Genomic DNA, 143,532 nt, shown 5'->3' with positions numbered 1-143,532 from the left:
CTATAAAATGCAGCGGAGCTCCCAATAATGTCACAGATTCCAGTAAATGCAATAAAGTTTTCACCTGGTTTGATAAAAACATGTAATAATCTGACAAAAAGGGGAAGAAAAATCAAATGGCTCTTTGTTTTCAAACTAATTGAAAAAAAAAAGTAATTTCAAAACTAATCCTGACAGATAATGTAGTTAAGAACAAACCTGTTAAAATAAATGTGCTCATTTTGAATTTGTTGCCAGCAACACCTTTGAAAATAGTTGAATTCGGAGCTTCTTTGCAACTGTGTTGCATCACGTCTTATTTTCTTACCAACACTCTGTACTCTGGACTTCAGACAGGCCAGTTTGGTACAAAGAATTTTTTACTACCATGCCATTTATTAGAATATGTGCAGAATGTGGTATGACATTGTCCTGCTGAAATTGGCATCCAAGCATCCAATAGCTGGATTCATATGTTGCTCCAATACCTAAATTTTGATTCAGCAATAATGGTGCCTTCATAGATGTGGATTTCAGTCAATAGTGCAGGAACTGAAAATTATTTTCAATTGTGATGTGTTTCATTTCACCCCAGTCCACCTTATATGAGGCCTGGAAAAGAAGAAGTGTTTCTGGATCTTACACAGTATTGTGCAAAAGAAAAGAACCAACTATGTCCAGAAGAACAGAATCAACTTTCTGGGATTTCCTTTCCTGGATGATTATATGTTGCTAGGAAAATGGGGGAAAAAAGGGAAACGTGCAAACATAAATGGACAATACAGTAAAATTGTAATTAGAGTTACATATCATAGATAACAAAATGTAAAATCTGTCCTTTACATTAAATAGGCCCACTTACTAACAGGCAAAGTACATTAGGTCAATTGCTGTCAATAGGAAATGAGCACACCCATATATCCATGATGAGTGGATATTGTGGGCGTATCAACCATTATACCAGAATAGATTTTAGATTAGACACCAGCAGAAGATGATAAGCACTGCAGAAGATGAAAATGTTAGAGGCAAAAAAGCAAACACAGTTCATTCAATTGCCATCAAATTTTCTTTCTCAGGAAATTAGAAAGTAGAAACCTCGCCCAGATATAATTTGAGCTGCAGCAATTTAGCATAATGTTGCATCAAGAGCGGTGTGCCGTCAAACGTCCCAGGAAATTTTGCTATATTTGTATTTATAAGTGGAGATATTTGTATTTATTAGAGGTATTTTGTTACATTTTGAGTTTGTGATAACTGACAATGAGTGTTGCATTTAAATCTAGACTTTGACCAGTCAGCAGTGGTTTTTACCTTGGAACTGTCCCATGGATGCCATTTTTGCCTCTTTCTTATTGTTGAATCATGAACTCTGACCTTAACTCAGACCTTCCCAAAGTGTGGGGCCCGCCCCCTGGGGGGGGGGGGGGGGGGGGGCGCAGAGCCATTGCAGGGGGGGCGCGGCATGAAAGAGGGGGGGAAACAAAACGATTGGACACTGCTTGCACGGGGCGGCCACAGAAACGCAAAGCAGGAGATGAAGCATCGCTGAATATGTTTCCAAACCAACTTCATTCTAAGTCAAAGACTAGAAAATATGGTGAAGCATATCTTCCCTTTGGCTTCACCTGCCCAAGTGCTGAGGTAGGTCTCCCCTGCAGAATTGGTTTTCCCTGTGTCGGGAGCAGCGCTGGGCTCTCCAAATCACGGACAAACAGTATCCCACAGCTGTTTATGTTTTTGAACCCATTTTGCACAGAGAGGCATTTTTTGAAAAATGTATTGATAGCAATGTTGAATATTATTACACAGGGAAAAAAGAACTACATGTAAAATAATCACACCGTGACGCCTCTGCCTTTCTAAATGTTGGGACAGTAACTGCGTGTGTATATGTAAGCGTGTAAAACCTGCAGACAGTCAGATTAACAGTATTGTGTCTCTATCTGCCATTCTGCAATTCATCTCATGTAAACAATAACGTGGCGCACAGCGTGAAATGAAAAAAGGCACATACCTTTGATATTGCGTGATGAATTCCTCGTCCACGGGTAAACGCAAAAAAGGAGTTTTAAAAAATCTCCGTTTTCGGTGATTCGAAACGCCGTTTACGTGTGGACGAAACAGCTGCGTTTCCAAAAACCCCCTTGTAGGTGCGGACGTAGCGTGAAAGAGTTAGTAGTTTATTTTATTACTACCTGTAATTTATTGCAGATTACTTGTATTTGCTTAAATTTTTACTAAATGTTTGAGGTGTGAAATAAACCGCAATTGAGCAAAATATGAGTGTGTGTGGTTGGAGGATGTGTGTGCGCGCGTGCGTGCGTGCGCGAACATTTTTCTTGTAAACAAAGGGGGGCCCAGCAAAAAAAGTTTGGGAACCACTGCCTTAACTGAAGCAAGTGAGGCCTGTAGCTCTTTAGATGTTGTTCTGGGTTCTCTTGTGACCTGGATGAGTCGTCGATGCGCTCCACGAGTAGGTTCACCTCTGTTCCAGGTTTTCTCCATGTGTGGATAACGGCTCTCACTGTGGTTCACTGGAGTCCCAAAGTGTTAGAAATGGCTTCATAACCCTTTCCAGACAGATAGATGTCACCGAACTTGTTTCTCCGCTGTTGCTTTTTGAGATCTTTCAGCCTACTTCACTTAGTTTCTGTTTAATTCATGCTTTCACAAGGGAAGACAATTAGTTTTCACATACAGCCAGTTAGGTTTGGATAGCTTTTATTTCTTAAATAAATGAAATTATCATCTAAAAGCTGTGTTTTGTATTTACTCTGGTTATCTTTGTCTAATATTAAAATTCTAAAACGTGACAAATATGCAAAAAAAATAAAATAAGAAAGGGCAAATACTTTTTTTTCACAGCACTCAGGGTTCAAAGGTATCAAGATCGACTCCAAGCCCATATATTTTACTGCATTCAGTTACTGCAGCTGCATTTTTGTTGCATGCGAAAGCATTTACACAAAATTAAACTGAGCTTGAAACACTCCAATAATTCTTGTTCCAGGACTCTGAACATAGTTGCTGGGCTAGTTGGCAACCAGTAGCAGGCCTTACCGTTAATTGACTAGGAAATACACACAAAACTGTTTTTCTGTAACTTCATTGTAAACACAAGAGACTGCTTCTGTAAGCTGTCTGTTTATAACTATGTTAATGACCAAAACTGAGCTAAAGTTAAAAAAAAAGAGGGCTCTTTCTTTGTAACAGGAATGAGAAAAAATGAAAGATATTAACTAAGCGTCAAACAGGAGGTCTGCCGTATGAGGCCAGCTCAGAAATAAACTGGCATTTTTACATTTTTATGTAACGAGTGAGCTCATTAGTGATGCTTTTGATAGCATCTCACATAACAGAGCTCCAGCACTTCAGCTTATTAACGTATTGGTTGGAATTACGCAAAACAAACTGATTCTCAAATGCCGGGAAATGAAAAGAACGGCACACAAACCAGACTAGATAAAATAAGTTTTATTAGTTTTTCCTCACTGTGCTGCATATTAAAGTCCAACACGGAGAAGCCAAAGTATTAACAAGGTGCCCCTGAAGACAAAAGCATGCCAAAATGTGTCTGAGAAGTCAGAAATGAGGAAAAAAAAAATCAAGTGAGAGTTACAAAACAATATCAGGAGCTTAATGCCCACCGACAGCCACCCAAAGGTTATTAGTGCTCATTAAAAAGTGCCAGAGGGATAAGAGAGCTGAGAAAGTACAACAACTGCAGTTCACTGGAAATAAATAACTTGTGGGAGTTGAAAAAAAGAGAAAGGAAAAACAAAACAATATTGCTTCTAATACGGTTAAAGCGCCATGAATGTACACCATCCATACAATCCTTTCCAAGGCACTTGGGCTGAGTGAGCCAAACCAAATAACAGCAGGCTGACGAGCACAATTAGGTTATGAGACATGATGACAGCAACGATAATCAAAACGCTCTCACAACAACTCATAACTTAGTAAACCAATAAAGGCAAAATGACAAAACAACTTCCACATTATCATATCGCATTACACAACATGATAGAGCGGATCATTATTAGCATTCCTTTCATATAATGTTCCCTTTGTGGAGCTGAGATGAAGTGTATAAATGCTCGATGGAGAAAATTTAATGAGACTTTGGTTTCAGCGTGCGAGAGCAGGCGGCAGTCATGTCGGTGTCCACGGCTCACGAGAGGCCGCTTCCCCCTCCTCGAAAACAGGCACTTTACTCATTACTCAAAATAACAGGTGGTTCGGAATCAAAACAGCTTCTGGTGCGCTGTGAATAATCGCAATCGGAAAGCTTTCGGGCTACGAGAGACCAGTGTAAACGGCTTAAGAAGACTCAGTCTGCTGCGACACGTGTAAACAAATGCACGCGGGACGGGAGCTCGATCGGCGGGCACCTTTCCAAGCTGATGTGACCAAACCAACCCCGCGCTGATCTGCGGTAATACGACATTTAAAGGAGGAAAGTGAAAACGTTTATACCGCGGCGCTGCACAACTTTAACATTATAATGATAACGAGAAATGAGAGTCTCTGCATAGACACGTTCAATAAACCCCCAACTGCATAAAGACTTAAGCTTCACACATCTGTCCTCTCCTGCTAACTACCTCCTCTGCTGGGCTGAGATTAAATGAAAGATTGGAGATTTTTTATCCTAACCTAATAATCCCTATGAAAGCCTTACATAATTCAAATATCCTTTTTTTATGAAGACACTGGCTGGAACATTGAAAAGCTGATTCATATAACGTCTCCATTTAAAGAAATTCTACTTATTTTATTACTTATCGGCTAATAATAATAATAATATTCATAATAATAATCACTTCAAATCCTCCTTCCTCAATTAAAGTGAAAATATAAAGCTGAAGTTTTAGTTTTTACTTTGTTTTTAACACTTGAAAGAACTTTAGATTTCCCAGAAGATAAGAGAACGGATGAAAATCTCTTTATTTATCTGTCCATCAATCACACCAGCAGTGCTACGATAAATTAGATATTCATAGTTTCTCATTAAATAACTTTAATAAGTTTCCTTATTCTTTTAGTTTTGATAAACAACTTGGCAAAAAACCCCACACATTAGCAATGCAACCTGTCCTCATGAGAGCTCACTACATAAATATAATATATAGTATATCTACGGGTGTCTATCTGCACTCCTTTAATAGCCGTCGCACACAGTCGACAACATTACTGAGCTAATGTGTTATATGTGAAGAGACATCTGAGTATCTAAAAAAATCAAGTTCACTCAAATCGCCTTTTTTCATCACAGTGCCAGCTCTGTCAGAAACAATCATTCCTTCCTGCTTTCAGAAGTATGAGCAGGATTAAGCTGAGGTCTCAACGCAACACAAAGTGTGGACTCGAAGGCTATTTTAACTAAGACATGTAGGCGGCTTCAGAAGGCATGAGTCAACTCCACGATGACCTCTCCCTCTCCAGAACTGGCGGTTATTTGAAGAGGCTGGGAGAATGAAGCCGCTTTCATCATGCAGGCTTTACCTGCTTCCGTACAGTAGTACGCCCATACGGCCAACGTGAGGCTTGGACTGCCGTTTGATTCCTTCATAACGACTGGAAGTTTGGCTGAGATGCAGAGGGGCTGTGAGAGATCCTTAATGGAACCAGTAAGCACCTGATGGTCTAGCAGCCACTCGTTACCTTTAAAAAAACAAAACAGGAAGTGATGTCAAAGGACGTCCATCTTTTATGTACAGTGTACATGCCTTGCTGGTAAACTGGTAAATTCAGGCCAGGCATTAACCTCAATGTTACTTTGAGATGAAGCACCCAGTTAAGCATTGTTGCAGCACTCTGCACAGTCTCCCAGCAGCTTAGCGCACCCTACTACTGCTCAGGAAACTTCCCAGATACCAGTCTGATTGGTAGTTCTATCTAAACTCTGTAAGGATATGCTTCCAAAGTCTAGGACACTCTCAGAATTCCAGTATTGTGTCCAGAATTGGCCAGGCAAGGACTAATCTGGACTTTGCTTTGGGAAATATGAAGGAGGCCATAAATTTTGGACTTTTCATCATCAGCGTTTCTCTATCATGTCAAAAAGAAAAACAAGACTTTTTTATACTCGCATACAATCTTTTTCCGATATAAAGACATATTCAGGATTAAAAGTGTGGTTAAACTTCTGCATAGTGACAGACAGTGAAGTTTACTTGTCAGGCACACTGAATATCGTGGGCTGTCCACGATGAACCCACAGACAGATGCACTTCGAGAATGACTTAAAACTAAGCTCAATCCCCGGTTTGGTCACGTGTCCGCCTTAGTTCATCCATGTTTTGAAAGAACAGATGGCTTTGAATGAGAATGGCTGGCTGGCGTCTCGATTTATTGCTGAACGTAGCGCGGTGCAGCCAGAGTACTAGGGCTAACTCAAGCCTGCACAGTAAAACACAGTCCCTCTGAAATATTAGGCCAAACTCACATACCCTTACTAAATCAAATAAAGAGTGGTTGAAGACATTCATTTTCTGAAACACAGGGAATATTTTTAGACACAAGTACACATCTGAAGCGACACGACCACTGAAAGATAAATGAAAGTCGACAAGAAAGGACCTGAGAGTCAGCAGTGAGAAAATATCACGCCACAGAGACCACAGAACCCAAGCCAGCCGAGATTAATGAATGCCTAACGCTGGGTCCCAGGGAAGCCATTTCTAAAAAGCCACTAAAAAACAATTTAGATCTGGCGTGCACTTCTAACTTGATCCATTAAAATCCCTGCCTCTGCTCTGATCTGATCAGCATAAGTCTAGACTGGGTATAATGGGACAGCGGGGGATCACGTAACATAGCCTGGTAGCTAATTATGTGAACCAAGGCATGTCGTCTTATCGAAATGCTCTAAAAATAGCCTGCCGTTATCGAGGATTGCATGCTGCAGCGCTCAGGATGATGGAAACACTTTTGGTGCAAACGTAATGAACAGACCACAACTGTCACTAACATCACATCTATAAAAAAAAAAAAAAAATCACATATCAATTGATCCTATGGTCAACACTACAATCTGAGAGAATTAGACTAAACCTCTTTAGAATATAAAATCATAAATTAAGTCATCCACGCCTCGTACCTCCTCGCTGGTGGTTTAAAAGAGCTTCTGAGTTTAAGTATTTGTCTTTGTTTTAGCTGCGAACTATAAATTCCAGGTGTGGGCTGGCAGAGTGAGAATCTGCTTGTTGAACGGTGAAAACGATGTGCAGGCAGGTTAAGCATCCTTCACTTTTTGACAGATCAGAGACCAAAATAAAGTTTTGTAGGAGAGAATTAGAGGCTTCACTCCACAACGCGCTCAGAGAGGACGTTTATGCTGCAGCCCTGACGAACAGAGAAATAACTTGAGGAAAAGCATGCATTTTTTTTTTCCAAACAAGCTGTTATACAAAGCAGCTGCTGTAAGCTGCCTCCTCACTGTTCTGCCACCTAAATCCTTCCACTTCTGTTTCCCAGCAGATATTTGTGAAGTCTTTGCCAAACACTGCTGGGGTTTTAGAATTCAATTAACCTCTCACCTGAACGGAAAAAAAAGTCCAATCAAAGCTTAGACGCAGCAGATCTGTCAGTCCTCGGGTTTACACACATTACAGTGACATCTGTAGGCTGCTGCTTTAGTGCTTTTCTTCAGCCAACACGCAACAAAATAATTAACTTGCATTAGTTTGGCCCAGCAACACAATGGAAATACAGCATGTCTGACTAACTAGCTTAGAAATTACAGTAATAATAACAAAAAAAGCCTAATTTCTGTGTCACAGCATCATGTAATTTTACCAAATAACTAATACAGTCAATCAGCTTCGAGAGGTTTTTGCTTTAAAGTGAGCTGAAGGTTCTCAATCAAGTCACAGAAGAATTATTTATTTTTTATATGCAGTGGTTAGCACTTTTCCCGCACAGCAAGAAGCTTCCTGGTTCAAATCTCCAGTGATGCTGGGGCCTTTGGTGCTTGGAGTTTGCATGTTTTCCCGGCGCCGGCCTGCGTTTTTCCAGCTTTTTCCCACAGTCCAAAAACATTCTCTCAAAATCAAAAACTTTTCGTGCAAAACTTTGCTTAAAATTCCAAGTGTGTCCCTGTGAACATGTGCAGCTGTGTGGCAGAAGCTCATGGATGTAACATCAGTGACAGGATGAGGTGTCAATGATGGTCAAGACACCTTTCATGGGCATGAAGGCTAAACATACTCAGAACATTTACATGCATGACACTTCATGTAACAGTGACTGAACTTTGTCTCACCCTCTGCTGAGAGTGCCCAGCAGCTGGGCGCCTCTTCAGTGAGTTTGGTCCCTTCTGGAAGTGACAGTGTGACAGACATGATGACAGTCTGGCCCGCAGTCACCGCTACTGGCGGCATTTCTTTCCTGGCAGCTGATTTAGGCAGCGTGGGGGCTTTGGTCGGACCCGAGGGCTTTGTAGGTACCGAGTCTGTGCACTCGCGGGAGATGGGGAGCTGGATAAAAGAGAGATTTGGGTGTTTGGATTAAACAAAAGCAAGGAGAAAGCTACCCTAACTTACAATGTCCTGTCTTTGTCATCTTTAATACAATCTCTTCTAGCACAGAAGCTTTTAGGACAGATTAATTACACAAACGTGTACAAAATGTAAAGCACTTTCTCAAGGTTGGAACCACACTTTTCTCAAATACACACACGCACACACACACACACACACACAGGCAAAGCACTCACCAGCGAGACAGTCTTGGAGGCCAGGTCCAGCACTTTGACTTGGTGGTTGTTGGTATCGGCCACGTAAAGCAGTTTTCCGCCGTCTCCGACACAGATTCCTCCGGGTTCATTGAAGCAGGATTTGTTAAACTCTGGGCCCAGAGTATCTCCAGCATCTCCTGTTCCTGCTAATGTGCTACACTGCTTTGTTTTTGGATCCACCACCTTGATCTGAGGAGAATCACAGGCACACACAAAAAACAAACAAACAAGCAAGATGTTGGTTATCAAAAAAAAAGAAAAGAAAAAGTTCTCCATTTTTCCTTCATGGAATTAGGTCAAAAGGAGATTTAACCACTTTGGCATGAACTCAGTCACTTCAATGAACTCATTACAGAACATAAGTGTTAAATTTGAACAGTACAGCTTTAAAATGCAGCCTTGTGACAATCATCTGTTACCTTGTGGTTGTAGGAGTCGACTACATAGAGCGAGTTTTGTTCGGAAGCCCAGGCAACACCGAGAGGATGCTGGAGTTTGGCATCCACCCCTTTCCCGTCCACATCCCCAAAAGCAAAAAGGTTCTGTTTTGAAGAATACAAAACACTGATTAGAGAACAAAAACAACACATATATAACTGTGCTGGTGACCCCCATTTCTCAGAGAACATATTATCGACTAAAATTACAAAACACCCTTAACTGCATTGAAAACAAGACAGGAAACTGAAGAAAGCCGAAGCCTTTTCTATCTTATGAATGATGAATTTTATACATAAAAAGATTAAGACTGTGCGATAAATCATTTTAGTTTTTTGCGTGTGCCATGATTCATTTGAAACTAACATGACCAAACATGTAATCCCATCAACAACCAATTTGTAAGAGGCTGTGATAACATTTCGATAAAGTGGTTATAATTTTGTAATAGCTCTGTAAATAACAGCAACAGAAAAGCCACGATAACCACGATAACAATCTTCAAAGTCTCATGATTCTCCTGGCTCGCTGACTAAACAGCTACAGAGTGTTTACAACAACAAATCCTTGGAAATGTAAAATCCAGTAAGTGAAAGCCAATAGGTTTAAATCCACTCCAGTACTCATCTAACTGCACAAGTGTGAGCTTGAAACATCTCAGCAACCCAGACCAGACTTCAGCTGAAGAACGAGGTAAACAGAATTTGGTCGAGTTCAAAAAGGAGCTGGAGGACCTGGAGCATGCTCGTAGATGTTCTCAACTTTAAAGGGGTTGTGCACCATGAATTCACCTCCCAGACTTGAGAATTTGCAATGCAGACAACCTAGACTGAAATGCGACAAACGCAATCTTCAGTCACTGGCAACTAAACTAGCTAGATCCAGCTACATGCAGCTTCATCCTCTACCCCCTGAAAATGGAAATCAGCATTTTGTTGCATGTGGCAAGACGACAGTAATCAGAAGAATGGTTGCCAAGGATGCAGAATTATCCTCGAGTGTGAATAAAGTGCTTTAAATGCTCAACTATAGTAGAAAAGTGTTACATAAGAAACAGTCCATTTACTATCAAAGACATATGAAATTAGCCGCCGCATCAGAAGCAGTGCAAAAAAGATGCTGAATCTAAAATCAGATACGTTTTTTGATTTTCACAGATGGAAAATAAAAGTCTAGCTTTTATTTTTATTTTAGTTAACTAAAATGTTTTTTCATCTCTACTTTCAGTTTAGTTTTAGTTAACTGTAATAACCTTACACTGGACTGCTTTGGGAAATGTCAAGGTGGGCATATATTTTGGACTGTTAACGGTTTTTCACAAGTTTTACAGCTTTTTCTACTGATAAACACCCCTCCCATGGCCATTCATACTACACCAAAGTAATAAAATAATAGAAAAACAGTTAAATAACAGAATTGTTCCTGTTTTTCCACCATATACTGTAGAAATTGATGTATTTTTTCACAACAGATCCACAGTAAAAAACCAAACCAAAAAGAAAACAGGACATTTTCTGTTAATTAACAAAAACGTGCAGTTTTATAATTACAGGACAGTTTGAGTAATGGGCTACCAGAACTTTTCTGTAATTTTACACATTTATTCCTCACAATTTAAGAGTTGCACTGACAGATTTCTTTCACATACTACATCAGTATTTCTCTCTCATGTAAAAAAAACAACAACACTAATTTATGTCATACTGTCTGTTATCCTGATATCTCCAGGATTAAAGGTGCAGTTAAATCTCTGCACAGTGACTTACTTTTTATGTGTCCCACAGTGTAAAATGAATCTGACATCTCTGCTTTAGCTCAATTTGACAACTGATATTACTGTAAAAGTGCAAACATGAGAGGACGCCACCTCAGCTTCAATACTGTTGGGCTGTTCTAGATCAACTCCTTAAACATCTGTGGGCAGCTAATAGTTTCTCCTGGCTCTTCACCATGTTAAATAAACTGTATATGACTCTCTAGTTAATTACCTCCTGCTCTCATGGGGACTTACAAGCTTTAGATCTCTTGTGACTTTCCAAAAATACACCAGTGTGGCAAGACAAAGAAACTACAGCAGGGCATGAAGGGCATGAAGGTATGCACAAACATTGTTTTTCAGGCTTTCCTTTAGCAACAAACAAGAGGGTCTGTGTTTACTTGTTTCTCTTTAAAGGAAAAAAGAATCCATATTTTTATGCATACAAAAATAGCCCTAAACTCTGCGTGAGTGCCTAACAATGATTCATATTTGTGCAACATTTTTCTTCATAATTGTCCAAATGTTTTGTGCGGCTGGAAATGTGGCAGACTAATGTGCAGGTTTTACAATGTGTGTTTTCCGTTGATGTATGGTGACAGAGCCAAGTACAGGACACATCATCATTGAAAGTGCCGCACAAGGTTATTCCGCTCCTACAGTCTGCTTCGGAAATGGACTTTTAATTTGTCTCCACTAGTTCATCTGCGCGGGCTTTTTCTTTCTATAAGAAGTTCACCTTTTAGAGTAGCAATAAAAATGGACAATATGGCAAATAACAAGTTGATAAATTATGTGCACTATATCATGCTGGTCTGTGAAACTTCATTAAGAGATGCTGTAACTGTTTGTTTCAAACCACATGAGCATTATAACTGGAAATAAGGATACTTGAAAGGTATCTAGCAGAGGGAAGATGATGATGATGAATGGTAAATAAAGCTTTTTTACACTATTAATTCATTCTTCCCCCATTTACTGTACACCCACCAGTGGGTCTCTCTCTCCTCCGACCAGCAACTTGACGGCTCCATCCTTCAGCGCCAGCGTTCGGATGGTGCTGCTTTCGCTATCGGCCACATACATGCAGCTCCAGGGCTCCTCTGGGGCTAAAGCCAGGCCTGAAGGCTGGGCAAAGCCTGCCTTGTGAGGGTAGGCGTTGTTCCGGTTCTCTTCGTTGCCGCTGCCCGCCCATCGCACGCAAATCCCTGCCTTGGACTCACTGTTCAAATGACAAGACAATGATTAAATACTAGAATGCACTTCTTGATGCACAGAGTTCCAAAAAGGAGAAAATCTGCTTGTTTTTTTGTTTTTTGAAATAAAAACAAGACTGAGATTTTATCCCGTTTATTTGCGGTAATTAAAAAAAGATTATTACATAACGTGACCTCCTGTGAAACTGCCGACCACAGAAGACACACAAGAAGAGGAATCCATTTTCACAGTTTTAAAAGCAGCATTACAACCATGTCATTATATTATCAGAATATGTTTCGAAGTGGCCATGGCAGTCATGTACTGGTCTCTCACCTTCCTTTGGGCAGTTTTCCATCAGCTAGGAACAAAGCCCAGATCTGGTGAGTCCCTGCCATGGCTATCCACAGCACGTTGTCTTCATCGCCGCCTACACATGAAAATAAAACGCAAAAAAACCCACAGGATAAATATGGGAGCAGGAACTGGTGTCATTGCTCTTGGCCATCTACCAGTCAGCCTCAGTATCATTCAACAACTATTGTGATATTTGTCCTTCGTTGTTGAGCTATGTTCTTGAGGTGTGTTTGGGACTAAAGTCTGCTCAAGCACAAGGACAAAATGTGTTTTTTTCAAAGTAAAAGTAAGAAATAGATTTTTTTTCAGGCAGCAAAATTATTTTTGCAAACTCCCCCTCTCCCGATCTGCTGATTGCTCAGCGTCAGAACTGAGTCAAAATATGGAGCCGTGCAGGTTTAAGACACACAGCAGCCTCTCTGACAAAGGCCATATGCATTCAGCAGATACAATACTGTCACTGTGATGAACGCACAAGCCTTACAGATGTGCATGATCTCTGTTGTATTTTTAATGCGGGGCAAAGTTCAGCCTTTCTTGATCAAAACGGGTGGACTGTCAGGGATATATACTTGACTCAAAGCCAGTGTAGCACTTTATAGTTCAAAAGGTGTGGGATCCTCTTGATTTGGTTGAATAATTTATTCATCCACATCTTGAATAAATCATGAATATGCGGATGTGTGTTTGGACGTTCTCTCAGAAGACAATGTCAGGTTACATCCATACTAATAGAGTTTTGTTTTAAAACACTCACTGTCTAAACCATACGGGCGATGTTTAAGGAGAGATTTAGTCAGAACAGGCAGAACCTGAAAACGTCTTTGCTTTCTGACTGGGTCAATGAAGCCAAAATATTAAACTCACACATTTACTATGATTTCATCTTTTGAATATGCCTTTCCCATGTAATTGATAATGCTCTTGGTATCACTCTGGGTTGATGCATTTGCTTTTCCCTGAGTCCCAATCTGTTTTCTGCTGCCATGAACACCTTCTGTGTGTTGCTTTGAGTAACAGTTCCCCATCTTTCTAGGTCCAAGCAAAGAAATCTTTGTTTTATTTTTGCTTCCTTCATAGTATTTTCTTCGAGCACCCAGCCCTCCACTTCCTGTTTACCATGGTAAATGCATACCCTTCCCAGGGATGTTAGCACAGACAGAGAGTACTTCCAAAATTGAGCCATTTGGTACTTACAGAAATGCCGAATGCCTCATTTTTATGGAAATTATTTTAATATTAAAAGACTGCTTTAAATTTTAAATGTATTAGTCAGGGTGTACTGAAGTTAAAGGTTCTGAAACCAGCTTAAAACCAGCTGGCTGTGGCGTAAATCAACCTGAGGCAAAATATTAACTGCGGTAGCCCTGAAATCTTCTATGCTTAACACTTTAAATTAAGAAGATTTGTATAAATCACACAAACACTTACCTCTACATTATGAATCGTTGAGAACTGCGCTTGCCAGAGGCAAAATAAACACCTCTGTCCAGACATACAGTTTCATCCTTTGTTTCTTTTACTTAAGGACACAATTTATGGGGACAGTTTCCTTCAAATGCAACCGCTAGATCTTACAAGAGGTGTTTAATGTTCAAGAAAAAAATAATTAATTAAATCAGTCCGCTGGTAACAAAGCATTTAATTTGTCACATTTTTAAATCACAAGGACAGCAAATACAACAATAACTAACAATGACTTGTATTTTGCTCCTAGGGTGAAGAAAAATAGATAATCAATGCGGAATAAAAAGTGTATATGAGAGTCTGAGCTGACTGACTATAAATCTAAATTCCACATTAATGAAGCTTCATGACAACAAGATATTCACCAAGTTCACCAAAAAGAGTTTAAAAGAAAAAGATTCCCACTTGATTTAAAAATAAAAGCATTGGATGAAATATAATAAGCCATTAATAATAAAGTGTATAAATAAATGCTCAAGAGAAAATAATTAAAAGGCAGGGATAAGGAGGAATTGAGTTTTAAGGAGAAATAGAAGTTTTATATTACATTGTTAAAAGTATAAAAGAATGTGTTAGCTAGTGTATTTGTGCCCTGAATACTTTAAAATAATTGATTTTGCCCTCAAATGACTCAGTGATTCTTAAATGAGGGCTTGGCAGTTATCTTACCTTGTGTTGCAACGTCTCTTTAAATAACTTAATTAGCACACTTCATTTCTGAGAATGCCCGAACAATTTGTGTGATTCATTCTTGAACACCCATTCTGCTCAGGAATACAACATTTTAAAGGACTGCGGTTAAACTGTTACCAAATTGATTTGACTTTTTTTTTTTAATCTCTTTTTCTAAAAAAAAAACAAGAAAAAAAACTGATCAGGTCTTTTCCCTTTAATTAGAAAGCTTGTTTTGAAGGTGAATCTTCTAAGGCTCATACAAGACAGAAAGGCAATTAAAGTTACTCACTGGCAGTGCCAAGCGTCACATCCCAAGGAGAGCTGATTGGCTGCTGTGGTCCCATGGCCCCGCCCTCTTTGTCTGTCCCTTGAGTACCTACTCCAGCCAGAGTGCTGACTTTTCCCTCTAACAGGTCGATCTACAAACAGATGCAGACACAGATGGTCGAGCATAAATATCAACAAAGACATGAAGAAAATTTTTTTTTTAAATAAAATTATTAAGACAACCTTTCGAATCAAGTGGTTTTCCGTGTCAGCCACGTATACAGTGTCCCCTTTAATGGCCACACCCTGAGGGGAGTTAAAGGAAGCTTCAGACATGTCGCCATCTTTTCTCCCGCTTTCAGGCCCTGTGACAAAAGGAAAAACCCAGCACTGATTAAAGCTTTCGATCACTTAAAGCCCCAAATATTTCTTTTTCATATTAAAATTCAGAGATGTCAATATTAAATTTTTTAAAAAATGAATCAGAGTGGAATAATTATTTTTATTCATGACTATTTGTATGACAATTATTGCTATTTAGTCTCACCAAAGAAGTACGTTTCTTCTTTGGTGAGACTAAATAGGAGAAAACTTCAGAATCACGTCACGCTCTGCAGCTCGGCAAACCTTTCTTATGCGTGCACAGAGCTGATGTCAACAACACAAAAATAAAACCAATCCTCAATTTTCTCTCCTCATTTGTCCACTCTAGGTCAGTGCCAGTTCCCAGCATGTACAAGTCCCTGCTGCTGCCAACCTCTCTGCTGGTCTGGGGACATCAGGCTAACTGCCATGTGGCTCCTCTGAGGGTTGTTGAGACAGTTGCGTAATGTTAAAATGTCATCATTGGCTAAATATTGCTGTTGAACTTTTACAGATCTCACTTATTACAACACAACAGTTTTTGTATTTAATTGACATTTAAATTGGAGCTCGTTACATCATGCCCATTTGTTGTTGTTTTTTTTAAATGCATTGGTGTGAAGTCTCTTACCTCCTATGACATGTAGCAGGTCTCCAGTAGAAGACACCACCAGTATTCTGTGATGTCCTGTGTCTGCTATGACAAGCCTTTTAGTACTTTTGTCTATAGCCACCTTTCCAGGAAAAGAAAGGATGCTGGGTGGCAGGGCGTCTTTGTACAGCTTGATTCCCACTGTGTGAGCCTTGAGCACACCACGCTCCCCATAATAACGCAGAGCGCAGTCAGTGAAAAGCATCAGCCTGTCACGGTGGCCCTCACCCACCAGGGAGAAAAGCAAGTTGCCACGTGGTCCGAGTAGGACCAGCGTGGGCCAGCAGGAGATCTCCAGTTCATGCCAGAGACTCGCCTCGCTGTCGTTTACCACGGGGTGGCAGATGTCGTAGCGGAGCACAGCGCTTCGGATGTTGTCCAGGACCTTTGAGAACATGTGCAGAAATGGTGATGAGTTCAAGCGTTGTCCTTCAATAAGGCTCCACCTGAGTTTATCAAAAAGTTAAGAAACTTTTCCAAGTTTTTAGAAAAGTCTGCATGTAGCAAAAATGGATTTCATCTGCATTTGTAGTTAAGCAGGGTAGACCAACATAAAGATCTATTCAAGAAAAGCACATCATTTCAAAGATTAGAAAAGTGGGAAAATCTGCAAGAGACATTTCAAAAACATCAGGCACATCCAGTGCAGCAATTTGGAATGTCCTGAAAGAGAAGGAAACCACCGAAGTACTGACCAACAGGCATTTAAACAGGCATCCAAGGAAAACAGGGGCAACTGATGACAGAGACAAATGGTGAGAACAGTAAAGAAAAAACAAAACAAATAAAAGTCCATAACATTATGAACAACCGCCAAAGAAAAGTGGCAGAGATCAACAATATAGAGGTCTTACTGCAAAACACAAACTGCTTATTAGTTGTAAAAAAAAATAAATTGGAAAGCCATAATGAAACTGGCAAAAAAGTGCAGAGAAGAGTCAGTTTGAGACAGTTTGGGACCAAAGGCTTATGGACTTACGAAACAGCAATTTCAACTGTGAAAGTGCTCGAAAGTATGAAGAAAAATGGCATCTGTTCATGATCCTAAACATAAAAGCTCATCTGTGAAGCATGGTTGAGGTTGTTTCATGCCTTGGGTTTACATGGCCGCTAATGGAACAAGCTAACACATTTTTATTGAGATTCTAGTCATAATCATGACGGTAGTAACAAAGTAAATGCAGACATCTACAGAAACACTTTGTCTGCTGACATACAAAGAAATGCATCCATACATTTGGCCACATCATCAACGGGAGATTATTTAGGGTTTTGGAGTCAAAAATCCAGATTTTAATCCAAATAAATATACATTTTACCTCCTGAAGAGAAGACTGAAGAAGCAAAACCTCTCAGACCAATAAAGAAACAAGAAATATGATGCAGTTGCATATTGATGCATATTGATGCAGTTATTGCAAACATGGGATGCAGTAATAAAATATTAAATACTTTTGGCTTTAAGTTACTTGCAAAGATTGCAATACTTTAACTTGCTTGAAAAACTGGGAGGTTTAATACAATGATACCATTATACCATTACCAACTTATTACCGTGATATTACCCACTTATTTTAAGACTATAACAGGGTACAGAGCCCATCTATGTAGCGCAAATTACATTTATACAGTTTTTCTGCATCAGAATGCTACAAATGACTCTCCACTAGCTTGGATATCATTGTAAACCATATAATATCCAGATATTTTGTTGTTTTAATTTGTAAAACTTTGCCTGCCTGTTTGTTTTTGATAAAAAAAAAAAAAGTAGGGTAAGTACTATGCATATCAAGCATAATTTATTTCCTCACAGTTGGAGAGTACAGATTATTCTCCTGCCAAGCTGGCAAAAGGTTTCATAAAAAAAACAAAAGGGAGCCGATAGCAGAATATTAACAGGAATATCTGAAGAACAGCGTTTCTGGTCCTGGACTGATAAAGAAAGTAAGTTCTTGCAATTTGTATATGCTGCCAAAATCTTATTCTCCTGTTTGTATACAGGTATAAAACTTCAAATTAACACCCTGGCTCCTACAGCCCTCTTTTTACTTGGAGAAAGGCGAGTAATTTAAACAAAGTAAAAATTCATCGGTATACATGTAGATACTTTTGAAGATACTTTTTAAAGAAAAAAAGCAAAAGTTTCCCTAAAAGTTTCCAAAAACCCAAAACATACCTTTTCATTGGGGAATTTGGCAGAGTGCACACCAACAATAACCAATCCATCTGAAAAAGAGATTAAACAGCAAACAGTGAGGGTTTAGGCAGAAAGGTGTTGCATAAGACACACATGTCACAAACATACATGCAAAGATGCACTAAGCACAAAGACTTTTCCACTGTAAAATTTAAGAGACCTTCTTTGTAAACCAACCAACCCTCAAGCATAACACACTGCAGGTTTAAGTGAGGTTTCTGGAAAAGCCGTTTCTCAGTAATCATCAAAGATAAGTAAACACTATGCTTATTATACAGCTAAAGACAGAAAGTAGTTATAATTTGTGACTTTGTACAAGGGCTGGAGACTTTCAAATGTTATGCAACTGAATTGCCTAGAACTATGAATGTAACAGGCTGGTGATGTTATTTTTAACACATGCTTTTGTGACACTGAAACTCTCCAAAGAGTCCACAGATAGCAGATATCTTGATTAGTTTCCTTCCTTCCTTACAATCATTGTAAAACTCTCTATCGAAACAGTCACTTTTGTACTTCTGTCATTCCTTAAATCAAAAACTCGACAATAAGCTGGGTAAACAGAGCCCGAGCGGAGCGGCAGAAATGTCAAAGCTACCTTGTTGCTCTGAGAATGCTTTATTCACAGGGAATCGAGCGTGATCACAGATTTTAAAAAATAAAAAAAGATTTCTAAGTAATAACAAGTTTGATTTTGTGCAGTTTTAAACATTCCCATCTACTATTTACAATTTGATTGCATGCAACTGTACATAGAGCAAAACAACTTTCTAAATGGAAAAAAAAGACTTGTTTTCATTGATAGAGTTACACAAGAAACACAGCAACTTTCAGTGACAAGGCACTTTCAAAACACCGACGCGTTAATACACACTATTTATTTAAAAAGGCATGAATCCCATATTTAATTTCATTATAAGGCACTGATTTGAGGGAACTAAAAGGTACAGCAAGTTTTCTGATATCTTGTTCCAGATATATGGAGCATAAAACCCTATGTGGCTTTTTCAGTTTAGATTTTAACTCCAGGGACAGCCCTGAGCTGTTCAGCGCTTTAATAACCAGTACATACAGTTGCATTAGTTCAAATTTTTTGACACACACACACACACACAAAAAAATGCATTTCATAAATGAACGCCACCAGAAGTGAAAACCGCACAGTTCCAAACGCTCAAACTCGACACGGTCTGCAGCGGATTTCATCACCCGCAGCCTCTGCCAAGCAGCGTAGCACCGGCACAGATTGCAGTGACGATGGGTGGGTCGGGGTGGACTGTGGAGTGACTGGACAGGGTGGCTCCCACACCTCAGTGACCACAGCAGCAAACAGAATGTACCCATAGCGGTGCCAGAGATAAGGCAAGTACGATAATGTGTGGTGGCACTGCAGTCTGCGTGTATGTGTGTCTTTTATGTAATGTTCAACTCACAAATGAATTTCAAGTGGCACATCTTCCTCAGATGATAAAACATTTGAATGTAAATAAATGTAATGCCTGTTTATCATCATACAAGTTTGATTATGTTTTCAGTGATATCTTTCATGCACTTTCTCACGAGGTCCATGAATCTATTATTTATTGTATGCTGCACTTTGTCTGCACTCCCCTGCAGTTTGTACCTATAACAAGAAAAAAAGAGCTAATTTAATCCTTTTTAAGACCTCTCAAGACCTACAGATAGCCTGTTTGAAGGGTCATTAGAATGCCAGAGATTATGCTTTACATGGAGTTGCTATATATAACTGTTCTCATACATTACTGCAGCCTTGAACATTTCTAGATATTACTTCAGACCTGCATGTGAGAATGTAAAAATCAAAAGCAGGCCATCAGTCATGGTTTTAATGCATTTGGGAATTGTGAACGCATAAGTACAAAACAGTAAACTACAGAGGGGCAGATGTATGCTGTACCTATGCTTACTTACACTGAGTCTTGAAAGTATTTTTAGCTACTCTCGCTTCACAGCTGAGATAACGGTCTACATGCCTAAGGAAAAGAAGCAGTTTCCCTGCTCCAACGAATATGGCCCTGAGATGCTGCTCCACAACACATGACCACAGGACCAATTTAAATCGTGTGCCTCCAGTGAGGCCCAGTGCAGCTGAAGTGTGACTTTAAGAATACACTATAAAGTCCTGCAGTGCTTTACTTTATCTTCCACCCATTCAACAGTAACCAAATAACGACCAAATTCTATACTTTAAACTGTCCTATAGCAAGTCAAAGCTAATGGTATAAGCATTTTTTTAACCATATTGTTTTTACACACTAAAGACAATGAAACTGAATTATCCTGTATGATATTGAGCACCATGTGATCTGCCAGTGCCCAATAGGCAACTCACTGCAATGAAAAAAAATTCAGTTTCTCCAGCATCTATGAGATAATGCTAAGATATTATACTGTAAGTGACAACATCCATCAATGAAGTCAATGAAGTCTGTTATGAAAACACACCCAGGTCATCACCTGCTTACACCTTTGCCTTTGGGGGAAGAGACACCGCACCATCAAAACCTGCATAAACAGACTAAAAAGCAGCTTCTTCCCCGAGGCTGTGGCATCCATTAGATGTCACAGCCATTAGACAATATTCTTATTGTTGATAAATCTCAACCCTAAACCAGTGTAAGTTTTCTAATCTGAGCTTAATAATAAGATACTGCAAACTCTGAATACACATAACTGAGTCAGTGGACTTCATACACTAGGGCAGTGGTTAGCACTGTTGCCTGACAGGGTGTTTCCTGGCTTTAGCCCAATACCAAGTTGGATGAATGACCCTAAGCTGGATAAGCAGTTAAGAAAATAAATGGATGGATGGATGAGTGAATTATTGACCCACACAGGGCATATCATTAATAGACCTTCCCATAATTATTTACAAAAAAAAAAGATGTTTAATAATGTTTGGCAACAGGCCCCGACAAAAGCACAATCTTTTCTTGTTTGACAACAGTGCTAAAAACCAGCCCCAAATATTTTTGATTTAAATCCTCACTGGGTATGACAGAGCTTGTGGTTGAGTGCCACTGGAGGGAACCACTCATTGTTGCTTTCAGTCTTGTAGTGACGTTTATCATTTAGTTTCAATCTGCCATCGCCTGTCACAGATACAAGCCATTTCACTCACAGACATGATGTTCTTGATAAGGCAGGTTAGGGTTGAAATTCACACGAACTATCTGAGTTTAGCCTGTTGACTTTTTTTTAGCAATGTTGTGAAATAACTTTACTTGGGAACGTCATGCACAAGAACGCACGTCAGACATATTTTCTATCAAACAGGCAAAAGACAAACATATGAATGGGGAAAGATTGATAAAACATGGTTTTCCAGGATGGCAGATGGATGGATGGAAAAAAAATAAATAAATATCAAGCAAAGCATTATGCAGCATTACGTTATATTTAATCTGGACAGCAGGGAAAGCGATGAGCAGGATTTTCAAACAATACACAGTTTTTCTACTTTAGGATTTTCCTTGAGCTGATTAAATTAGCTGTATGGAAACTACCTCGTAGTTAGTAGAGTATGTACAGACCTTTTACAGAGTGTCTCTTCTCTAGTTGATGCAGGTCAGGAAGGATGTGGATGCAGTTGATGCAGCAGTAAGTGAAGAAATCCAGCAGCACCACTTTACCAGCCAGCTCCTTGTTTAAAGAGAGAGGCCCCTCCGTGTTCAGCCACTCTAAGCCTGGAGCAAATCACAGAGTGGAAAATGATGTTGTCATCTTTTTAATTATGTTTAGTCACGGTGTAGGCAAATGCTTTACGTTACCATCCTAGAAGGGCTATGGATATAGTAACAAAACACCTAAAAGGCATATCTGTCTTGGGCCTGACACAGCGTTTGTGTCACATGGGAGAAAAAGTTGGATAGTTTGATGGATCAAAGCAGTGACTTGAAAGCTCTCGTGGCCCAAGTGTTATGTTAAATACCATAAAAAGGTTTTTTGTTGTAGATTTAGATCAGCTTGTTTCACACTTCTTTCATGTGCACTCTAAATTGTGCCTGATAGCATTTGTCACGTTTAACTCGCACACATTTGATAAGTTTACTGTCACACTTTACAGCATGGTGAGTATCAAAATCCAGTACAGAGTGAAAGAATAATACCCCCACCTAAATTTTCCATTGATAATCTTCTCAAGACTAAACCCTTCTTAACCTTTCAAAGAAATGTATGAAAGAGGAAGAACAAAACAAATCACATAGATTCATAATCATATCAGCCAATGGGGTACCTATGTAAAGATGTGTGCTTTTTTTAGTGATGAATCTAGTTGCTCTTTCAGTGTTTAGCCCCAAAGGGTTTTTTTGGCTACACAAATCTCCACTTCATCCCCATTTTTAGATCTCTTAAGTGCACTTACACACAGTGTTTTGCAAACAGCCGCATGACACCTTGTTCTTGTTGATGAGATAACTCTTTAGAACTCCAACAGTATGTTTGAATCGTTGCTGCAGAATGAATTTGGGACCGATCATATGCCTCGCTGTTGGTATGCTGCAGCAGATAAGAATCTACCCCCCCCCCCCCCCCCCCCCCCCCCAAAAAAAACCTCACATGCATAAAAGATTAGCACAGTACGGAGCAGCTTAAAGGCTCCCTTTCTTCTTTATCTCTGACTGTGCAGAAGAAAGTCCAATTAGATAAATTTAGAACAAATTCTGAATTAAGAAAAAAAGAAAGAAGAAGAAGCACGGGTTGTGGGGACCTTGTTATGTTCACATTGAGCCCTGTGTGACTCTAGCATTTGATGTTCTAACAGTAGATCACCACCTACTGGTGTGGTGAAATATTGTCAATATGCTGCATCCCTCAGCAGCAGACCTAAGTTTCCCACAACTAAACTTTAATTACATTACCAATTAATTGGGGGGCAATATATACAATATTTAATTAAACGTATTTGTTTTATTTTTTGTTTGATTGTTTTTATATTCTTATGCATATAAAAGACAAGTGGATGCTGATCTGACTATTAAAATCAAGGAACCCTGCATGTTCAGTGGCTAACAACTTATGCCCAACAACTTATCCACTTATGTAAACTAGGGCTAATCAGATTGCAGAACATTGACTCAATATGTGAGATGGTGGTAAAGCTCAAATAGATTTTTAGTTTTCTGATATTCAAGTACAGAAAAGATCAGATGCACTCCATCTTGTGGATCTAGAGAAAGCATATGACAGGGTGCCAACACAGGAACTATGGTGCCACACGAGAAAGTCAAGAGTGACAGAGAAGTTTGTGAGGGTGGCGCAGGGTACGTCCAAGAACAGTGTGCAGCAGTTGAGAGAGATAGGTTAAAGTTTCATCAGGGATTGGCTCAGATCCCCTTCTTATTTACACTAGTGATGGATAGGTTAACAGGTGAGGTCAGACATGGACTACGATACTTGCAGACGACACTGTAATCTGTAAGGTGTCGAGATGGTGAAGGTGGATGAGTTTAAATACTTTGGGCCAACCATCCAAAGCAGCGGACAGTGCACAAGAGTGGTAAAGAAGGCAGGGTGGAGTGGGTGGAGACGAGTGACTCGGGTGATTTGTGACAGAAGAATAATAGCAAGAATGAAAAGGAAGCTTTACAAGATATTAGTGAGCCCTACTGTGATGTACTGCATTGACAAATAGACATATTTTACATATTATTAAATTACATGAATGCCTGTAATTTTTTCTTCCTCTTCCGGAGTAGATAAGGTAGCGAGCTAATTAATTGACAGACTATGAATAACTTGTGTTTAAGGGTTACAAGGCGTGTGGTACTGTAACGTTAGCTTTTAAAAGGAAAGAGAGCTCTTCCTAAATAGACTGTGATTGTCCAGCATTCTTAATGTATATATGAATGAACATATCGAGTCCTGTAGTGACGAGCAGAGTTGGCAAACTCTATGTCAAACTGCTACGAAAGAGAGGCGACGTGTTTAAGCTAAAGCTGGTCTAACCTGTCTGGAAATCGGGTATCTTCAGGTCCTCTCTCTCGTCTAACTTTTTAAGATACTGTTGAACGAGATCTTCTTTTTCTTGCTGTGTTGTAGCGTCATCTAGGGCGTTATCCAGCTGACTTTGGACAGGAAACAGTGTAGAGACGCTGCACCGGGACGCCATGTTTCCAGCAACAACAACCAGCTAGCTCGGTAAAGCAGCGAGGAGATTCATACCGCGGATTTCGACACAATAGCAAAAAATGTTATCGTCTATAAGGGCTCTAAAAGAGTTTCAGTTTCATTCATCCTAATTAAATACCCTCTAAAATATACTTTTTATTTTTTTCAGCCTTCAAATCAAACAATTGGTTAATTTAATCGTTTAAAACGTGTAGAAAGTGTTGTTGTCCCTTTCTAGTTGTTTTTACTCTATTCATTGTAGCATAGTGGCGGTAAGTCCTGCTGCTGACATGTTAGTAAACGGTGTGTCAAGAAGGAAAATTTCTCCATTTAGTTGTTAAATAGTTAGGTTCAACGGTTTATCAGTAACAAATATCCGCAGTGTATTATATAATATATAAGGAAGTTGTCAGTAGCCTTAACTTGCTGTGATCGCGGAATGTTACCAAACACCAGTCCTTGTGTAATAACAAGGGTTTCGAGGTAACGTCGGGCACGTTACGCTTTATTTTGCTCCAAATGTCACAGAAGGAAAATGAAAATGACATCTGGGACTATAAACCTCTTGGCAAGAAAAAGAAGAGGCATGAATCGCCGTCTAAAAACACTAAAAGAAAATGCACGTTCAGGAAATCCTCCAAGAAAGACGCATCTTCTCTCTCAATCAAGCCACAAGACAGGAACGCAAAAGCCAAAGCGGCAGAAAGTGGAGTCAGTGCTACAGCTGGAATAACAGACGACTGTAACTTAAGCTTAAATGCACAGGAGCTCAACTCAAATAAATCTCCCGCAAAAGAAACAAATGAAAGTGGCAGTGCTGCAGCCGAGTGCCCATCCGCTGAAGACTTCTGCCCCATCTGTCAGATGCCATTCTTCATTTTGGTTGTGCAGTCCCAAAGATGGCACGTGGCTGAATGTATTGACACCCCAAGGGAAACGTGCACAGGTACAGACATCCATACTCATCATACATCTTAAAGTTACACTTGATACCAAATCGCAGCTTCAGATAAACCTAATGTCATTCACAGCAGCCATTGAGGTCCATAATAATCCAAACCATCTCAGCTTTTCCTCGATCCCAGTGAATGAATGTTCACAGGTGATGCTGTGATCTGCAGTGAGAATAGGTAGCAGCCTGGAGAGGCAGAAAGAAAATGGAAGCAGGTTGGAGACAAAGATAGAGAGGCAAGGCTGATATGTTTTGGGCATAGTGGGATGGGGATAATTGATATAATGGACAAAGGATTCTGTCCAATGTATCCATTGCCAGGGAAAATGAAAAGTGCAAGACCACAGAGAAGATTAATGGATGTAGTCAAGGAGGACATGCAGAGTAGTGTGACAGAAGGGGAAGCTCGGGATAGGGATGGAGGTTAATCTCCTGTGGCGACTCCCAAAAAGGAACAGCTGGAAGAAGATATGGCATACAGACATATCTATGATAATTCAAACTTTTAAGAAAAAAATTAAATAAGAGGACCAGAAGTCCACAGGATAAAGAAGTCTCCTCTAACAAAAGTTCCTTCATTTCCCATAATGCATTGTGATGGTATCCTTCATGCTTGTTGGATGGTAGAAAGGATTCCTATTCCTTATGACATGAAAGCTTCTACATAGCCTAACAGCTCAAAGGATTAAAAGAAATGTGCATTGACAGTGTAGCACTGATTCTATGCACTTAGCTCAGTTGTGTTTATCTCGAACAGCAGGCTGATAAGATACATTTATAGTATATATCATCAGTTTAGTTTAATTTAGAGTAGCGTAGTTGGTAAAGTGCTAAATATCATCCCCTTGTAACCCTACTCTAACGAGTGCAGGCACTGTTTTTTATCTGTTCATACAGAATGTCCAGATGGTCTTCAGTGCTCCTCCACCATTCCGAACCATTACAAGAAATTCAACCACACACTTCTGGCCCACAGTCGAGCCAGCAGCGGCACAGCCCTCCTCAGTCTGTCCCAACAGGCTGAGACCAGCCTGGATTGTTTTCCAGGGCTGATCAAAAATCAGGCGTCTATTTTAGAGACTTCACAGCAAGGGACTCTAACTCCTTCTGCATTATCCAGTCCTAGCTCCTCACCTCACCAATGTCACACCAGAACACCTCAGTCAAAACTTACAAATGGCCTTCTGCTCCTGCGTTCTCCTGGACCAGAGGATTTTAAGAAAAAGAAAGGCTGGTCATCATCTATTAAAAGCCAAAACTCTGTCACTGCTTCTCAAGAAAGTAATAAAGAGGACTTATCCATCCCTGTCATGGAAAATAGTGGACAGCAGGCTAGTGAAGATTTACACAAAAGTGAGGATTCTTTGGAAAATGATGACATGATATCCTACTCTCCTCTTTCTGCGTTCCCTGCAGAGACTGAAATCAATACTACAGAGTGTAGAAAATCTCTTTTTAATGATAGTGCAATTCAAAATGAGCATGAAGACTCGATGAGGCTGTTCAGTGACAGCTTCTCCAGTGAAGATGAGCTCCTCACTGACTTTATAAACAGCAATTCAGAAGCCAACAATGTGCAAGGAAAGAAACTGCCTTCTACAAACACCCAGCTGGGTGCAGTTTCCTCATTAGCACCCACTAATCAGTTAGCTGCTGAAAACAGAGCTGCTTCCTCAGGTGGAAAAGAAGCTTCTGAAATCAGTAAGACTAGTATTCAGTCTCCACAGAGTATTGTCTTAGAGCGTCTGAGAGACACTCTTCTGAGCTCAGATAACTCACACTCCCAAAACTCAAACAGCATTATTCAAACAGAGCAACCAGCTTCTCTTCAAGTGCCTTCATCCCAAACTTCCATTGTCCAACGATCTCAAGCCATGCCCCCTCAGAAGGGCCACAGCAAAGCCGGTCAGGTCTCCGGTCTCAAACAAACTGACATCGGGGTGTTTTTTGGCCTCAAACCGCTGAAGGAAAAGGAGAAAGGAGCAGAGAGTGGACCAAATGACCTCAACGCTTCGTCTACTCCAACGGCTGGGAAGAGCTCGGGACAGAGACGGCAAAGAAAAGACCGGCAGAGAAAAAATAAAGCTGACACACCTGCCGATACGCCACAGGCCACAGAAACCATTAACCCATCAGTAGATGGACAGGGAGAAGTCTGGGGGAGGGGTGGGACCACAGGGAAGAGGAGGTGGAGGAACAGAGTCAATGCTGATGGAGAAGTACAGCTGCCCCGTTGCCCTTTCTATAAGAAAATCCCAGGTTAGTAAGCAAATGTACATTTCTTCTTGCTGTGTAAATTTAAACATTAATTATTAAATTTGTAATCTTATGCAAAAAACTTTCCCCAGGCACAAAGTTTGCCATTGATGCCTTTAGATATGGACAGATCGAGGGCATCACAGCCTACTTCCTTACTCACTTCCACTCAGACCACTACGGAGGCTTGACCAAGACTTCCACTGTTCCCATCTACTGCAACAGAGTAAGTCAATCTGTAGTTTTGATGAAATAATTTACTTAGTTTTGTTTTTATTTGGTACTGGAACACCGAGTGCCAGGGACAGTTCACCCTTAAATCACATTTACATGTTCTCTCACCACCCTGATTGTCTGTGAGGTACCCAGCTATGAAAATATTGGATGTAGAGATGTCTGTCTTCTCATGAATATATCCTTGCTTATTTTGTGCAGGATTTAGATGATTGAGGTTGCACAATCTGTGTTTTGAAATCAGAATCAAGTACTCCACTATGATTTATTATATGCATTGATTTGCATAAGACAGTTGCTGTTTTTCTATGATACAAAACAGTCAGGGTGATGGATATTATCCCTGCTTTGAGTCCACTGTTGAAACTATATCCAACACCATCTCAGCAAAAGGCTGACATTTTGTCAGTTTATGTATTTCTCCTTCAGTGGTATGAAAGCGATTCACTTATTTGAAAATGATATAACCCCCCCACCACCACCACCCCTCTCTGCCGCCAGAAATCCTATTTACTTTCAACTCATTAAAAAGCTTCCTCACTTCCACAGAATTCATAGAGGAAGTACTTGATCCATTTGTTATCTCTCTGCACTGCTTTGACTCACATTAATGGAAAAAGCGGCTTGCGTTTGGCAGCTATGAATACCAATATTCAAATGGCTCTGATCACAGTTGAGTCAATTAAAATTCGAAGACCTTTGTGGGAGTTTTTTCTTCTTTTGGACACAGTAATACAACATTTGATGTGCAGTAAAATAAGTTTATCTGGGGCCCAGTAGTTTGCCATCCCCTTTGTTGTTACTGTGAAAAAGCTACATCAGTTAAGGTGTGTTAAATGTAAAGAATTATCTAAATAAACTGAAGTTTGCAGTTAAACAAGTGTAAAATCTTTAGCTCAGACTTTGTTGCTTATTTTTGGTTCAAATAGCTACGACTTAACAATATATATTATCAGGTATGATATGAGGCATGAACTTGAAATAATATAAAAGTCAAGAGACTAGAGATGTTGGGAGTTCTTCTATCAAGTGGGTCAGGTTTATCACAGTGGTGTGTGTGTTTTCTGGGGATTAGGCTAAAAACAGACTTATAAGTACTTATTGGGACTCCGTTTGCTAGGCCACAGACTTTGAGCGTGGGCGCCAGGTGGATCACAGCCCAGAAAAGTTTGATCATAATCACAGAGGGTAATTAGAAAGTAGATTGTGTAAATAAGATTTCAAGGCCAGGGTTTGGGAGGCGGGGGGGTGAATTACTCTGCAGACAGTTGCATGAATATCTGAGATTGTTTGAAACATGATCAACACTGTAAACTGCAAAGATTTGTTCACTCTCAGCTGTGTCTCCTGATTAGATTACAGGGAACCTGGTGAAGAGCAAACTGAGGGTGGCCGAGCAGTACGTCCACATCCTCCCCATGGATACTGAAGTCACTGTGGAGGGGGTCCGGGTCATCCTCCTAGACGCTAACCAGTGAGTCATCTGTGACATCAGCAGGGATCAGTACTGGTGACGCTGTTTTGTGACACATGAGAGCTTCTTTGTCACGCTGCTGATTTCATGCTGATCAGATTCAGCTGGTTTATTACCAGAAGGTTGATTTTCTGTCTTTGAGATTTAAATACTGTTTTAGATTTGCAGCAGAGGTTAATGGGCTCTTCTTTCGCTGACGTGCTGCCTCTCCACCAGCATGCGTTAAAACTTGACCTGGTATTTTCCCATATGATCTTTCTAAAAGCGAGAGAAATGGCTCTGAAAACACTGTGTGCAAAGGAGAAGGACACAATGAGTCACTTATAACATATGCACCGCTATTAGCAGACTACAAAAACATGCATTTATGCATTCGGGAGCAGATACAAAAGTTTCTACCGTAGCCACTTTCTTTATATTAAAATTTTCATAAAAGGATAAATTGAGGCACTTTGAATTATATTCAGACACCACCAAGCTAATAGCCTATTCATTATGTCACTGGGGATACTGGCAGATGTTTTTTAAAGTTTGTAATAATTCTTTTGAATGTAGAACACATCTTTTACAGTTGTGCTACTTAGTTTCTACTTAATGACTCTATTTACTCCTCGTAATATTTCCCTGGAGAGTTAAATGAATTTCTCACAATGAAAACTTGCTAAATTTGATTAAAACCTCTCTTTTGTATCCTTGTCTGTTCTTTCAGTTGTCCAGGTGCTGCCATGCTGCTGTTCTTCTTGCCCGATGGACAGACGGTCCTTCACACCGGAGACTTCAGAGCTGACCCCTCAATGGAGACCTACCCTGAGCTACTCAGTTGCAGGGTACAGACACTCTATTTGGATACCACGTAAGTACCCCTCAGTTTCATAATTTTCACTTGTTGCTATAAGTAGCAACTCCCGGTAAAGACGACCGCTTTCTTTCTCTCTGATTTTGGTAAACTGAGCACAACTCCAGCAGTGAAACTCAGATTTTTCAGTGTGACCTCTTATATCTCTCTAGCTACTGCAGCCCTGAGTACACCTTCCCCAGGCAGCAAGAGGTCATCAACTTTGCAGCCAGCACTGCATTTGAATTGGTGACACTCAACCCACGTACTCTTGTGGTGTGTGGGTCGTACTCGGTGGGGAAAGAGAAGGTCTTTTTGGGTACGTGTTTTGGAGGAGAGTTTATGCTCACACTTTAGATTTTTTTTTCAAGCTGTATGGTGCATTTTTTACTACTTCAAAAATCAGAATGTCAGTTAAGATATAATCGGATATCTCGGCATGAGAGACATGGCTGACCCAAATGTATAAATACAGAAAGAAATATGTTTTCTATCCACCTCTTAGTAACAGTAGTTATACTTAAAATAAATATGAAGATGGGTTTTCTAAATACTGCTTGATTTTATTCTGAGAATACACAAAGCAAAATAGTTTCTAAACCTAATAGTAGGATAGTTTTCCCCCTGTAGTTTTCTGTCTGTGGCTGACCTGTCCTATTAGAAGTTCATCTGACATTTCTTCTATATTGAAATAGGAGCATCATTGTTTAAAAAATGGAGCCCTTCACAGTGCATTGTTTTCAAGTGGAGGCAAACCGTTCCCTTGTGATACATGGACGATAGTTTGAACCACTTTAGTACAATGAAAAACTGAAAAAACAGTGTTTCACTGACAGAAGGGGAAACTGCATGCATTCATGCTTTAATCACAGCTGCTTCAACAAGCGCTGCATGAAGTGGAGACAAAAGCAGACGGCTAATTTAATTGACTGTAGCACTTTACTCATCCCTTTTGTCCTTCTGTTATTCCACAAAAGCATTTTGTACACTTATAGCAAACACTTTACAGGGCAGGGAGTGCCATATTTAGTCAGTCAGTTGTTTTCTGTTTTGTTTTTTTAATAAAGGCCTGTTGAGTTTGAAGAGTTTGTTTCAGTAATGCTGGCGAAAACTAAAATCCACTGTTTTCCTGCAGTTTTCATTCTCACACAGACCTCGTTCTGCTTCATTTGCAGCGCTGGCAGAGGTTCTGGGGTCTAAAGTTTGCCTCTCTAGAGACAAGTACAACACCATGTGCTGTCTGGAGTCGGAGCAAATCAAAGGGCGTCTAACCACCGACTGGAAGGCAGCCCAGGTCCACGTGCTGCCCATGATGCAGCTGTCCTTCAGAGTAGGTGCATTTTTCATGACTTATTTTCCCAAAGTCCCACCATTCTTAATATTTTAAGTTCATATTATAAAACAAAGAGCAGATTTACAATGCACGTTTTAATTATGGCATGTGAGCCACATTAGCAACACACATTAAGTCCAAATGTGAACACCAGCAGCAACAAAATGGTCAGAAAATCGTCATGTTTATGTAGAAAACACATCTTTCTTGGAGAAGTGGTGTTTAAATATTACCACAGGTAGGTCACAGAGGTGAGAATAGATGTAGCTTTTCATATCTGCTTTATTCTCCTTAATGAGCAATGTTCGGAGGAGCTCCTATCACAAGGTAAAGAGACACTAAAATACATGCGTGAGATTAAACTACAGCATTGTGAGTTTATACAAAGACTGGTGGGAAACAACTTCCTTTTGGTGACTTTTAGAGAAGAAAACAAAGAAGCAAAGTGGTTGTGATAGATAAAGCATTGAGAGAACTTGATAGCATCTTCAGAGTATGACCGGTTTTGCAGAAATTAGCAACACTGTAATCAAATTATTATATTTATAAATGTTGCTTATTTGAGTTAAAAGTACTCGAGCGCAATACACAGTTTATTTGTGAAATGATCAGGAATGACGAGAAAATGCACAGATTTCTTCTAGATAAGCTAACGCAGCCTTTAAGACATGTGGACCAGTCATGCATATTGTTCTTACTCCACCAGGCCCATGCTGAGGCAGGAAAACCCCCGACAATGCAGCTCTTTTAAGATGTCCTTTTCCCCCCTCCCTTTTTACCTTCTCTTTCCAGAAACTGCAGGATCACCTGGCACGCTTTTCTCGTCAGTATGATCAGCTGGTGGCCTTCAAGCCTACCGGCTGGACCTTCAGTCAGCAGATAGAATCAGTGGAAGACATTCAGCCTCAGAAAAGCGGCAACATCACCATATATGGTATGCACAAAGCCTTTTTTTTTTTTTTTTTTTTTTTTCTAGTTTTTGGAAAGGAAAAAGAAGTGTCATGCATAAGAGTATTATCCCACAACAAAATTTGAGTGTTGTTAATATTGTTGTATTTAGCCTACAGCTCCCTCTTTTGGTAAAGCCTAAAACAAGTCTTATAGAATCACAATAGACCATGGCTTGGTTTCAGACTGCTCTGGCTTGGTGGCAACAGGATGCATAACGTCAGTGTCCTGGGATCCTGGATCTCCTCTGTGGACAACACTAACACTTCCTAGTCTAGCATTAAACCCCAGTTCTAAATTTGGGCCATGACTTGATTTTTCAATTGCAGATTTAGCCAGTTTTTCTTCCCAACCCCCGTTTCATGTTCTGAATAGATCCATCAGAAGCATCAGCCATCTGGCTCGTAACCTCCAATCACCAGCTAGAGGCTTCTGGGGTGCATACTCACATATATTTTCTTCCTTCTCAGCAGTTTGTGTGTCACTCAGGCGGAAGCCAATTTGCACTCTCCCTCTCTCTCTCTCTGCCTTGTTTATCTCCTCCTTGCTCTTCCCTGCCATATGCTGCCATTTGCTGCAAATGTTCTCTGCATGTGGAAACGGACTGACTTTATCCATGAATAGGCTTATTTTCCCCCTTTTTCTAGCTAGACCTGTTTAAAGCAGAGGAGCACATACAATTTGTGAAGGGCTAAAATGTGGATAAACACGAGGCATCTGCTTTCTGCATTGGTTCCAAGCTAGGTTTTTATTTTGTGTATGAACTGAAAACTGAATAATTTTGCCTTGTCCCTTAGAGGGGAACAGTCTGAGCCTGTGGACGTCTTTATTGAGCATCTGGTCCAGCTTTCAAAGCTTTGCCCTTTTGCTTGCCTGATGGACTTCCCTGTGTGTTTAACATCTGTCTCCAGCGTTGTTTACTGCATGCCAGTTTCCCTCTGAATTGACTAAACTCTAAAAATTTCCCAAAGGAGAAGTAAAACTTTCAAATTAGCTAATTGCTTTTTAAAGAGCTGTGGGTTTATGATAATATCAACCCATCTGTATGTCTGACAGGTATCCCCTATAGTGAACACAGCAGCTTTCTTGAGTTGAAGCGGTTTGTCCAGTGGCTCCAGCCCCTCAAGATCATCCCTACAGTCAACAATGGCAGCTGGGCCAACAGGAAGGCTATGGAGAAGTGTTTCAGTGAGTGGCTCATGGAAGTTAAGAATAAACGGTGACTTATTTTCCAGTTTACAACAGGTCTCAGTGACCAATTTGCTGCCTGTTGGTGCTAAAGGAACACCCTAATAGTATGCGATACTTGAAGCGTTGTATGGACTGGTTTATTTTAACACTATTTGTTTGATTAACTTTACATTTAAATTTAGAGGAAGCGGTTGTGATTTTTAGACCTGAATTAGAAAAACTCTGGAAGTTGTGTTATATGAACCTGACATGATTCATGTATTAAACTTACAATTGGACCAGGGTCATCCAGACTCTTTTACCATTTCATTCATTTGATATGCTGCAGGTGCTGCTCTGAAACTGTGCAATTTTTTTTTTTTTTATTGTGATTTTTTTTTTTTTTTGTACATGATCAAAGTTTTATGCTGAAGAAATAAATATTTTAAAATAACATTGCTACCTTGTTTTTATTTCTTTGTAACAATACCACTTTATAAACTTTTCTCTCTAATCGCTCTATATTTAATAATATTTGATATTTCTATTGCCTTTTTTTAACAGTCCATTTTATTACTTTCTTTTATCTACATAAAAGCACCTAGAAGAGCACACCAAAGCTTATGGGTTTATAAGATATATTATGACTCTAAGTATTATATTGATAATGGTTGTTTTGTTAGGCTAATTTGCTAACTTTTCATGGTCAGTTTGGAAGGTTGCAGTCAACATGTAGGTATTCACTGCTGAATCTTATGTTGTGATTCATACTGATGAACCTCTGCAGCCCCATACAGTGTGTTGGGAGGGAATGTCAGGTGAGTGTGAGGCTTTGGAAACTTAAAACTTGTTTTTAAGTCTTCTGTCAAGTTTTTTCAGGAGTTTATCTCTGGGTCAGCAGACATACAGTACGGAGATGGTTTTTGATTATTTTTTTGTTCGTCCTTAAGTTAAACCATCTGTCTTGTCATGTGTTAAGGTGTTTCGGGGTGTGTGTGACATCACATTTTGGGTTGTCTAGACCAAAATACTAAATTTTGCTCTACAAGGGCCTGATATCCACTTACAAGGACATTATACTGCCACTGTTCCATCAAAATTTAAAACGAATATCCTCATACGTGGCTCTCATTTTTGTTAGGAACAAAAATCGGGTAAAAAAAAACAAACATCTGGTGATTCTTTGTTTTTACATTCATCGGGACCCAATATGCCCAAATATCAAAGAGAAATTAAAAATGCATGCCGTGGAAGAGTTCGGGTCTTAGGAGGTTAATCTAGGAATTTGGTTTCCACATCACCTCTTTGCATAAAAGCACTCAGAAGAGCTGCTTGGAATATTAATTCACAGCTATTAAATTTAACCACTTATGTTAGTTTTTGGCAAAAAAAAAAAAATATATATATATATATATATCTATATATAGATGGATGTCTATATATAGATATATATATACATATTAGGCATTTCATTCCCTGTTCCTCTTCCCTCTCATTTTATTTCATGTGTTATGCTATGGAAATATCAAATCATACAGTTACATGGCAGTAACTCCATTCATTTAGACCGTGTAGACATGGTGGAGATGACCTGCTGAAGTTCAAACTGAGAAGAAAGGTGATTTAAGTAACATTCAAACCTCGAGGCAGATGGGCTACAGCAGCAGAAGACCTCACCAGCGACATCTTCTGTTAGATAACAGGAAACTGAAGAAACAGCTTAACCATGCTCACCAAAACTGGACAACCAGAGATTAGAAAAATATTACCTGGTCTGATGAGTCTCAATTTCTGCTGCCACATTCAAACAGTAGAGTCAGTATTTTGCGTAAAAAAAATGAAAGAATGAATCGATTCTGAACAAACTGGTTTGCAGCAGTTCAAGGGAACAGGCCTTGCAGATAGAGTCCATTTAATGCTGGATCTTCACCTGGAATGGGACTGGTTATTTGGCACAATACAAAAAAGATTACAACAAAGTACAGTTCCTACAAAGTAAAGTGTGCAAGTGTCCTCAGTTATTTGAGTCACTAATACATGTCTCAAAACAGCACAAATAGGTGAAACATAGCCTGCGGTGCAACACGATTCTGTCTACATATCAATGTTCCCCAAGGTGCTGAGGACATCACCTAATGGTCTCTTCATTGTTCATTTCCTGCTTGCTTTGACTTACTATCAAGGAATCCTTGCGTTTAAAAAAAAAAAAAAAAAGCCAAATAGAAAAAATTAATGTATGCCAGCATTTTATTTGTGTTATTTTATTTGTGCAATCATGTAATCACTGCATACATAAAAAGATTCTCTGTGTCATGGTCTGGGTGTGTGGCTGTAAAATTCCGCTGAAGGTCTGGGCCTCCCTGGTATCCACCTCCACCAATGGGCAGGGCCTACAGCCTCCCTCACCTGGAGCTGATTGAGGCAATTAGGTTGGAGATTTAAGCTGCTTGCTGACACTACTTCCTCACCAGTTTGTCAACAATCCTATGTTGGTAACCAGGCCTCATGCTTCATGGCTATGATTCTCAAGTGCTTTACTAACCTTGCAGTCTTGTGTTCTAGTTGCTCCTGGAAATTCCATCACACTGAATAACTTATCCTGGAAATCTGGCTAACCCGCCTGCTTTCAGAATCATCTCCTTGCCTCACCTGCCTGCCCTCCTGCCCTTACACTACCACGGGACCTTCACCGCTCAGGTGGACACACACCACCAAACCCACCTGGACCGCACCACCTCTCCTTCAACGTTTCCATCTCTCACCTGCACAGTAAGATGAAGATTTCCATAGCTTCCACCCTCTCCAGAACTCCTCATTGGCTACCGCTTTAACACTGCTCTCCTCTCTTCCAGTGCGTACCTAATCACCAGTCAGCTGTCGTTGCTTTCTTGGACCTGTCCCCTTGCTTTATCCCTCTCTCCTAGCAAAGACCCCCACCCCTCATGTGTCAAGCCTTAAGTCAAGTGCCATTGTAAACATCATCCTTGTGCTAGCTAATAAAACTTTGTTAAACCCTTTCCTCAGCCTCCGCTTTGGGTTCTCTGCACGTGGGTTTGATTTTGGTACTCGGCCTCCGGCTGTTTTGTGACACTCTGCTCTCAATCACCAGGCTTCAGTGGTTACAAGGTAAACCAGAGATTTATCAGCATTCCTTGGTGATAGCATTCACATTAGATATCTGGCTTTCCTAAGCCGCAGGAATATAATACTTTAAATGCACACGTGTATATTTTCAGAATACATAAAATATATAACTTTGTCAAAAAGAACTCAACCGTAACTTTTTAGGTTAAATCTGTTAGCTGGTGCTTCCGGTGATCTTACAATAGCAAACACACAATTGGGTAGGTTATGTTAGGAAAAAGTACTTGAAGACATTAGAATAGGCTCAATATTTACTGTCATCTACATATTTACACCATTTCTTCACAACATGTACAATTTAATATCTTGCAGACACTGACATCAGCCTGGGAACATTACAAAAGGCACCGTTAACGCGACGAGGAAATATTTTTCTGCCTAATGTCTGCCTTTTGTTTTCTTCTTTGGTAACTTTTGACAATAGGCCTCTTATCTGCAGTTAATTAAACAAGCACTAAAACATACACTGAGTACTTGTCCAAAAGAAGATCACATCTATCTGGGTCACAAATATGGTTTATGCAAGGTGCAAAATCATTTTCATCCTTCATTTGTTGAGTAAACTGGTGACAGATTTAAAAACAAAACCAAAAAAACAAAAGCAAGGGAAGGGAAAATACTATCAGCTACTGTAAGTGGTCAGCACAGGTCATATAAACACATGCTGGCTTGTAGAAGAAGGAAATTTCTCCTTTCTAATTAGCATTTTGCCAATCAGTGCAGGTGAAGTTTGGCAGGTGCAGCTGCTGGTTTCCAGGTTGACGCAGGAGGGTCACTTTCACCTGAAAGCAGATTTGCTTTTCAGATAGACTGAATGCATGCATGAATTAACACATCTATATCATGGACTCTGATAATCTGTTAGTGCGTTGTCATTTGGTTGGTTGCAAGTTATGAGCATACCTCATTCTTGAGTGACTTGCTGATAAACGTGGTGAACTCCTCCACAGTGCTGACCTGCAGGTCATTAACTGCCAGAATCTGGTCGCCTTTGTGGAACAGACACACGGTCTGTGGCTGTCCCGTCCACCCAGACACACTGACACACATACACAAAGAGAGGTTTGAGTTTTCCAAGCACTCTGTAGCTTCTGGTTCTTCTATTTAGCATACCGCAGAAAAAGAAGGTTTTCACAGGACTGTATACATTCCTTTAAAAATGTAAGTTTATGCTTACTGCTTCCATGGGCATTTCATTTCATTTCATTAGAGGCCAGGTGCTTATAATCATATGCACTTGATCATCAGCAAGTCTGAGCATGTCTATGAAAGCGGTTTTGGCAGTTTTCATGAGGATTTGTGTGTTAACGCAATGCCTCAGTCTTCTAAGGAGTGGATGTCCAAGCAAATTCACTCCAAGAAATTACAAAAAATACAAGATCTGAGACTCTACAGGTCTCAGTTAGCATGTTAAATGTTGGATGAACAGATGAGACCGCCGCTATGCACAGTGGCATGCAAAATATCAGCACAAACATATCAGAGAAAAGCAATTAAACTGACATAAGAAATAGCCTGATAAATTCAAACATGCCATGAATAAACAATATTAAGCCTCGTCAGCTAAAAGCGCAAGTAAGGACAAACAGTCCAACTGTGGCCAGCTTTGCCACTGATACACAGGATTAAACGAAACCCGATCAACAGACCTGAGTAAATATGACACAAATGTCTGAGATTTTTGTGTTTCCATAAATATTAATGAGTTGGAAAGCATTTGACACTACATCTTCCATTTAGACAAGGCTTCTCAGTTATCTGACTCAAAGCAGTCCTATGTGAATACATTTTCAGTTTGAGGATTGTTGGATTTCATCCTGATTTTTGATAAACCCACCTGGGCTTCCTATCCACCTCTGTTAGGGTCAGGTGATTTTTAAGGTCTGCCTGGTTCACCACAATATCCCGCTCTTCTGTGCTGTGGTCAGAGCTTGAAAGAAAGACAAAAGACAACAACATCCACTGTTCAATCAAATCTTTAAAGGTATGACTCAAATCAGCCCAAACTGGGTGATCTTTCATGCTTTAATATCACATTTATACCTTGATTTTCCATTTACTTCAGTTAGTGTGCACTGTCTTCTGAAATACATGTCTTTCACATCAATCTCTCTGTCAATACTTGAAAGAAAATTAAAAGACAACAAAAGCTTTATTAGGGAGTGTTATATCTTGTATCCGTAAGAGAAATACATCTAAATCTAAAGCTAAAGCTAATCATCCAGCTACTTTTCCTCACAACTTGAATAGTATTTATATTATTGTACCCATTAACTGTACTAATTTTCCCAAAAAAACATTATGAAAAATACACAGTTTGAATCAAATTAGTTAACAATAAGTGAAATGAGGGGAAGATCACAACCTGTGAACAACAAAAGCAAAGGGGAAGCACACAGACTAAATACAGGCCAGGAAGAGAAGGGGAAGTAAGACAAAGGCATTAACAGGTCAAAGAGTGTCGGAAAAACCCAGCAACCCGTATTAGAAAAAAAGCATTCAGCATAAACCGTGATGTCACTGAAATAGAGACATGGGACATGCATAGACATGAAGACACAAAAGAAAACAATAACAGGTAAGACTCTTACGCAAAAGAAAAGACCATTCACTCAGTGAAGCAGCGTTCTTGTGGAAATCTCCAGAAACCACGCCAACCAGTCTAACATGTCAGCATTCAATTCTGGTTAAGTCAGACTGTGGTGACAACTTTTTTTGTGGGGCTTTTGTAAAGATTACATAGCTGCCTCTGACTTTTATATGACAGACATTGCTATAGTTGGGTTTTAAAATGCTACCATGTCCATGTGTCAAGTAAAGCCACTTATCCCTAATACAGGTTAACACCTACTGGCGCATTGTGTTTGCTTATTATGAAAGTGAATTAAAAAAAAAAAAAAAACTTCCTGTCTAATCTCACCTCTCATTGGAGTTTTCATCAGGTGAATCCAATAGTTCAACAGGGGACATGGCACCACGGTCACTAGAGCAGCTGCTTAAATCTGTAGACCAGCGTTTACTGTATAGCATAGGGAAAAAAAACACCAGATATTAGTAAATGTGTAGTCTGGCTGCATACACTTTGCATGCATACAACAACAGTCATTGGCACTGTATTGCAAGTCTGGAATGGACAGACATCCACATTTACCCCCATGATAGTGTCTTTTGCAGTTACTCAAAAAAGAGGACCAAATGTGTCATAAAAGCAGCATGGACGAGGCAAAACATTCAAAAAGGCAAAATGTAGAAGCAGTGGGGGAAGGGGTTTTTATGCCACACTGTAGAGAGAGGGAGTAGAGAAGCAATTTTTCAGTGTTGCAGCACACCAGTTAGCCACATTGGTGTGAAATGGAAGAATTACTACACAGGTCAGTATCACAGAAATTTTAGTAAGACAAGCAGCAGCAGGAGGTAATGGCTAAAAAACTGGAATAGGCAAGAAACACCGGTCTGTTGCGTGGGAAGGTCACACTGAATGGTTAAAACTAAATCTAGGACTCCACCTCAGATTGACGCACTTAACATTTTTAGTTCCTTCTAGCCTCGCTGCACAAAGAACATCATTGTTAAACAGAAAAGCATGAATGCAAGAAAGAAACAGTTTGTCGTCAGTGCTTTAAATATAGGATGATGAAACCTTGTATTGTTTGATGGGATTCCTTTTTATTTATTAAGAAAGACATCATGAAGAGTGAGTGATTTGCAGTATAGGAATTAAAGGGAACCCAATCCTCTGCAAAAAGCATAAAACATTTGTACAGGACAAAATTCAGTTTAACTGAATTCTATCTGTACAGTGCAAAATAACAATAAGAGTCACCTCAAGGCGCTTTATACTGTAAGGTAAAGACTAAAATAAAATACAAGGAAACCGCTACGGTCAAATGACTCGCCTATAAGGAAGCACTGGGTGACAGTGGGAAGAAAAAACTCCTTTTTAACAGAAGAAATCTGTTGTGATCGGCTGTGGGTGAAGGAAGGAAGACAGAACAAAAGAGACACTTTACCAGGAAAGCTACCTGAGCTGACCTTTTCACAATGTTTTTATTGTACGCAAGCCAAGAGGCTTTTACATAAGAAGCAAAATGACTTAAAAAAAATTAATTTGTGTAAATAATCTATAACAGACATCAACAGTAGACAATGCACACAAGTAAGTTTAGTTTAAAAGCGCCTTTGGATTCAGGTACAGATAACACAGATTATTTTAAACTGTTTCACCCAATCTGAGAGATATATGATTGATATGTTTAGCTTATATATAGGCCTTTTTCAGTTGTGCCATAACACACATTCATAGCCTAACTGTAAATGAATCAGTAAAGATGTTCAGTCCAAGTGTAGAGGCAGAGTGCGAGTTGAGACACAACTTCTTTCCCAAGATAAGAAGATATGTTTCATGTCGTCAAGCACATTTGTTGCTAAACTGGCTCTGAAACGCTGCCTTTTATAAATTCTTGCCTCTTCCTGGAGTGTAAACAGTTCCGTGTGTTAAAAATAAGTCTGGCTGTTGTCAAGGTGTTTGTGCCCGTGGCACCACAGTTACCTGTGATTATTATTTTTGGTATGTAGGGTGCTCACAACACATGTCACGAAGGGCTCTGGGGAACTTATAGAGAAGACTGAAGTAAACAAGCCAAACAGAGATAGGACCGTAAGCATTAAGAGAAACTGCATTAACTGCGTGAGAGCTACCTGTTGTCGTCAGCATCTGGCTCCTCAGCAAACGGGGGCAGCGGGGACAACTGTGTCTTCATTTTGTCAAAGGTCTGAGTGACAGTCCTCATCAGCGTGCTTTTATTAACGTCCTCAACTTCATGGTCCCTAGAGGCATTTGGCACGGTTACATTTTCAGCAACCATAAGCAGTTAGCTATCATTATCATTGTCATTATCTTGAAAAATTCTGTATGCTTACTCTGGCTGAGCTGATTCTTCAATATATCTAAAGCCACTCATTGTTTCATATCTAAATGAGAACAAACATTATGAAATGTAGTACTCACCAACGCTGAAGAAAGTTTTAAAGAAATCTGTATGACAATGGAAACATTAATTAATACTTACAATGCTTCCACACTGTTGCGTCGTTTCCCACTTGTTGGTCCATCTTTATTCACATTCTGTATATAATTAAAAAAAGAAAAAAGAAATTGGTTTTACTAAAAGTCTTAGTCACTGTACTTTTGATCAAAGATGTGATTCATCATTTGTCACATATGCTACGAAACTGTTTATCTCTAGGTTTTGTGCTGCGTTTTTTCAAACCTGGACCTTGGAAAACTCTAACATGAACATATTCTATTTGTCATTTTATAGAGAAAACACATGATTGATCAGGCCAAAGAATTAGCAATGAAAATAATTTTTAATCCCAGTTGTACTTTTTGTGGTCTTGGAACTTCATAGATTGGTTCCACAGGCTCAGATGCGCGTCTTTTAGAATCCGCTTGCTCCTGTTGAGTAAGATGCAAAGCAATAATGCATACAGTCAAGTCTAATTCTCAAATGGAGAGAGGTAATTTTGTTTACTATCTACGAAAAGTCAAGTGAAGATGTTGCACCTCGGGTTTTTCAGTGACATTCTCCAAAGCGTTTGAGGACGGATCAGACATCGACCGGATTTTTGGGAATCCCTGACAAGTAAAAACACACACGCACACGTTCAAACATTTCCATTGTCCTGACAAGACAAACCCCATAAAAATATTTTATGAAATTGAGAAGCATGGATTGGAAGAACAAAGAAAATTGCAGAAAGAAAAAAAAATTAGGATATAATTTAGTGTTTGGATTTCTCAATTAGTATCACACTGACAGTATACACTGGTTTTGAAAGCATGAGCCAAATCAACACAGGGCTTTTGGTGACTAACCTTTTCAGCCTCTGCGAAAGAATTCTTTTTTCTGATGAGTGGTTTTGAAATTACCTGGAAAAAAGAGATTTTTTGTTGTTATTTTTGTCATAGAAGGAGGCACTGTATATTGTAATAATGTATTTTTTAAAAAATGTCAAAGCTTTCCTCAGATGCTGTGCATGTGTTGAGTAGATATCGCCAAGTAGATTTTGAGTATTTACCTCAATCGTTGCCTGCTTATAAGGGAACTCCTATAGGAGCAGGATGGTCCAAGTCAGTGACACAAGAAGCAAACACTGCATATAATTAAATTTTATTTATTATTTTTATGAAGAAAAAAAAGGTTAAATGTACCCCTGAAGAGGAGATTTTATGAGGTCGGCTTTTCATTGCATCAAACAGGTCAGAGAACCAGCCATCCACATCGTCGCTGGAAGAATAAAGGACACCAATGAAGGTCTTTTTAGGCTCCACAAATACAACTACTGGGTTTAATTTAAAATTCAATACCAAAACTAAACGCAGAGTGGAAATAATAACAATTTAGTAAAAAGGGGCAATTTAGTTTGAGCAAAGCCGTCACCAGATGATAAATGTTACTAAACCAGAAAGCAGCATTATGGTGTCTTTTTGATTGTTCAAACCTCCTAAAATAGTAATAGGGTGTGAAGGGCAGGGGGGAGGTGAGAAAGTGTAATTGAAAGCCTGTTGTCTTGGTTTTGCCATTGCTGACTTTCAAATTAATGCAGTTTACTTTTACAGGAACATATTATGGACACCCCCCCCCCCCCCCCCCCCCCCCAAAAAAAAAAACAACAAAAAAAACAATATAAACCAATCTCTTTTGAAAAAGTTACACCCATTAAAGTTGGCTGCTTTTATCCACACTTCAGATGAGTCAGACATTTTTATAACAAAATGACTGTAGTTTATTTTGAAAAGCATTTATGATTCCTTATGTTTTTGTTTTTGTTTTTAATTCTGTATTCTGGGGGTCCATACACACAACAGCAGTCAGTACTTGGGCACAACAGACAAAAGAAACACATGACAATCTGCACTGGGGTTTGCCTAGAACTTTTACAGGACAGTGTAATAAAATGCACGAATGATAAATTGGGATATAGAAAATGCATGCCAGCTTTATGTAGCCTATAAAGCCCAGCTGACTGACCTGTTCTCCCCGACAAGGAAGTAGTCCCGTTCCGTAGACTTGATGAAGAGCACACAGGAAGGGGAGCATTTAAAGCTTTTCTGGATCCAGTTCCATTTTGGATGATGCTGCGGACTCACATGCAACACTGAGACCCTGATGGAGGATTGAAAAAAGTTAAACCCTCAAAAGCAGAGCTGCCCTATTTGCATCGCGCCATTTGAAATTCTAGAAACATGTATGTACATGAAATTGTATTTTTAGATTTGGTATTTTAAAAGTTCAACACACATTTAAGCTGGTGAAAGAATATGCTGGAAAACAAAGGAGTATGCTGGTTTACATTCTCAAAGAACTTAATGGCTTAAGGTGAGCTTTTAAAGTGTTATGCAAGAACTTACTGTGATAAGTCTATTTCTCCAGCTGGCTTGTCCTTTTCCTCTCTTCTTTTGAAGTACTTGAGCTGATATTCTGTGTCACTGAGCTTGAACAGGATAAAGAAACGTCTCTTCCATGCTTTCTGAAAAAAAAAAAGGTTAAACAATGTTTTGTACTTTTCACAAAGAACTGCAAATATAAGTACAATTACTGGATCACTGAGTGGGTTATATTACCTCTGTTGTCATCAATCTTAGAGGAGGAGACTTATGCAGGTATCCAGCTCTTACTTCTGTCACTGCTTTGGGAGGTCCATAGAACAAACTGCCTCCAACTGAGGGCAACAAAAAGGCTGTTTAGTAGTTTTTTGCTTAAAGGTGACCTTAAAGGTTAGCCTTATTAACAAAAATCTGTATTTCCAGTTCTATGTTTGCATGTTCTTACATATTTTGCTGAATACCAGCAAAATATGTAAGAACTGAAAAGTTTTAATTCTGGCTAGCTGACGAAATCAGCTGTTAATAAATGTGTCAGATTTGTACATTCGATTCTGTCTTTGTCAGATTAACCTTCTGTGCTCATCTGCAAAAACAGGTTTTCTAATACACCATAAGCTCTGACAAAACACCAGCAAATACCAGCACCAAAAACAAAAACCACCCATCAAGTTTTCCAGATCTCATACAATACCTGGCTTCATTTTTACACCAAACCTTTGAAAAGATGAAGATGATAACATGAGAATGTATCACTCTCTGAAACTCAACCTTTCAAAAAAAAAATTAAAAAACTATCCTTATTATGCTCATTCCTCTATAAATGCACTACATAAAGTCAAAATCTATTCAAACACAAAGCTTATGTCAAGAAAAACATCGTTGAATTTAAACACTGAGAAAAAATGCCCATGTGCAAGCACACGAGGGAGGAAAGTGAGTCATTTACAATCAGCGAATTCAAAGTATGAACTCATAAAGAGCATTAACCTATCTCACTAACTTGCTGTTGAATGGACTTTAAACTATACAAAGACAGAAAAACTACTAATTGCAACACAAGTACAGCATAAGTATTCTTACCTGTGGAACAGCTGTTCACCTCGCTCTCTCTCTGGCAAGCTGCGCAACTGCTTAAGAAGCCAGGTCGTTTTTTATCTCTTACAGTGACCGGAAAAATCTAATATGAACTGGAATTTCTGGTTACTGGAGTGACAACTTCAAGTGCACCTTCTCGGAAGAGGCGATTCCAAGAAGATATGCTCAAAGCATTACAGCTATCTAAACAATGAGAGCTGCTGATTTTTCATATATGTTCAGCTCAGCATTTCAGATGTAAATGGTCTTTTTTTTTCTATTTTGCCAATACCCACAATTTTGTTTTCCCTAAATCCAGTTATCTTAAACATGATGCAAAATGCATAGTAGCCCTAACAGGTCACATTGATTAAGATTGATTAAGCTTTTAATTGTCACTTTTCCAGTGAAAAAGGACCCCTTCTGACCATACACACATGCAGAGCAACTTAAGAAAACAACACAGGATAGAAAAATGCAGCAAAACAGAGGTGGGTGGATCGATCCAATTATCGATAGTATCGTTACCAACACTAGAATTGGTATCGGATTGATACTAACACAACTGGATCGGTACTAGTTCAGTATGTAGCCCGCTGAACTGTGTTAATTATTTATTTGGAAAAAATAAATCTCAAACATGCACTATGAAAAATGTCCAAACCTTTTTGTGTGCTTTAAAAGGCAGAAAGCTTTACATTCCAGGCCTCCAGAAACTCAGTTTCAATACACAGGTAACAATCACAGTGATACGGTGGTGATTAAAATGTGTTCAGAATTTGCAAATTGAGAATTCATCCCATAAGTCATGGCACACTACTCTCCCTCAGTTAGCTGCCTGAATAACTTAAAATTATTGGCTCTGTATTTACTTGTTATTGGATCAATAACAAAATTTGTAGTGTGGCACAGCACTACTGTAAATGAGGGAAAGTGTGAATGTTGAATGTTTTTGTTGAAACTTCAGGTTATTTATTTCTGTATGATACTTCTTTATAATTACACAATAAGAACAAGTAGTCTGATGTCCTGTAATCATTAAGCTATAATCTGAAATCAAATAACACATTAAGTTTTTGTGCAAAGTGATACCACCCTGAATTTTACTGGGTATTGTATTGAAAAGGAAATCAGTGGTATGGCACACAAAACTAAAAAAAAAAGTGTTTTAGGTTGACATTAACAACAGTTGCAAACTTAACCCGTGTAACGTCCTCCCGATTGCCACACACCTGTTGTCCTCAGGGGTCAAAAATGACCCCATGACAACACAAGGGTTACCAAGGTAACAGTAAACGGCTAATAGCAAACATGTAGCTACTGTTACGGTTCTGGGTCATTTTGACCCAGCATTTTGAGTTCTTATGTTTTGGTTTGCTTCTGTATTGTGGGCTTTGTTGATTATTATTATACTTCTATGTTTCAGTATTCTAGTTAAGGGTTTGGTTATCAGGTTGTTCTTGTGCCCTCGTGTTTAGTGTAGTGTCAAGTCTTCACCTTTGTGAATTGTTTCTTGTTTCCTTTTTTACTTTGATATTCCCTGGCCTGTGTGTAGTGTTTCTAGTTTTTCTTTGCTTGTCTCGTCAGTCCCGATTTCCCCCGGCTGTGTTCCCCTTCTGTCTCTAATTCCTTGATGACTTCCTCAGTGTATTTAAGTCCGTGTTTCTTTGTGTCAGTATTGCGTTGTACTCTCGAACTAGCTGTGTGTTCCGTCTGCCTGCTTATTTGGTATTCTCAGTTTGGTTTGGTTCTGTTTGAGTTTAGCAATAAAGGTGCTTCGAGTTCACATTTTGCCTCAATGAGTCCAGCGTTTGGGTCCTCTTCTCCTGCCTGCACACAGCACACCGTGAAAGCTACAGTGTTCTATGATTCATGAGATTAAAACACACATTACCTTGCATCTTTTGCAGAATCTTCTGGTTTTTTTAAGCTTATCTCTTCTTTGGATGTGTTGGTTTCTGTCACTTCCACAGCAATTAATGTCTCCCCAAACTGGAAAAATGAGACACAATGGCCACAATAAAACTGTCCATAATACTTCTACATTCCTGTTAAGAGACATAGTGTTTTACACTGTTTTAATATATTGCCATTACTTTTTTACACTCTGTTATTCATATATTACTTTTATATTTATATAAATTATTATTATATTTATCTGACTGCAACTATGTGAAGTGATTTGTGCACTGATTTGTGTAGGAGGTAATATCAGATGTTGTGAAATGAAATGCTAATAGTGGCTTTAGGAAAACTATTTCAGAAATTATCTTGCAATGTATGTGAATCAGTGATCACAGCTGATGTAGCTCTCAGGGGGAAGCGTGCGCCCCGCAGTGCTGTGCCACTTCTTCCATGTCCTAATTCAGAAATGGCAGGTTACAGATGTACATGTTATGACGTTAGAATGACCAAAACCTGACGTCATTTTAAGTACTGTAGAGAGCTGCTTTTGGTGTACGGAGTGTCTATTTGTACCTGGCATGTTGAAGGTCCTGGGTCATGGCAAGAATTTTTAAACAGGTATTAACAAGCTGTATTGAATTTTTTCTGGCAGCAGGCACTCATGTGTGCACTTGATATATAAATAATTAGGCACTGTCCATGAGCGTCAAAGCATCATCCATGTTTCAAAAACTTCACAAACTACTTCAAATGTGCATGTGGGTCACAAGTACTCTCACACATGCATCAAGGCCAGTGTCAGGCTGGTATTAATAGAGCTCCTAGGGGCTTCATGTTTAGTAGGACATGGAATAACTCTTCAGAAATTCTGACAGTTTAGCTGTCTTTTTGACCATCTTTGCCAGAAAACTTCATGTGTTCAAAGTTTTTAAGGCACATGCTGGCAAGATCACTAGTACAGTAGAGGCAGTAGGTGACATATATTAACCCAAGCCTCCCCTTCTTTGACAAGAAAGCATTTACATCAGTGGGGGCGCGAATAAGAGCCGTTGTGGTTGTGCTGCCACTGGTTAGTGAGGTTGAAGTAGCACTTCTGTAAGTACTGTACTTCTGTATTAGCAAAGTTGGTGGGAAGGGCACAGCTGACGTAGGGCGCGTCCACTTTTCAAGAAGACTTTTCAATGACTTTGATTAATTTCATGGTGTTTGGACTTCTTTTACCTGGAGTTCTTGAACTCTTTCTTTTAATTTTCTTCATATTTTCTGCCTGTATGTATTTCAGAAAATGCTTTTGAAACATCAGCAGCACCTGCAGTGGCAAAGAGAGGCATAGCTGCCCAGTAACTGGCAGCCATGCAGGTGGAAATAACAGTATGTTTATTGTTCTCTTTAACTGTTAAGTGTTTGGGTCTCAGTAAAAAGAATACCATACAAATACTGATTGACATCTGGGATTAGTTTAGAATTTTGTTTGCATTTGTTGCTATTCATCTGCACTAGTGGACTGCTTTCATATGCTGAACCCACCTGAACTTGGTCAGTAGTGTAATTTAAAAAAAATTAAAATAGGAAGAATTTGATTTCGTTTATATAATCGAAAAACAGCAATTTTCATCCAAACCATTTGTATCATCATGCCCAGTGTTGGGGAGTAACGGAATACATGTACCGCCGTTAGGTATTTAAAATACAAAATATGAGTAACTGTATTCCATTACAGTTACCGTTTAAAAAGGTGGTATTTAGAATACAGTTACTTTGTTGAAATAAATGGATTACATTTTCCTGTTTCATATTGTGGCGGGTCAGGACTGTTTGGGTTTGGTTTGACAGCTATGTTCTGTTGTTCCAGGCGGCAGCGTTACGGTTGCCATGGTTACAGGGTGACGCTCTCTCTTTGCGACTGTGTGCTTCCTGGGTGTTGTTGTTGTTGTGCTAAGCTACCATTGACTGTAGAAAACATGGACGACGCCACAGCTCCCCAAAAATGAAGCCAAAACGTCTCTATCGCCCCCTGGTGTCTGGCTGCAGTATAGGTCATAAACCCCGCCTCCTCCATGTTAGCGGATGGGACTGGGGTCAGACTAAAATAAATTTATTCTCCTTAGATAATTTTTTTCCAAAGATTCTTTCTTTTGTTATCAATAGTTCTCATCATGCTGATTGATGTCCAAGGGGTCTCCTTTCCCATAAGTTTGATTCTAATTCCTACCGCGGTGATGTTAAATTGGGGTGTAACGTCATCATAGCAGCTTTGACTGACAGCTGCAGTCACGGAGAAACTTGCGTATCTCTGTTCGGGAATAGCAGATAGAGCGTAGGCTCTGAGAGGCGGGCCAGCGTTTACGCTACGAAAACACGACCGAGTGTTTTAACCTGACAGTCTGAGGTGTTCTTCAATAAACTGGACTACCCGACAGAAGGACCCGAGGCCCCGCTGCACTTTTTCGGTAAGTTAATCGTGTTTGTAAGCTAATCCGTAACTACCGTCCTTAGCTAGCTCCTGAGACCTAGCTAGCTAAGACGAGCACTCGGCTGTCAGGGTTCGTTTAGCTAATCTGTGCAGGTGAATGAATTTACTAAAGAAATCAAGAGAAACGTTCCGGGCTAATCAGTCACTAATTACTGTTACTGTACTTTTATTACAAGTATTATACTGTAAAAGCAACAGGCTGCACTCTGCTTCAGCTCCTGTGCAGAGCTGAATATTAAATATATGCAAACAACAGCATGTTTTCAGTCTCTTGCCACATCTGTAAAGACAGTAACATCTTTTTTAACAGCTTGTACTTTAGTAACTCCTCATTAATCAGGAACTATGGATTAAAGTACTGTAGTGTACTGTAATACTGAAAAAATGTAAGAGACTTTCAGATCCTGAGTGTGTGAGGACAGAAGAATCAGCTTTATTTCAATTTTGAGGGATAAAATTTATATTTGAGTTTGTGATGGTTCTGTTCTCTTTGTGATTACAGGAGCTGCCCTCAGATTCAGACCTCAGCACCACCCAGTGACAGCAGACAGATCATCCAACATGTTCACATGTTAACTGCAAAATGAACTGATGAAAACAGTGCAAAGGTTAAAGTACCACACGTGCTGTAGTGAAAGCTGCAGCTTTATTGATAAAGTTAAAGACAAAAAAACAAAAGGATTAATCACTCATGTAACTGTGTCACTATATATCAGCATTAACAGGACCTCAGTTTGGTGTTTCACAAAGCTGCTGATCTCAGACCTGCACACCTTCTGTTTTAAACACTTGATGTACTCAGCTGCATGAAGAGCACATGAGATTTTCTCTGACACAATTAAATAAAACCTGATGAAGGTCAAAGGTCGTCACTTGTATGTTGAACTACAAACTTGTCATCTGGAATTCTTTCACAGTTTTTTGCAGATAGTGTGTTATTTACCATAAAGTGATTCAGAGTTATTCATACCAGAGTAACCAGAGAGGATCATATATTTTTAAATATATAACTTTCTACAGGACTGAATATAATATCTTTATGTAAAAATCCAGAGCCTCTGGGGAGTACCCGAGTATTTATAACATTACACAAACCAAAGGTCTCCATCACAGTGTTCATGAAATGCTGGGTTTATCCATCTCCTGGATCGGGCCTACAGAGGAGTGCTGAAGATTTCCCTGTGAGGGAGCTGCTGGTGAAGATCGTGAGTCCTGCTTGATCAATGCGATGAGCTTCAGTCTTCCTGGTGTTTCTTAAATGAAGTCTCTCTCAGTCGGTCAACAGAACATCTGGCACAGGACAGCTGTGATGAAAGAAAAGGAAGAAGTTTCTCCAAACCTCTGCACCCAGGAAACCCAGCTTGGTCCTGATGGTCTCCCTCACTAGTTTCTCTCCAGGGTGAATGTAGCTGTTGATATAACATGGACTCTATTATTAAATGAAAAGAACAAATTAGACCACACTACTGAAACGTTCTGCTGATGTTTTTAAAATTTCCATGTTACCAGGCTGTAGAGGGCTCTGAAGATTTAAACAGTTTTAGATCCATTACACTCACAGTCTTATGTTAAAATCTCAAAGGACAGCATTATATTTTTGATATTAACAGTAACTCTGGGCTTCTGTAGAGTGTGCAGCTGATCTCATCGCTGTCTAAAAATGGATAAAAACAAACATAAGAAGTGCTGAATCCTTCAATAACACAGACTATTAGAGTAGCAGGTGTGTAGCATCGCTAACTAGCTAGCAACAAGCCTCCAACACAGCGCGTATGCTAGCGGCTAATCTAGCTAACGAATTAACAACAAAGTGATTTTAGAACTATAAGATGATGAGCTGTGTGTCTTTCTTTATAACAGTGACATGGTTGTATTTACCTTAATTAAACGAGTCGTCAGTCGCGGTAAACCAGCAAAAAACTCGAGCAGCCGGGCTACGTAAAAAGTGTAGGGGGGCGTGTTTGCGGTCACGTCCAGCGGGTGTGTGGGCGGGAGCGTTACACAGTCGCTCCACCTCAAGTCACTACTGCGCAGACTCTGGCTCCAAATTTGCAAGATGGCAGCCTCCACAAGCGGGATATTTTGGCTTCATTTTTGCACAATGGGAGGAGGCGGAGTCGCGTCGTCCATGTTTTCTACAGTCAATGTAAGCTACAGGCATAGCCCTAAAGAATGTAGCCTCATGGGCAATGTAGTCCGTGCTGCAGGGAGAATGGACCGTTATGTGTCTGTGAGCGGGAGAAGGGAGAAAAAGGAGAGTGGAAAAGTACGAGCTGTCATCGAGCAGAAACCGGAGATGGAAGCATGTAAATATAATAATAACCACTGCAGCCAAGAAGAGTGCCTGACGAGCCCAGTTGTAAGTAAGCTATTAAGACTCGACTGTACACTGTGTTCGTGTTTTCCTCCGAAACAATAAGTTCCGTTGGAGCAGCCTTTCAACGCCTCTCTCTGTCTCAAACTTGACCCAGACAACAAAGTAAAGCTATTTTTCGGCTACGAGCCCGATGTATTAGCCAGAGGTCCCTTTACTATGGTTCGGAGCCGCGGACCTTCAGTAATAGTAATAAATCACACAACAATAGTACATTCATGTAAAAAGTTGTAAAAAGCATGATAATATATTAAGTAATCCAAAATATTCAGAATACGTTACTCTCATTGAGTAACGTAACGGAATACGTTACAAAATACATTTTGGGGCATGTATTCTGTAATCTGTAGTGGAATACATTTTAAAAGTAACCTTCCCAACACTGATCATGCCAAATACCGAACAACAACCTAACAACTTATGAACAGAATTCTTGACAAAGGACAGCTCTGGAGGAGATTAACAGCCATGGATCATTACTTGCAACGCTTTCACAAAGGCTGTACAGTGATCACATAGCCTCTAATACTCATAACCCACATACAGACTGGCTGGGCAAACTTCCAAGTTCCCTCCCAGAGACCTTTCCACAGAGGCTCGGAAAGTTCATCTACTCGAAGTTGGAAAGCATGATCAAATCTCCCTTCTTTAGGAAAAATAAACAAAGAATACATATGCAACAGTCAGACCCCCAACCCCCCCTCTCAGCCAAAACAGGAAACTGATCCAAGAAGCTGTGCTGTAAATTTTGATGGACCTGTCTATATTAATTTTTCAAGCTATACAAAATATCCTTAAAGCTAATTTTAATAGTCAGGAATCAGCCTACCAAGGCCTCTGATTTTGAGTGTCATCTCATCTAAAAAGCATTCAACGACTCAGCAGCTTCCTCTGCAAGTAATGGGCTTACAAGAGAGTCAGCCCAGGCAGGCACCAGAGACTCACCAAAGGCCACTTCTTCCAGGTATTGTTCCAGGGCAGGGACCTGGTGTCCCTATTAATGGCAAGGTTTCTGGGTTGTTTATGTCTTTATAGAGCTGTTATGAATCATTCTTGCTTTTGGCTCCTCACACAGGACAAGCTTGCCTTGGGAGACCCTTCCAGAGGCGAGGTGCCCCTGCTAGCTAACCTCCTGCTGTCAACTGGGAAAGCAAATGGTGCAATTCATGGAGAGGTGCACTTAGGTTAGAAACTTAGAATTAAAAATAATTTTAAAAATATTAGATTAGGTATTTGATTAATACATTGAATGTTTAGTTTTCAGCACAAAAATATTTGCAAGTGAAACATTTTAACAATGTTTTGTTTAATAATGTTTTTCTTCTTCACACCAAAAATAAATAAACAACTAAATAAATCCTTATTCTAGTGTCTTTTCTTTGCTGTTTGTGTAACAAATGTGTTACACTATGTTATGAACTTTTGAACTGGCCTCCTTTTCTTGCACAAACATTTATCACTGTGACCGATTTGGTGCCTGGCATGCCTGAAAACAAAGCTCTGCCTACAGTTTGACTTCTATCCAAGACATTTCACTAAACTTCACAAGCCTTTGTTCTTTAAATTGTAATCTGCTCAGGTGTTAAATCCTTGGCCACTTTAACTTCAGATAAAGACTAGACCAGGAAAGGATTTAAATAAAAAAGAGACAGGATGACGCAAAGTGAATTGTAGATGGCCCGAGGCCACAGAGGAGCTAGAAACTGGTCAACATCACTGCTGAGGAAAGTAATATTCAGGTAGACATAAAGTAATGAGCCCAGCTTGTGCCACTCATTGAATTTCAATGCATATCTCTCTCACTGGCATTAAATAGCATTAAAATATGTTCTTTGATATATCTTTAACAGGATCTAGAAACAGTCACATTTTCTGAGGTAACAGCTTGCTTCAAAACCTCTTTGTGTGAGGTATATATTATTCACATGTGATACAATACCTACAGTACAATATTTTAACAGAGCAGAGTGCCCAGACACACCAAACATATTTTGGGGGAAATGCCGAAAGGGGAGAATACCCTGAAAATCAAGTTGTGGCGTTTACCAGTACCTTGACCCACTTTATTTACTGCACAGCCTGTTTTTCCTTACTGAAAACAAATGGAGCATTTCCTGGTGCAGTGGAATGACAAATCAATTCTTAGTTGACTAACAAGATCCAGTGTTTAGATTAAACCTCAAAGCAGAAATCTCTGGTTAGAATTTTGATTGACAGATTACACCTCTTTAACTTTTCATTACTTCTTTAATCTCTTTCTTTTGTGTGAAATTGGAATTTCTAAGACACTGAAACTGGCTGATCCAGACCTGACTGAGATGGATGACTTCAAGAATAAACAGCTTCTAAGTCTTACGCCAGTCTATTGTTGTTCATCAGATCCCACGATCCCGTCACTGAAAAGATGTTGCAAGCTATGAGTTTACCCAGAAATAAGAAAAGATAAGATAAACCTTTATTAGTCCCACACGTGGGAAATTTTTGGTCACGGCAGAAAGTACAAGAACAGTGAAAAATTAAGAGAAAGAAGAGAAAAACAATAGAATAGAATAAGATAAACATGTGCCATTGCACATCAAGGAGATAGGGAGGCAGTTACAAATGTGTATGGGATGTGTGTGTGTCTGTCTGCACATGTGTGGGCCTCTGCAGAGACCGTGTTGTATAGTCTGACAGCAGTGGGGAGGAAAGGCCTGTGAAATCTCTCCGTCCCACATCGTGGGTGCCGCAGCCTGGAACTAAAGGAGCTGCTCAGTGCTGTCAGAGTCTCCTGGATGGGGTGGGAGATGTTGTCCAACAGGGAAGACAGCTTAGTCACCATTCGCCTGTCACTCACCACCTCCACTGGGTCCAGAAAGAACAGAGCTGGCCCTTCTGATCAGCCTGTTCAATCTCTTTCTGTCCTCTGCAGAGATGCTGTCGCCCCAGCAGACCACACTGTAAAAAATGTCTGAGGCCACCACAGAGTCATAGAAGGTCTTTAGGAGTGGGCCGTTCACTCCGAACGACCTGAGCCTCCGCAGCAGGTACAGCCTGCTCTGCCCTTGCCTGTCCCCAACCTCCGGGCCATGGACTAGTACCGGACCGTGAGTCGTTTGCTTTGTTTACTTTGTTGATACAGCACCGCAGCCCTGATTACAAGCAAGTCTATGTTAGTATGAAGTAATTTTTAAAGCATTTCTGTTTTAGATTTACTGAGCATGTTGTTTACCGTCATTCACGTGTATGCATACCAGAGCTTACATATCTTTAGAGTTAAATAAGCTTTGGTATGTATATCCAGTATGTGATGTAATAGGATTATTGAAACAACAATTAAACAATTAGTGCAACAATTTATTGAAACATGCAAACATACATGGTAAAATTAAGTATAGGCAAAGGAAAAGTGAAAGTTTTTACAACTCTAATAAGCTTGAAAGTCAATATTTGAAACACCTTGATTTTTCAATAGAGCCTCAACTTTCTTAAGCAAGCTTTCTTATGCTCTCATTATTTCTTTAGCTACTCTTAAGGAATCATTATCCAGGTTTCCTGAAGGACGTTCAGAGCTCTTCGCTGTCTTTTTTTCCCGTTCTCTATTAAGATGATCCCACACTGGTTCAATAACTTTCACATCCAGGCTCTGGGGAGGCCAATCCATGACTCATAGTGTTCCATTCTGTGTTTTTCTATCCAGGTATGGTTTTACTGCATTTACAGTTTAAATGATTTTTATTTTATTTTTAGGTTTGAATGATTAATACATCAGTGTTAAGAGTTTATTTTCATTTTCATTGCAGATTTTAGTTCATGGACTAAACACACACATGCCAACCTGAAAATAGCAGAAAAAAAATCACCCGAGTTGTCTTATGGAAAATACGATATCAGTAGTTCATCCGCTTTCAACCATTACAAAGAACTGTTTTCATAATTCAAAGAAACGTGTCAGCATAGATTGACTTACGGTAAAAATCTCATTATAGGACGCCACAGGCATGATGTTATCAGTAAGATGATTCAGATCTTTGGCTTAGTTGAAATAGTTGAGTGAACAACTATTCTCACAACGCAAGTCACTGCTTCCTAGCGGGAAATACAAAAGGTCCAAAAATGAGCCCCTCCTTCTCTGTGCTTTTCACAGCTTCTAAAGCCATTCAGTGAGCCAGATTAGACACTTTGCTAGGGCACTGCTGGTCTGCAGGTCTTATGGTTTGACAAACACGATTTAGAAAAAAAAGTTTAATGTTTTTAAGATGACAATGAGAGAAATGTTTTAAAAAAGCTTTAATATCCATCCTGATCCTGGAATGTTTTTACCAATACAAGTGCAACTCCCAAATTTTAACTGAGCACTGAGTGAAACACATGGAAACATTTAAAAATACCCAGTGACTTCATAATTTGTTTGTGTATGTAAGCACCATCCTACCAAAAAACAATGGTTTCAATGGGGTCTGTTTACAGATGTGCAAGACAAATGATACAGACTTCACTACATTATAAACTGTGTAAGTTTAATACAATAAACTGTTTACATGAGCATTTCTTTATTTTGAAGTTGTTTAAATAATGTATTGCCCCAAATAAAAAAAGAAATAAATCATGAATTCAGTCATTCATTTTCCCAAATCTTTTCAAATATATTCCTGAGGACAACAGCATTTAAAACCTGAAAGCATTTAAAATTTTACCCCTAAACACATTTTCCCCCTTTTTCAACTCCATTCCAAAATAAGTGGAGCAAAAACTCCTTTTGGCACAGGTTAGGCACTACATCGCTCATCACAGATCCATGTGTTGAGAAGATTTAACACTTGTGGGTACAATGGACATGGATGGGGAATACCATCCTGATTAAAAAAAAAAATAATAATAATATATATTTTTTTAATTAAAAAAGCATAAATAGCTAAAAAAAAAAAAAAAAGAAACCAACTGCTGAACTTCCCCCTCTAAGGTACCGAGACATGCAGTTATATGAATTATGGAAAAACCTTTTAGAAAAAGGGAGATTGTGGACATGTGGAGTGTGTATGTTCAGAATGTCAGTAATAGCTGCCTTTGTAATTAAAAACACTCAATAACAAATTATTTGCAGAAACAAACTTTGTTTAAGTTGTAACAAATGTTATTTAATTAATTAAATTGTTTAGAAATTTGTCCGTCCCATCCATCCATTCTCTGTTGCCTATCAGAGTTCAGATTGCAGGGGTAGCAGTCTAAGCAGAGAACCCAGGCTTCCCTCATCCCACCACCTCTTCCAGCTCATCTGGGAGACACAAAGTCGCTCCCAAACCAGCCAAGAGATGTAATCTCCCCAGAGTCCTGGGTTTGCCCCGGGCAACTGGTTCCTTGCTATATGAAGAGGCAGTGGCTCCACTTCCTCTATTCCACCTATCTTTAAGGGCAGGAATGCAGAGCGACCTGTAGAGCGACCCATCACTTCACACTCGACCCGTCAAGTGTGAAGTGATGGGAATGAGAATCATCCCCTCTAAGTCAGAGGCCATGCTTTTTAAGGGTACAGTGGCCACTTCAGGTCTGGGACAAGTTAATACCCTAACTGGGGGAGTTTAGGGTCTTTGGTGTCTTGGTCATGAGCTCTTGTGGTTGTTATATGTCCTAATTGCATAAGGAAAGCATAGCAACAGTTTAAAAAAATGAATAAAAGAGATTTGGTATGAGACTGATAGTTTACTACTGTGTAGTGTATAAGTAGAGAACATAAATGTATTCAGTAAAATGATTTGGCATTTGTGCTTAAGGCCCCAGTCCAAGTTAAGACTATGATATTTCACAAATTTACAACACAGCTTTAGACATTCTTTTGTCTATCTAGTGTTATAATCATACAGCATTTATTTCATTATTTAGTAAAAATATTAAAGAAGAATGTCTAACTCTAAAGATAACAAGCAGAATCCATTACACTGTTTTTTTGACTGCATAATGGTGCATAAATGAACTTATTTGAGTTTAAAGAAGTGAAGCCTTCAACATTACATTGAGAACAGTGGTAAAATAGGACCATTTTTAATAGGGCGGACTCTATGCTATGCACTTGACCCAAAACCTCACTGAACTAATCACTACACAGCAAACAATCACATCTTCCTAACCACTATGGATATGAAATTAACATGACATTTACCCACTTCATGGACATTAAAGAACCTGAGGATACCAGCTTTCTGCTACAAACTTAAACTTGCTAGGAAGGCTGAGACAAGAAGCCTTTGGCAAGAGGGTTGACATGTTTCTGATCTGTTTGTCTTTTCTTTTGTCTCTTTTTCTGACAATTGACAGTAGAAACTTTAAAATGCAGGTAGCTGAAAATGATCTAAGTCATTTTAAAAGGCATTTTTCTCTTTAACAATTCATTGCACAGGGTCTGTAATGAAGGCAGGTCCCTCAACACTCCTACAGCAATCAAAGTTCTAGTAATCACTCATTTCAGTTTCCTACTGAAGATTTCTATAAACTGCCTAATGAATCTAAAAGGGGCTTAATTTAGTTTTTCAAATCATATTAGATCAATCAAAATGACAACATGTTTTTCCACTGAGAGTCGTAGAATACCAAGAGCCAACTTTTGCCCATCCTTGCTTGCCCGTGTTCATAGGGTACAGTCCCTTCAAACATCTACTGCAAATGCTGGAAAATGGAGTGACGTATAGACGATTCTATAAACCCACAAAACCTGGCAGGAAATTTTCCGGGCTGGTAGAATAACATGGATATTTCACAACGCCTGTCAACGAAGATCAGATCAAATGTGACACCATTATTCTGAAGAAGTAGAAGAATGTGAAGAAGAGGAAGAAGTTTCACTATCAACACATGAACGCCGTGTGCCACTGTAATGTTTTTGTTTCTCATGTAGTGCTTTTCAGCCCCAAGTCTACATGCAAAATGTCATATGTGCATGAAATATGAAGCATCCTGCCAGGCCTGAATCATCCCTGAATGCTTTGACTGCTTAATCAGTACCTGACACAGTCTAGTCTAGTCAGTCTAGTTAGTCAGTCGGTCAGTCTGTGGCATCATTACAGTACAGTCAGGTGGATCGGCAGTCAGTTGAAATACAGTTCTTTGGTCAGCATAGAGACCACACAGGGAATCTGCTTCTTCTCACTGAAGCGGTGGTCTTCAGACCAGGACTCAAAGCTGGTGGCCACCATGTAATTGACCCGTGTCAGGATCTGCATTATCTCCAGCTGTTTTCCAAACTCGTTCAGGACGTTGCAGAGCGCCTGTACAAACCAGGAGCCACGCCCAGGATTCCTCCATGAGTAATATCCTGGAAAATAAGCATCATCAGTCAGCAATGACACTAGAAACTAGAAATCAGTCAAACTAGACTCTTCAGGAAATGCTTCTCCACTTATAATATTTATAAAATTTTCCTTACAGTAAAATACCACTCCAATGGTATTTTACTGTAAGGAAAAATATGTTGTTTAAACTGGGATTTCAGGTTTACCTGGCACAGTGGAATAGGCAAAGAGGAAATCAGCCTCTACGGGGATCTTATGTCTTGGATTTGCATCTGTCTCCAGGGCATCATTTGGTGGACCTGAATCTGTCTGTATACCATCATCAAATTCTGAACCCCTACAAGCCTGGTGAAGTAAATGAAATGACATTTCATTGTGATCCTGAGTAGCTTTCTCATCGATGACCTGGTGAAGCAATTCAAAATTAACTGTTTTTAAAAGCTGAGATAAGCCAAATTCACCTATTTCCACAGCAAAGAACTGTTCAAACTGCCCATTTGGGTGAAAAGTAGCAAATAGAAGTTCACACAAATCTGTAACTTACCACTGCTATTGTTACAATAAAAGACTTTAGTCACACAATCAAGTATGAACCATGCACACCTGGATGAAGAAGAGTTTTGGCTTTCCCACTAAGCTTTTGCACTTGTCCCCCCTGAACAGCGAGGTCATCGCTTTGATGGGCATGGCTCCGTCTGTGCCGTAGATCATGCCTTCCTCGCCGTGGCTCAGCAGGATGCAGGCGAAACACGAGCTGTCACTGTGGTCTTCTTCCGAGGCTGAACCACACACACACACAAACAAACAAACAAACGCTGAACTCCTAGCTCGACTCAGGCCTTGTTAAACCTGTCTAGATCAATGAGTAAAGTCAGTCCCTAATAGTTACGTCTGAAGTTTATTTAGTGTGAATTTGAGATTTCAGCTAAGTTATATATTTAGCTGATAAAGAATGATTTATAATGCAGCTCATCAAAATATGTAATATGCCAGTGAGCCCTTTGTTATAAGAAGAAATTTATCAGCATCACTGACATGACAGGTTCATATAGTCTTATGATCATAAAACCTGGTTACTGGACTTCCAGTTACTTTGATTAGAGACACATATGACTAAATTTAGTAGTAGGATGTGTTACTTTTATACCAGTGGTGGTTGTTAAGAAACAAGAATTATTAATTTAAACCTGTACATCTTGGTCATTTTACAACAGGGATGTCTAACATAAGGCAGAATCGGGCCAGGGAAGACTTTATTCCAGGCCACTGGATGGTAGAGCTGTGCGATATGACCAAAAATCTCATATCCCAATATAAGACATTTATCGTCCTGACAACGATATATATCAAAAAAAATTTACATTTTCTGTAAATTACGTGAATCTCAGGCAGCTCAACTTACGTGAAGTGTTTTCAGCTGGGCGTCGTGTACCTGGAGTTGAGTGTTTTGACCGATGCATGAAACTATACATTTTTAGACATTAGTTGTAACAGCCGCCATTTTCTTTATGAGTATTTATTACATGGCGTGCTGCTGGGAAAAGCCTGTTTTAACGTTTAAGTCCAAGGTTTATTTTGAGCACCTGACGGCTTTTTTTGCTTCTCATCTGTAAACTTTCTCCATACTCTTTCACATGATTCTTGGTGGTAGAAGAGCCATGTTTGAGTGTGAGGTGGGGACTGGTTTCCTGCATAATTTGCATAGTACAGTTTCCTGGTCCGTGTCAGACTTTTCATAACCAAACCATGTCCATGCTACAGAGGTGGCCCCTCATTTAAAAATAAGTTCCTCACTTTGTTTTGACAGGTCCTTCTGTTTGTCATCATTTCAGTTTAGTTTGAACAATCTCAACAGGATCTTAAGCTTTATTGTGAAAGGTTTATGTGGAAAATAAACAAAGGACGGTGGAGCCACACGTTGCTAACGACAACGCGTAAAAACAGTCGCTTGTCTGTCCGTAGTGTGGTTATTTTAAATATAAGAGAAAGCGAGAACTTTAAGAAATTAATAAAGCCACTACAGTGACCATCAAAACAATGAAAAAATATTGCCATAAAAAGTTTATTTTGCGACACTACAAAACAAACGATAGCGTAATATGAAATGATACACGTTTTCATATCGTCACCCGATATATATCATTATATTGAACAACCCTACTGGATGGCTTTAAAAAATGTGAAGGAGAGCATAAGTTTTGTACTTTTTACTTTTACATTTTACAGCTTTTCCTACTGATAGAGATCTCCCTATCATCATTCATATTTCACCTAAGTAAGTAAATAATAGATTTCTGTAATTTTACACATTTGCTTCTTACAATTTAAGACTCATACTGACACATTTCTTTCATCTACTAAAGCAGCATTTCTTTATCATGTTGAAAAACTTTGACGTAATGTTGAACTTGTGCTTATTTTTCTAATATTAAAATATTTAATTGACTAAATGTGTAGTTAAATATCTGTACAATGACAGAGAAGGAAGTTTCACCGGTTGGCCCCACAAAAGATCAAAGAGGGTGTATATGACCAAAGGCCTCCCTGTTTTACACATTAGAAGGCACCAGATTACTAGTATGTAACTATATGCATATCAGAAATAATACACTTTGTACTGCTAACCCTTCCATCAACTACAGTGGCTTACAAAAGACAATCTGTGCTTTCATTTGGATCTAAATATTAAATATGAAACACCATCACAACAAAAAGAAAAATGTAAAAAAAAAAAAAAAAGTCTCGTTATCTACATGACATGACTTACCCTCTCGGAGAAGACGCTCCATCTTCTCACACGTCTGATCGTTGTAAAGAATGACATCAAAGCCCAGGTTCTTGAAGCACTTGTGAAGCTCGTCTGCGTCTCTATCTGTGCCATTGCGTACATTCATCCCTGTCAAGAAAGAACGCTTACATTACAAACTCAATATGCAATAACGCTGAGCCAAACTGAATTCATACGTTTGAGTAAGGTTTGCTATACCCGTCTTTTCATCAAAGTTTTTGTTATTGATGATGATGCACTTTCCCACTCGCCGGTGGCTCATCTTATACTGGAATGTTGGTGAAACAATTCTGTAATGGCTTTCCGAAGAGTAGTCCTGCTCCCGCGTCTGGCCATCCTTATTCTTCCTGCTTTTATACAATGACAATTTAAAAAAAACAGTTATATTACATTGCACGGTTACAACAGTTTGTCAAATTTCTCTCAATTAAAATTTCCTGCAGCTGAGATGTCTATTTAAATACAAAAAAAATACTACAAATGAATGATCCTTAAGTAAAATTTTCAAAACAAGTAACACACATTAAACTGAAACCAACACAAACCACTTACTTAGAAACCAAAGGGTACATACATTTCCAAATAAGGCATTAAAGTCACGGCCAAAGTTGGTTGCAGAAATCCAAAGGAAGATTTAAGGAGAAACTAGAACATTTTTGCTTAGCGCGGATAATTGGAAAAAAAAAAAAAAATCATAAAAACAGCAATCTATACTGAGCAAGAAGAAATCCTCCATGAGTGGTAATTCTCACACACCTGTCATATTTCCATTCTTTACAAGATCCATCCAGATAGCTTAGCTAATAGTGACCCATTAGGGACTCACAAAATCCAGGCTTTATCCAGAAGAGCCTAGTCAACAGCTTACTCAAGCATGGGAACAATGCACAGCAATGTGTACCAACAGTCTTGCGTGCTCATTCACAGGCTGCCCAGCCATATTAGAAAAAAAACAAAAAAAAAAAACATGTGATCCAGAACTTTTTCTAGCCCCCTCCCACTTCCAAATTGTGCCAACTGTACCAAACAACTGCACGAGGCTGTGCAAAGAGCTGCGACCCTGGGCATTGCAGGTACAGCGGAGGACAGTCGAGCGGAATAGGAGGCCGTTGCGTCTGTCTTACCTGGGTTCGTCATTAAGCGCTACGCCACTCTGCATCTGAAATGCGTTGGTTTTGTCTTGTGTCTTTTGTTCCCCCACAAAAAAACAAGTTTCTCCAGACCTGGAAGCGTAATTTTTGGCTGTGTGCTAGGATACTGACATGCTCTCTGTTCTGGATGGAGACCTGACTGGGCTAGCAGGTGCTGAGGACAGGGGCGGCGCACTGTGAGGCCCCTGAGTCAGCAACCTCGCCATCACACCAGTGCTTTCTAAAGGCCTATTCACACATGGCCCCTGTGCCTCGCTCTCCCTGCTGAGGTCAGACAGGGCAACAAGTAGCTCCTCTGCTGACAGGTACAGAATCCACCTGTATAGATTTTCATACTTGTTATCTACACTTGTGACAAAAAGGCAACTAAATAAATAAGTAAATAAAGAAAATATTCCTTTCCAAGAAAATATTCCTTTGATGAACACCAAAGCACACCACAAATAATTAATAAATGAATGTGAATTTCCTTAATAATTCCTTAATATAGTATTTTTTACATCTTCTATTGCTTGCTATCTTGATATTTTTGGGTAAGAATCTAAATTCCAGACGGAGCACAGAGCCTTTTTGCTTGATTACCAGTGTCTGAGGGAAAACACAGCTGCCGTACTTTATACTTCTCCATTAAAAAGGTCGAGAGTGCCACCTTGTGAGTGAGACTGGAATAAACAGCTCTTTGTGTCAGTGATCAGTTTACAAAACAAATTTGCATACTGTTAAAAGGCCCACACTCCATAATATAATGAATGCACATTTTGAATGATTTTGGCCTCAGCTATGGTCTAATTTTGAGAAGCCACCTGAGGACTGACCCCTGTGCCTGAATTAGACTTAAGATTGATTTCATGTTCTGTGACCCATTGCCTTAATTGGGCTATTCAAAACCAGGTCGCTGTGTAAAATCAAGGGTATTTTTACAGTCTATTTTTTTAGGTTTTGATTAGCTGTGAAACCACAGTCACCTTCAGATACCGAATCCAGGATCTTACTGAGACTGCTCGGCTGTGTGTGGTCTCTTCTCAGTGTGAGAAGTCCAAAAATAACTGTGTGGTTGTGGACATAAATTCTATGTGGAAGTGGTTTATCACCACAATAGTTTTACTTGAGAAAATGAGCAAATACATGTCTGAGTAATTTAAAGCAATACACTTTGGGTTTTATTTCTTTTCTAAATTAGAGAATAATAAAGCAAATTTCAACAGAAGACTACCATTGAAATAAAAAGACAAGCCACAAATTACTTGCAAACCAGTTATAATAGTATCTACAGGAATACTGAAGCAGTCAGAAATAGGGTTTTGTTATAACATTTGTTATTCTATTCTGTGAAAACCTTCATTTGAATTTTATGCAAAGTGCTAGCTTGCTTGCTATGTTTATGTGTTATGATGTGTGTGTACTGTAAGATCTGTGGGACATAAACAGATGTGGAAGAACCAAGAAATAAAAAATAAATTTTGCACATCCAACACAAACAAATCATAACAGAAAAATATTAGCAAATTAAAACAGACTCACCAGCCACCTCATTAGGTACATCTGCTCAATTGCATGTTATTGCAAACATCTAATCAACCAATCACATGGCAGCAACTCAGTGCATTTATGAATGTAGACATGGTCAAGATGATCTGCTAAAGTTCAAACTGAGCATCAGAACGGGGAAGAAAGGTGACTTAAGTGACTAAATGTGGCACGGTTACTGGTAGCAGATGGGATGGTCCGAGTATTTCAACTACTGATCTACTGAGATCTTGTCACATGACCGTCTCCGGGGTTTAGAGAGGAAGGTCCAAAAAAAGAGAAACTATCCAGTGAGGTTAGATGAGGTCAGCCAGACTCTGTCAAGCTGATAACATTCGTAACAATCAACTTAAGTAGAAGAGCATCTCTCACCTTCACACTGACTCACCAGCTTAACACTGCTTCAACACTACAGCCTATCTGAGGGATGTTAACCATCCCTTTATGCTTGCAGCATAATAACCTCCTGACAGCTTCTTGCAGCACAATTATGTGCTGTGTCACAAATCCAGATAATTTCAAACTGGTTTCTTGAACTTGAGATGATCCCCAAATTGTCAGTCCACCTTTGGGATGTGGCAGAGAGTAAGAGTCCCACTATGGATGTGCAGCCAAGAAATCTCCTACCACAGTAAATGAACACACACCTTGTAAATGAGTGAGGGAATAATAATGAAAGCGAAACCCACAGCTTAAAACCTATATTATTACAGTACGTAAATTATTTGAGTTATATAGAGTTTATTTTTAGGGCCCAAACTTATGACCTTCTTTTCCCTCGAATGTTTACTGGTTTTCATGTTTAGAAACAATAAAAAGGAAGTCACCTCCCAAATAGTAGAAATCTCCCTTTGCGGTCAGGCTTGGCGTCTGTTTCGTCTGTCGCCGGCCCATCTCCCCCACCCTCTCCAAGTTCAGAAGGTTCACCGGCGTATCCAGCCATCTTCTTCTAGCACACAAATCGAACATAACGTTATGGTTTACTTAACCTACTGCTTTCCGTACATAAGGCGTAAACTAACCACACGTTGGCGTTATTTTGAGACAAGTTTGCCTCACTTCCTCAATCTTCTTCAGTCCCACCTCAACGGTTTGAAAACGGACAGCTAGCTAAATTTAGACTGCTTTTATTAACACTTTGACACATTGAGGCATTCAACTTGACTTGTTAGCTTCATGTCTGGTTAGCATGTAGCAAAACAACGACTTAGCTAAAAATACATAAATAAACTTTTCATTTTCTTTAAGTATACCTAAAGAGATTGATACATAGGAGTGAACTTAAGCTGAATCGTAGTGTGTTACGCGAACTTCGCTGTAGCACTAAAGTTACCTGACTTATTTTCGTTCTCCAAAGTGTCTCCTTCTGAGTTTCTGTCCCTTCTTCCTTGTGAAAGAAAGAGAAAGTACGGTTTGACTTCTCGCGACTGCGTAACTGCGTCACAGCACTGCGTCCCTCCTACCTGCACACTTGGCACACTTGTTTTCTGCAAGGAGTAAAACGACTAGTTATGTGCAAACAACAACAACAACAACAACAATAATAATAATAATAAAGGATGCAGTAAACGCAAGATTAATTTATGAAAATTTATCTTTTTCTCTCCCAAATGGGAAAGGCTTTAGTTGCTCCTAGGTGAAATAGGTGAAAAGCACCTATCAAATATACCAAATTAAAACTGTATGCTAATCCTCTGTCATCTGCATCTGGTGGAGCCTTAGCTGGACCCCTTGCAGTTTTCTTACCGACCGGTACAGATGCCGAGGATGCCTTCATCTACCTGCTCTCCAGTGCTTTTAATACCATTACGACCATTAGTACTGGGGGAATCTGTGCAAGTCGATGCTCCACTCATAACCCGGATTAGACTACCAGGCAGCTCTGGCTGGGGAGCTGCTGCTTTGACAGTACACTGAGCAGCACAGGGAACTGTTTTATGATCCTTCTTCTTCACCCTCTACATTTTAGACTTAAGACAAGCTTTTGTTGGCTCTATCACTGAGCCAGGTTTCTCCTCCCTCCCCTGTTATTGTGAGGGGAACTGATGCTGAGGTGGTTGAAAAATACAGATACCTAAGAGCACACATAGACAAGAAACTGGACTGGTCCAAGAGAACAGAGGTTGTCTTTAATAAGGACCAGAGTCTCCTGCATCTATTAAGGAGGCTCAGAACCTTCAATATCAGTCTATGTTTATCACTCTGGTGGCAAGTGTGGTTTTCTATGTGAGCTGGAGCAGCAGGGTGCAAGCAGCTGATGCCAACAGAATGAACAAACTAAAAGGCTGGTTCAGTTCTGGGAATGGAGCATCAGACTACAGTAGAGGTGTGAGAGCAGGATGCTGAAGAATCTCCACAGCATCATGGGCAATCCATCCCATCCGACACATGCCTCTCTGATTGGTCACTGCAGCACACACAGCAACAGCCTCACTGGCCCAAAGGATCTCTGAGCACTACAAGTGATCCTTTCTATCTGTGGCTATTACACTAAGACATTTAATTGTTATTTTCTGTATCTTGGTTGCTAGTAATTTAAGCTTATTTAATTATTTTTAAAATTATATTTGCAGTTTTTACTTTAACAGAGTATTTCTGTTTCTGCTCCTGTTTCTATTTTTATTGTAATGAAATTGTAAAAGGCACAAGAAGTCTTACTGTATCTTAGACTAAAACAGTTGATCCATCAGAAAATCAAAGAAGCATTTTAAGACATCACAGATAAAATGTCACATTATAGACGGAAGTTAATAACCTCAAACATTGAACGTCTCTGATCACGCAAAGAAAAGTAATATGTTCTCATATTAAATTTTGGGGGTTATAACTGACTAATTCCCTAATATGAAACTATTTCCTTCAAGTATAAGAATACTCTATAAAGAATTAATTTCAAAGCATCAAATATTTACTCCTATTGCATATTTAATCTATCAAAAATCACAAAAAAAATTCCCATGAGGTCAAGGTATGTGACCTATTATCACAGATAGATTAAAAACCTCAACCTCATGACATTCTTCCTACAGTGAATACAGCCCTGACCCTTTTGAGCTTCAGAGGGGTCTTGTGCTTCAACTATTTTGCGAATTGATTGCCTCATTTTGTGTCAATAAAGCTGTTTGCTAATGTTGGGTTAACCTTTTTCTTTAGTATTCACTTTATGTGTATTTTTTCTCATATGTCTGTATTAATCCTGTGTCATTGTTTTTTACATCTTTTGTAAGTCTACAGAAACCTGCCTAAAACAAGCAGCCTACACTTTGTGTTTACATGCATGGCTGATGACTTGACTAAGTAAAAGTATTACACAGGGAATCACAGTTTTATGTTGTTAGTCATGTGGAGATACTCAAAGTTGAGGTAGCTGTCCAACTGAGGATCATTACACATATAGATTGACATGTGAACTCTCTGTCACTCTGTTTCCCCCTCTCTGCAGACAGACAGCTGGACTCAGCCAGTCTTTGAGCGCGGGGCACAGAAGGGGGGTGGTCCATCATGGGACATGGTGTGAAGTAAGAGCCAGTTTCACAGTCCCACACTCACAGAGCTAAGTTTTCAGCCACCAGAGACGCACTACCGCTACTGTCTGGGATTCCCAGTTCCTCAGCTAAACGGCCGTCTGTCCGTCTGACTGACCCGGCTTCATTTTGGCCAATACTTCACGCTAGTTTTATTGGTTTTCCCGAGAGATTTTGAGAACAAGGGAAAGCATTCACCATGCAGTCTTGTGCCAGGTGTGGGTTTGTGGTCTACCCAGCTGAGAAGATCAACTGCATTGACCAGGTAATACATTAAAGCTTATAAATAAATGCCTTCTTGGGTTAAAGTGAACTCTCGAATGTGTCTGTGTTAGTCATAAAACTAATAACAGCTGCACAATGGTTATTGATATGAGATTGTTTTTAATTAAAAGACTGGACAAAAAAAGACTTACAGTTTAACAGTGACATTAAAGCTTTAGAGAATCAGTCATTAAGTCCATGTGGAAAAATGTGATGTGATTACTGATGTTATTCTGGGCCTCTTATTAATCAGATATACCAGAAATTACTTGTCCAGCGTTTCTTCTCTGCTTAATGAACTAGATTCCAGTCATGTTTCCTCTGAACACAGATTTAAAGATTCATGGTCTGTCTTTCTTTTTCTTTCTTTCATTTTTGGCAGAATTGGCACAAAGCATGTTTTCATTGTGATGTCTGCAAAATGGTACTCACTCCAAATAACTTTGTCAGCCACAAGAAGAGGCCATACTGCTCCGTGTAAGTAGGAGTCAATACTACTGCAGTGCCTATTGATCATTTGTAGTTAATCACCAAACATGATAAAAATAAATAAAAACATAATCTTTTTTTAATGAGTAAAGCACAGAGGAGGCAAATTAACTGCGTCTTAGTAAACCACGATTGCACAATAGCCGGGGTCCCATTTTTAACGTTGTGAATTACACCTGGTGTGACCATGTTGGCAACTATATGTGTATCTCATCCTTTCAGGCACAATCCAAGGAACAACACATTCACAAGCGTCTATGAGACCCCCATCAACATTAACGCAAAGAAGCAAAGTAAGGCCAGCAGTGAGGTAAGAGGACATCATGAGCAAAACCACAGCAGCATCATGCATGCCATACAACATGTTTCAGTCCTCTGACTCACTGACATTGTTGCTGTCTATGGCACTAGAGGAAAGACAGTTTATGGCTGTGTCTACTCTAAAGATTGTTATTTATACTGAACACCAAAACTTGAGATTTGACCCTGAGCATTTGTATCCATTACTGTTGGATCACAAAGGTCTAATTCCTTCTTTACGAGAGGTGGTCGGTGGTTCTGAGGCCGTGGTGATGGCAGAGGTTTGGAATGGAGACTGGCTCAGGTTATTTCTGTTTCCCTGACAGGGGCTAGACACCCCCTCCACTTAGCCCACTTTATGCTTCAACGGGCTAAAATTATATGTCAGGAAAAACAGCTTCACATCCCTTCCTCTCCTCTGCTCAGCCACCTGTTTCTGTCTGTCTGAGTCTGTCTGTGTCTCTAAGTTCACACAAGGCTCTCATGCTTATATTAGCAGTAGGCTAGCAAGCGCCTCGGCTACTGCTTTAAGCCACTGGAGGGATATGGGAATTAACATTTCGACATTTGATCTGAGGGCTGACCTCGGATCATGAGTGGCCCTCAACTCCCTGTCTATATTTACCACACTGAACATTTAAAAAGTATATATCTTGCTTGGGTTAACATGCAGCTTTTGCTTTCTTATTCCTATTGATTGTACTTTATACCCTTTAGGCGATGATGCTCTAGAGACGTCACTCTGTCCTGTCTCTTCCTCTGACATAGAGCTATTCTAAGATTAGTTTGGGATGGTTTTTACAGCTCTAGGATGATATACAAAGTCCTCTATTCTGGTTCGTTCTGGGCAGGTCTTGTACCATCTTGAGTGGAACATCTTAGTTATTAATACCAGCTCTCTAACATTATCCCTTCATCATTTAGCTTTTCAGCTCAGGTTCTCCTGCAGCACAAGAATAGAGTGATGTTTGGCACTGTTGAAGTAAAGCAATACCAGTTAGGACTAGCAGTAAAAAAATTATTCTTATTTTTAGGTGATTAGTAGCATCCAACTACCAAAATGGATGCTGCAGTCACATGTGCAGTGTCTGCATGTGCAAATGCTCGCTGGCCTTGGCTTAATGCTTGTCATCCATGTGCCATCCTTGTAGCTGAAGTATCGCGAAGATGGCGAACGCTTTATGTCCACCTTCCACTGTGACACGAGATCCATGGAGCTGGAGAAGGCTTGCCTAGCCAATCAGATGGCCAGCCAGGTGAGCTCCTGGGAGAATAACTGGCCATTGAACCCTTTTAAAGGGAATTTTCAACCCAAATTCTTATCTTTATCAAATAAAAGAGAGAAGAATTAAAAATTATTCTTCAAACTTCCTAATTTCTTCTACTTTAGTATTTTAATTCAGCCAAATCTTTTGTCTGTCATGAGTAAGCACTTGTTTATTTTTTGTATCATTTCACATAAAAGAATTGCATGGCTTATTTAACAAGTTCATAAAAACCTTACGTGATACAGAATTACCTGGTTTAGGAACATTTGTAATTGACCATGTTTGTCTTTTATATATAAACAGGCCTTTCAGTCTCAGTCTGAGTTCTCACAGCAGCAGACCTGGTATTCAGGGATGGTGAGCAACCAGGAGATAGTGACAATGTCCCAGGCACAGAATACCATCAGTGATGTGAGTACACATATGATTTTTTTTCCTCACTGGTTGTTGTGTTGTTGTATCATGAGTATGTTCTATTTAAATAGTTGATATAAAAAACCTTCAAATTTGTAGCAGTGTTGGCCACATGGCTGATTTTGTGGCTTCTTTTTTGTGCAGGTCAAATACACAGAAGAATATGAGCAGTCAAAAGCAAAGGGCAGCTTCCCTGCAATGATCACACCGGGCTACCAAACTGCCAAGAAGGCAAATACCTTAGCAAGTAATGTAAGTGGATTTCATTTAGCTTTCTGTACCTCACAGAAAAGATGAAACTTCACTGATTTTCCCTTTCTGTTAAACAATTCATGCAAGTTTATCAAAAATTCAAGAGGCCAAATAAAATTGCTTTGTTGTCTTTCTCCTCAGCTGGAATATAAAAAAGGACACGAGGAAAGAGTTTCCAAATACACAACATTTGTGGACCCCCCTGAGGTGATTCTGGCCAAGAAACAAGGACAAATTGTTAGCGATGTAAGCCCTACAGACATTGTTGACAATTATTTTTTTAAACTAGGTCTGCTCAACTATAAAAATATATTGTTACAATAATATATTCATGGATATGGGGCGTCTCCTCTTTTTTATCAGTATGCCTACACAGAAGAATATGAGCAGCAGAGAGGTAAAGGTAGTTTCCCTGCACACCTCACGCCTGGATACAAAATGTCAAAGAAGGCCACTGAGCAGGCCAGTGATGTAAGTGGTAAAAAAAAAAAAAAAAATACAGCACACACATATGTAAGTAAATACTAATGCATGTTTGTGATTAAAGGTTTAAATGCTGGTTTTTTCATGCTGAACCAGATCAAGTATCGTCAGATGTACGAACAGGAGATAAAGGGGAAAGCCAGCGCTGAAGCGGCCGTTACTGACATTGTCCATGCCAAAGAAAATGCAGAGAACTTCAGCCACGTATGAAAATCACTGTCACTGTCTCATCAGTCTGTTTTAATTCAAAGTGAACTAAATAAAGCAAAGTGCTCTCCTGTTTCCAGATTGCCTATACTGAAGAATACGAGCAACAGCGAGGCAAAGGAAGTTTCCCCGCCATGATTACGCCTGGTTATCACCTCGCAAAGAAGGCACAGGAAATTGCTAGTGATGTAAGTATCAATCTGACTCTGGACCCAGTGAAATATTTCTAAAAGCTGTAAGTATCTTTGACAAACATGTAATTGGTCCATCTTGGTAAATGGACTGATTCTTATTTAGCGCTTTTCTACTCTCCCAATGCACTCAAAACGCTTTAAACAACATGCCACATTCACTTTCTTCAGTGCTTTTACGTGCTTTCTAACTAGCATTCACACTCTGATGGATGAATCGGAGAGTAACTTGTGGTTAGTATTTTGCCCAAGGATATTTGGCATGCAGACCTGAGGAGCCAGGGATCAAATCACAAACCTTCCGATCAGCAGATGACCTGCTTTACCTCCTGAGCCCCAAATATGTTGAGTCTAACATTTAGATGCTTTGTCGTGTAGGTAGGTGTTGGAAGGATTGCATGTAGTTAAAAAGGGAGCATGAATCTGTCATCTAGTCATGTGGACTAGTAGTAAATGTTGTCAAAACATTGCAGAGTGTAGTGTGTAAGAGTTTCAGCTTCATCAGTCAAGTGTCCTTGTCAACACCGGGCAAAATAGCAGACGAGGGACAACAATGAGGAGACTTGATGTCATCATTCTCTAAACTATCCAGAGTGACTGAATTAGACTCTGTTTGTGTGTGTTCCTCAACCTTGCAGGAGCAAAACTGTTTGTCCTCCTCCTCCTACAACACGCTTAGTAATTTTTCATCTCTTTCCAGTTAAAATACAAGAAAGACTTAAACAAGATGAAGGGCACATCACACTTTCACAGTCTGACCTCTGAGGATAATCTGGCACTGAAGAACGCACGAAAAATCAACAAGATTGTCAGTGAGGTGAGGCCCGTGAGAAGCATGCAACCTTCGCTAAATACATTTGTGTGTCTAGATTTATTCAGAGCGTAGGGAAAGAACAATGTGAATATTCAAATAGCTTTTTGTCTAAGCAACAGTCAGTCTCAGGTAAATGCATGTATGTGTGTTTAAGAGTGGGAGATATTGGGTGTACTGTGTCAGCGTCCAGCAGACATGAAGCCTCCTGAATTGCATTTTCAGCATCTCTGAAATGCTTGTGTGGTGAGGTGACAGCTTACCTCCAAGGTCATGGCACATCCTGCCAAACTAAGGTTACTTCACACTGTGCTTTATTTTTAAGCATCTATTCTTAGCCGTAAAAATATGTGCTTTAGAAATTAGCTCTTATTCTGAATCTAACCACGCAGAAACATTATCTCAGTTTTGTTTTCGTTTTTTTGTTTTTTGCTTCAAATAATGTTTATGATATAATGACAGACTGTAAATAAAGAACATAGCATGGTTGGTGAGTTGCATTTTAAACCCTGGAGTGTAGTCCTTTTGGCTTTTTAATCCAAAAGTAGAAATATTTGAATGAGAAGTTATCAGCTAACACTACTGCTGCTCTATACTGCGAATTGTAAAGTATTTTAAGTAAATACAGAGCAAGTATTTCAGATACCAATGCCGACAATGATACTTTTAACCTATAAAGGAAGCTTGTGTAGCAAAGAGCAGCATGTCATGATTTTAAAAAATGAATCATCAGTTTGCAAATTCTAAACACATTTAATAAACACTAAATCACTTTTAGTTTTAGTTTACACAATAAAACACACTTTTCAGCTTTTTATTGCTTATGGAAACTGTTTTTTGGAGACCTGGAATGTAAATGTGCCTGTCTCTAAAGCACTTTGTGTCAGTTCCTGTTGTGCTATAGATTTGACAGTGAACACAAGATGACTGAGGTATATTTTTGCATTAAAAAACAAATATTTAACCCAATTCAGTGGACTACATACTCAAGTAAGAAGATAGAAACAAAATATCAATCATATAGCACTACTGTCGATCCAAAACCAATACCAGCATTGGATTAATCTGCCCACCACAAGCTAACACTAGCAAACTTGATTAGCATAGACTTTATATTAGTACTAAATGTGATACTGATATTTCATTCACCACGCTGGAGCACAAAGCATTAGATTTCTCAGATAATTCTATGAAAATATTTTAAACAGCTCCAACGATTCAAACAGCATACAGAGGTTGAGATCAGTGACTTTATTTGCACTTGAGCATAAAGCTAGCAGAATAGACGGCCCCAATAACAGCCATGACCACATAACTTCAAGCACCAGTGTTTAAAGGTGAGGTTTCCCCTGTGTGATATTTTCATGATAAAGAGACTGACATGTTAAATAGGGCATTGGTTTTAATGTTAAGCTCAGCAAAGCATGTTTAAGATTAAAGGCTGGTCTCAGAGACTCTCGAGCGATGATGGAGTGTCAGTGATGGTGACTGATTTGTGGGAGGAACTTTACTGTATATTTAGCCATGTAGGCACCTATGTGCCACAAAGGATCAGCTCTCACTGTGGAAAACAGAAAAATGAGGTTGCAGTGAAAAATGTTACAGCTTGGCTGCTTTATGTTTACATGTTTCCTAACAGGTGGAGTATAAAAAGGACTTGGAGAACAGCAAAGGACACAGCATCAATTTCTGTGAGACCCCACAGTTTCAAAATGCAGCCAAGGTTGCCAAGTTCACCAGTGATGTAAGTTAAATCGCAAACAGTGTCAAATATATATATTTTGATCATTTTGTAGATTTTTTGACACCCTACACACAACTTATTTATATATTAATACTTGATATCAGCAGATGAACATGTTTCTTTTAAAAAAAAAAATTTTTCTATAGAACAAATATAAAGAGAAATACACTACTGGTATGAAAGGCCACTATGAAGACTCGGGTATCGATAGGAAGACCATGCATGCCATGAAAGCGAGGAAGCTGGCAAGTGATGTAAGTCTTATTTTTAATCAAATCAGATCTGCTTGGTTGGATTTGATTTGATATTACACGGCTAAAAAGACACTATTTTACATGTTTAATTTGTAAATAGAAAATGATAAACTGTCAACTGCCTGTGTGAGTGATTTTATTGATGTGGTGGTTTTGTCCTGCATATCTCAGATTACTTATAAACAAGGCTGTGAGCAGGAGCAGGCTGAATACAACTACCCGGCCAATCTTACACCAGGTTACCAAAGCCAAAGAAAACTGGATCCACTGAAAGAGGTACAGCCTCCAATAATCTAATTAAGACAAAGGGACATTTTAACGCTAAATTTTTTTTTAAAGAGCACTTAAAATCAGAAAAATTATTAAAATGTAAAGTCAGTTCTCAGATAGCAAACTTCATCCCAGCGCTGTTGTCATTGTGGTTACAGAAGAATTACAGGCAGCACATTGACCAGGTGAAGTACAAGTCGGTGACAGACACACCTGACATTGTTTTGGCCAAGAAAAATGCTCAGCTTGTCAGCAATGTAAGTAAACAGTACAACACCAGGCACAACACTTAATAACTTTGTCAGTTTTTCTAAACATGTAATTCATGTGGCCTCTAGTTAAATTACAAAGCCGGGTATGAGAAGACAAAGCATCAGTACACACTATCCCAAGACCTGCCCCAAATCCAAAAAGCCAAAGCCAATGCTGCTTTGTGTAGCGATGTAAGTTCACTTTTCTCACACTTGCATCAATAGCTTACCTTCACGCTTCGTGCAAGCACCCAGAATTCAATACCAATCCACATGATCTATCTTATTAATGGCATTATGATGCCATAACCCATTGCTGTTGCTTCAGATTAAATATAAAGAGGAGTGGGAGAAGACAAAGTCTAAAGCGTGCGAAGTTGGTGTGGACGATCTGAGCGTCAAAGCAGCCAAGGCCTCCCGAGACCTTGCAAGTGACGTAAGTAAACTCACGCTTCTCGTTGCTGCAAAGACATCTAAGCAAAAATCTAAGTGGCTTTAATCAGAAGTAAAAGCTGGCAAATGAAATTAAGTGAGACGGGCATGTGTTTCAGATTAAATACAAAGAGAGTTACATGAAGAACAAGGAGAAGGCTGTGGGGGTCAACATGAGCGACTCCAAGACTCTGCACTCCCTGCAAGTGGCTAAGATGAGCAGTGATGTAAGTAGAATTGCTTGATCTGCATTGTAATAGTGTAGACTTGTCTGACTCACACAAGCCCAGAGTATAACCTCAGAGGTTACCTATTGTTTTTTGTTACAACTTCAGATTGAATACAAGAAGGGCTCCAAAGAGAGGCAGGCCCAGTACAGCCTTCCTCTGGACATGATCAACCTAAGCCACGCCAAGAAGGCCCAGGCACTCGCCAGTGACCTGGAATATCGCACAAAGCTCCACGACTACACAGTCATGGCAGATGACATCAAGGTCCAGCAGGCCAAAAAGGCTTATGCCCTCCAAAGTGAGGTGAGAGAGCCATCTGAGGGCAATATTTTGGTTAAGGGGTCTCTTTTAAATGCAGAGACATGAAGAAAAAGGCAAAGAGAAGTCTTTTGGAGAAGTCTTACTTGACATTTGTTCCTCTCTGCAGAACCAGTATCGTTCAGACTTGAACTGGATGAAAGGAGTGGGCTGGGAGACTGAAGGATGTCTCAACATTACTCAGGCAAAGAAAGCTGGAGAGCTGCTTAGTGATGTGAGTGGAAATATGTGCTTTGTTGCTGTTTTCTTTCAAGCACACTGTTTATTTGGCTGCTTTTTTCTCTCAGACCAAATACCGTCAGAAGGCAGACAGCATCAGGTTCACCCAGGTGGCCGATGATCTCTCCATCAAGCACGCAAAGAAAAGCCAGGAACTGCAGAGCGACGTAAGTCTCTACTTTAAAGCCGGAACGAGACGCCATTCACTCTAGTGCATTCTCGCAGTATATACTAATCTATGTGACTTTTCAGTTGGCCTATAAAGCAAACACAGAGCAGATGCTGCACCAGTACACCATCACAAAGGACGAACCTCTTTTCAGACAAGCAAAGGCTAACGCGGACCTTCTCAGTGCAGTAAGTTCTCTTATAAAAAATTGATGTAGAAAAAAATTAAGGCACATTTTTAAACTATATCTGTTATCTGCTACGTTATACAAACTCCTCAAGAATGTGAACTTGACTGCTCTGTGTCTTACACTTGGTATAAGTTCATGCATACAATCATTTGACAAATGATGTTTTAAAGGGACTTTTTGTGGAAAACCAAGTACATCCTTTGTTCTTCCATAGAAATTAAAAAGGTCAAAAACTAGCAACCAGGATCTGCAGAAAACGATTACTTCAAATTATTGCTGCTGAAAATGATTCTACAAGTTAATGAATCATAGGGTATCATCACAAAACTGCATATATCAACCAAACATATACATATATATATATATATATATATATATATATATATATATATATATATATATGTCACAATGATGTGTGGTTTACCTCAGGGTACAGTGTTTGCACCAGCACTGTATAAGAAAATAATAGACCGATTAAAGTATAGTCGCTCTAGAGTATTACTATTGAATATGCTTAAAAAGAGACTATCTTTTAATAATTTCCTAACTAACTTGCTTCATTTAAATGCAAACTAGTTTTATTTTAAATTATTTATATAAAATACAGAACAAACTGTATTTTACCTTCTTAAAAACACCAAGGAAGTTTGATTCTGTGACCTGATTCGACATAGTGTTGTTCTCAGAAAGCGGAATCTATTTAAGCCAATTTCTTATATTCAGCTGAACTTATTTAGTGTTTCCATATGGCACAAAATCAAGCTGGTTAGCCAGTTATTCAGTCCAATAATTTAAAATTATCAAAATTGAATTTGCTTTTAAAAATCCACATGACGTGATATAATGCACTTTAAGTCTTTTGAAGTAGCAGCTCACGCACCGTTCAACGTGAAATTGTCTTTCACGCTTAATTTGCCTCACAAATTGTCTCTAGTCTGTCTCACGCAGCCCTCACAGTTTTCTGTGTTTCCACCTGAAGGTGAAAGCAATTTAACGAGTTTCTCAATATGTGCGTGTGAGGTGCCCATATGATTTTTTTCCTCATGCATTTTTCTTTGCAGAAAGTATACAAGAGCAACTGGGAGAAGCAGAGGGAAAAGGGCTTTGAGCTCCGTTTGGACTCCCTATCTATACTCACAGCAAGAGCCAAGAGAGACCTGGCTAGTGATGTGAGTTTCTATTCTCTTTTACTCTGAAATTTGTAATAACCTTAGGTTAGGTTGAGTTGCAACATTTTTAAATCACTGGATTCTTTAAGAAGTAGCATTTAGCATCTTGAACCATTTATTTCTTGTCTTTTTGCAGGTGAAATATAAAGAGACGTATGAGAAAAACAAAGGCAAGATGATCGGCATTAAAGCGGTCAGTGAGGATTCTCAGATGGCTCACTCCACTCTGGCCACCAAACTACAGAGTGATCGCCACTACAAAAAGAACTACGAGGACACTAAGACCAAATACAGGTGAGGCCCAGCTTAGTTCTTCAGACTCAGATGCATCTGGTACTAGAGATAAAGTAAAGGGAGTCATTCTTAAATCTGTATCGCATGGTCTTCTTCAATTAATTGGTAATAAGTGAAGCAATTCATTTTGCATTTTCTCAGTTAGCAAGGTCATTTAGCCCTAATATTCTTATCCTTTGGTATCATAAGTGCAGCTTTTATACCTCAGAGGGTAATGATGCATGTGTTATAACATTTCAGTAGCTCTAAAAATGAGATAAAGAGTTTATATCAGTTATCAGATATCAGTTAAAGAGGAAAACTACTGACAGAAGCTTTTAAATTATTACAAACATTATTAGCAGATTCCTTAGCAATATCCTGCTTTCTTTTCATGCCAGCAGTAATTTAGAAAGTTTTACAGAACATCTCATTTCAAAAGGTCAAACAAGCTCTGATAAAGACTGCATGAACCATCACCCCAGATAAAGTCAAAGTAAATGAAGCGTACTATCCTTCTTTTTAAGTAGACCCCAATCAGCAAAGAGCATCGATTCAGTATAACTCAACAATAACTGACCTTTAATTTTCTGCAGTTTTGGAACAAAGCACTTCATTGAAACCAATCTTCATTTCTAGTGTTTCCCTGGATATGCTGAACATCAGCCATGCCAAGAAGGCTCAAGACCTGGCAACCGAGACCAATTATAGGACTATACTCCATGAATACACTACTCTGCCAACTGACATTAATGTTGCCTGGGCGAAGAAGGCTTATGGACTACAAAGCGATGTAAATCTTACTTTTAGGCACGGGAATGACCAATTATTTCATGCAAAAGTGCTGCAATTTGATACTGATATGTGCGCACGTCTGTTTTCAGAAACAGTACAGGTCAGATTTGAACTGGATGAAGGGTGTTGGATGGGAGGTCTCGAAATCTCTGGATGTCCTGCAAGCAAAGAAAGCTGGGGAGCTGGTCAGCGAGGTAATGTTTAATACTGTGACTCACAAGGCATTGCTGCGAGTAGCTATAAAACAATCACTGTTAAATTTTATTAGTATTTCCCCCTTTTTTAGTAAAAATGAGGCAAAAGTATCTGTGGAACCAGTTCTCACTTTGAGTACAGGAGACATATAATTTGGCATTATGTAATTTAGCATCTCTTGTTGCCCTAACTATTATGTTCATGTGGATTTCATCTTAATTTGATAACTACAGGAGTGGATTTTTAATTCGATTCAGGGCGTATAGCTCCCTGTTTCTGCTTCCTATAATTTCCAGATGCATAATGGGACTTCTGCTCTAAGGAACCAGGTCTCATGTTAAAGTCAGGAGAGCGATGATCTGGCATCATCTAATTTATCACCTTCTGTTCTCCTGACTATAATTTCATCTTTATTTGATAGCTACAAGGATAGGGATTCTAGTACAGTTGTGGAGTTAACATATATTTTAATACAAATTTTGTCCTGTCTGGCAATCACTGGGAATGGGGGTATAGCTCAGTGGCAGAGCATTTGACTGCAGATCAAGAGGTCTCTGGTTCAAGTCCGGATGCCCCCTGCTTAGCAAGCGTTCTTGACTCTCGTGCATCTTAGCATTTTCAGACACAATCCGAGTCAAAGCCTTAGCTATCAGGGCTCTTTCCAGGCCTGACTTTGCATTCAGATAATTTCATTCAAATTTTGCAATATTCTTTGACCAGGGGAAATGGGGGTACAGCTCAGTGGCAGAGCATTTCACTGCAATGAAGAGGTCTCTGGTTTAAGTCGAGGTGCTCCCTATTTAGCAAATGTTCTTGACTCTCCTGGTGCTAAGCATCTCCAGAAAGATTTAGAGGCAAGGCCTTAGCTGTCAGGGTTCTTTGCAGGCCTGACTTTGCATTCAGATAAATATAAATCTTTAGTACTTCACTTTTGTTCATTTCTAATGTATAATTTCATACAAATTTTTTCATATTCATTGTCCAGTGGGAATGGGGGTATAGCTCAGTAGCAGAGCATGTGACTGCAGATCAAGAGGTCTCTGGTTCAAATCCAGATGCCCCCTACTTAGCAAACACTCCTGATAAATGCTTTTGGCCATTTTCTGGTACCTACATTTTCCAGACGCCCATATTGTAAAGAATCTGATATCTCAGAACTCACTTCTTTTTATCTGGTGGAGTGTTTTATGTAACGTTCTGCAAATGATACACGGAGATCTTCCTAGTCCAGGCCGGAATTTACATGCACTATTCTTAACCTCATCATGAGCAGCCACTTATTTGTCATTCCACTCACGTTACCACCATTAGTTTATGAAATAGAACAGATCTTAGAGCCCGTCCTGAGCAAGCATTTTTCTGTATGCTGTATGTGAACATGTGCTTATGTATCTATCTAACAAAGACTCCTTTTGTTTTTCCATCTTTTTGATTTTTATAGGTAGTTTATTTGTTAGGATCCATCCCACATAGCAGACAAGTCTGGCCTGGATCCGGTGTCAAGCCGGCACAGCTGGCTGACTTCTGGCATGGCAAGTGATATGTCATCCAAATATGGGCCAGGCCTGGCGTAGCTGGCACTGTTTATGTGATGGCATGCCACATCTGGCCCAATTATGTTTTGGTTTATGTGGCCCAGGCTCATACAAAACAGGTCTGGCCCGTATCCGGCATCAAGCTGGCACTTCTGACTGACTGGTGTCATGGCAGGGTGTATGTATGCAGTGTGTCTGCAACTGGCCTTGTGCTGGCCCATGTGTGGGCCACCTCTGGCAAACAAGATCTGGGCCACCAAAGGACCGTCATTCTTTGCGGTATGTGGGCCATGTGTAACCACATTGTGTGGGCCAGATCCGGGCCATACCAATCTTGCTATGTGGGATATTTATGATATAGTGTGTGCCCTCTAGTGGTCCCAACACGTATATGCCTTGAGTCTTTTATGGTTGCCTCCCATTGTTACAGCCTAGTGTTCATCACTGGGGTATTTCTCTTCTCCAGAAAAAGTATCGTCAGGATGTGAGCGCTCTGAAGTTTACCAGTGTTGAAGACAGTCCAGAGATGATCCAGGCCAAACTAAGCAACAAACTTGCGATTGATGTAAGTTCAGCTGACATTTGTAGCCTCAGCCATTAGTTATTATTGCATGATATAGCATACAACAAAAATGTTGTTACCTAGCTTGTTGAGTTTTTTTTGGCCCACTTGACATATAAAAACCACTGCAGCACCTAGAAGTTCACTGGATTGAGTTATTTTAAGGCCTGTTTCATTGAGGTAAACGGATCTTTAATGCTGTTCTTTCTTCTTTACAGAGGTTGTACAGGGAGAAGGGTGAAAACATGAAGCACAACTACACACTGAGCGGAGAGTTACCCGAGTTGGTGCAAGCCAAGCTGAATGCCATGAATATCAGTGAGGTAAAACCATACATAGGCACATTTAGTCAGTCAAAAAGTTCTTCTCTGCAGCAGGTTTTATATGATGTTTTCGCTGTGAAACTAAGTTTGTCCATCCAACACATTTCAGACGCAATACAAGGAATCTTGGAAGAAGATACGTGATGGCGGATACAAGCTGCGTCTGGATGCCATTCCTTTCCAGTCTGCCAAAGCATCTGCAGAGATCCTCAGTGATGTGAGAGTCCATTTCATCATATGAAACCACATTATTACTATTTTTTAGCAGAAAGTTGAACTGAAACTACTCTTGTCAACACAGATTTTCAAATATCTCTCCTCACTAAGCTTTGTGTGTTTTGTGTGTCATTTCAGCAAAAGTACAGAGAAGAATTTCAGAAGACCAAAGGGAAGATGATCGGCCTGAAGGGACTGCAGGATGACTTGAACATTGCTCACTCAGTCTATGCCAGCAAGCTACAGAGTGATGTGAGTACTTAGTTTCTGCAGTTTAGCTGATAGAAATCATATTTTAATGATTATACAATATTCTCGTATTCACATTTCCCCGTCTAGATCAAGTATAAGAAGGACTCTGCAAAGGAGCTCTCAAAGTTCCACCTACCCATGGACATGCTGGAGGTTGCACATGCTAAAAAGGCACAGTCATTAGTCAGTGACCAGGACTACCGGCTGTCCCTGCATCAATACACCGCGTTGCCGGATGATTTGAAGCTGCAAGCTGCCAAGAAAGCATACACCCTGCAGAGTGAGGTGAGAGTGATGGCAGACAGCTGCACGCAGCATCTTTTATTTATAGATTTAACAACGCTCTTCCGTCACGACTGAGCTTGCTGTGAAAAAGAGCACAAAGGCAACATTATTTGTACTTTACAATTTTAAACCATTAAATCAATGAAGACATGAAATGCTGTATTTTTAGATTTAAAAAAACCTTTGCAGTACTTGTTTCCATGTAATGAGACTTGTTTTTACATTCAGAGATGTGATCAAGATTTTCAGATTTTAGTGCCAGTTGTTGAGGCCAAGGTATTTTAGAGAAACAGCTAGTTTCTGATACTTAAAGTGTGTTTGAGGCCCATTACAAGGCTGGTTTATTTATCTCTGTAACAGACAATACAAGTCTATCAGGCAAATTGATTATTAAAGGCTGAAACTTGTACCAGATATTAAGTGACAGTAATAAAATGATATCATGTTCGCTTCTGTAATATTCCTATTTTATTCTTTTTTGTCTACCCTACAGAAATTGTATCGCTCTGACCTGAACTACCTGCGTGGCGCAGCCTGGATCGCCACTGGTGCTCTGCAGATTGAAGGGTCCAAGAAGGCCACAGACCTCATCAGTGAAGTGAGATATCCCCTATGCTTTTTCATTTACTTTCTGCCCTTTTTAGTGCGTTTAGTGCATGTTAGGTTGCCTATATTCACCGTATCTTGATGCATGATCAAGGGAAATTATATAGTTGATTCTAGATCTGACGTTTTCAGTGGTAGAAATGTTTCACTGTAATTTTTCTGGGTTTAAATGTTGATTTTGTCGGTGGGAGTTCAAAACATTGACTTGATTTACACCAAAAACGAACTTTTTTATTCTCTCTGCAACAGAAAAAATACCGTCAGCAGCCGTACAACTTCAAGCACACCTCTGTTGCTGACTCTCCAGATATTATCCATGCCAAACACAGTTCACAGATTGCAAATGAAGTAAGACAATGACCTTACTGTTTTAATTTCTCTTTTTCTTGTAAATGTACTCTACAGGTCTTTTTTTCCTTGCTTAAGCTGCAGCGTTCCTTTTTAAGGATACTAAAAATAACCAGGCACGTTACTTTGCTGGAAATATCTGATGATTTGAATGATAACAAACTGGGTTTTATCTCTCCATCGCAGCGTTTGTATAAGGAGAAAGGGGTGAATGACCAACACAACTACACTATTACATCTGAGAGGCCAGAGATTACACAAGCAAAGATCAATGCAGCCAACTTTAGTGAGGTACTAAACAGCATACAGTGAACATAAGCATGTTCTTTTCAAATGTTATATGCGTTATTCCAATATAGATAACTTTTTTTTTCTTTGCAGATAAAGTACAGAGAGTCCTGGCACACTCTGAGGGCTCAGGGATACAAACTCACCATGCAGGACATCCCCTTCCAGGCTGCCAAGAGCTCCACAGGCATCGCCAGTGATGTAAGCTCATGTGTCATTTGTTGAACAGCAAACCCCATGCATTTAAAGAGTTAAATCAACCATGATTAAATTTTTAAAAATGCTCACTCTAAGCTCCGGTAAAGTAGGAGTCGCATGCAGGGTCTTGTATCCTTTTGAATAAAATTTGCAGATTGATTCCAGTTGATTAATCTAACTCGTGTCTCCACAGTACAAGTACAAACACAACCACCTGCTGGAAAAGGGGAAGCACATTGGGGTCAAATGCATCATGGACGACCCACATATGCTGCACTGCCTGCAGGCCGGCCGATTGGCCAGCGACCAGGAGTACCGCAAGGATGCACTGACAACCAGCGGGCAGTACCACCTCACCCCAGACATGATTAATCTGGTGGCGGCTAAGAATGCGCAGGCACTGGCCAGCGACCAGGATTACAGGACGAGGCTGCACGAGTACACGGTGCTCCCTGACGACATGAAGGTCAAATGGGCCAAAAAGGCTTATGAACTGCAGAGTGAGGTGAGAGCTGGGAGTGAAAAGGAGATCAAATTACTAATGGGAAGTGTAAATGTCCTGACTCATCTATTGCTCTGTTACTTTATGTTTAGAAACTCTACAAGTCAGACCTCAATTTCATGAAAGGGGTAGCCTGGGATGGAGTGGGTGCGCCTCAGCTGGAGTCTGCCAAAAAGGCTGGAGAACTTATAAGTGATGTGAGTAATGCACTGAAACCTGTTAATTTATAATATTGCTGCCATTTACTGTCAAATTAAAGTAATATATCCATCATGTTTATGGTTTTAATTAAACTCCAGTAAGGTTATGAGCTCCAGCTCTGACTGCATATGCAGCTGAATTTAGCATTTATGCAGTATTGCTTTAAAAGCTTTCGCCATCTGTGTCTAAATGTGTGTGTGTGGTCTTCCTTCTTATAGAAGAGGTATCGCCAGCTGCCAGACAGCCTGAAGTTTACCTCAGTGCCTGACTCTCCTGATATCGTCCACGCTAAGACTAGCTATCAGCAGTGCAGTGAGGTAGGAAGAAGATGGAAATGTTTATAAGAGAGAACTGATTCAAAAACCTGATTCCACTTTAAGAGGCTTTTGTTGTCTTAGCTGCTGGTGGTGATATTGCTACCTTGTTCATGCCTGTGCCTTTCATCCACTACAGAGGCTGTACAAATCTGGAAAGAATGACGACATGCATAAATACACCTTGCATCCAGATGATCCAGACTTCATCAGAGCAAAGATGAATGCCCAGCAGATTAGTGATGTAAGGCACATTTATCAGCTAAATACTTGCAAAAAATATTTTTAAAAATCCTTTAAAAAAAGATGATAATATCTCTACATAACATTTTAATCTTGAGCATTATTTTTCCGTGAAGAAAGTTTACAAGGCGTCTGGGGAGCAAGTGAAGACATCGGGCTATGACCTGAGGCTGGACGCTATTCCCTTCCAAACTGCCAAGGCTTCCAGAGAAATCGCTAGTGATGTGAGTTATGGGCCTTGTTGCATTGAAATACATTTTTGAGGCTATTATTCCAGGACAAACATTTTTATACTATACAGTAACAGTATTAAACAAAGGCATTTAAAGGAAGCTGACCCTGTATTTCTCCCTGCAACAGTTCCGCTACAAGGAGGCTCACGTGAAGGAGAAGGGCCACCAGGTAGGCCTGCGCTGTGTGGAGGACGACCCTAAGATGTTGCACTCTCTGGCAGCAAGCAAACTCCAAAGCAACTTAGAGTACAAACGTCAGTCCAAGGAGGAACGTGCCCACTACAACATTCGCCCAGATCAACCTGAGTTCCTGCACGCCAAAAAGAGCCAAGCTCAGGCTAGTGACCTCACCTATCGACACAAGCTCCACGACTACACCTGTGACCCCGAACAGCTCAATGTCAAGCATGCAAAGCAGGCCTACAAACTGCAGAGTGATGTAAGTCGTGATGCTCGTGCAACATGGTTCAGAAAATATAATTATTGTCATTTATTGATGTGTCATTTATTGATTGATTGATATGAAGAAACACTGTTAGCTGCTCAAAAAGCAAATATCTTGTGCATCAGTGGGACCGATGGCATGAGGCAAATTCAGTGTTTACTTTTAGCCATATGAAGATCCTGAAAAAACAAGCATGTTTACTTTAACACGGACAATTGCCCCATGGAATAACATTGGGGTCATTTTGTGGTTGCGGCTTAGAGCGTTCTCATTATTTAACTGGTCTGTATATTGGTTTAATAATGTACGGAGCCCCTCTGATGACATGGTCCAAAAAATAAATAAATTGTGGCCACAAAATACTACTTCGTGGGCACGAAATGGGTATAACGTGCCCACGAAATACTTATTTGTGGCCACGAAATATTATTTCGAGGGCACGAAATAGGTATAACGTGCGCACGAAATGCTAATTTGTGGGCACGAATTGGGTATAACGTGGCAACGAATTACGCATTTGTGGCAACGAAATAGATAATGTGCGCACATCATATTGATACAATTCCTGGACAGCTGCGTAGAGACATAAGCATAAGAGTAGGCTAAACCTATACACCATGGACAGAGACAGTATGATTGAGTTTTATTTTAGGTTGGGAATGAGCTACAAATGCATTTTGAAAAGCCTGGCAATGCAAGGAACCATTATTACGGAGAGACATTTAAACAGGATATTGAGAGCCCAGTTGCTGTCATGGTCTGTGTGGCAGACCGTGGGTGTGTGGGGAAGGAGGACTGTGCGATGCAAACAGTGCGTTTATATACAGTGGGGTAAATAGTACACAATAAATTCCCCGTGCGTCTCCAACTCCCGTGCCGTGTCTCCTTCTCAGTGCCCGTGCTCCGTGTCTCCGCTCCCGTGAAACTTGTGCTCGCTGCTCTCCCGTTCCCGCACTCCTGCTGGAAAACCACTAAGGCAGCCGTTAACCCACAACTCAACAGTGATAGACTTAGCATGCACTGACTTTGCTGGAAACACTGACGAGTAGTTACTGAACGATCCAGCGTCGAGGAGCTCTCAGCCACACTGCTTTGTAGCTCCTCTGACGAGGCTTGATCGGCGCCAGGTGTGTGTGTGGAGATCCTTGGGTGTGACCGGTTAACTGGCAGGGCCACACCCACCAGGCCTGAAGGTGCCTGTCACAACCGTGCCCCCCCCCCCCCCCCCCCCCCCCCCCACACACACACACACACACACACACACACACACACCTGCCAAAACAAAAAGTATTTTGTGGCCACAATTTATTTATTTTTTGGACCATGTCATCAGAGGGGCTCCGTAATAATGAGGCACCAACTCTGTGAATTCTTTTAGCCTCTTTGAGTTTATTGTTTTGGTTTTCCAGTTTACAGATCCCATGTTTTTGGACCTTTTGAATCATTAGTGCAGTTTTAAGCCACAAAGTACAACTGCTCAGTCAGAAGAATTATTTTCTTATTTTTGTCTTGTTTTGTTTTGGTTAATCAGAATCATAATTCATGTTTTTTTAATTAAAAAACTAACTGCCCAGGCTAGTTTAACCAAAATCTTCCAAAGATTGTATGAAATGTATTAATAACATTAACCCCAAGTTATTTAAGAATGCCATTTATTAAATTTGGTAGAAATATACCACTACAAATGGTATATTTCTATACCATTTGTAGTAGAAATATACCACTGTCATTTCTTTTCTTTTTTATTCAAGGTGAACTACAAGTCAGACCTGAACTGGATCAGAGGAGTGGGCTGGACCCCTCCTGGTTCTCATAAAGCAGAGCTTGCCCGCCGGGCTGCAGAGTTGGGGCTGGCTGATGGAGTTAGCGCTGATGAGGCTATTGCGAAGTATCAGCAACACATGATGGTAAGTTCATCATGGAGTGGTGACACTAGTGATTAGTACAGTGTCTTAAAAAAAATAAATAAAATATATATATATGTACAATAAGGAAGTCTTTAGACAGCAAAGAGTCTTGAAAACTTCCTCTCTGTCTTCCTTTCAGCTGCATTATCAGCAGATGATGGAGGAGCAGCAACAACAGCAACAGCAAGCTTCTGAGCAGGTGGAGACCAGCGAGGAGATCCAGCAAGGTGTCAACATGGATGCGATGGAAGTTCTTCATGTCAAGAGGAAGAAGACCATCCAGACCGTGCAGAAAAAGTCCAGCACCACCACAACTTCATTCAGATCCATGGAGAAGAAGTCCAGCACCACCTCGTCTTCGTCTTCAGCCACCCTCCAGAACACAACCAAGTCCAGTAAAGTTGCTGCCATAGAAGAAGCGTAGAGCAAAGGAGACATTTGGAGACAGAGATGGTCACTTTTAGAAAGTGTGCTTATATTTTACTGAGTTATTTTACTACTTTGATGAAACGATAATTGTGACTTTGCAGTTACATATGAAGCCACAATATTATCAGAGCTGCTATAGATGTAATAACAAACTGCAGCAGAGTTCATATGATTAAGAGTGGGATTAAGCATGTTGAACCAGGACAGCACTAGTCATGTTTGTTGGAAGGATTGTTGGTATTTGTGTGAGTGCTAAAAGAGAAGACATCTCAGAAAACGTTTTAACTTAAATTGTAAAATTGCAATTTTTTCAAAACTTCTAAAAGGTGTAAATTTCAATTGAAGAGCCATTTTTAGCAAGTTCGAGCAAAACACCAGGATTACCAAAGCTGAATTAAGGTTATTGCAGGTTGAAGGTCAAACTGAATGGAATGCTGAAGGAAAGGTTTTGCTTTCATATACTGAGTGTATTTGGAAGAAATATGGGCTGGTCCAGATTGTTATATAGCAACTGATGCAGAGTGCAAAGGATTTCAAACTCATTTTTTTACACTTTGCTTGGTCCTTTTTTAAAAAATCTGATAAATACTGTATGCTGAAAGTTCAAATGATGAAAGCACAAAACCTTGTTGCAGTCTTGCAAAACAGGTTTGATCATTTTTTGTACTTTCAACCAATGAGTAAGAAGTATAAGCCTACTGAAGTGATGGGATCTACTTTTGTCTGGCAGGTTCAGCTTTGTGAGTTTGTAAGTGTCTCTTTTAACTCAAAGCTGGGCTCGGAGTAAATTCTTGGTTTTATCAATGATTAATAAACTGTTTTTGTTGGGAGATTTTCCCAGGCAAACTAAGCTATTGTCCCTTTTTTATTCCCAGAATACAAATGACTGCTAAGTACAGAAAAACACACAGCAAAGCAAGGTGAATCAGATGACTGATGTTGAGTTGATCTTGCTCCTGATCTAGCTGTATGTATGGACGCTGGTGTAGACACCAGGCTTGTTCTTCTGACCACAGCTCACCACTAGAGTGACATAGTGCATGCCGTTTGTGATTGGGTTGTGTGAAAGTACCAATGGGCCTCCAGAATCAGCCTGCAGTGTCAGACAGACCAAGATGTTTTATGTAAATATCACTGACATTTTTGATGCATCTTATGATGTAAAAGCAATCTGCAACAATTTTGGATTACTTTGATCTAGAACAAACAAAATAAAATACAAGTTGCCTTTAAATTAAGTCTCTGACTTTCTTAACTGCTTGTGCTTGAGAACTCTTCCAAATTCATAAGACATACAGTGCATCCGGAAAGTACTCACAGTACTTGTTTCACATTTTGTCATGTTACAGTCTTACAACGCAGTATTAGGGCCACATTGAGAGATTACAGATGTTTCAGTGTAAACTACAATGGCTGCTATAGCCTCTGTAAAATGCTTTGTGTTGACAAGTTAGTGAAATCCATCCGTCTTTACTTTAATCTTACTCTGTGTGTTTTCCTGCCTTTTAGATTGCTCCCTCTGACATAATTTTGGACCTCTTTCTTATAAATCCTTCTACTGCCCTTTGTTAAAATCTGTTTGCTAACTGAGGTTTTCCATACTTTAAATTGTTTTTTGAGTTATTTAGCTTCAAATTCTCCAACATGCTTGCCTGTGTCTATGTCATGCATTTGTATCCTTCACAGGTTCTGTTATAATAATTATCGTGTCTAATTTTCTTTTTAAAAGAAAGAATTAAAAACACTGCATTTGATAAACGTGGCCAACCAGTGTCGTTGTAAAGGGCCTCGGCTTCTGGCATCTGAATTTATAAGAGACACATACCTGCAGTGTTTGTTTCATCCCAGACCCAGAAAGTCTGAGTATGTGGTGAAAGGATCTTCCCCAGTTTGAATGTCTCTCTGTCTCTCCATTTCCAATATAACAGTCACAAGGCATGACAAAAGTAGACAAAAAGTATATAAACTATAGCAGAGTTATCAAACTTTAAAGTGAGCTCAGATAAGAAAAATAAATGCAAGGCACAAAAAAGCGAATATTCTTTAAAAAAAAAACAACAACAAAATAAACATATGTACTTTTTTCCCTGGAAAAAGCAAATTGATACTTAACGTACAGAATTTAGAGCAACATATGTTGCCATCTAGCCGATCCAGATGTGTTATTTCAGATAATGTCTCGAACAAACTACATTCTGCACCTGTTTGAGCGGCATGGTGTTTAACTCTACAGATGAGAGCCAATTTGCCACATGTCAAGATTTTTTGTGTGAATTTAGACAGGAGTAGCAAAGAATCCAACAATTGGTGTCCTACGTTCATAAACACAGAGAACCATTGAAAGAGGACATGATGCAACACAGTGACAAAACTTAAACTTTACCTTTATTAATTTAGCGGATGAGCCAAGTCAGACACATTGATTTCCCTCTCGGGATCATTAAAGTTATTCTTATTATTAGTTCATTTAGTTTAGTCAAAAATTTTGAGATGATCTGAATTTTTGACTTACTGATGGTAAAAAGAGTTTTTTGCTTTCAGTAGCAGAAACAAGCGTCCACTCATCCATAGCTTTATGAGGATAAAAAAGCATTTTTGAACTGTGCTGTTTTTGTGTGTTGTGTTTATGTGCCTGTGGGAACGTAGCACAGATTACAACTCCACTGTTTACTAACCCCACTGTGCCTAAGCTGACCAGAAAAAAACACCAACAAACACTGTCACCAGTTTTTTCAGCTAGTTTGTTTTTTATTCAGTGATCACTTTACAGTGGGTACAATACCATCTCAATATACAGCATCATATATCCTATAAAATACATGGGAAGCATGTGGAGAAGGGTCCAATCAGACTGCAAGTCTCCCTCTCCCCGTTCTCTTAAAGAACCAGTTTACAGGGAGTCAATTCACCCAAAAGTTAAAAGGAGTGCTTGTAAACTATATGACGAATGTTGATTTCAGTCCAACACCCCAAACTCCTGCTGATGGCTCTGCAGACACTTCAAACTTTGCCTCAAACACTGATTATTCAACTTAATGTTATAAATTCATCTCATAGTTACCACTACAGTGGTGGAACAAACCACATGCAGGAAAAAAAGAAAAAAAGGAGTTAACACAGTGTCAGGTCAGTCTGTCCACATACCACTCAATGCTTTAAGAGTCAGTTTGAACCAAAAACATTCACATTTTCATTGCAATCTCCCAATGAGCTCATCCTAAAGACTGTTCTCTTAACTGAAACCCCAAAAAAGAAATATGGCAAGTTTGTTCCAATTCACAGGTTTTTTTCCCCCACAGGAAACTAAGTGGGGCTTGGGGAGTGTGCAGTTTTTCAGCAAGTAAAAAAAATAATAATAAAAAAAGAAAAAGTCTATAAACACAGACTTTCAGGGGCGGTTTGCAGCACTGGTCAGACAACACTTCACTTTCTTGTCTCTTTGTTCTGTCTTTGCTCACAGAGTTAAACCTTCTTAATGCCTCTTAAAGTTCAGTCTCATTTCTCCCCCGCAACATTTGTTCATGTATATTCGGATTTGCGTATATAGTTGGAAGGCACATATCCTCGCCGACCGCCCGCCTCCCCCAGCCACCATTCGCTGTTGCCGTTCATGTCCTTGAATTCGAGAATTCGCAGTCGCTCGTTGGCTGAGATGCTCAGTTCATTGGTGCAACGGGCAGTGAAGGAGTAGAGGGCATAGTAGATCTGAAATGAACACGTCAGAGATGCCATTAGTGTTTTTGGTCACTAGGGGGCAGCAGATCTTTCCAATACAACTGGAATATTTGCCTATTTACACATCCAGTAACGCCTGAATGACGTCGGCTCTTTTGGCATCATAAATCCATTTATAGAGACATTTGAGCAAATAAAATCTTACCTGATGTCCGTCCACTTCACTCTCCTGTTCTGGTTCTGGCTCTGGCTCGATGTACTCCTCTCTGGAATAAACAGGTTTCTTCTGATTGCTGCTGTCTCCGTTTCTCCACTGATATGAACTGTAGCTTTTGTCTGTGTGTCCATACTGCTGCGAGCGATTGTCACGTTGCGAAGAATAAGAGTCTGTCTCAGAGAGGTCCGACATCTCCTTGTGTCCGCTTGAACTTCCGTAACTCGTGTCGTACGAGTCTCTGTGACTGCCCGAGTGCCGGTAAGAAGGCTCTACGTCTCTGTGACTGGACGTATTTCGGTGCGTTTGATCTGAAAACTCCTTGCGGTTTGAGGGGTTTCGGGGTGAAGAGTTCATGGAGTTGCTCTGACTGGCAGAGTCGGGGTGGGGTACGTCTTTCTGGTGACTCCTACGAGATGAGGCGGAGTCCAGCGACGGCTGTGGGGATGAATGGCTCTGGGATTGCGTAAAGCTGACAGTGGCCGTTTCCTGGTTAAAGGTCAGCGTGCTGTTGCTGTTCTGGCGGGAGAAAACAGGGGAGGAGCCGCCGTAGCCCGACTCATTGGACGACTGGCTCTCGATGGAGACGTCTGAATGGCTCCTTCGTGGGTTGTAGGGTTTGAGGAAGGAGCTGTATACGAAACCCGTGCTGACTGGAAAACAAGAATATCAAGATTATATTGCTGCAACATTTGGCTGAAGAGTATATCAATTAAAGTAGACAAAAAATAAATACTACCTCCATTATCAATTAGCCAGCGGTTCTGGCTTCCCATGGGGTCCTGCTGTTTGATTACACCCACAAGGTCTCCCTCTTGTATAGAGACATCCAGATCCTGCGCAGCATTAAAATTCCTATCTGCCTGGTAAAGCTTCTCAGGGCCAAAGCGCACCAGAAGTTCTGCACGGTGCTCGTCTGTCTGCGAGACGTGGCTGGGCTAAAGGATGCCAAAGACATTCGCTTAGATCATTGGCAAAACTCCTTTGTTGTTTTGTTTGAATCAGAAATGAAATGTCATCACAATTCTACTCACAGGTCCCTGGACTTGCTTTTTAGAAGTCTGCTTCTCCAGAGTTTTCTTCTCAAAGGGCTTTTTTGTGGCGGCGGTGGCCGGAGGCAGGTTCTCTGGGCAGAAGCTAAAGCTCTGAAGAAGCTGGAGGACTTGACTGTGCTCTTCTTGAAACTGTGAAATCAAGTTGCTCCCCGTGCCAACTTTGTTAGAAAACTGGAGATAAAGGTAAAGAAAAAAAAAATCAGAATAATAATTAAAAAAAAATCTAATTACACACTCACACTGCATTTAGACGGCCCGATCATAGTCCTGAGCCACAGCCACCTACATCTAAATCTTTTAAACAGTATTTTTACAATAAAGATACTCAAACTTATTTTTATTAAGAAAAAGTCAGATTTATGCTCCTCCCACACTGTCATAAACAAACACTCACAACCTGTAGGAGTGGCTTCAGCTCTCCCAGCGTCGTCTTCATGAAGTCCTTCTGGGCTTGAGCGAAAGCCCTCACGCAGCCTGTAAAAAGCTCTTCTGCCACGCCGTGGAACTTCGGTAGCTCGTCCAGAAGTTGGGCGTTGAGCGCTTCGTAAGTATTACGTGTCACCTGCAGCTCTTCCTGGGTGCGTCTGTCTTTAAAGCGATCGGCGCGCTCCTTGCAGTTGTCGTAGTCCAGCAGCTTATCGAAGCGCTTCTGGATGAGTTTGTGGGGCCCGGCAAACATGAGGAGGAGCTGGGTGAGCGGGTTGATGACTAAGGCCTCTGTGCGCTCCTTCTGCTCGACAGATGATGCGGACAGATAAGGTATCATCAGAGGTTGTGCTTTTACAGTGTAAGTAACGGTAAGGAGAAGAAGAGCACTTACAAATTCTGTAAACTTTTTGTCGCTGATGTAGCGGTGAGCTCTCTGAAATCGGTCGGGATCCAGCACACTGCGCTCCGTGTAGATGTCACAGAAACTGATGGCTGCCAGGACCTTCACAGATGCGGATTCCTGATGACAGGTGCATTTCCACAGTTATTATACCGTATATGAAAAGAAAAGATATGCAGGAGTTGTATTTTACTATCAAAATGTCTTAGGTAATACGTCAAACACTATGCAAATATGGCCTACCATCATTTTAAAGACTGCCAAAATAAATAAAAGCTTCAGTTACTATTAAGATAATGAACTCCTACCCTGATATGCTGCAGGTACAGGGAAATATCTCTGATGAAGGACTTGATGAGTCTCTCTTGCAGCCTGAACCTTTTTTCAGCTTCATCAAACGCTTCATCTTTAATCTGGGGAAAAGCACAGAACATTAGATCAAGCATTTTTCAGACAAGCGCGCTCCCATCTGCAACGTTCTCTCCAAACACTTCCGCTCATGGTGGGAAATATACCTGCGGTGAAATTCCTGTGAGTTGCTTCAGGTGGCTGCTGACGCGGTTCGACTTCTTGATAATCGAGTGCATGCTCAGCTTGGAGATCTTGTCGATGAATGTGTCTTCGTCCCCTTTCCTGTACTTCACCACTGTGGACAGCAGAGGGAAAACTTGAGCCGTCAAACCAGCCCTGACCGCATATTTAAGAACCCGATAAGCACAACTCCAGCACAGACAAAACAAACTGACACCTGTGACTACATTTTGAGCTTGCCAGAAATACGCCAGGCCAAAATGTGGATTTTAATTGACACCCAGGTGCCTTACCAAGATCTTTTCGGCGCTTGTACTCGTTGATGTTTACGTTGATGTCCTTGACGGCCTGCACAGCCTTAGTGAGCTGGGCCCGGTCGTGGTGGCTCTCCGGGGTGGCCCCAAGCAACTCCGTCAGCAGCAGCGGGTAACGCATCACTCGCTGCACCGGCTTAATCAAGAACGAGCCCAGATTGATGTAATTCGTTTTACCCCTGAAAGGAGGGTAGAGACAACAAGCAGCATTTGGGTAAGAGGAAAATGAGAACATGTTACACTTCAGCACATAAGCCACAGCTTCCTCCCATGTACATGTCTCAGTATGATGGCGATCATGTGGATAGGACTATCCAATGACGTGGAACCATCACCACATATACATGGACTGATGGCAGGTATCATAGCAGGGGAGGCAGAGGAAAAAAATTACTTAGCTCTAATGCAATCTACAGGACTAATGTTTGACACAAGTAAACACGAATGAATGAATTAAGACAGTGAAAACAATATAATCATTTAATTTGGTTGTTTTCAGCTGGAACTACATTTTTCTGGGTATCAGCTTTAATTTACAGGTGAGGTTCACCAAATTTCACAAGTTTATGACACTGATTACAACCTGATTCTGTCCAGACCAGCAGGCCATAAATATACTTCAAGTTTTTTGTCAAAAAATATAAAACTCTGCTGCAATTTTAGTCCAGGAGATGGCATTAGATGAGCATAGAAGCTTATTTCCACCACTGAAAAGACTTTTTTTTTAACCAGGTAGAGCCTGAAATTTTAAGTTATCTCAAAATTTCAACCTAATAATTCCTTTTTTAAAGTTATTTTGTTATTTTCTCAGAAATTTGCATAGGAGTTGAAATTTTGAGATAATAACCCAAAGTTTGGACTTTTTAATGGCAAAAAGAAGAAGAAAAAAAAGGTTTTCTTCAGTAGTTGAGGCAAGCTTCCATAATTATTTTTTAATCAAACTCTTTCATCCAGCCACCGGGAAAGAAGAGGATTAAAAAAAAAGACATTGAAATAAACATTTGTCTGCATAGCAACAGTAAACAAAACACATGCGCATGCAAAACACAAACAACGCAATATTTTCCATTTTCCAGCTCAATCCAGAAAAGGAAAATGGAAATAATTAAAAAGGAGAGATGGTTTTAAAGTCCTCCACACTCATTTTTTAGCCATCGCACGTTGTAAAACACACACATACACAAACACGGATCACTTTTAAAAGGTTAGTTAGCGACAGTCATGCTGTCAGAATGATTCTCATGCTGGAAATCATGACAATACTCATTATGGAGACTTACCACTCGTGATAAATGGCCCTGTTGAAAGATAAATGGAAAGAAATAGAGAAATGACAAGAAAAAGGTTTACACCGTGAGCTTGAGCCTGAACTTTCAGGAATGTTAAAATCTTAAACCATAGAGTTTTATATATATTATACATATATTTGGTAAATTGTAGTTTATATTTGTAAATCCTGGCATTTAAGTGTAATGTATTGTTAATCGCACTATGGGCCCTGGACCCGGAGCGTCCCTAGTTTCGTCTCTGTTCACTTCCATGGGGCTGAGACGACAATAAAGATCTCTTTGACTTTGTCTTACGATCTGACTAAAAACTAAAGGGCGAATCGAAACGAATGAGACTTTGAAGCCAGCTCCACCCGCCGTTGTTATGGTTTTGTTTGGTGGATTCTCTTTGAAACCTGGACGGATGCCAGGCTGGCAGTAAAACTTCAGCGCAATCAACAACCACTGGCAGTTTCTGGAACGGGCCAGCACACGTGACCTTTTCAAAGCCTTGTATGTTGCAACATATTTAAAAAGAGTGCTAACACCATGAGGAGGCTACCAAGTTTTTTAAAAAAGGACACTAACAACCTGTGGTCAACAAGGAATTAGCAGCGAGCATAGTTTGAGCTGTACAATGTCCTCTTTCCTTTTGTTTTCCAAACACAGCCTCCTTTATTTCCCTTTAACATCCTCCGGCCTAACACAGCCCGTGTTTATCTTTAACTTTAGAGCGATAACCACACATAACAGAAACGCGCCAGTGTAAACTCAAGTATCTGAGTCACTTATGCTGAAACTGGACAGGTGAGACCAGGTAGGGCACATTTCTGAACTGCTTCACATAACTCAAGTCTACAGACATACAGAGCACACTCCCTTCGGCAGTGACTAAAAATGTCTCTCTCGTCTTCGCTGATTAAGCAGCTGTTTAGTTTGCAGATGTACTAGAAAATGAACTTCACTTCCATAACTCGCCTACGCACTACAGTTCAAAGTTCAGAAATCGCTTCCACAAGCTATGAAGTAACAGGAAAGCCTCAACGTATACTAGACGAAAATTCATTACATAGTATATTTAGTATTCATTTTCAGCTTTTCAGTTATAAAACTAATTTAAATCCAAGTATGATGACCCCAGTGACATTATGAAAATGTTTTTTTTAATAAACACAGAACGTAATAACAGAGTTTCAATCATTTTTCCACTTCTTGAACTCACTCGGCAAACACTCGGTTAATGTTCCACTGAAGCCATTCTTGCCTTTGTGTTTTCATGCTCACACAGCATGCATGTTTTCAGTCACTCCCATGCAACATGGCTGAAACTCAACCTAAAGAGTGAACTTTTAAAGGGTGCTTTTTGTGTGTGTGTGTGAGAATCACCTCAGTCTCTTTAGACACTCCAACACGTGGTGTTGGACGCTTTCGTCTTTCTCGTAGGTCTCCAGCAAAGAGATGGCATCATCGTGATTTTGGCAGTAGAGCTTGTAAACCTCCTCCAATTCTACCTTGAAGTCCAGGAACACCTTACCTGAGTGGGAATGGTACAGAAATGCAACGTGTTCATTATAAAAAGCAAAGTGTGCAGGAAGATGTCCATTCATTAAAAGAAAAAAAAAATTTAAATACACAAAGATTTTCTGTAGAAACATAATTCTTCTTAAAAATCGCACATTCACAGATTACCTCCTTGATGGCAGATTGATTTTTAAGTGTATTCAGAGGCTCATTCGGTCAGTAAAATTCAACTAGGTGACAGATTTGGATTAACTAAAGCAGAAAAGTACAAAGCATAACATGGAAAAGAAGGATTGCTTTTCTTAAATATCAGGCTGTTTACCTATGGAGTCAGTCTCGTGCAGTGAATTCAACAGCCGCTGTGACAGGTCAATCACTGAGCTGATGTTGCCAAAGAGCCCCTCGTAATCCACATTCTTCACCTTCGGGAAGACAGAACGTGTTAAAAAAAGCAAAAATTATTATTTTTTTAATTGAATATGGCGCCACATATCAGCTATATGCCATTATTCCTGTATGTATTAATCCATTTGTCAAATTTTCCAATGTTTCTGCACCAACTGTCCCACACACACCTGCTTTATCTTGTATTTGCTAAACTCCCTTTTTGTCCTAACGTGGCTGGAAACACGTTTATCATCTTTTTACCTGCTTCTGCTGCAGAGGCTCAATGATCTCCTCGACACACATTTGAAGGTCTTTGATGTAGTCCCTCTCTGTCTGCAGCAGCTCCTCGATGACCTTTGACCTCTTTTCTAGCATCCTGGTCTCTGGATCCTCAGAGCCCGTGGTGGCGGTGGGCGTCGTGGAGACGGGGGCGGACTCCAGAGTTTTAGGTTCAGACGGCAAAAGCGTCATCTCTGCAAAAAAAACCAAAAACATTTTACATCAGTGTTTTACGTTTTTGTCAAAATAATATTTTAAAATCTAGCTCTTGCAGTTTTTTGTTAAGAGGTGAATTTCCTCTCTAGTTTATCACTTGCTGCTCTCGTGAAGGTGACAGTAAGCAGAGTCAAGAGAAGAAGTTTCCCATCCCACGTCTCCTTTCATTTGTAACCAAACACACTCTTGCCCACCCACCCGGTCTGCCCGCTGCTCTTCGTCGCCTAGCTTTTGATCAATGTCTCCGCTATCACTCACGGAGGCCTGATCTCTTCGGGAGCCCTGAACTGGAGGGAAAGCCTTGTTTACGCGCCGCTGCTTTTTATGAATGGACATAAAACTGGAGTGGACTCAGGCCTTTTGTGTGCAGGACAATAGCTTGCAACAGCAACTACAGACATACAGGCTGTAGGGGACTTTAAAGATGAGACAGTTAGAGAGGGGAAGGGAGGATGAAAAGATAACAGAACTGGTGGGTGATGAGAACGGGATCCATCTGTGTCACACATGTACGCTGAACCCATTGCAGGTGGAAGACACATGCAAATCCTTCAATCCCACAAAGCAAAAAATAAACGTCGCTGCAAGTCCAAGGTCCATTTAGAGGGAAAAAAAGTGTTAGTGTATGAGCACCGAAATTATTCATTATGCATTTAAACAATTTAGCCATTAATGTATCATCTGATATTAGAACAGTAAGAAATGCAAATATTCCTGTTTGCAGTGTGGCAAATAAAACAATTAAACGGCATCAAATTAAGGCATATATTACATATTAGATGTTTACATTAGTGCAAATGTACATAAAGATTTATTTGTTCCATCTTTTTTGGTTTTAATTGAACCATAACCCATAACATCTCAGTGTTTCTCTCTCTCCTGTACTATCCGTTGACCCTGCTGGGACATTAAAGTTTTACTCTCCCCTCTAGGTATTGGCTTAGGAAGAGGAAACACTGAGTAGATCCAGCGTGTGGCGTATTGGACCGACCGACAGGGTGACGTCACCCTGCCTCCACTGACAGATGCTGTCGGAGGCTAATGAAGTTAACTCTGCTTACCCTCATGTTCCCCAGTGCAGCAGTATGCCACACAAACACACATTCAGACCACAACAAAGTCACAGCCTTGCGTCACATCCCTAACAGGACTAGATTATCTAAACTACCTTCATGTTAAAGGAGTGTTGAAGACAAATTTAAAGACTCTAGAAAACCTTTTAAAAAGACAAAAAAAACCCCAACAAAAACTGGATAAATCCACACTTTGTAACTGCAGTGTGTGTTTGTGTGCGCATTCCTCGCCCTCCTCCTCACTCTCCTCACGTGACGGGGCTAAAGCTCAACTCAAAGGAGCTTTTCTCATCGCTCACACCCATGTGTCTTCCCACCCACGAGAAAGTAGTTCACCAATTAGTTTTTGAAAGTCACACGGTGACACAGTCGGGAGAGGAAAAACAAAAGGCTCCTGCTTTAATTGGAAGCAATCGGCTCATTCCCACATTTGATCCTGCTCACACAAACACGGCGATGACACATGCTCCACTTCACATGTTTTTCCGTACGCTTCTGTTTCCATCGCAGCCGACTCGCGAGGCCGCCAGACCGGATTTTGACCCACTTGTGTGGAATTTTATTTTTCTTTGTTGTGTAAAATAATGCAAACAGGGTTTATTGTAGGCCTGCTTTAATGGCTGCGAATACGAGCCCAGAAACAGGTCAAGAACAAGCCACTTAGCAGTAAACTCAGCCAACAGGAAACACCCTTACAACAATAATTCCATATCTCTGTATGGAATGAGACACCTGTGACTACTGCCAATAATCAGGCCGATCCCTCAGTACAAACAGTACATGTTATAATTAATGAGCTTTCTCAATGAGTTGAAGCCAGATGAGTTCTGTAAACTAGTTCTTTTTAATATAAAAAGGTCTAATTTTATTCATTTTAAACACCATTGATTGCTAACCAGTAAACATTTAAAATCCACAGTGCCTGCTAAAGTAACGGCGCTCTTTTAGTATCACTGAAGCACAAACACACCTGGTCTTTTTTTGCTTTTTTGAAAGACATGTTTGAGCGTCACATTGAGAAAAACAGCATTTGAATAGGTCGCGGTGTGTATATTTTGCGTCAGCCATGTGGGACATTATGTGCCACAGTATATAGGGAGCTTTCAAGTTTATATAGCATACAGTAAGCAAACACATACATGCACAGAAGGGCTGGCACGTAAAAAAAGTGGTTATTGTTTGATCAGCTTTTTACGAGGAACAAACCAGGAGACTGGGAGGGGGGTTTCTGTGAGTTACATTCAAACACTGACCTGGTTACATTAAAAACAAACAAAGACTTCCTATTAAAGCCCTATCCAGGATAACTATTATGGGACATAATTAAAAACAAATCTTTTTTACTAAATGTCCTATAGAAATACTTCCGAATCTGCTGATTTTGGAGCAAAAACTTCGATTTTTCTGCACGTCCTATATACAGAAAGACGCTGTAAAAACATGACAAGAACCGGTTAGGGCTTCTTTTGAGGACAACAAATGGTAAATAATCCATGACTTCCTGATACTAAATGTCTATTTCCACAGTCAGGGCTCACAAAGGCATGGTGTCACTATTTGTGATCAACAGGCGGAGAGAAGAGTTGAGGCCTGTCCCATAAAACTGGTTTACTCAGTCCTGTATCTTTATATCTTTGCAGAATAAAAAGTTTTCCTTCACTTTCATGCTGGGATGGTTCTGGGATTTACTGAGTAAACTTTCACGGAAATTCAGTGACAAACCTCCGCCTTATGAATCACATTCAGTACTGAGCTTATAGATAAAAGCACAAATCCTCAGCAGGGAGTGTACGTCAATCAGCAGCACTATCAAGTGATGTAAGACAGACACAGCTCTTGCTAAACTGCGCTGTCAACCTTCTGTCATCCAGGGTGACTCACACATACTTGTTATGTGAGTGATACAGTCACAGCTGATACATTAGAACGGGCCACCATGAGTTCAGATATCAGATAGAACAAACAAACAGCAACTCTGTCAGAATTCCTGGGTTATGGATGCACAAAAAAGAGATTTGACTGGAGAAAATTCCCAAGTAGGCTAAATATAAAATGCATAACAGAAATAGATTTAATTTCACAGCCCTTTATCAAAGCTTTACATATTCCCTATGTCTCTCCAAAGCAAGGTGTTTTTACCAAGGGAAAAAAAGGGGAGAGAAGACAAGATGTTGAGGCTTCACCCACCTGCTGTGTGCAACTTCCTCCAAAACCGCTCCAAAAACAAGCACACACCCCTTCACGCATAGCGCTTCAAACAATGCTACCCATTCTAAGATAGACCATTGTCAATCTGAAGTCCAGTTCCCGAGGCTTGTGGAGGACGTGCAGGTCCATTCCAGAGCTCCAATTACCATGAGAATGGATGGGAGCCCACCATCGTTACACACAAGCATGCACACACCAGGGAGGACGGTAAAACCTGGAGCTGGACTGTGCCTGCTTGCTGCTCAGGTGTCCTGCATTAGCTAAATTATGACCTAAATCCATGCTGCATACAGTGTGTATCAGTGTTATCCTAGAAAACTAACTGTTTGCCGCAGAATGGCTGTAAGTATACTTTTATTTTGACTCTATTAATATATAATCTCCTGCTTGGGATCATTATGTTGTGCAGATTTGGGAAGGTTTGCTATGAGCTGCTGTGTGAGCACAGATCTATCTTAGCTAAAATCATCTGTCACTGTGTCATGCTCAACCTTATACGCCGAATGCAAAAGCTGATTTCTCTATTGAATGTACTGATGCTATTTAAGTCTATATGTGGGAATAATTTATGTCAAATATGCTGTTTTGATAGAGGAAAATCAAATTCCTTCTCATATATTGCTTCCTCTTGATCCCAAATACAGTGCAGACAGAAGCATCTCAGCTAAATATGTGATTCTAAATGTATTTCACCTCATGTAAAGCACATGAGGTGTCCTTAATATAATAAAATGTGCTGTATAAATAATAAAAAATCCATGCCACTTCTTGGATTCTTCACACAGCTTTCTTGATGGAAAAACACTTTTGATTTACTGCACCACATGAGCTCACATGTGGCTACAGCACCAGTTGTGAAAGAGACTGGGAGAAGTCCAGTTTCTGAAGTGTAGTCCACTCCCGAGATTAATCTAGTTCACGTTTCCCAATGTGCTGACATCTTTCTGGGGTCCTCCTGTGCCAGCCTGAATTTTATCAAAATTAGGAAGCTGGGATTAAGTATCTACTCTCTAAATCATCTTTCTATTAAACTTGCACTTAAGTATATGTTTGTTTGGTTTTTACTCTTTGAGGATTTTATAGATTATATAAAAGTCAACGAAATTCTTTCCTTTTAAGAACTTCTGTGAGTTTATGATGTGTGACTTTGTTTCACAAACACTGCCAAGAACACTTGTCTCTCTCTCTGCTGCACTAATAGCTGTGCAAAGTCGAAAGTTTGCCCTGCACAGGCCGCTCTAAGGTCAGACACAATCAGTGCTGTGTGCTGTGCTTCAAAGTTCACCACGCAGTGCACGGTCGCCATAGCAACAAGAATAGCAGGGGCTCCCCCCCCCTCCCTTCCTTTTATATCAAACAAAGTTTTAAAAAGGCGGCAGTGCTTTTTTTACTCGAATGCTCACACAGGCAAGTCTGCGAGTGTGTGATGGGACATGCAGCTGCTTGAGCACAAGCTCACTATAAAATGCCAACACTTGCAACAGCTTAAACTTCACAAGCCTTGACTTGTGATTACTGGATGCAATAAAAAAAAGAGGCGACACCGGTTTGTGTCAACTTCTTCAATTTTTCACCTTCATTGAGTAAGCACACAGCTTACTGAAAAAGATTAGGGTTTTCTTTATTAGTCCGAGTTGTGCAACTATTCAAAACAACTACCTGCTCATGCATGCAAATGCACAAGAAAAGCCAATATGCTAGATTTTCACACGTTGTGTATGACCAGCTGTTGTCCCAGGCAGAAGGTCAGTTAAAAATGGAGAGGAAAAAAAGGAGTTAACTCAGCGACATACCATCCTGTTTATCTTTTTTAGGTTCAAATGTCAGAAGGGTCACATTCCTGCTCCTGGCAAACTCTCACAGCAACCTCTGTCTACCACAGCTGGCTTCAAATCTCATATAAGAAAAGCAGGCCGTGTGCTGATACGGGATTTAATTCTGTCCTTATTGCGCGCTCTTGGACGCCGAGTGATATAACCCAACTTGTTAACAAAAAGGACCAAGTGTACGAACAGCTAGAGCATTTCTCTAGCTCGTGGGGTAATTAAACAACATGAGGCTACAGTTTAATTGACATACTGAAATTTAAAAAAAAAAAAAAAGCTGGTACAATGCATACCAAATGGGACCAAGAGTCTGATCCCTCGTTTCTTTTAAGTTTCTCAGCTCCCCTGATTTTTTGTAAGGAACAATATGCAATTACTTCAAGAGAACTTGAGTTTTGCAAATGTGCAGGAAGTAAAAACATTAAGTGGGGATCTATTCAACCACAAATGCAGTACAGTCTTCAGCCTGACTGAAAGGAAGAAGACAATGAGTCTTTTGGGCTTCACAGGTGCTTCGACAGTGCAACTATTTTAAACAGTCACCTGCTCATGCATGCAAATGCATTTAAAAAAAAAGCCATTATGCTATATTTTCACACTCGTGTATAGTTTGAGAGCTACGGCCCAAGAACTAGTGCTCTTCATGGGAAAATAAGTGCAGTGTGAACAGAGTGTGAGAACGGTTTTCAGAGTTTGGGATGACGAAACTTGTGGGCTTATCCCCTTTGCTAATTTTTAGACATGTAATAACAAAGACCTTGCTTGGGGCATCGTCGGTTTTCCCACAGCTAAAGAGAAATATGTTGTACACTTGCAATGAATGTCTAAACGCTGCAGATAGTAAACTTCATGCTTCCTAAAGAGCATCTAAAGATAAGCTAAGCTTGTACGCTGTACACTAATTTCGCTCTAAATGGCTTCAGATAGTCATAATAGTGTTTGAGCTCAAATAACAAAATTAAATCTCCACCCCAGAGAACAGTAAAAGCATCTAAACAGATTAATTCCCCAAGCTAGTGTCATTATAGCCAAGATCACCTCTGTGAACCACTGTGGTGGTTTGTATACAGTACTTCAAATATCAGCTTTAGCACCCTTTACCACAAAGATCCAGATGATACGCCGTCACTGACAACAAGCACAGTTTGAGAATTTGAAGGGATTTGTTTAAATTAATACAATCTTTAGTATGACTGGCAGCACGTCAAACAGGTTAACATTCAGGTTAATGCCCAAGTCTGGCCAAACTCATGATATATATCATGAAGATGGCCAGATTCAAAAAGCTTCATTCTTGAGTCCAAAAATATTTTTGCCAGCCACAATTCCTGAGAGATTTTACTCATATGAATGACATTTTTCATTATGTTGCATCACAATAAACTTGACCTCGGACTACCATCCTTGAGTCCAAATGGCTGTTTGTTCAAAATTACAAGAAGTGCCCTCCACAACTCCAACACATGCACACATTCAACCAAAAACATTAAGACATAATGCCACAGACGAAGTCTTGAAAATACAGCCATTGTTGCAACATAAAATATTTAAGTAATGTCTTTGGTGAATGAATTAAATATCTAGAATTTGCTCCTACGTGAAGACTGACAACTATATAAGCCTGATGAATAAACTTGTACTTGTCAGGAGGACAACTAGTCCTAAAAGTGGGAAGTCCACCAGGTCAAAAACAAATATCTGCATCTTTTCCCACAGTGTGACGTCAAATAAACAGATAACATCCGTCTTGATTCATGCAGGTACCAGCAGTATCATCTAACACAAAAATAAAGCACGTAGAGATCTGAATGCTGTAGTTGCTGTGGCACCATCAATCTTTCAAACTCTTTGGAAAAGTTGGTACATTTAAAATTCGAAATAAAACACCTTAAATAATACATCGCTTAGCTTTTTCAAAGTAGTGGATAAAAAGCTATGTAAACGAAAAGCGGCTTCAGATGAGATGGAAAAGATAAACTATCACAAAATCTAGACGAAACTAGCATGATTATCAGATGGTTTAAGAAAGCCTGATGACATAATTCAAAAACAAAATCTTTAAGACGCTAGGATGGACCAAGTATAAAAATGGACACACCATACGAGCGTGGTTACTGGTGACTCATGCAGACTTGAGTAAGCTGACTTAATTTTTTGCCGACTGACTTTTTTTTGCTTGCCAGCAGTGAGATAAGACGTCTTTAGAGCATAGCTGTCAGACGATGTGAGATTTCCTGTCTTAACTCCTCGCTCCCCTACCCGAGCTCCTTTCCCGCTGCCCACCAATAGCAGTGACTGCTCAAGGATTACAGTGGACAACACAGCATATGCTGCCAGATCATAGATGGATGACGACACATTACTCACACACAGGCAATGAAAAACTGCGTATACAGCAGATTATATTTGTTAGAAGTTCAAAAATGGGATCATAAAGCCACCACTGCAATTTAATTGCTTTATTAGGCTCGTTTGTGCATTAAATTGGCTCAACTGTTAAGATATGTCTTCCTTCAAGAAAATAATTTTGCCAATTGTTTTACCCTCCTATTTAAAGTAAGGAAGCCTGTAACAGAAGCAATGATGGACAAAAAAACAAGCTAATTTTTCATTTTGTCATTTTTATAGTTCAACTCAATACGGGTTTTTTTTGTTTTTTCTTGTAGGGAGCTGTTTAATAATGCTGGACTACAAAGAATAGAAGCTCTTGTCTATGTATAAGGTTCATCTCAAAAAGCCTTAACCAACACCTCAATGTCACAGCGTAAGCCCAGTAAAGGAGATGGGCTAATGTTTTTAGCCCTGCAATCAAATGCTTTACTCAGGACAAACCCCTGACAGGGCTCAAACAGTGTAACAAGATTAACGGATGACACTGCTGAGGCAAGTGGTGCGCGTGTGTGTTTTGAAAAATGCAATTATTTCTTTAATAAGCCTCCTGGGCCTTTCTAGCACACATGCACGCACAGACGCGCACACACGCACACATGAACTCAGTGTATCAGTCTAGTCCTGCAGAGAAGGAGTCAGGGTAGTGCCGGCCACTGCCTGGCACCAGACAGACCCCCGCCATCCACTCACCATGCTGACGCTAGGGATTAATACTTGGAGTGCCGAAATGTGCGGTGGGGGCTGATGTGGACTTTGTGTGTCTGAGTGTGAGTGTTTCTAGGTGACTGGGGGAGGGGTCATGGGGCACCACCTGCTTCATCTCAGACAAAACAAAGTGAGTCAAAGTAGTGCTCTCCCTCACTTACATTTACCATGAAAAAACCCCACAAAAGAACCCCACACATCCAAGCTTTTATGTAGTTTTTGGAACTTAATATTAATAACTTAGTAACAAAGTAGTCAAAGAAATTTGTGTGTTGAATTCTTGTCTTTTAGTCATTAAAATGTACGTGACCATTCCCATTAACTAATGTATACTATGAGTTTTTAGAGTCAATACTTTTAATGCACAGATTCATCTTTCATTCATTCAGGTGCTGAATTTTATACATGTATGAGAATTAATTTTAAGGGGCTTAAACCTTCTTTATAACCCCCAAATTCCTCTGAGGTTCTTGAAATGCCAATATTTTTTTTTAATGATTGATATTGTTTTCCTTCTTTTACTAAAACTCAGGTATCGTGACCATTTACAAATACTATCCAGTTATAAAAGCTGCTCTTTTGTTCACTCAAAAACAATTTTTGAGTGATTTTGATTTTGTTGCATTTGGCTCAAATGTAAAATTATGGTAGGAAGTTTACATAGAGTCATGAGAATGTCATGGTAAGTTTAGGCTTTTCAATATTAATTACTGTTAATTTAATCAACTGTTTTTTAAAGGTATACATACAGGCTCAAATATATATACACATACCTCTACTAACTTTTGGTTAAGTTAACTTAGCAGAAATGGAAGTTCATTTAAATTGCTTGACTTCCTGGCTTTAAGTATAATTTAATTTCTTGTCTTTTAGTCATTAAAAATGTACGCTGTAAATTTTTTCCACCTTGGAAAAAGAACAGTTCAAAAAAATATTAAAAGACAACGATAAGTGTAGGTGAACTTCTGCCCAAAACTGTATATGTATAAAAGTTTGTGTACAAAACATAACAAATTGTGTCAGAATCTGAGCCACTTTAGGCAACAACCTTTTTAAGTGGGGAATTAACTGTAAGCCAGGCTCATTAAAACAATTAAGTCGACAAAATCTTGACCTTTCAGTCATGCAAGAACTGAGTAGACGAGTTACGTGTGCACACACCATCAGTGAGTGGAGAGCATGAACACAAACAGGAAACACAAATGAGGAGAGCCAACAAGAGCCAAGTAAAGAACCTACAAAACCCGTTCTGCAGTTTCTTATGACTACAAAAACATGACAGCTCACTTTCATCTGAGATAGGTGATACTGAGACACACACACACCACTTTCAGCACTCACTCTTAAAGGAGGTAGGAGGTGAGTCTGACTAGTCAGCACTCTGAGGCCCCCCAACATTGATTAGAAAAGCACCTCTAGAGGTCAAAAATGACAAGTGAGGACTGTCAACCTCTTAAGCCTGTTTTACCCACAATAACTGTGACTGAGGCCTTCATGGCCTATAGAGTGATGTTCACCAGAATTACAACTGATCAAGTGACCTGACTTGTGCAAATATGGGAAGCACCTTCTTTCATGTGACAGTAGCTTTTTGTTTACCTTGCTTTTTTTTCCTGGTGGTGGCATACTTGGACTGTAGCAGTGAGCTTGGAGCGGTCTTCCTGTAGATGCTGTTACGATCCAGCGAGCCCACATAAACAGGCTTCCGGACCATTTTTGAACTTGCGCTCCCCCCGCTCGACTCGTATCCCTTCTCCTGCTCATTACTGTGCACAACAGGATCCTCAAATGGTTGTATTTCACCGAGGGCCAATTTTTGGTTCTGCTGCTCAACCCACTCCTCCGTCTTGCGATCTTTTGTAGGGTATTCCTCATATTGTGAATCTATAGACAGTGAACGCAAATCTCGGTATCGGTCTCGATACTTGTCTCGATACTCTTCCTTAGATTCGTAGCGGCCCGCAGCCCTCCGGTCATGGTGTTCCCTTGTTTTGTAGTTCTGTCTGTGGTCGTACTGATTATCTCTCCTGTCATCTCCTGCGTCCTTGTATCTGTAATACCGGTCCCTCTCTTTATAATTCCAGCGTCCATCAACTTCAGAGTCATACTGGTCTCTTCCTCTACTGGTGTACCGTTCGTCAGCTCTTTGGTGAGCGTCCCTGTTATCTTCTCTGCGGTCATAGTGATGGTCGGCACGCCGATCGTAGTGATAGTCCTTCTGTTTTCGCTCATCATGGTAGCGGTCCTCATCTCGACGATGGTGATGGTCCTTGTCTCTGGAGCGATGCCTGTCTTTCGAGTCATAATAATCCCTGTCAGGGTCACTGTAGTATTCACGGTCCCTGTAATTGTCTCTGTGTGAATAAGTGTTTTTATGATCATGGTAGTCTTCAAGCTCACTGTTGTAACTTTCATGCTCTCTGAGATCATGTCTACAGTGTTTCCGGCTTTCATAGTATTTCTTTTCCTTGTCTTCATAACGCTCATTGTATTTCCTTTCATAATAATCCCTGTGCCTGTATTTGTCATTGTACTCATACTCCTCCATGTCACTGTGACTACGATGGTCATAACGTTCAGAGTCACTTTCTCTTACCCTGCCATCTCTCCTTCTGTCCTTGTCCAGTGTACTATAACCTTCTTGAGTTCTGAAATCATGAGTTCCTTGTTCTTGTGGCACTCTGTTGTAGTCCTGGTGGCTGTAATCTTCAGGACCCTGATAAAAACAATGTTTGCCTTTCCATTCCGATATCCTCAAGTCTAGGTGACCATCTTCTGAACGAGGGTGAAAGTAAACGTCCTGGCCTTGAGGACTTGTATCCATGAAAGCTGCCCTATGACGGTCTTCATACTCCCAGCTCTGTTGGTGGATGACGTTGCCCTGTGTAACTTGGGCTTGGTACTGCACTTGCCACGGAGGTGGTACATGCATAGGAGGCTGTACCAGGCCAATGGGCACCATTGGGCCACCATGTACTGGCATAGGTGGAGCTGGAAGTGGGTCACCGGGATGCGCTAATAAGACTGGTCCCTGAGGAGTGCCAGGAGGAACGACTCCATACCCTGGATATCCAACCTGTTGCTGCTGTAGCTGCAGTTGATGTAGTTGTTGTAAATGTTGCAGATGGGCAATCCTTTCCCTCTCTTTTGCCAAGCCAGCGTCCCCCAGCTCCTCCACGCTTTTTCCTCTCCTCATTGGAGCACCACCTGGATGATTCCAATCCACTGGACCAAACATGACTGGGTTGCCATAAACTGCGGGGCTCTTCATGCCTCCTGCTGTTTAAATCAGCCTGCCTGGAGCTGATACAGTTTCTTGCTCAACGTGGCTTAAAAACTATTTCCAAAGTCCTGCATTCCATAACAAAGCGCTGTGGGAGACTCCACCTGCCTGACATATTGTCTGTAACTCTCCACTTGTTCTTTCTGCCTCCTCTCCACTGCCTCCGCAGGACTGCCTGGCCAAAGCACCTCCCCAACCCTCAGTGCAACTGAAACAGTCCTCCCCGTAGCCACCTCAGCGAATCATGGAAGGAGAGAGGGGGTAGGGTTATTGAAGGGAAGGAGTGGCCTCCTTGAGTTAATGATTCAGTAGAGTCACATGAGTGGAAGCTTAGCCCAACAGCTCCTCCCATTGTTTAAACTGGTTAGTAGCTGTGTTTGCAGGAAAGCAGCCTGTCTGGAGATTTTCTTTGAAGGGAGATGAGGACAAACTTCACAGTCTGCCTTTGCATGGCTCCCCCCCCCTCTCGCATGAACAATCCTGTCTTTTCTTGTATCCTGTTTTCTTTGTTTTTGTTCTTTCCGGTGGGCTTCAGTGCAATTCCCACCACATCACTGACCTAACTCACTTTCTGCTTCGTGTACAACCAGCTTTAGTATTGCTATTGTAACTTTCTGGTGTTATCTTTAACCTTGAACTAACTTCATCCTTGCAGTTTGACTTTGCACTTTCATGATATGCAGGGGCAACCACTAAGGCACAAAGACTGCCACGTGATGTCGTTGGAAAGAATTTCACTTTTGAATGTATAAATGATTAAAAGATGAGTGTGAAGCAGCAAACAAGTAAAGTATCTGTATTTATTCACCGAGTGTGGAGAGGGAAAGTCTTTGAAAGCATATGCAGCCTGATTAAGCCAGAGCAGCTAGTGAAAAAGTAGCTGCTGGTGAGTACAATGAACTATTGTTGGAGACTGTCCCCACTCTCAGAAGAGACACGATCCTTTGAGTGTGAGAAAAAAACTGGGCTTTTCATAAAGCGGGAGTATAAGATCGCCTCCCTTAATCTCCATCAGAGTGGCATGTTCCAAAGGGACAGGTTTAAAGAGACCTGCTTAAACTAAAATGTTTAAATGTTTATGTGATACACACAGAAACACAGACATAAACTAGTTTTAATCTAAAACATAACTGGTTGGTTCACTGAATACCTAGTTTAGGAATTACAGAGCAAATAAAACCAGGCTAGTTTATAAAACCAGAGCTTATGTCTCAATAAAAGGCTTTACGAATATTAAATTCAGAGAAGAAAAGTCAAAATGAAACACAAGCACAGATGCAGCTAAAACACACTTCAGAGTCTGTGAATACATTACAAAATACTGCTGTTTTAGTCTTGATTACTGTAAGTATTTAATATCCATGATTTAGCAACTCATCCGTCAATCCTCAGTTTCACAAGGTAGGACTGAGCATAGAAATCCTACTTAGACATTGTTCTTTTCTTACATCAGACTAGTTTAATTATCAGTTTTCAACATCTCAGCTTTCAATAGCAGAACACGACCGAAACTGTGTTTGTGTGCTTCGGCTGCAGGAATGTCAAATACAGCATTCCTCTCTGTGGCTGTGTGCGGGACTTTATTAATAATTAGATTTCTTGCAAAAGCAACATCCAGAAATAAGGTCATATAATAAAATGTCTGCAGCCTTTCTACTTTCTCATAGTGGGCCAACTGAGGGAAACCTGAATCTGACAGGGATACTGCAAACCGTGACAAACAGATCAGGATCGGGCTGTGGTGTCCTGAAAGTTGAGGGGAGGCGTTTTAATTAAAGGGGACTCAAGGTCAAAGAGCTTAAAGAGAAAAGAAAACCTGCACTTGTCTGTAAGAAAGGGAGTACTGTTTACTGCCACCAAGCACTTTTTAAAGGCTTTTTTAAACAGGCTTTGTCACATAATTACTATAGCATATAGAACATATGGTACTAGTTGGACAAAAAGATCAAAACATTAGCTTTTGGCACAGTCCTATCACATAAAACATTTTTGTCCTACAATATCCACAAACTCACACTAACTGCAGATGAAATAAATCATATCGAGATTATATGATGAACCTCAATAAGCCATATTGTGACATACATCATCAGCTATAGGTTTGAGCCATACAAACAATACTTAAATGCATTTTCCTCCTCTTTTTATAACACGCTGTTTGCAAAAAGTTGATGCTGTTCATCTGGATGTAGCGTTTTCAGTGGGAGAAATATCGTTTAACATTTCACCCCAAAAAGGCAAGTGTTGAACACTTAAAACTTATTAATAAACCCTGCATTAATGTAGCATGTGTTCAAAAATATTATCCCTGTTTATGGGCTTTGAAGTGGCCTCAGGAAAGTAAATAAAAGGCAGAGCAGTGTTGAAGTTACTCCCTGCCTTCTCACAATAAGCTTCTATTGTCTTTTTGACGTCACACTTATAAACACACCCTGTAAAAGCATTCATTCCTAAGTGGCGCGTGTGTCTATACAGACACATAGCATCAGGATGACAAACAAGTTTTTTTGCTACAAAGAAAGAATTCTTGATATGTGCACACCTTTATCTCAGCTAAGCATTAAATGGGAATAACAAAGACAAATCTAATGTTGTACTTACACTGTAGACTAAAAGCTTTTCTTTGCAATGCTTTGATTACCATGTCAAACACTGTTTTCCTCTTCAGCAAGTCTCAGCTCCTATGAATCATGAAAATTTCCACATCTAACAGTGTGGCAAATACCAAAGGAAAAAGGAGACTGCATATCTGATTTATTGCTGTGAATGGAGGGTGAAAGAATTCCTGCAGTGTTATAAGGAAACAGAAAATATGTGGCTGTATGACCCTTAATGGGACCTGTAGCCACCAGATCCTGTTCCTGCCCTGAGGCTGATTGTTTTCAGTACAAGACCAAGACTTCAAAAGCACAGGAGAGTGATTGATAAAATGTAATCATTATGAGTGATTGGATTTAAGGCTTCTTAATGAACAAAGACTAAAAAACAATTTTAAAGTGTATTAATTAATTAAACTAGTACATGCCCATACTACAGTGTTATCTGGTCTGCTTGTGCTGTTGACAAAGTGATATACTTACTCACTATGAAAAAAAGTAAAAACAGTGCTGTTTATACAAACAGAAGATAAATATGGATCTGATTTTTTAAGTGTCCATTTTTTTTAGCTTCACTACTATAAAAATGTCATTTTAATCCATTCTTAGATGGTGGCATCAAAATGCACTACTGTGAAAAGGTCCTGGGAAAAAAAGACATCCCTTATTTCTTTTTATTTTACTGGGAACGTGGAAAAAAATGAGATTCAATTTACAGAAACATGCAAACATTCATGTAAACAGCAAAGAATCTGAGTTTGTACAATTCTATCAATAAAAGTCATCCATCTTTATATTTCTTAAGTATGTGGCTTTCAGATACTATTCATCTGTGGAGAGTTTGTTTTCCTCTAATAGGCTGTTCCCATGCCAGCATGTGGTCTAAAGATTACTCATTTACGGTGGATAGTAAAGCAGCTGAGGATTGGTTCCTCCCAGAGTTTTACAGTTGTTTTGCTTTTACCAAGTTTATAGTGGTTTATGTCTAGAAACACTGGTTCCTTAGGTGTCTTGTTTATGTTTGAATGATCTTTAGGTCATTATGAAGTGATTTATCTGCAATAAAATCCTCTGAAATGGTCAGGTACAAGGACTAGATTGGCTGCCTTTTCCCTCATTTTCAATGTCCACAGAAAAACTTGAATGACCTCCAAAAGTCCTAGAGAAATATTGCTCCAAATCATTTTAGCAAAAATGAAGGCTGGTTCAACGGAAGCAAATGATAAAGAAATGAGGGGTGGCTCAAGACTTGCACAGTGCATCATATATATAATAAAATCAAGCTTTGTGGATATAAATTACTCTCTGTCATGAAATTAAAATCATACAATGCTTCATAAGACTTATAAGGGTACAAATGCTAAAAATGGGACATTTTAGCCCATTGCTAGATGGTTTCAGGGCATAAATAATATCAGACATAATTATCTGATGTAGATAAATATTGGCTTAATATAACTCTTTATCATATAGAAGTTTAAAGACATTATCTGCTGGGAAAATACCTCAAAATCATTTATTACATTCATGCTAAATAATGCAGGATTTACCTTAATACCCATATAAAACTTGAGAAGTGGTAGCTATCATAGGAAAAATATTTTATAACGTAATATTCTGTTATAAGTGAATATTTTTAATATTTTCAGAGTAGCACTAAACCTTCAACTCCTATACTGCTATAACCCACAGGGACCGAAACTTTGGTTGTGCAGCTTACATCCAAACCAAAATAAATTACTCAGTCAATACAACACAGACTGGTAAATATCTAATAACCACATCTCTTACATCCCCATAGAATTCAGTCTCACCTGCCATTCTGTGTGCCGTTGCTTTCTGCGCGAGTCCGAACAGTGAGGAGAGCTGTGCCACGGGCCATGTCACAGCTCGCCACAACCACACTTTGCTTCCCACTCTAGAGTGGGCCATGCTCCGTCTCCACTTTACGCTACTACAAAATTCCCCAAATCCCATCCGGTTCCCCCGGGATCTTTACTCCTCTTGGAAAAGAAGCGATGATGGAGGGGGGAAACAGGGGAAAAGGTCCAGAGGGAGAAACTTTGAGTGAGTACGAAAGCCACTTATGTGGCACCGTTAACCCTCTCACTATGTGCAGGAATGCAATTCATATCTATGTGAAAAAATGTTGGGCTACCAAAGACAGCACTGTGCGCCCGGACGGCAGCAAGCTGTACAAACAATGAAAGCCCAATAGCTCTGAATGACAGTGATCTACCAGCTGCTGGTTTCAAATCCACAGTTCTCACATTAGGCACAAACATTCATAAAGCTTGATTAATCTCATTTATAAAGAACAATGATTTCTGACATTCACTGGCTGGTTTATTTTATCTACAACTCTGGACGAAGATCATTTAATTTCATGTTATCTACCAATCAAATAATTAATTAAGATACTCTTACACTTAGTTATGGAAATCGCTGACAGTAAACGAGATACAAAAACTTTGAACCACTACAGCAATAAAAACCTCACTGTGCAGGCACTCCACAGTAATTCTGCCACATTTGATGTAGTTTTATCATTAGCACTGTACAGAGGGAAAGCAACCCCTCCGGCACGAGTACACACACACACACACACACACGCGCACACACACACAGACAGTTATGATAATCCTTAATTTAAATATACAGTTCCCCTTCCGTTGATGACTGCAGACAGTAAATAGGGATGTTTGGCTTAAAATGTTTATATTTGTGTTATGTCTCTGTGTGCGTGTGTGTGTGCACCATGTTTAGATATCTTTGTGAGGACCAAAAATTGGAATGCTACTACACTTGTGGGGAGCAACGGTCCCTTATGGGGACAAAATGCCCGTTCCCACTAGTTTGAAGGCATTTTTGAGACTCAAAGTGTGGTTTTAGTGTGAGGGTTACAGTTAGGTTGTAGTTAGGTTGTAGTTAGGTTTAGGCTAAGTGTTAAGGTTGGGCTTAAGCATTATGTCAATTAGATGTCCTCACTAAGATATGAAAACAAGTGTGTGTCTCAGAGATTTGGACAACAGGTCAAAGAGGAAATCTGGTAAATACCGGTGTCTCATTTTAAAATTCTTCTTATATTACATTTTGTCTTTGGTGAATGAGGATTATCCTGTGAAGTAACCCACGGGCAACAGAGAGCAGCTATGACATCAACTAAAAACAAGATGTTCCTCAGATTTGATTTGTTCTGCATTGTTTCTCTGTGTATGCAACTCATCCTGTAAGTAAACTGTTAAACACCGAAGAAGCAAATCTAACTTTCTATTAAAATATCACATTCAGACTAAATAAATATACCTTTGCTGGGAATAGCAGTTGAACAATTGTAACATGCACTGTTATACAGTTACAGATATACAAACTTCTGTCTCCAGACGATGAATATTTTATTGATAAATCAATAATCAGAATATTTGCATATTAGATTCTTGTTGACTGTCACCTAATTAATTACTCGACTTACTGTTGCAGCTCTTCTCGTAGCTCTATTTTAATCTGTCCTTGAGATATTTACAAGTTTAAAATCTAGCCCTCATCTCCAACTCCAATGACTTCTATCATGTCGTCATTACTGAGAATACCTAGTTTACGGTCTCGCCCAATAAAACTTGCAATCCCATGTAACCTGATCCTCCGACAGTTTTACCATCTTACCTTGTAGCTGCTGCTGCTCCAGGGCCAGCGTCTCCAGCGTGTAATTGCAGAACTCTAGATTCTCCAAGGCCTGGACGCGGGCTGTCTCATCCTGCTCCTCCTCCTCCAGCATCGCCCTGAGTTCCGCCGCCGTGTGTGCGTAAGCCTCCATGTCGCGTTCCACTTCTTGTAGCCGTAGCAACAGCTGTTGCCTTTCCTCCTCCTCTTCCTCCCTCTGTGTCTGAGTCTCTAGCTCCATCTCTCCATCTCCCTCCAGCTCTTGCTCTGCCTCAAGCTGACACTGGATCTCATGTTCCTGGGCAGCTTCAGGGTCGCCCTGCTCAACCTGGCCTCCCGTTGTTTGGTCGAGGAGGTTTGCAGCCGGCTCATCAGGGGTGTAAAAGATGGGTGTGTTGATGAGGGAGTTGCCGGTTGGAGGAGTAGTGCGATTCTGTCTCGGGCACCGGGGAGGAGGGCGTGGAGCCGGGCGAGTCGGTTTGTACGCAGCTGGAGCTGGTGGGCGCGTGGCTCTGGGACGAGGAGGCGGAGGGCGGAGGGTTCTGCGTCTTTCCAAAGAGTGAGAGTCAGACTGCAGGAGGTGGGACACAGGAGAGTGCGAGGAGCCTCGAATGATATCCCTTTCGTCTTTGTAGTCCAGGATAGAAAAGTGCCGTGAGATATGGGGCTGATTGCTCAAGCTTTTCTCAAATTCAAAGAGCTGCTGTGACAGCTTCGTCTCCAGGTCACTAGTCGAGCTTGCCAAGGTTTCCAAGGTTACGGATGTAGGCAGTAGCCCATTAGAGCGACGTGTCATCTGTTGGTTACGCAGGCGAATCTCAGAGCTCATCATATCAGCATCGCTGGCACTTGCATGGCGAGTTAGCCTCTTATACTTTTGGCCCTCCACACTGTTTAATGCCTGACCTCTGTTATTGATGGAGGCGTTATTTCTTTGCTGCCTCTGGTAATATTTGCTGTCTTTAGACCACCCAGGTTGGGTGTTATGAAGTGTTAGGCTATGACTTAGCTTGGGTTGTCGAGGCTGATGGTTACCATTGGTAGAGGTAGGCAGATTTCTGCTAGTAGCTGGGCCAACGTGCTGCCTATGGCTATGTGGGGGAAAGTTAGGCCGTGGTGGCAGCCTGGGCCTTTCTGGAGGAGTGGATTTCGGCCTCTGAGGCCCCCTTTGTGCTGGGGGGGCAGGTCTACGTGGCTGAGAGTCAGCCCTTTGACCACAGTCTGTCTGCCCTGCGTTACCAGTCTGAGCAACAGTACTTTCGTTTTCACATGCCCACTGGTGCTCCTCAGCCCTCTCAAAATAGTCCAGGTCCCACACTGTGTGATCCTCATACATGCTCCACTCTTTCTCTGGATCATTGGGACATAAATGATCAGAGGTGTGTTCAGTATTGCTGATCTCCTTCTCTTCTTCCGGCTCAACAACACCCGTTTCTTCTGCAATTTTTTGAACATGCCCCTCTATTTTGACAAAGCGATGAGGAAAGATACCCCGCTGCCCTCGCACCTGTCCCTCCAGCCAACCATCTTCCAATGTGCCGACAATACGGATTCGATCCCCCACATCAAAGTCCAACTCGCCTGGTTCCATGGCTCGAAACTCATACAGTGCTACTCCATAGACTCCGCCTTCCTCTTCCTCCTGCTCTTCATCTACTACTTTTTTTTCTTCCTCCTCTCTCAACGTTTCCTCCTCTTCTTCCATTCCTGCCTCCTCATTCCCCTCTTCAGCCTCAAAGGTTTCCTCGTAGATGCACGGCTGAGGGTCTTTGTTCAAATACTGGGAGTCTACAGGTTCCTGGGGAGACCGAAGGGGACCTGATAGCTCCACAAAGCCCTCTGGGAAGATTCCCCTGCAGCCATCCAGTTCGCCCTGGAACCAGCCCGGCTCAGGCAGGCCTGTGATGATGATCACGTCCCCCTCACGGAAGTCCAGCTCCTCACTGAGCTGTGCATGGAGGCTCATAAGGGCCCGGGCTTGACCTAGAGCATAAGGTGGGAGCTCTGACGCCTGGGCCTGGGCTGAGCGCTCAGACAGCTGCCGGGAACGGCACGAAAGGGTCAGCTCCTTCACACATGATGTCGGGAAGAGACCACGGGCACCCCAGGCATTACAGCCACGTTGCCAGATTTCCCCGAGGTCCACGGACCCTCCCGCCTCCCCAACTACCACATCACCTGAAGAGACAGAGAATAAAGAGGATTTAATTTAATCTGGATATTAATGAAAAGAAGATTATTAAAAGACAACAGAAAGTTTCTGTTCTGTCACTTAAATGACTGTTGATAAGATACACATTAAGCACACAAGAACTCATGCTAGTTCCCTAAATAAATCTACAGTAAAGATGTTGTCTATATTCTTACTATTCAACCAATTAAACAAGAGCTCTCCTGCTTGTGTGCAGGCAAAAATTAAGAGCAATTTTAGTGATATGTATTTACTTGTTTTTCTTCACTTTTTGCAGAACATTGATTTTTTTTTTCATGTTTTTGTGTGAAATCAAGTTGCTTGGCTCAAGTAAATTGCTTAATTGTAGCATTTTTAATAACCTTTCTTGAGTCTACACTGTCCCTAACATAGAACTGGAGAATCCGGGATTATGGGAATGTTGGTTGGATGGTGAGGAGTCATGGAGGTCACATTCCAAAGACCTGCAGCTCCACCTCCCATTGTGTCTGGGACCAAAACTGGCACACAGCCATCCTGACCGTGGAAATCATACTGGAAATGAACGCTTCAACTCTCGGATGGCCAGTAATGACTGTTTCCTATGTGTCCTCTACTATTTATGACAATACAAACATACACTGCACTGCACAAGTGTTATTGACTACGGCTGATAATGGCCTATGATAAGAATCGAAGGCAAACACAATGATAAGTATGTACGGATAATAAAAGAAAGTTGGTTGAATTATTAACTAATTATCTGCTACAGTTGGATTCAAATGCTTCAGCACGACCAGCAGTGCTCAGCTACATGAAGTTAATTACAGTTGAATTCTGAAAAGCGTGAAGATCTTTCTTGTCATTACATGAATACTCACACACAACAAAACTGCCATCTCTCAATAGTACACAGTAATTAAGTAAATAAGGAATTTGAATAGGAACTGATCATATAAAAAAAAACAATAAAAAGAACAAGGAAAATAAAAACTGATCAAATAAGTCAGAGTATGAAGAACAGTGTGGTAAGATCACACAACAGAACATGGAAAAAAGGGTATTTTTTGGTGTAGTCGCATGGGTTTTTACTGTTCTATAGCAACTCCCAGGGTGAAAGGTCACTTAATTCAACTACTTCTAAGGCTACTGCTACTACTAGCACTAATAACATTAAAAGTATGAAAAGTGTTACCAATATAAAAGATCTGTGCAAACATCTGTGCTGTCTGCCTGAGAGTGTTGCAAGTGACAAATCGTAAAAAAAGAAGAAAAAAACACCACAATGAGAAACAGAAACATGCAGAGAAAAGAAAAAAAAATCATCATCTAGGGACGTTGGTTTAAATTTTGCCAATGGGGACATCTAGTGGCCAGTTCTGGAAATCAGCTTTGTGTTTTTATCATTAACCTCCTAAGACCTGAAGTCTTCCGTGGCATGCATTTTTAATTTCTCTTTGATATTTGGGCTGATTGGGACCCGACGAATGTAAAAACAAAGGATTACATGATTTTTTTTTTTTTATTTAATTTTTTACCAGATTTTTGTTTCTGAGAAAACTGAAATCCACATATGAGGATATTTGTTTAAAATTTCGATAGAACAGTAGCAGTATAATGTCCTCATAAGTGGATATCAAAATTTAGTATTTGGTCTAGACAACCCAAAATGTGATGTCCACATATGTGGACGCCAGGTCCTAGGAGGTTAAAGCCTATCTCTTTTCTTTAACTACATACAGCAGCTACCATCAAAAAATACCTGCTGGTTTTATGTTGTATGAATAAAATTGGACATATTTACTGAGATTTCATTGAGCCTTGATCTTTGAGCCTCTTGCTCTATGATGATTGTGAATAAGAATGATCCAATCATGCTTGCATGCAGAAAAGCACAATGAGCTGAATAGAGATACAATCTCTAAAGGCTGTACTGAGTTTCATATCTTTATTCTTTGTGCAAAAATATGTCAATGTATTAACAGCAGAAAACACTATAATGTTCACCGTCAATCATGTGTGTTAACGTCAATAACCTTAATTGACGTCAATAATCTTACTGTGTAGAGCATCGCGTGCTTTTGTGACTAGTTTGAGTTAAATGTATGGAGCTAAATCAGGGTCGAAAGTTTTATTCATTTAAAAAAGTAAATTGAAACAAATTTAAAGTTTTGATATTTAAAAAATAAATACAAATATTTTTTTTATTTTGAATAAATTATGTTTTCATGCAAATCCATTTTTTCTTTTTTTTACACTTTCAATTTTTTTTAGTTTCAAACCCTTTTTTAAGTTTTCAGACTTTTGACCCTTATATTGTGTTTGTGGGCGTGTCAGCATTTTGGATAAAGATGGCCACCGCTCCTTCATGGGATACCACCAGCACCAGCCAACACATAAGAAACGCGGTTTCTGATTATCCTATAATGGACTACATTGACGGATGAATGCTTGTAACATATTGATATACATTAAGGTGGGAAAAAATGTACCCCAGCAACAAGGAACACTGTTATCTGATTGGCTGGTAGGTCGCTAACCCCCAAGAGCTATGACCTCCGTAGAGAAATCTAAGACTCCCCCATTCATTTCTGTGTAATATACTGAAATTAGAATCCACCACCTTAATATGCCTTTACACCTTAGTACATCTTTAATCTTAATGTATACATGGAGTTCATACCTACCAGCCAATCAGATAACAGATTTTGAATTTCAAAATTCAAAATCTCATGGTTTTAAAGTAGGAATCTCAAAATTTTGATTTAATAACTTGAAATTTTGAGATAACATAAACATTCTGACCCAAAATCAGTTTACCTGAGTATTGCGACATCAACAAGTAGTGTTAAGCTAAGTGAGAAAACATGATTTGTTAGTGTGTTAAGTCACAACAAGTGCAAAATCGCCTTTGTAAAGCATCAGACGACAAACCAAAAGCAGTCATTCACGCTTTTGCTATTATGTTACAAGTCAGCACCGGCTGTGTGTGAGAGAGCATGCAGTATGTTCGTACCTCTCTTCAGGGACAGATTTCCTGGCTCTGCTGAGCTGAAATCATTAATGCACACATACAGTCTGTCTCCAGGCTTGGTGCTGGGAATGGTGACCTCTTCCACAAAGGTGCTGGGGAACTGACCTGAAGGAACAGATGTGAACAACATCGGTAAATTCATTAAAGACATCTCCTACAAATGCCTGAAACCTCAGGCAGTGACAACACTAAATGTTGCAGCTTCCTGAATAATTCTTCTCTTTAGGGGTTGCCACAGCAGATCATGTGCCCCCAAGTGTCCAAACCACCTCAGCCTTGCCTCTCCAACTTTGTCTCCAAACCTACCTGTCCATCCCGCTCGCCCCAATGAAAAATCTTCACATCATCAGCTCAGCCTCCGGTCTTTTTGTCAGTGCCATCATCTCCAAACCATCACACCAGATCTCACTACCAAACCTTCCCTTTCACTCTTGCTGCTATCCTTCTGGCACCCCATGGACGCCCCATCTCCGCCCACTCCAACCTCCTTCACCTCTCGTGTGTACATTACATTGCTCTGGATGGCTGACCCCACATATTTAAACTCATCTATCTTCACTACCTCTATTCCCTGCAGCTTCGCTGTTACACCCATCTCACTTTTTTTGTTGACATTTTGCACACGTGTACAAAATATCAACAAATACCATTTTCAGGATCAGCTGAACAAGCTATTGTTGACTTCCCCTCTGCATGAGTAGGGGTGTTTGACTGTTAGGCTTCTCTCACACATGAACACAGATCACTTCAGATCCAGGTTTACTTCTGGAACTCGACTTGATTAAGGTGAGGAGGTTTCCTGGTCAGAAGCTGCAGGATAAAGGGAACTCGCTAGCTGTGCATTCATCTGCACTATTCTCACACTGATGTATTGTGCTGCAAATCAGTCGCAGAATTTGTGTTGTGCTCTTGTAGGTTAAACACTGTGTAATACCCAGTTTGGCTGGACACACAGGAAAGTTCAGGCATGTGTGAAAACAGCTTAAGTGGATTTCTCTGGGTTGGACCCCCGCCCCACCCCAAGGGCAAAAACAGATGATCACAAATAATCATAGCTACTTGATTATTTCCAGACTAGTTAATAATTTAAACCTCTCTGTCTCACCCTCACCAGTCATGAAAGTGTTAAGTTACAAACAGAAGAAAGGAGGATCATGTACATGAGTGTGTGAATGTCAAAATAGCAATAAGTCACTAAAATTCCATGTAGCTTGTTTCCATGTTTAATAACTCTTAGTAGGTGTCTCTATTTATCTTTATGGAAACCTTTATTCATGCAGGTCCCTCAACAGTAATAACGAAAACAGTCACTTTACCTGTAACGCCATCTTTGTTGCCGAGCAACCAGAACTCATCCACGACACTGAGCACCTCGATGACATCACCAGTAAATAGTGGTAGCTCCTCGGAGACGCTGGGGAGAAACTCAAACACAGCGCGCACCACAGATCCTGCTTCCATTACTCATAACCTGCAGAGGCAGACAGAGAGATTTGAAAGGTCACTCTCAAACTAGTCCAAGTACAACTTCAATTAAAAGGGTGATTCATTTAAAAAAAAAAATGTTTCAGTTTTCTTAAAGAGGCTGGGTGCTACTTAAAATCCTCTGCGCGACACAGATCTACAGCCTCTGGGAGAGAGCTAGCCTCGGTGAAATAACAGCAAATGAAAGGGGAAGCGAGAGTGTGAGAAACCATCAATAGAAAGGAGACGGACAAGAAAGAGAAAAAGAAAAAGAAAAAAAGAGAGCGCTCCATTTAGGAAGGCTGAAGGACATTCCTCCTCTATTCTCCTCTTTCTTTGACTTCTCCTGAGGAAATAAACATTACAAAGGAAAGCAACATCAGCTCAAGCGGCACACACCTTGCTTCGACTGGACGCTGTGTATCACAGAAATATGCAAACAAGTCATCTCTGAGCAGTGAGCAAAACTGGCTGTCAGATAAACTGTTCCTAGATGAAAACCTGGATATGAGTCACAAGTTTAAGCTACTGTTTTTGTTTTGGGTATAATGCAATGAACCTAGCATTTTACATGTTCTACATCACATCTACATAAATCTTCACTTCAATCATCAGGCCTCAAATGATTAAAGATTTTGACATTATTATTATAATATTCTAATAAATAACCAAGCAGAAACCTCAATGGGAAAGAAATAAAATCACTGCGAAGGTGCCAAAACATCCCTCTGAGATTGTTTCCCATATTGACATGATAGCATCACACAGTAGCTGCAGATTTGTTATCTGCACATCCATGATCGAAATCTCTTGTTTCACCAAATTCTAAAGGTGCTCTGTTGGATTGAGATCTGGTGGCACTGTCATGTTTAAGAAACCAGTCTGAGGTTATTTAATCTCTGTGACATGGTTCACTGAAGCCTTAAAGGGATGGACACCAAAAATACTCAGACAGGCATTTAATTGATGTTCAGCTGATACTAAGGGGATACTACACCAGTATAATAACTGGGTCAAATTTAACCAATTCAGCAATTATGTCTAATTGTCTAAACCTATGGTTGAAAAAGCACAACACACAGTGTTTGGATAATTAAATGCATGGATGAATGCATTTACAGCTTCTCTGCAACTGGTATATAATGAATTGTATTTCAGGTCACAGAGCATCAATATTCACATTTGTATTCTATAGCAGACTTTTTCCAATTATCAGTAAAATGATCAAATACCCAAAACATCCTAAGCCTTGTGTATCATTATCTGGAGACAGACTAACCACAGGTGGGGATAGACACGCTGAAGGAGACTGGAAATGAGAGAAGAGGGCTGCAGTTTGTCACAGTGAAAGGGGTCTCTGTCTCTGAAAGGGGGGGGGAGAGGAACAAGACCCTATCCCAGTTCTGTGCCACCGTCTCTGGAGAGAGACGCGGTCCAGATTATCCTGGATGTGGCTGACGAGGGGAATAAAGGAGCAGATGACCAGCTGTGTTGAAAAAAAAAAAAAAAAAGAGGTTTCCTAAGCAACCGAGTCTATGGGCGTGTTCGGGTTATTGTCTCTTACACTGTTAAGGTTAACCAACACTGTTTTGCGTAACAAACATAAGTGGTGCTCTCTGTGTGGCAGGTCGTGAACTCAACACCGCTCAGTCATAAAGACCTCAATGAAACCTAAGCAGAGGCTGTAACTAATGCAAGCCAAAGGGAGAGGTCCAACCAGAGGCTTAAAACAGAGCAGGCAATGAAAAACAAATGGGCCATTTAATCATTTATGAAGAACACTATGTTGTTCGGTGCTTATTATTATTTTGTGCAGTAAACAGGCCACAGTAGTTCTAAAGAGAATGAGGAAGTAACCCAGATGACTCAAAAATACAACAACACACATATACATTCAAAGGCCAGTTCTGGTGAACCAAACAACCTCTGGCTGAGTTACTCCATCAGTCCAGGACTCTGTAGTCTATTCACACCTACAGGCCAGTGGCCACTCTTCAGTGTTGAGGATGTGCACATCCTGGACAGGGAGGAACGCTGGAGTCAAGGAGGCCATTCACGTGAAAAGGAAAAGGCCATCTCTGAATCGAGGAGGGGGCCATCTTACAATGCTGTGACTGCAGCCATTCCCCAACTCTATGTGAATGGTACTCATTGGATGGTCATGACAATTTGCATATTAACAATCATGAAACTGACCGCACGGCCCATTGTTAGCCAGCGGTGCTAGGGTCAGCCATTATGCAAATATGCTGTTTATGGGGTATGGGAAAATTGCAGTCAGCTGAGACTACAGAAGTCATTTGGTTGAGTGACGAAATGTTTCTCCCACTGAAAACACATGAACAGATCGAGCTTCTGTGAACACTGCACAGTCCCTGCTCTCTGTCTGTGTCACATCTGTATAAAAAGCTACGCGTACACACAAACAGAGGCCACAGATGACAGCTGCATTCACGCAAAATTCAGCATCACGTTACAGCAGTGCTGCAAATGAGTGGACTTAGATGTTTTTTTGTGTTTCTGAGTTTAATTGTGGTCAAACAATTAGAGCAAATTTATTTCTCTGAGCCACTGTAACCGCCAACATCACTCCCTCTCATTAATCACTCTCTAGTTTGCTTGGTCACTGCTGCTGGCTCAGCTGGGACGAAGAGTCCTGTCTTGAAAGATATCTTTACAAAGAGCGATGAACAATTTAAATATCAAATTACTCATACAGTCTATACAAATATTCATTTTTTCTTGCTTTTTGAGTAAAAGTAAATATTAATGTCAGTAAGGATTTAAATATTTCTTTCATCAAGACCTGCTGTATCATTTAAGCGTTTCCTTAACTTCTTAAGCAGCATATATCGGCTCATAACCCCTGAAAAGACAGGAAAACAGCAGCTGCATCTTCAACATCACAGTGATTAGACATGCCCTGACACGCACCTCTGAGGAATGGTTTCCATGAAACAATGAATGATACTGATCTATCGCACTCACAGCCTGACAGGCTGGGAGTAAATAAGACCAGTTCCTGTAAACAAATACAGACTGGAAGATTTAACAGAAGTGCCTAAATTTTGTGTCTGGTGAGTTAGAATTGAATAAATAAGAATTTATTTCCCTCCTAGAGTAAATGACACTAAATCATTAAAGGTAAGAGAGGTTTGAAAAAGTTCTCAATGACACAGAACAAGAGTAGACAAGCTAGTCACAAATTAAAACAATGCAAACTCAACTCAAACTTCGAACTTTAGTCGTTGAAGCGCTTTACAAAACACAAGTGAAACTATGAACCCACACCCAGCACACAGCTGGGTTTTACAAAGCTCAGCCACTTCAGGCTGGTTTGTTACTTACAGTTGTGGCGTACAAAGTGTCCAATCCATTCTGATTGTGCTGAAACCTCCAAACCAGAAGTTGAAACAAAGCAGTCTGCTATTAAAACTCAAGATAAAATGAGTTGATGGTTTGGCATGCATTCACGGTGTGAGAGTTTAAGTGTTTGCGCTCATGAGCAGTTTGCTCCTGGTTTGCTTAACGATAAATCGGTCATGAATCATGAAATATAAAACAAGTGTTTTGTAAACAGTGAGCAAATTTCCCGTAAAAAATTTTTAAAAAAAATTACCCAATGTGAAACACATGGGCGATCTTACCAGCAAAAGTCGTATTTGTTTATGTTAATGATATTCAAAGGCACATTATACTGCTCAAATTGCATCTCCAACTGGGGGAAAAAAAGGTGATATTTACTCCTCAGTCTCTTAATCTTCAACCAGCCTCGTCTTGTCCATCATCACAGTAAAGCTAACAACCAACACCCAGAAAGCCAAACCTCTTTCCTGCCACGGGTAAGTGGGATCCTTGATCTTTTTTGAAGTTAATCCTCAGATCCACGTCCAGCCAGACAAGCTTCTTAGTTTTATTTATGGGTACGTCAGTGTGTCAGCGGCCCCTGCCGCTTTTTCCACCGTGCCCTGGCAGATGAAAAAAGCTGCCTTCAGGTAGAAGTTTTCCAGCAGTACAGCAGAAGCATATAGCAACTGACCACAGTCTGAATGAAATTTGAACCAGTTCACATAAAAATAAGCTTTTATGTATATCACACAGAAAATCCATTCCTAAAATGCTGTTGATAAGTAATATAAATGGTTGTGCCGTCGCTAAACGCAGTACTAAATGGCAAATATTTCACACAAGTAGCACTGTGAATATTTACTACATTAATGAATATTATAACGATGCTTGAGCATGACTACAAACTTGTTTATTTGCTCTGTTACAGATAAAAAGGTTGCATGAAGCACACAAGAAACTTTTTCCCAAACAAATTTTGCACAGTTCTGGGAATCGACGCATTTCTTCACAGCCGTCCTCTTTGTGTCACTTCACAAGTCTTCACACTCCAAAAAAATACCCTGTGTTGCTTTAGGCGAGGGAGCTGGACGGTGCATGCATGATGCAACGCGCTGATCAGTATTTTCATACTGATGCAAAGCAGCATTGCACAGAGTTTACAAGCAAGTTGGCAGTTTAACACTGGCTAATGTGTGATCCAAGTGCAGCGGCTATTTGTGTTCTCATATGATCTATCTATCTATCTGTGTGTGTGTGTGTGTGTCAATCAATATCAACACAACAGTCCCCAGACATGCAATACTGCAAACTTCAGAGTAGAAAGAGTGAAATACCATGACAACTACGACATTTAACCTTTATTTATACAGATAGCCCCACTGAGATTCAATGTCTTATTTACAAGAGAGATCTGTTTCAGACACGCATAATAAAATAATAATAAATAAACTGATAAAATCAAACTATTCCAGAAGTGGGAAACTTTGTTGATTGCATAACATGCCTCTAACACCTTAATCAGGGCCAACTTTCAATTTGTCCAATTCCTTTAAACGCCTATAAATAAGCAACAGATCTGCTAAGGAAACAAAATGACTGTGTGGCAGAAAGCAGTGGAAAATTCTGTAGGCATTCTGACAATGCACACATTTTTTAATCGAATGCAGCCAGTTCATTTCAGCCATCATCATCAGCGCACTTTACAAAGAGCAGTGCAAAAGCAGGTCACAAATTACTACATCTGATGAGGTTACAAGTAAACAACTCACAATAACAGTACTCAGTTGAATAACTGCAACTCAGTTGTAGTTATTACACACAGGTCCACTGTATAAACCTAAATAAATCTGCCTATTACACCCAACCTGTTGGATGTGTAGAATAAAACCTTAAAACATAATCTGCTATCAGATCCTGAGCGAGCTTTGGTTAATGAACTTACTGCTGATGTGTCACATGAATAAATGCGTGAGTTATTTTATTTTATTTTTTTATGCAAGTCTTAAAGCTTTTGTTTAGTTCTGCAAGATACCCCCCAAAAAGAGGGTAAATGAAAGTGATGTTGCAGAGCTCTGTGTGTATGCACTCATAAATGAAGATGCTGCTAAATAAAGACAGAGCAAACACAGAGGCTTTTGTGCTTTCTGAAGTTTTCATTATAGACCGCTCTCTGTAGAAAAGTGAACTGAAACCTGAAACATTGCGAACGACTCTGCTCGCTGTAAAAAAGTAACTTTGCTCCTTGTAATATAACCATGGATTAAATGCTTCTTGCATGCGGGAACTATTCTCCATCCCTCCACTTTACTTTCTGCTCTGTTAAAATACCTGTACATTGGTGCGTCTATACAGGTAGCGACCATGAACAGGATAAAAGGTGGACTTGATGACTGCCACATCATCCACTGGTTTCTGAATTTTCATTCTAAAGCGAGATTAGCATTTTAAAACACATAAGAGCTGTACAAAGTTAAAAACATTGAGGTGGCTTCTAGGTTAAAAAAAATGACCAGCAGAAGGCGATTGCTGTGGTTGCCATCTCTGCGGTCCTACTGAAGTCTATGAGAAAACATGTTTCCGTCTCAACCTCTGTAACCACCTTCCTGTTGAGTTTACGGGCTCATTCACACATTTTTGGGTTATGTTAAACAAAATATTGAAAATGAGAAAATAATTTCTATTTTTAAAATCTTGGTCGCACCATGGTTTTCACTTGGGTTTTTCCTGAGTTACAAAACCAGATAGTCACTGGGTAAAAACTTGTCCGTCACAAGTAAGGAGCCAATGAGCGTACAGTTTCAGTCAGACCCGCCTTTCTCGCCACATCCGTTTTTTTGTAGCCAACATGGTGATGACAGAAACGCTCATCTCGAGGGTTCAAAACAGGATTTCAGACACCAATAAGCGACGTGGCAGTAGCTACATCCATCTTTTATACTTTCTGTGGAAACTAAAGCAAAGCTTTGATAATGCACTAACAGCACTGAGCAATCAACCTGTGCTAATCATCATTATTACACGTATAAAATCAATTATATTCATATCAGTATTAGTGTTTTTTTATGCATAGAATTAGTTAAGAAATATGGAAAACATAACATATATTCCCATATATAAGGCAAAACTTCTTGAAGCTCTCAATCATAATAAGCCCCAGCTGCATTTTAAAAACACTACCCAGCCAGCCTGTTTGGTGTCATCTCAGCTAATTATGGATCATTTTACTCATCAGGCCAGTGTCATATTTTCACCAAAAACAGCAGACCACTCATCCCAACAATGAAAAACACAGAAAGAATGCCAGGATACTCCTTTATTATGTTCCCTCAGTTTCAAATACCAAAACAACAACACATTTCACATGTCTAATAATCAACATGCTGGTCGTTTCTTCCCCCCGACTTTGTAAAAGAATAACACACTTCAAGATGTCAGTGACTCATCCTGACTCACAACACCGAGAGCTGAGGATTATTTTTCCTGGATCTGAATGAAAGAAAAATAAAACAAGAGTGAAAAAACAAAGACGCGTCAGGGGGGGAAAGGCATGTCCGGAGGAAATACATTTCAACCAAAAAGACAGGAGGCCTGTGCTGGATGGTAACAGATTACTGTCCTTCTATGAATGACACACCTTTTAACTTTAGAAAATGCCCACAACAAAACTCACAGAAAGCTAGAAGCCATCGACATATGTTCGTTTTATTATGCGTTCATCAATGGTATTGACTGTAAAGTGTTAGGCGCTAATCCAAAGCAATAAAATGCCTCTTTGTAAAGTACAAGGGCCATTTCACAGAGTGGAAGATCCTCTTTAGAAGACTCACTGAAGACCTCGTCCTTCCATTATGAATCATGAGGTCTTGATAAGCACTTGGACTTGCATTAAAGCTTAATATCAGGTTTATATACATCTTCACAGTATACACAACAGTACATAATGATTATTTCAGGGAGAAAGGGAGAATGAAACAGCCTCATTGGGACTAGCGTGTGTCACTTGGCACCGTCCTGTAGAAAGTAACAGGATTACGACAGACAGCTAAGTCAACAGCTGACACACACACACACAGTGTAAACATACGCACACTTCACAGCTGACACATCGCACAATGAACCAACTGTCTGACCTGGGACATGGCCCTGAAACATCTTCACCTTTTAGTAAACTCTGTCTGTCTGCATACGTTTAAGAAAAATAGATTAACACACTTTAATTCTTTACGTTTTTTTCCCGTTTGTTTCATTTTTTAAGACAAATGTCAGTAATATACCTAAAAGCTTAAGATCTAAGTAATATTGAGCATGTCGGAGACAAAATTTGATTTGTAAATAATGCACTGAGATATGTGGCGTTTAGAATAGAGGATGAAGGACGCATGTTTTTATCTGTTCCAGAGGCGTGCTTCCTCCCAGTTATGGCTTACTGGGGGAAAAAAATGAGCGTTGGTTGATTTACAACCATCAAGCTACCAACAAGCTCTTAATGAGCTAAACCTCAAAACTCAAGACAAGATTAATGCTGTCTTTTGGATTAAGGCTGTGACATTCACTCCAACATAGCAAGAAGCACACAGTGTGTGCGTGATCTAATAAAAACCAGCATTTGCTGTTGTCTAGAGTTCGGAAAAGCCATAACTGAAAATGATTGCATGTTTTTTCATTCTAGAGATCAAACAGTGAGTTGATTGTTCAGGAACCAATCAGCAAAGGAATCACTAATGAGAACAAAACTGTGTAGCTGCAGCTGTTATGCTCCATAACTGCTTTTTAATGACGCGCAGGAGTTTAGCGCATTCTTACAACTACATCAGCTCATCCGTCTTTGCCACTGCTGCGTGGCATCTCGAGTTTTTCCCTGCACATAGGTATCCTCCAGCTGAAGCAGTGACTCGGTGTGAGACCACAGTGGAGGAAGTGGGATCTGCTGACTGCCTGTATCTTTTATTTGAAAGCACTCTGATGCCAACAATAAAGCCGCTGCCTCATTATCTACGTGCCTGCCAGGACAGGGCTCGCACTGACGCGTGACCTCTGTGCCATTCATCCTATTCAGATATATTAAAGTGGCAGGCTGGCACGTGCCTGTGCAACCCACAAACACACACTAACGCACTGTTAGAATCCTCTGGAGTTGGCTGGGTGTCTTTTCATTGAGTTTGTTTACCGGGGACTGGCTGTGCAGCAGTGCAGCGTGCTTCCATCCAGAATGCTGAGTCCAGCGAAACACATTCACCCCGAAACAGCATAATCAAAGCAGGTGGACTGTTCTAGATATTAAAAAAAAAAAGAAATACTGGGACATCTGCTGTCTCCCTTTTGGCCATCTGGTCTTTCAGCACATGGGATGGAGGGAGAGAAAGAGATGGCCTGACAGTTGTCAACACAAGTCGTGGTTTTATGGCCATGTGTTTATAGAGTGAATGGCTCTCAGGCCTCCTGTGGGGTGATGACATGACCAATTGAGATATCAGTGGAGTTTTATTTTAAACAAACAAAGACCGGAACCAGAGCGTAAACATGGAATTATTTAGTTTACGATATTATAATGATTGATGGTCTAATCTATGTTATATTCCATGTCTGCTTTATAAAATATCAGTCATAAAAATGTCTGAAAATTTAAAAAAAAAATGTCAAAGTACAAAAATATTCTGTTTACTTCCATATAATGTTTGCTGATTGTTTTTCTAGCAGTCGCTGCCATATAGAATACTGGATTAATCAACTTATGCACATGCATGCATAAAAAGCAGCTTGCATTGCTCTAAACAACAAATAAAAAGTGCACAGGACAAATAGGAGTGCAGCCTTGCTTTACAATGCATTTCATCCAGATGAGGCAGCACTTCCATGGCCTCAGCCAGCTGCATGTAGAGAACACATCTGGCGAGCTGATTCAAATGACCGCAGATGCCAAATTCTTGTTTAAATATTTGGCGGACCCATGTTTCTCTACTCAGACATGTGAGCAGGCCCCAGTGACTACACAGAGAAAAACGGCAAAAGCATCCAAACCTACTAGACAGCATGTTAACACGCCAACTTTGCATTTCAGTACAAACAATTTCTATAGTAGAAAAAAACAGTTCCTTTTCCTTCTAATCATACTCAAGTTAAGTGTAAAGGGTGAAGTAATATACAAGGCATCATGTAACATAAGTATTTTGGAAACATAAATACAAGAACAGAATGATAATGGTAACAATATGACAGAGCCAACTAGATTTTCATATTAGACACTAGTCTAATACACAGGCCTAGATACTGGTTGGCAACCATATGACAACCACCGTCAAAAAATGTATATTCCCTGACGCAAGGAGGTATATGCTGTGCACAGAAACATCTTGCAATCTTGCTTTGATCATTAGGTCGCAGCGGTCACCATTAGCTTGCACGGAAAGCACCAAAAAAAGCCAACATTATGCCTCACTGTTACCACCAACACATTTCTAAAGGTGCAACTTTTACTTTGAAGGCAAATATTCAAAGATTCCAGTTTGAGTCGCACTTTCTCAAGTTTAAATACTGCTCGGCTACTAGTTCACGAGTGTTTGCTGACAAGTCAGTGTTTGCCATGCAAACTACAGGCAGCTGTGGCAACGACTGCTAACGACTGTCAGTAACCTACACCAGCCACTCATGGTTGGTGATTAATCGTTAACAGATGTTTGCAGGGTATCTCCGACTGGTCTCTACGCCTGTGTGACTCAGACATATGAAGCTGCCGACGTAATGTTCAGGAAGAAGAAAGTCAATAAGCTATTTCTGAAAATGTAATAAACTGATTTAAACTGAAAATGCCTTTAAACTATAATTATTGGAATTAACCATCATGGTGTCACCAACTTGTTTTTAGAAAACAAATGTGATTAGATTGAAACTAGTCATTGAAACCTTGAAATCATTAGGGAAGGTGTCTCCCGAGGTATAGAATTAAGTGAGTATGTCATAGGTCCCCCCTGGCCTTTAAAACAAATGAAGGCACTTCTCCACCTCCTGAAGCCATGTCATTATTTTATAGATCTTCTGCAGTTTACTCCTTGAGACCTGTGCATTATGCTGTTTATCTTAAACATATCATATCTGTCTGAGGACTGTAAAATTACGGTATTACGCAAAAATATCCTCTGGTTAGCCAAACATACTGCAATACAAAGCAGCTCTTACTTGCTTTCTTTCCTAACAGTTAACTGGGTCATGGTAAGACAAGCCCATCTATGGTGCCTTTCATATCAGTCATCTTCCACACCTATGTTTTCCAGCAGTGCAGCCAACCCAGTCTTGTTTATAAATCCTCTAGATACCAAAATCTTCTGCAGTCAATTATTTTTGACACAGTGACAATTAGTATTTCACTTATTTACTTAATTTTAAATGCCCATTATGGGGCTGGTAAGGTTAAAGCTATGAGGAAAGTTAAAGTAACATTGCAAGTGTTGCTGCTGAATGTAGGGGAAAACCCTGGGTGGAATCTTGTAAAAGACTGGAAACACTCTTTTTTGGCTCATCCATAGAGCCAGATCCACCTCCGCCTTCACATTTTCATTGAGTTTGCTTTCCTGCATCTCTGCATCTTGGCCAGCACACAAACATTCCACAAGGGATTGCAGTTATTTTTCAGACTCCACTTCATCCTGACTACTTTTTTCTTTCCTCCCATGACTTGCTCCACTCACATAGTTGTCCTTCCATTCCTTTCTAAAGCCTGCACGTGTTGAATATCAATGGCTTGCATGACACGCACACACACACACACACACACACACACACTGGGTGGAACTGTTCGTTTGCATAAACATTTCCACACTGAGCAGCACAGCTCAGACGACTGCACTCAGAGAGCCGAGGCCTCGTTGTCATAGATACAAGAGATGTGTTTGGATGGCAGAGGGTTTTTCCTGAGAGGACCCCAGAGGTGCCCGAGGATATGCCGCACCCTTAAAACATGGATGACTCCTAATAGCTTGCATATGAGCTGTTACATAACATGTCTTTCCTCTGGGATCAAACCATGACATGCCTGCAGAAATATTATAAATTCATGGAGGGTGAAACCTCTCGCATGTTCTCTCCAAACTTTTACACAATTCGGGGTGAACTGAGGACACTGCGAGAGACTTCCAAGATGGCAATTTCTAGCCTTCTTTAACGCGTTTTCCTTACGGGGCTTGATGTTTGTTAATTATATCTTGGGATAACTTTTACTGGGACTGGCCTGGAATCATCTGGGCACAAAACTGAAATACCAGCCTAGTAGGAATTTGGCACAAATTCTGCCAAAAACACTAAAGTGCGAACCACACCTATCTTTAAATCACTGTGCAATGACAAGAAGATATCTGAGAAAAATGAACATGGTTGCATAAAACAGGGTGTAAAAGCTCAACAAAGTTAACGATGAGTCATAGAAAGAAAAAGTACAAGATGTAGCTTTTCTCAGAAGTAAAGCTACATCTATTATAATATAGCAGCACCAGCTGTCCTCTTTGTTCTGCATTCAGGATTGCCAAGCTTTAGGTCTATAACTTTAATGTCTACCAGCTATCAAACTGAGTAAGTTACTCAGCCTTGGTGAAGTGTTTTGAGATTTTCTTTTGTTTAGTCTATCATTTTACAAGTAAGACAAACTTCTGTCAGTCTCTCTGCCTCGGTGACCGTCCCAACTTGTCTGTTAGATTTAAGCTTTTTTGTCAACAATGTGTCTTATTGTGCCAACATAACTGGCTCTTATCATCATCTATATGAACACTAGCAGGCCTTAATTTACTTAGTTCCCTCTTTCAAAACATGCATGCTTAAGTTCTTCCTTTGGACACTTCACTTTTTTTTACATCAAGTCCAAAATAACTAACCGTTCTCATCATTAAGCCAGCCAAACCAAAACTATGCTGCCAACAAAGACTGCGCACGATGCTGTCATTGTTAAGGTGTGGGAAATACCTTGTCTTGGAAGTGATGGAATACTTTGTAATCGGATGAAAAAATGGAATTCCCCATGCTTTCTTAAGTTACTTTTACTTTTGCTACTTGCCCTTCAGGATACTGTGCAGCAGCTGTTGAGTGCATTTTATTGTTTGTAACAATCATAATACTGTATAACATTTGTGCAGCGTGTAATACAAGCAAACTGAGTCAAACATCTCAGGTTTCTTTGCTGATATAGGACCCTGTTGCCAGTATTAATAATTTAGTGTGCAGGAAGTTTCTGTGCATCCAAAATTGTGACTGGACGGTAAACGAAAAAAGAGGGCAAGATAACAGAAACAGATACCTAAAATTTCATTAAAGCTAGTAGCTTTTTGACTTCAGTTGGATTACAATGTTTGACAGATGTGTGTCACTGCCAAAAGCAGTGCAATTGCTAACCATGAGGGTATAATACAGAAACTGACTACAGATACCCTGACTGATTGCCAGTCGATGGTGTGGTTCTACATGTGCACATGACTTTACTACTGCGTTAAAAATGTCAAAGGTGCAAAACCGAAATAACATAACCATTTTTGTTGCTTATGCTCATGCAGATATGGAGCAGAATAAAACAACAAACACCAAAGATGGTGATAAACTAAGATTCAAACATCACCAACACAGCAGAGTGAATCCATGTTGATAAGTTAGTCTGCACGGTCAAAGTAAATACATACATTGTCCTGCAAGAGAAATGCAGCAATAAATGGTGCACAAGAGGGAAATAGTTAATCTATCACTCTACCCATTATCTCACTGTAAAAGCATGCACATCAGGAAATAGACACATTAAAACTGAAAGTACAGTTACTCTCTTGTAAACACTCTTTGCTTATTCATAAATGTAAATATTCTGTTTGTTAAGCAGTTAGTGGGATGTATATGTACATAACTGATCTCCAATGACAAACCCACCATTGGGCCCAAAGAGTGTATAAAAGTTGATACAACCTCCGATCCTAAAACGTGAAGTAAGTGTGAAAGTGCCAGGAGTGGCCAGGAGAGGGCGACTCTTCTGGTTGCAAAATGAAGTCAGTTTGTATACAAGTCTGTCACGAAACTCCTTATGATCTCAGTAAACACTTTCCTAATGAGTTCATGATCTCAATTACCATTTTAACTCAACATGAGGCTCTATTTGTACATTATGTTATAGGTTGTAGCTACCCTGTAAAGTACGGGTCACGTCCGTATCAGCACGCAGTGTCTTCAGTTTCTCATACAGATCCAACTCTTTACTTGTTCACTATTTAGTTGTACACAAAATGCTAAGGAGCCGCTTGCTTAGTTTTTCAGTGTGTTTTCAGCTGCTATTGGCCATAGATACACAGGTATCTGCATATTTCAGGAAAAAAAAGAGGTACTTTCAACTTTCTTCTTCACAAGGGGTCGCCATAGCAAGAAGCACCATGTGTTTTTACACCGGCTTCCCCACCTGATGTAATCCCCAGGAATTAGGTGAATGTGTTAACCATCACACTATTGGGCTCTCTGTATTTCAGTAAGGGTTGTAAAAAAATGAACAGATTAGCTACGCATTTGCAACAATATTGATACAAACAGTGCGTTCCTCATCTCAAGTATCATGGGTGCAGATAAGCAGGCACACAGCCCCTCCCTTCACTAGCAGCTGAACACATGAACAATTCACAGCATTAAACAGCTCTGTCTGGGGTACTTTGCAAGGTCAGTAAAGCTCTGTTTCAAAAACACTTAGGTATTTTACTGTAACTTGGCTGTTGCACAGGTTAACACCAGCTGTTTAACCATTAGCAATTACCCAATAGCCACATTAGCCATCTGTTAGTATGTGTTGTGTTGAAAATATGTTATGTTTCTTTTGAAGTCCAGAAAAATCTACCAGCTAGAATTTAGCATCTAGACAGAAACAGCAGCAGCCTATTTTACCAACTCTATTTGAGTACCGTCAACAAAAAACATGGTGCCAAGTCACAAGAAACACAGCACTACCTCAAACCAGATAAAAAATATTCTCACACTTTACACTTAACGTTACTATATATTATTTTTTCATTACGTCAGACAACTTTAAAAAGTGTGCTTTGATGTTACTGGTTTTTTTTGTTTACGATCTTAATTTTTTGTTCTCAGTTTACCCTGTTATCATCTTGAAAACAGTACTGAGAATCAAGTGTTTTCCTGTTTTCCTGTGAAGGAAAGCTTTTTGTTACAGAAAAAGCTATTGTTTAGTGGACTATTGTTATTCTGTCTGCAGAGAAAGTGGCAGAGAAAGCTACATGTTCATGGTAAGTTACTAGGATGGTAATAAACAATGACCAGATCGGTTTCCTTTTTAAATATAACCCTAAAACACCTCATTTATGTGAAATAACAATATCATATTTTTTGTTAACTTGAAAACTGGTATCATCACTGGTCCACCATATACAGCACTGTTTGTCTCGACATCTGTATACAGCCTGTTTTACTAAACCGGGAGAGCTTCAAGTACTTCAAGCAGCAAACTGCTGGAAATCAGCTCAGAGGTACAAATAAATAAATAAAAGCAGAAACAAAAACTCGTGATCTTTCAGCTTTCACGCTCAGATCTGATTATTTCTAAGTTATCAAACTTTTATCTTCAAAGATATCTGCAAAGTTACATTATTGCCATTATATACATATCGATAAAAGACCAATATCGCTAATCTCGGAAGTATGTGATGTAACATTGAACATCGCGTGCACTTACGTCAGACCACAATGTCGCCTGCGGTACTCGTTTTGAGGACATCTGTTTACAAAATCACAATGTCAACACTAGTCAAGCGTTGGGGTGTAAATCACTAATGCTATATCTTCTGAGGTGATGGAAACACTGTAGTGTGTGTGTGTGTGTGTGTGTGTGTGTGTGTGTGTGTGTGTGTGTGTGTGTGTGTGTGTGTGCTGAGCTCGCTCACATGGTATAACAACTGACAGCGACGACCACAGGTGACAGACAGACAGCGGGGGGATTATTTAGTCTGCAGCACTTGTGTTTACTGCCATCACTCATTCAGCTCACGTCAGTAGTCCGCTGGAGTAATAGCTGCGTATTAACACACCGTAGGACGTGTCTGCAGACTGTCATGTATGGGGTACACCCCAAAAGTTCAATGAACAAATTGTAAAAGTCTCAGGTCTAGTAGATAAAAAACTGATGTCGTGGCTATAGACGAAAACCGCGTATTTCTATGTAACTGAACCCCTATGCTTATAAACTTCGACTGGCACCGTGTAGCAGTCAAAGTTTGACTTTCAGTGCGCTTTGCTTACCTTTTGGGACCAGGCCGTTAGATCCAGTCAGACTAGATACCCAACTTCTCGAGCCTGGTGATGTGGTGCGGTGTTGGCGGAGTTGCCCTTCTCCACGACACCGCAACTTTTTAACAGCTACGCGTCCCACAGCCTCGGAGCTGTGCGCCGAGTCATTATTTCCTAGAAGAGCTGCGTGGTTTTGTTTGCGAAGGGCATTAGAACATGTTGACACGCAAGAAGCGGTCCGGCTGTGGTCCTCTGCGGGTGTCGATGTAATCAGCTGTCATCACATTACCCACGAGAAGAGCCGAGCTGCTCTGCGCCTCTCCTCGCCATGCCTACACACTTTCAACGCCACCCACTTTTCCCGAAACGACCCGCGGCTGGCTCGGCTGATGCCTGACTGAAAAGATTTGAGAAAACTGGCTACTTTTACTCTAGCTTTATATGAAGTTTTTCAAAAGTAGTGTTAGCAGAGTATGTATGTGTGCACTGTTATTTATTCAAAAATGAGTAGATCAGTATATACGTGATAACTACTGGGGCCTGTTTCAGTACAGAAGCCCATTAGCTTACGTTTTGCTAACGCATACACATCTTGATATTTTTACTCCTAAAATCAGATAAAGTAGCTTGGCATGACTCATATGTCAAATATTCATAATTTAGCAGCCCCTAGGTTAATCCACTGTATAAAGCAACCTTAGAAAATTGGCTTAAAAGGGTGCTTTTAGGCCAAGTTTCTTCTGATTGGTTACTCTTCCAAAACAGAAGGTTTAAACAGTACATGGGTGCGGCTGGTTATTCGCTGTCTTTGACATCATACAGGGCCGATTACAGGAGAAAAAAATGCAGGAAACTCAATGTTTGAGGAGTCTAAAGCCTGAATATTCTTGGCGTGTGCATATTCTAACTTCATGATCTGAAATTTGGGGCGTTTTTATCATTTGCATCCAGTATGGTATTATATTACAGTTACTCTCTATATGTCTCTAGATCACTGAAAATTACTTCTACCTGGGCCATTTTTACATATGACACATTATTATTAGACAAGAACAGAGAGCATCCAGTTTTGTTTTGTTTTTTCAGTTATCAGTCAACTGGCTGATTACAGTTTTTCAAATGTAATCCACTAGAGTGGCTCTCTAAATTTTAAGATCTTTAATTCTGTTTAATTTCAGAGTCTTCTTGGACTAGCATAGTCAATATTTTTGTAAACCATGTATCCAAACGTTAGAATTTGCTGCTTAACCTTGTCATTTTAATCAGCTTTAATAATACAGTCACATGTTGCTTGTAGAAGCCCTTTGAGAGACAGAACAAACTCGTTTACAAGCAGGGAATAAATATATACCAATGCTTTCTCGGTTCTTCAATCTCATTCCACCACAGGTCAGCACTCGTTTGTACTGTGACGTTGACCCAAACCAAAAAAAAAGTGTTCACAACAGTTTTAGGAAGTAACATCATCCCCAAGTTTGGAACTTGTGAGTTTCCGTCTTTCTTTATTTGGTGACCGCACAAGTCATTTGACTGAAATTAATCCTGACTGTTGAGATTTTTTTCTTTAATGTGGTAAGTGTTTTGGGACTAGAAGTAAATGTAAAGAAGAAGAATTTAGTTTAATGCAGCTTTCTGACACCCAGCAGGAAGGTGTTACTAGTATCCTCTTATGTGGCTGTCTTCTCAAACTGCAGCTCTTTCATTTGGAGTCATTAGGACGCTGAAATCTTTTTTTAGAGACAGAAAATCATAGTGGCCGCATGAGCAATTATATGTTGGGTAGATTTTTTCTCAGCCATGGTGTTGTGGTGTGAAATCAGTTTTTGCTGCGTCTGCAGTAATGACAGCTTCCTCATATGTGATCTTGTATATGCAGAACAATGGGAGGAAACAGTCAGTTGGATGCTTTAGCTTTGAGCAGAGGACACGGAAAAGGAAAAGATACAGGATCGGACACACTGTCGCCTACATAGAAATGGACTTAAACAAGTGTAAACAGAAATGCTTACCATTTCTGCTTACCATTTCTGTTTATGCTGGTTTATCAGAAAACAATAGTACTGTGTTGGAACCCTTTTTGTGATCAGCATTGCTTTAATTTTTCATGGCAAAGATTCAACAAAATGTTTTGGAAAATTCTTCAGAGATTTTGGTTCATATTGATGTGATAGCATCACACAGTTACTGTATGTGTGTCGGCTGCACATCCATGATGTGAATCTCCCATACACCACATCCCAAAGGTGCTCTTTTGGCCTGAGACTCACTTTCTTCTTGCCATATTTTGTTTCTTGTCTTATTGAAGAAACCAGTTTGATCATACAGGAATGGACATCATCATCAACAATACTCAGGTGGACTGTGTTGTTTAAACAATGCTCATTTGGTGCTAATGGATCCAAAGCATACCAGGAAAATATCCCCAACACCATTACACCACTACCAGCAGCCTAAACTGTTGATACAAGACAGGATGGATCAATGCCTCAATGATGTTTACCTCAAGAATCAAGAATCATCACGTCAGGCCAATTGTGGTGAGGACATTTGCATCTTATTTTCCTGTTCTTAGCCCACAGGAGTGGATGCCTATAGTTTTCTGCTGCTGTAGGCCATCTGGTCTTCTGCAAACCTTCTTTTGTAATGACTTGTAATTTGAGTTACTGTTGCCTTTCTATCAGGTCAAAGCAGTCTGGCCATAGTCCTCTGACACGACCAAGGATTTTTAAAATTAAATTCAACTTTTTAAAATCCAGTTTTATTTATATAATGCCAAATCACAACAACAGTTGCCTCAAGGCGCTTTATATTGTAAGGTAAAGACCCTACGATAATACAAAGAAAACGGAGAAAAACAGAGAAAACCCCTATGACCCCCTATGAGCAAGTGCTTTGGTGGAAGTGGGAAGAAAAAACTCCCTTTTAACAGGAAGAAACCTCCAGCAGAACCAGGCTCAGGGAGGGGCGGCCATCTGCTGCAACCAGTTGGGGGTGAGCAGATGAAAATAGGACACAGGCATGCTGTGGAAGAGAGCCAGAGATTAATAATAACTAATAATTTAATGCAGAGAAGTGTATACAGACATAGTCAGTAAAAAAGGTGAATTAAGAAGAAACACTCAATGCATCATGGGAATGCAGCAGCCTACACCTATTGCAGCATAACTAAGGAAGGACTCAGGGTCACCTGATCCAACCATAACTATATGCAAGCCTAATCTTAAAGAGTGTCTGTCTGCTGAATCCAAACTGGAAGCTGATTCCACAAAAGATGGCCTGAAAGCTGAAGGCTCTTCCTCCCATTGTGCTTTTAAACACTCTCAGAACCACAAGTAAGCCTGCAGTCTGAAAGTGAAGAGCTCTAATGGGGTGACACCGTACTATCATGTCATTAAGATAAGATAGCATCTGACTATTCAAGACCTCGTATGTGAGGAACAGGATTTTAAATTAAATTCTGAATTTAACAGGAAGCCAATATAAGAGAAAAGCTCTCTGTCTTTTAATCTCTGTCAGTACTCTGCTAAATCACCTTTCAGCTGGTTGTGCTATCTACATGCATAAATGCACAGAGTTGCTGCCATGTGATTAGCTGATGGATTGACTGTCTCCATCATCCTGACTCATTAAATGTGGATAAATCAGTGTGGGAGATGCCTGGCACTGGTGGACTGCTGGTGGGCTTCATTGACGCCACATTTAACCAATCTACACAAGTGCAACCCCACGTGCACACACACATGCATACTACAGCTGGGAACACTCCAGATCATCAACCACTTATGAAACGCCAGCTTTGTTTCTTTTCACAGTAGCCACTTTCATCCAAGGGCAAAATGTGGGTCTATTGTTGTCTTTCAATATTTTCCTGCCAGTTAAGCGTCACTACAATGGTTTGTGTGAAGAGAATACACTGGCTGTCACACAATCATCCGATTGTGTTGCCTCTGAGAAACATGAGCTATGATGGTTGACTGGCCAAAAGAAAAGTTATTGTAGTTACCAGACTAATCCCTGAACTGATGTCAGTAAGGATGAATTAATGACTATTATGATTCAATTTTACCATAACAAAAGCTTTAATGTCACATGATAACGTCACATGATAATCTCAAGCAGACAGTAGTCATTTTTTTTATTTTAGGATTACTGTGCAGTCGTGTGATCCAAGCACCATTTCATTTTTCTCTCTTCAGAAATTAAAAAAGGGGAAATATCTGGTTTTTATTAAAACATATGTCACTCTTATTGAAGAGAGATCAGAAGCTAAACACAAAGAAACATACGAATACGTGCGATTCTCCGTGCATTATCACTTTATCAAATTTCTTGCTGAATTACAGTAAACTACTGTTTTTACTTTGTATTTAACTATTTATGGATTTCCTCATGTGTTTCTGTGGAAAGTCGGGGTCATAAATTCACAGAATGCCTGGTGAAGTACGCTTTTCCTCTTTCCTGTTTGTCAGACAGAGGCTGTTGTGTTTGTTATGGGAATGACACAGAAAGGCAGGTATCTGGAGCAGATAGATACACACACACACACACACACACACACACACACACACACACACACACACACACACACACACACACACTCAAAAGGTCAATTGTTAAGAGCAAAAGAGAATTGAAGGTGAATTTTAGGCCCGCATAATAGATCCAGAAAAGCTGTTGAATCATAAATCATACATAGATTCACTTTAGTTTCAACCTGCCTGAGGGAAACCTGTTGAAAGAGCAGGTTTGAAACTCCAGTTTGAAAAACATGTTTAGAGGTTTGTTCTCTGGTCAACAAATCATATCATAAAAGTACACAACAATATTTTGCCTACAAAATGTTATCATGAAATATGATGACGTCAGTGACGTTTATGTTTCCACTTAATGGGATCCTTTGCTGCCATCTGCAGGAAGTCGAGGCTCAGTCTTGTGACTTTAGCTTGTTGTGTATCATTTGTTTGAAGCACCACACTGATCAGCAGTTTGTTCATGTGTCTCAAATAGACAAATTTCAGTGAGTTCTTATAGGACCTAATAAATAACAACAAGTCAGCACTATGATATGGCTCTACAACTATCAAAAACTAGTGTCTGAATGCATCCTGCTGCCATACAAAAGGAAATTG

General features: G+C 40.1%; 6 protein-coding genes and 2 non-coding genes across 16 annotated transcripts; 4 read left to right on the top strand and 4 right to left on the bottom strand.

Moving 5' to 3' along the window:
- Positions 1 to 3,457: 3,457 nt before the first annotated feature.
- Positions 3,458 to 24,243, bottom strand: nhlrc2 (NHL repeat containing 2). The gene is made up of 12 exons (XM_063483020.1): positions 24,065 to 24,243; positions 21,649 to 21,801; positions 18,074 to 18,123; positions 15,877 to 16,282; positions 15,126 to 15,247; positions 14,905 to 15,034; positions 12,453 to 12,546; positions 11,910 to 12,141; positions 9,145 to 9,267; positions 8,705 to 8,914; positions 8,252 to 8,465; positions 3,458 to 5,649 (listed from the first exon to the last, which is right to left on the bottom strand). The coding sequence occupies exons 1-12, from the start codon at positions 24,225 to 24,227 to the stop codon at positions 5,387 to 5,389; spliced, it is 2,160 nt and encodes a 719-aa protein (XP_063339090.1). The 5' UTR covers positions 24,228 to 24,243; the 3' UTR covers positions 3,458 to 5,386.
- Positions 24,244 to 24,502: 259 nt separating this feature from the next.
- On the top strand, positions 24,503 to 33,853 carry dclre1a (DNA cross-link repair 1A (PSO2 homolog, S. cerevisiae)). Its single transcript, XM_063482002.1, has 9 exons — positions 24,503 to 25,172; positions 26,076 to 27,437; positions 27,527 to 27,660; positions 29,024 to 29,142; positions 29,852 to 29,995; positions 30,151 to 30,296; positions 31,153 to 31,307; positions 32,103 to 32,244; positions 33,315 to 33,853. Exons 1-9 carry the CDS (start codon positions 24,746 to 24,748, stop codon positions 33,479 to 33,481), a joined length of 2,796 nt encoding a protein of 931 aa, XP_063338072.1. The 5' UTR covers positions 24,503 to 24,745; the 3' UTR covers positions 33,482 to 33,853.
- A 3,414-nt stretch (positions 33,854 to 37,267) lies between these two features.
- LOC134633502 (pleckstrin homology domain-containing family S member 1-like) lies at positions 37,268 to 44,663 on the bottom strand. Its single transcript, XM_063482331.1, has 13 exons — positions 44,654 to 44,663; positions 44,200 to 44,297; positions 43,987 to 44,105; positions 43,607 to 43,741; positions 42,787 to 42,862; positions 42,654 to 42,683; positions 42,139 to 42,210; positions 41,642 to 41,697; positions 41,271 to 41,399; positions 39,493 to 39,591; positions 38,410 to 38,502; positions 37,476 to 37,611; positions 37,268 to 37,354 (listed from the first exon to the last, which is right to left on the bottom strand). The coding sequence occupies exons 1-13, from the start codon at positions 44,661 to 44,663 to the stop codon at positions 37,268 to 37,270; spliced, it is 1,140 nt and encodes a 379-aa protein (XP_063338401.1).
- An 11,328-nt stretch (positions 44,664 to 55,991) lies between these two features.
- casp7 (caspase 7, apoptosis-related cysteine peptidase) lies at positions 55,992 to 65,928 on the bottom strand. Of its 2 annotated transcripts, none has more exons than XM_063483018.1 (7): positions 65,850 to 65,893; positions 65,344 to 65,462; positions 62,037 to 62,188; positions 61,818 to 61,946; positions 59,654 to 59,829; positions 59,257 to 59,395; positions 55,992 to 59,073 (listed from the first exon to the last, which is right to left on the bottom strand). In XM_063483018.1, the coding sequence occupies exons 2-7, from the start codon at positions 65,457 to 65,459 to the stop codon at positions 58,847 to 58,849; spliced, it is 939 nt and encodes a 312-aa protein (XP_063339088.1). In that variant the 5' UTR covers positions 65,460 to 65,462; positions 65,850 to 65,893; the 3' UTR covers positions 55,992 to 58,846. The 2 variants fall into 2 exon arrangements, with proteins under 2 accessions (XP_063339088.1, XP_063339087.1); XM_063483017.1 differs by having other exon boundaries at positions 55,993 to 59,073; positions 65,344 to 65,465; positions 65,850 to 65,928.
- A 2,311-nt stretch (positions 65,929 to 68,239) lies between these two features.
- nrap (nebulin-related anchoring protein) lies at positions 68,240 to 89,313 on the top strand. 2 transcript variants are annotated; one of them, XM_063483015.1, is made up of 43 exons: positions 68,240 to 68,305; positions 68,687 to 68,781; positions 69,016 to 69,103; positions 70,245 to 70,348; positions 70,646 to 70,772; positions 70,920 to 71,027; positions 71,169 to 71,273; positions 71,391 to 71,498; positions 71,607 to 71,714; positions 71,798 to 71,905; positions 72,609 to 72,725; positions 74,359 to 74,463; positions 74,610 to 74,717; positions 74,889 to 74,993; positions 75,146 to 75,244; positions 75,326 to 75,430; positions 75,567 to 75,674; positions 75,790 to 75,897; positions 76,006 to 76,203; positions 76,328 to 76,432; positions 76,506 to 76,604; positions 76,690 to 76,794; positions 77,858 to 77,965; positions 78,102 to 78,259; positions 78,878 to 79,031; positions 79,123 to 79,227; positions 81,230 to 81,328; positions 81,544 to 81,648; positions 81,758 to 81,865; positions 82,003 to 82,116; positions 82,204 to 82,401; positions 82,895 to 82,999; positions 83,257 to 83,355; positions 83,542 to 83,646; positions 83,737 to 83,844; positions 84,035 to 84,346; positions 84,436 to 84,540; positions 84,763 to 84,861; positions 84,998 to 85,102; positions 85,218 to 85,325; positions 85,462 to 85,773; positions 87,531 to 87,686; positions 87,826 to 89,313. In XM_063483015.1, exons 1-43 carry the CDS (start codon positions 68,240 to 68,242, stop codon positions 88,108 to 88,110), a joined length of 5,427 nt encoding a protein of 1,808 aa, XP_063339085.1. In that variant the 3' UTR covers positions 88,111 to 89,313. The 2 variants fall into 2 exon arrangements, with proteins under 2 accessions (XP_063339085.1, XP_063339086.1); XM_063483016.1 differs by having other exon boundaries at positions 70,245 to 70,349; positions 70,665 to 70,772; positions 87,886 to 89,313.
- Positions 79,735 to 79,806, top strand: trnac-gca (transfer RNA cysteine (anticodon GCA)). The gene has a single exon. It is a non-coding gene; the product is annotated as a tRNA-Cys (tRNA).
- On the top strand, positions 80,221 to 80,292 carry trnac-gca (transfer RNA cysteine (anticodon GCA)). The gene has a single exon. It is a non-coding gene; the product is annotated as a tRNA-Cys (tRNA).
- A 1,535-nt stretch (positions 89,314 to 90,848) lies between the features above and the next one.
- Positions 90,849 to 138,724, bottom strand: dnmbp (dynamin binding protein). Of its 7 annotated transcripts, none has more exons than XM_063483008.1 (17): positions 138,416 to 138,724; positions 122,668 to 122,822; positions 121,334 to 121,456; positions 116,151 to 118,325; positions 98,171 to 98,382; positions 97,845 to 97,944; positions 97,388 to 97,535; positions 96,014 to 96,031; positions 94,713 to 94,912; positions 94,404 to 94,534; positions 94,197 to 94,301; positions 93,880 to 94,008; positions 93,454 to 93,789; positions 93,039 to 93,230; positions 92,744 to 92,942; positions 91,996 to 92,657; positions 90,849 to 91,820 (listed from the first exon to the last, which is right to left on the bottom strand). In XM_063483008.1, exons 2-17 carry the CDS (start codon positions 122,810 to 122,812, stop codon positions 91,635 to 91,637), a joined length of 5,061 nt encoding a protein of 1,686 aa, XP_063339078.1. In that variant the 5' UTR covers positions 122,813 to 122,822; positions 138,416 to 138,724; the 3' UTR covers positions 90,849 to 91,634. The 7 variants fall into 7 exon arrangements, with proteins under 7 accessions (XP_063339078.1, XP_063339079.1, XP_063339081.1 ...); XM_063483009.1 differs by having other exon boundaries at positions 93,457 to 93,789; XM_063483011.1 differs by lacking the exons at positions 122,668 to 122,822; positions 138,416 to 138,724 and adding exons at positions 119,513 to 119,550; positions 121,138 to 121,170 and having other exon boundaries at positions 121,334 to 121,431.
- Between the last annotated feature and the right edge of the window lie 4,808 nt (positions 138,725 to 143,532).

This window comes from Pelmatolapia mariae, linkage group LG8 (assembly GCF_036321145.2).
Source record: "Pelmatolapia mariae isolate MD_Pm_ZW linkage group LG8, Pm_UMD_F_2, whole genome shotgun sequence".
Classification (NCBI taxonomy): Eukaryota; Metazoa; Chordata; class Actinopteri; order Cichliformes; family Cichlidae; genus Pelmatolapia; species Pelmatolapia mariae.
Note: the sequence above shows the minus strand (reverse complement) of the source record. Positions and strands in the feature narration are given on the sequence as shown.

What these genes read in the sequence shown, in the direction of transcription:
- dclre1a (XM_063482002.1), top strand. Translation starts at nt 24,746, where the DNA reads ATGTCACAGAAGGAAAATGAAAATGACATCTGGGACTATAAACCTCTT. An exon ending in TTTCTATAAGAAAATCCCAG is followed by an intron (nt 27,438 to 27,526) that starts GTTAGTAAGCAA and finishes AACTTTCCCCAG; the next exon opens with GCACAAAGTTTGCCATTGAT. An exon ending in GAAAGAGAAGGTCTTTTTGG is followed by an intron (nt 30,297 to 31,152) that starts GTACGTGTTTTG and finishes CTTCATTTGCAG; the next exon opens with CGCTGGCAGAGGTTCTGGGG.
- nhlrc2 (XM_063483020.1), bottom strand. Translation starts at nt 24,227, where the DNA reads ATGGCGTCCCGGTGCAGCGTCTCTACACTGTTTCCTGTCCAAAGTCAG. An exon ending in GAAGAGACACTCTGTAAAAG is followed by an intron (nt 18,124 to 21,648) that starts GTCTGTACATAC and finishes TCTCTTTTTCAG; the next exon opens with ATGGATTGGTTATTGTTGGT. An exon ending in CCAAATTCCCCAATGAAAAG is followed by an intron (nt 16,283 to 18,073) that starts GTATGTTTTGGG and finishes ATGTTCTCAAAG; the next exon opens with GTCCTGGACAACATCCGAAG.
- dnmbp (XM_063483008.1), bottom strand. Translation starts at nt 122,812, where the DNA reads ATGGAAGCAGGATCTGTGGTGCGCGCTGTGTTTGAGTTTCTCCCCAGC. An exon ending in TGAAGCCACTCCTACAGGTT is followed by an intron (nt 93,231 to 93,453) that starts GTGAGTGTTTGT and finishes CTTTATCTCCAG; the next exon opens with TTTTCTAACAAAGTTGGCAC. An exon ending in CTGGCTAATTGATAATGGAG is followed by an intron (nt 92,658 to 92,743) that starts GTAGTATTTATT and finishes CTTGTTTTCCAG; the next exon opens with TCAGCACGGGTTTCGTATAC.
- nrap (XM_063483015.1), top strand. Translation starts at nt 68,240, where the DNA reads ATGCAGTCTTGTGCCAGGTGTGGGTTTGTGGTCTACCCAGCTGAGAAG. An exon ending in GACACTAAGACCAAATACAG is followed by an intron (nt 78,260 to 78,877) that starts GTGAGGCCCAGC and finishes CTTCATTTCTAG; the next exon opens with TGTTTCCCTGGATATGCTGA. An exon ending in ATGCCATGAATATCAGTGAG is followed by an intron (nt 81,649 to 81,757) that starts GTAAAACCATAC and finishes AACACATTTCAG; the next exon opens with ACGCAATACAAGGAATCTTG.
- casp7 (XM_063483017.1), bottom strand. Translation starts at nt 65,459, where the DNA reads ATGGCTGGATACGCCGGTGAACCTTCTGAACTTGGAGAGGGTGGGGGA. An exon ending in AGATTTCTACTATTTGGGAG is followed by an intron (nt 62,189 to 65,343) that starts GTGACTTCCTTT and finishes ATTGTATAAAAG; the next exon opens with CAGGAAGAATAAGGATGGCC. An exon ending in GGAGCGTCTTCTCCGAGAGG is followed by an intron (nt 59,830 to 61,817) that starts GTAAGTCATGTC and finishes TGTGTGGTTCAG; the next exon opens with CCTCGGAAGAAGACCACAGT.
- LOC134633502 (XM_063482331.1), bottom strand. An exon ending in GGAGAAATAGACTTATCACA is followed by an intron (nt 43,742 to 43,986) that starts GTAAGTTCTTGC and finishes ATCCTCCATCAG; the next exon opens with GGTCTCAGTGTTGCATGTGA. An exon ending in CGCAACAGTGTGGAAGCATT is followed by an intron (nt 41,400 to 41,641) that starts GTAAGTATTAAT and finishes AAATGCCTCTAG; the next exon opens with GGACCATGAAGTTGAGGACG.